Source organism: Pelodiscus sinensis, chromosome 2 (assembly GCF_049634645.1).
Source record: "Pelodiscus sinensis isolate JC-2024 chromosome 2, ASM4963464v1, whole genome shotgun sequence".
NCBI classification, from domain to species: Eukaryota; Metazoa; Chordata; order Testudines; family Trionychidae; genus Pelodiscus; species Pelodiscus sinensis.
The window spans coordinates 236,900,002-237,021,897 of NC_134712.1; the positions used below are offsets into that span (position 1 = coordinate 236,900,002).

Sequence of the window (121,896 nt, forward strand, 5' to 3'; positions counted from 1 at the left end):
TTTGTCTAAGCCCCAGGAAAAAAAATTTTTTTTGCTGAAGACTTTGTGCAATGGGCTGCCATGAGGGCTTGCAATTCCCCTGCCCTTTGGGTTAAGGTGATTGGCACAAAAAAGGACATTTTCACTGAAAGATAGTGTAGAGATCATGATGCCCAGGGCTCAAAAGGGAGATACAGGAACCGGGGGCTCCCAGAAAAAAAAGAAAGAAATATCTGAACGAGGCCTTTGAGAAAATAAGAGACCATCATTTAACCCTGAATCAAAGGATGATGGACTGATATTCCTGCCAGGTGCATTCTAATAGAACTAATAAATATTCCGCGGTTAATCAGAGATAACAAACAGTCCAAAATAAAGGGAATTAATATCTCCAAGGAAGAAAGAGAATGCTCTTCTGTACAAATTGTGAATCTTTTATATTAAATGCATAGATCAGTTGTGCAGAATCTTTTGAGTTCCAAGTTAGAATGTGGAGAACATTAGAGGAATAGTCTCTCTCTATCTCAGTTAGCCAGCCTGAATCTATTCTGTGAGATGGAGTCCAGAAGAAGAATCTGTCTATTGTTTTGGGAAAATATATCTAGAATCTGAGGCAGTGCTACTTGTGGATGAATTGTCTCTTTAGATTTGAATAGCAAAACTATCAAGACCAGGTGGGTGTTATCAGGATAAGTATCTCCATGTCCTGCTCTGAGTATTCTCAAGACCCCTGGAATCCAGATATAAGAAAAGTATCTGAATGGGAGGCTCCTGAAGTCAAACTTCTGACACTTGGTGTTAATTTGAGTGGCAAACTTGTCCTTGACTGGTTGACCCAATTTTTGAATATTTTGACAAATATTTTTGAATACAGAATCTTGGATGGACTATTTATGATTGCAAAGAAACTGCCTGTTCAATTGACAGATTCTATATCAAGATGCTTTTTTCAGGCACACTTCCAGCTAGCTACTCTAATGGCCTCCTTTAACAAATATACCTGTCTTATCACTAAGACAATGCAGACCTTTTAATAAACCTTTACAATGTAAAACTCTCTGCAGTCATTGCTTTGTGGGATACATTTAGCTGTCAATTGTGTGTGGGAACACCTTAATGAAGCTGTGAAAACTCGCAAGACCAGGTGTTAACCTGGGAGATTCATATGAAGGACAAGGCACTGTATGCAATTCTAATGTTTTGAAAACAGATATACAGCCAGATCCCAATCTGAAAAGTGTTTGGTGAAACTGGAGAAGGTATACTAGGGTTGGTTTGGACCAACTTTGGGATCTTCCTATCCTGGGGCCTGTTCGTGCCAGTCTGGTCCCACTTCCACAGACTGCATATAGCAGCAAGGGGCTACTACAGCAGTTGAGCTCACCAGTACCACAGAGCCATACCACTTTTTCCCCCATATCATATCACTTGCAGTGGCCACAGGGAGGATGGTGTGTAGAAACCACTACCGTGACTTTAAGTCACCTGAGGGGTGCTGGCATCAGTGCATCTTTGAGCTTACAGAACTCATAGTATTTCAAGGCATTTTATTTGAATTCTCACTAATGAATGCCCAATGTGTTATGGCAGTTAGAGAACTAAATTCACAGGAGGTTCATGCATGTATTTTATAATATGTATGAACATAAAAACTGTTGCCACCCAAATACATTGTGATCTTCTTTGTGGACCAGAACCACAGAGGTGCTGGAACAATTTGTACAGTGGGAATGCTGAGGGCACTTGAATTACTGTAAACCCTGTATATGATAGAAATCACTTACAGCACCTATGCAGAGCCTTGTTAAAAACAGTTGTTAAGTTGCTAGCAGAGTTATAATACTCTCCTGAGCAGCCTTAGGGAACATCTATGCAGCTGCATTTTCCTAGACAGATTACTGTGTATTGAAATGATATTAATCCAGCCATGTTACAACATGGTTAGGCTTTGTCTACACTTAAAAGTTTAAATCTCTAATTAAAATTTCATTTAATTTCCAGAGCCTAATTCAGTGATTTAAGATACAAATGATTATTCCGTGGGGAATTTGGATGCATTACAATAGACATACATAAGACATAAGTAAGACATGGATGCTAGTTGGTTCTGATGAGTTGCCAGGATGATTTTTCAGACCTGTGTTTATGTGTGATATAGTTAAAGTTTAAACCCTAATTACAAACTGACATGAGGTGGTTTAATATTAATACCAAACTGCTCCCAGCAGTGATTTTGGCTTTACCAACTGGACTGCTAAAACTAGGAAAGCCACACTTAAGCAGAGATGAAAATGGCCAACATACACCATGTAGCTTTAAAACCCAGCTTTACTCTTGTATTAAAGAAAAGTGACTGAACCACAGTGGGATAATGTAAGAGGGTTAGGATCTGTTGAAAATAGTTTTGTTTAATTTAGTTCAGTTGTAATACAAAGAGCTTCTGGCCTGTGTCCCGAGTCTACAGAAGACTAACCGCACACCCCATCTTTTTCAAGCCTTTCTTACAATATGGTTTATTCATTCAAACAATGAATACATGTACATGGAGGCTGTGTCTAGACTGGCCAGTTTTTCCGGAAAATCAGCCGCTTTTCTGGAAAAACTTGCCAGCTGCCTACACTGGCCGCTTGAATTTCCGGAAAAGCACTGACGATCTCATGTAAGATCGTCAGTGCTTTTCCGGAAATACTATGCTGCTCCCGTTTGGGCAAAAGTCTTTTTCCAAAAGACTTTTGCGCAAAAGGGCCAGTGTAGACAGCACAGTACTGTTTTCCGCAAAAAAGCCCCGATCGCAAAAATGGCGATCGGGGCTTTTTTGCAGAAAACCGTGTCTAGATTGGCCATGGATGCTTTTCCGCAAAAAGTGCTTTTGCCGGAAAGCATCCTGCCAATCTAGACGTGCTTTTCCGAAAATGCTTTTAATGGAAAAGTTTTCCGTTAAAAGCATTTTCGGAAAATCATGCCAGTGTAGACGTAGCCAGTACGTCTACACTGCAACACTATTTCAGGATACCGAAATATCAGTATCCCGAAATATCTATCCTGCATCTTCCAGCAAGCCCATTATTTCGGGATCACTGTTCTGACATCCCTGTAAATCTTATTCTACGAGGAGTAAGGGATGTTTCAGAATAGCACTTTATTTCGAAATTTGGCGCGGTATAAACAGTGCCAAATGACAAAATAAGCTATTTCAAAATAGCATCAAAATAAGATACACATTTTGCGTAGCTCAAATTGCATATCTTATTTTGAGTTACAGGGCTATGAAGCCGCACTCCAAGTGAGTTTAGGTACTGACAGGTTTAGGAGGCAGCTGACTGGGAGTTTTGTGGATCACAGCAGTGCCTAAGATCAAGATTTACACACCTAAATACCTTTGTGGATTACACCCTCTATGCCTCAATTCCCCCTCTATAAAATGGGGATAATGGTAATTGTCCTTGTCTGTGCAGACTGTAGATTCTTTGGTTCTGTCTTATTCTGCTTTTGGACAGCATCTAGCACAATGGGACCCATATCAGCTGTGGCCTCTGAGTGTTACTGTACTATAAATAATAATAAATTTGGAATATAACAGATTTAAATCAGTACACTTATTAATACAGGAATGATTATGCAGTCTTTTCAAATGACCACAGATACCTTTATTTGGCAAGTCACACAATGAAACATATGCAGCACTAGCATTGGGCATTTATACTGTGTGTGTGCACTGAAAGGTAGATCCTAGCTATATTTGGTTGCATAAATATATACAACTACACTGGAACCAAGGAGCTGCACCTGGTTGAATATGACCCATTATGTGTAATCCTTGATATTTTTTTTAAAAAAAATTTCCACAATAAAAGTACAGGCAGTCCCTGACTTACGTGGATCCGACTTATGTCGGATCCGCAGTTACGAACGGGGCTCGCCCCGGAAGACACGGACTGCGGGACCTCGCGGTCCTGCCGCCCGTTTACTCCGGGGCTTTCTCCGCGTCTCCCTGGTCTGCAGACCAGGAAGACGCGGAGCAAAGCCGTGGAGGGGCTCGGGCAGCGGGGCAGCCCAGGCGCGCCTGGGCTACCCCACTGCCCGAGCCCCCCCCCCGCGGCTTTGCAAAGCCTCGGGGGAAGCCGGCAGCGGGACAGCCTAGACGCCCCGTGGCTGTCCCGCTGCTGGCGTCCTCAGAGGCTTTGCTCCCCGTCTCCCTGGTCTGCTGGTCTCCAGCAGACCAGGGAGACGGGGAGCAAAGCCGCGGAGGACCCAGGCGGCGGGACCGCGGTGCGTCTCGGTCCGCCGCCTGCGTCTTCCTGGTCTGCTGTGGTGGGGGGGGCACAGCTAGTACGCCCGCCCCCCCCCCCCCCAGCAGACTAGGCTTTTCTCCGGACGCCTGTGGCAGAGCAGCTGGGGCGCTGCCGGTTAGTCCCGCAGCGCCGCTCGGGCGCTACTGGACCAACCCGGCAGCACCTCAGCTGCTCTGCCCCAGGCGTCCTGATTCAGCCGCTGCTGGTCAGTTTCAGCAGCGGCTGAATCAGGACGCCTGGGGCAGAGCAGATGGGGTGCTGCTGGGTTGGTCCAGTAGCTCCGAGGAGCGGCGCTACTGGAGCAACCCAGCAGCACCCCAGCTGCTCTGCCCCAGGCGTCCCCAAGTCAGCTGCTGCTGAAACTGACCAGCGCTGACTACAGGAAGCCCCAGGCAGAGTTGCTCTGCCCCAGGCTTCCTGGAATCAGCTGCTGATCAGTTTCAGCAGCAGCTGACTTGGGGACGGTTGGGGTTCTTAAGTTGATTCTGTATGTAAGTCGGAACTGGCGGTCAGTTTCAGCAGCGGCTGAATCTGGACGCCAGTTCTGACTTACATACAGATTCAACTTAAGAACAAACCTACAGTCCCTATCTTGTATGTAACCCGGGGACTGCCTGTAGATAAATAGTGTCATGAATCCTGGAACACTACTTTGCTGAGTCACAACTTTCCACAAACTACAAAATACGAAGTGGATCTGAGGATTGATGTTGATGCCTCAACACACTGCTTCTTCAGTTGTGGTGGTCCAAGAAGCCCTGTCTTAATGACCTGTAGAGTGAAATATTTTGAGAACCCAGCAAAAAGAAACCGGCACGGTGAGGCTATGTCTACACTTGCGGCTTCTTGCATGAGAAATATGCAAATGAGGCTAAGCATGGAATATCCCCGAACCTCATTTGCATACCTAATGAGCCGCCATTTGTGCAGAAGAGGCTCTTGTGCCAGAAGGAGATGTCTACACTGCCCCTTCTTGCGCAACAAAAATCCTCTTGCGCAATGCCGTTATTCCTGAAAATAATCGGTGTAGTGGCATTGCGCAAGAGGGGTTTTGTTGCCAAGAAGGGGCAGTATAGACAGCTCCTTCTGGCGCAAGAGCCTCTTCTGCAAAAATGGTGGCTCATTAGGTATGCTAATGAGGCTTGGCGATATTCCACGCTTAGCCTCATTTGCATATTTCTTGCTCAAGAAGCCATGAGTGTAGACATAGCCTAAGAGAGAATGAGTCTCTCTTGTGAAGTTGGTAGCAAAATGAAAATGCTGGAAAATCTTTGCATCTAACGTGATTAGATTTCATTTATGTTAATTTATCGGCATTCCTATGGAGCTCATTACTACTAGGCTAAGAGCCTCAGACTGCTGAAGTAAGCCTCCCATCACCTGTGTGAGGTAGGGAATTATTATTGTCTGCATTATATAGAAAAGAAAACAGAATCATACAATGGTTAAGACACAAGTTTTCAAAAACAGTCATTGATGTTAAGCCCCTCAGTTTTTGGGTGCTCAACTTGAGATACTCTTGGCCTGAATTTCAGGAGTATTGTGCTATCATTAAAAAATCGTGTGTATCTTTTCTTCTCAAGGAGCTATGATCTACACATGTAATGTCTCATTTTTTCCTTGTTAAACAAGAATATTTACATTAAAAAGTTCTTAGGAAAAGTCGTTATAACATCCCATTAATAATGGGATGTAATATACTAGTGGTAACTCTGGATAATTTATATATTGTATTCCAGATCTGTCTAGTTGCTGGTAAATAAAGAATTGGTAGTAAATCTAATCTTGCTTAATTTTAATGGCCTGATTATTACATCAGTTACACACCCACACTGTTCCCTTTGGCATGCAGCCTTTTCCTAGTCCTAAATTCAGTACTTGATATGTGTGGAAGATATTAGTTTGCAGTAATTCACAGCACCCATTGCTAATTTAGGATATTAGTGGGTGTTCAACATCCATAAGCTATAGCTATTTGGCTGCACTACTGCTCCGCTAATGAGGGGTGCGGCCAAACAACTATTTGGTGACTATTCAATGAGGGTGGTGACCAGGGACCTTAAAAAGAGGTCTGAGTGGGGGAAGGAAGAGGTAGAGTGAGAATAAGGGGCAAAGCAAGAGTGGGGCCTGGAAGAGAGAGCAGAATAGGAGTTGGGGCTCCCCTGGGAAAAAGTGAAAGATAACACGTATGATGGAAAGAAAAAGAAATAGTCATGCAGGTAACAAGCTCCAGTTGCTTATTACTATTATCTCATCATCCTTTCCACACATTCTATCCATCTGCTACACTCAGCAACAGGGAATATCTTTTTGTTACATATTTGGGCTATGTCTACACTGGCATGTTCTTGCGCAAGAACAGCCATTCTTCCGCAGAGTGTCCACACTGCCCATCCGCTCTTGCGGAAGAAGATTTACAGTACAACGTCGGAAGACAGGGCTTCTTGTGCAAGAGCTATGCTCTTTTCTAGCAAGTGTAAACCTTCTTGCGCAAGAGGGTAGTGTGGACGCGCGGCAGGGGTTTCTTGCACAAGAAAGCCCTATGGTTAAAATGGCCACCAGAGCTTTCTTGCGCAACAGAGAGTCCACAGTGCCATGGATGCTCTTGTGCAAAAGCACATGGCAGTGTGGATGTGTTCTTGTGCAAGAGTTCTTGCGGAAGAACCCCTGCGCAAGAGGTTCTTGAGCAAGAACTTCCCAGTGTAGACATAGCCTTGGTTATTAGTGGGGCTTCCGGACACTATCAAAATAATAATGAGGAAATGAAAAAAAACTCAGAGGAAGAGAATAGTGTAAGTACTTTGTTTTTATTACATTGATCTTTGAGAGAAACTTTTTTTTTGATGGCTAACATGGTCAGCTATTGAAAAAGAGAAGGAAGAAAAAAAAATCAAACAAGGCTCCATTTATCAGATTTGCTTCCATATGCCAGTCTTTTATAGGAGTTGACCACTTCCTTTTGCTCCCATCAACCATTGTTTCAATTACAGATAAGAAAAAGAGCATACATACACTCAGTACATTCATTAAAACGGACACAGTAAAGGTGATAGTTTTGCAGAGCTCTTGTTATAAATCCAGTAGCTTGTCTTTTTTTTTTTTTTTTTTTTTTTTAAAAGCCTTTCATTATAGTAGCGTGTGGGACAGAAATGAAGTCCTTATAGCTGAGCCAGAAAGTATCTAGGTTTTTTTTTTTAATAGTATATAAGATTTTTGTCTTATGGTGTCTCCATGCTCAAACTTAAATGCTTAAAGACTTAACCTACTATTCTTGAGAACTAAAGTTTCTTTGAGAGAAACAATCTGGTAATAAATATAAAAGAGAAACAGGTACAAGTAGATTTAGAGAGAGAGCAGGAAAGCTAGGTGTTCCTAATTCCTGTATGATCTAAATTAGATGTCTCTTGCCTTGGGTCTTATTGAAGCCACACCCTTAACCACTATCACACTACATGTACTTTTGAGGAAGATTTCCTTTCTTCTTCTCTTATCTCTACTATCAAAACCAAGTAGGAACTGTTACTGGTTCCACGCGTATTTCCTTATTCTTTAAAAATAAAAGGTGAATCACTAATGAAGCTTGTCCCTGACAAGGATGTAAAGGGTTAACCCAGTAAGCATCACCCTTACGGGTTAATCAGTGGGCCCAGCCAGGCTGGAGAGGAGCTCCCAACCCGCCGCCTGCCTGTAGTCTTCAGTTAAGTGTGCATACCTCTGTCCGCTACTGGCTGGAATCACAACTATTAAGCTGTGTTCAGTAGATCCTATAACAGGGGTGGGCAATTATTTTTAAAGGGGGACCATTCCCAGAATTTGCTAAGTGGTCAAGGGCTTCATTCTTCCATGATATTAATGGAGGAAGAATGGGGTCTTGGATGGCGGTTGAGTGTAGAAGGGAGCTTAGAGTAAGGGATTGCGGTGGAGGAGGGGGTGTGGGATCTGAGAGGGAATTTGGGTGAAGGAGGGAATTGTGACCTGGGGCAGGAATGCAAAAGGGGTGCAGGGATTTGGGTTGTGATTGGGGCTAGGGAATTAGAGTACAAGGTCTGAGAAGAGGTATGGGTGAGGAGCAAGGGTGAAAAGGATTTGGGTTACATGGGGTAGGGGGTGCAGGAGGGGGACATGTTTGGGGGAAGGTGGGACTGGGGTGCCAAAGATAGACTCTGGCTGCGAGTATCTTACCTGGGCAATTCCCAGCTAGCAGCCCAACTGGATCCTCAGCCCCTGTGAGCCTGGAGTGGGGAAGGGTCCTGCAAACAGGCAGCTCCAAGCTGCAAAATTTTGCTGGGGGGCAAGGGCAGTGTGCAAAACCTTTCCCCTCTTCCACCTTCTCCCCCACCCCCATCCCGGGCTTGCAGCATTCAGAGAGCTGCTCTGAAGACAGAATGGGAGTGAGGCAGGCAGGGAGCATGACAGAGGCTCCTGTGGGCCAGATCCAGTGGCTTGGTGGGCTGGATTCAGCCCATGAGCCATATTTTACCTGCCTTTGCCCTATGATGTTAAGAGCTAGCCAATATGTTCCCTTAAATTAGGTGGCAATGGTCTATAGTTTTAGATAAGTATCTGGATGGTCCTTGCTGCCACCATAAAGTGTTAAATGGCTGTGATGGGGTTGTACAGTAAAACCAGTACCCTAGCAGACAACAAACTTGTTACTAAGTTGAGGTCAAATGACCAACCTTTGGCCTCTTTTGCTAAGTATTATGTCAGTGCAAGAGAAGAAGGAGCATCCTATGGAGGACAGGCATCCCATGTTTCCTCTCAGTCTGAATTAAATGGAAGAGGAGGAGCACCATTTTGGAAATGATGGCTGTTTTAGAGGAGGAGAACCTGTTTTCTCTTTTTGGTGTCCATGAAAGGCTACCTTAGTAAAGGCTTTTGTTGTAGCATTGCAAGGCTCTGGAGAAAAGAAGAGGCTGAGAAAACTCTTCTGCTATGAGAATGTGTGTATTCTGTTCGAGTGTGTCTACACAGCACCCTAAACTCCAAATAAGATATACAATTTGCATAGCATAAATTGCATATCTTATTTCTAATCTATTTTGAAGTAGCTTGTTTTGAAATTTGGCACATCTACACAGCTCCACATTTCGAAATAACACACTGTTTTGAGTAGTGATAGAAATGTAGCCATGTTAGTCTGGTGTAGCTGAAACAAAAAAACAGGACTATGTAGCACTTTAAAGACTAACAAGATGGTTTAATAGGTGATGAGCTTTTGTGGGCCAGACCCACTTCCTCAGATCAAAAACTGTTTTGAGACATCCCTTAACCCTCATGGAACGAGGGTTACTGGGATGCCAAAATAGCGCACGGTTGAACCCATTATTTTGAAAAATATTTTGAAATAATAGGCAGCTTGTGTAGATACGGGGTAACTATTTTGGTAAATAGCCGTGCAGTGCAGACAACGTACCCTTCATGACCTTCTTTTTAGATTACTGCACTTTATTAAAGCTATTGATGAAACTTCACATCCTGAAAATTTTCCAGCTGGCTAACAATAGAGCACCCTCCCCACTTAATCAAAGTTATTGGGATTTCCTCACCCCAGTATTCTCCATAGGCTCCCCACCAAATACAGAGTCTCACTCATGGTCTCCATCATGATATGGAAAGCCCTCAATGGCCTAAGTTACCCTAGGAATCGTCTCTACTTTTCTGATAATGCTCTCTCATGAAAGTTGAGTTCCACTGGGGCAGGCAACTGTTCACAAGTAGTGGGAGGCTCATCCAGAGGAACTTCCACAGCAGTGGAACCAGCTGGCTCTGGCAAGAGCAAAGAGCATCCTGCTCCTTTCAGTGCTACCAGCAAAACTCCTGTCTTCCACCCAGCTGTGTCTTCCCGCCCATGGAGGCTTCCTATAAGCGATCAGCAATGACTCCTTTGCACGGCAATGGGCAAGGCCAGGAAGGTGATGGGCCAGCGCTATTGTCTGGGACTAAACACTCACTGTTGGTCCCTATTGAAGGGGAGGTGTTGGGGGGGGGGGGCTGTGGTGTGTGCCCCCCCATTAAAGGGGAGGTGGCAGGCGCAGTAGGGGGTGGGGAAGTGGCCCCCTTTAGCGGCGGAGGCGGGGTTTACAGCTCTCCTTTCCCACGCGTGGCCATGTGGGTGAAGGCGAGGGAGGCGGGGCTGCCGTGGACGGTCTCCCCAATTAAAGGGAGGCAGCGCGCCCCATGCGGGGGACACCCTGACTAGCTCGCGCTCCTTAGCGGCCCCTTTAAATCCTCGGGCCACACCGGCAGCGAAAGAAAGGCGACGCCGTTCCTCTCGGGCGTGCTCGGCCGGAGGGGGAGGGGGAAGAAAAGGGAGCTGCCCTCCCTTTTACGCGCGCTCATTCACGGGCCGGTGACGGCACCTGGGTCACGTGCCGAAACACGTCATGCCGCGCGCGGTGGCCCGCTTCGCCAATCATCGGTGGCTGCCGCGGCCTTGGGAACCTTTAGCGACGGCCAATATCTTCCGCTGGCGAAGGCGGGACTTCCGCCGGGAGCCGGAAGCGGGGCTGCGGGTCTCTCATGCGAGCGGGGTGTTGCTGCTGCTGGGATCCGAGACGTTGTGGGCCCCAGGTCCCCCCGCCGCCGCCTCCTTCTTCTCCTCGCCTCCCCTCCCCCGCCGCTGCTGCCGCCGCCTCCTCCTCCCCCCCGGGCCCCGCTCTCCATCCACCTCCTCCTGGGATCCGGCAGTAGCGAGGCCCTGGTGGCGGCGGCGGCGGCGAGAGGCCCCGACCCCCGCGGAGACCCCGGCAGGAGTGAGAGGCCCCAGCCCTCGCGGAGACCCCGGCAGCGGCCCCGGCCTCAGCGGAGACGCGAGCGGCGGGTGGCCCGGGCGGCAGTGGCTGTTGGTGACAGGTGAGTTCAAGGGCCTCCCCGGCCTCTCGCCCTCCCTTTGGCCGGCCGCGCTCCGGCTCCTCCCCAGGCTGCGACCCGCCACCTCCTTTCACCGGGGAGGCGGCCGGAGCCGCCATCTTCCTACCCGAGGCGGCTGCTCCTGGGGTAGTTGGGTCCCGGCGCCAGCCGCTGTTGGTCGCGGCGAGTGCGAGTCCCTCGGTGTGGGGTCGGGCCGGGGCCCTGAGCTGTGTCGGCTGCCCAGAGCCCCGCACTGCAGCGGCCGGGCCTTGCTGGGGCGCCTCCTGCGCACTCTCTCGTTCGGGGACCGGATCCCCCCGGAGCGGAGCAGCCGCCGGTCACGGTCTAAAGCGGCTCTGCTTCACCGCCCTGCTTTAGCCTTCTTGGTCGGGAGCCTCAGCGGAGATCCGGCCCTGCGGCAGGGTCTCTCCCTGCGAGGCCGGGATGGAGGAGGGGGTGTTCCATAAAACTCTGCGAAGCGTCGTAGCTAGGTCCTGCCGTTTGCGGGCGGGGAGGTGGGGTCCTTACCTCGTTTATCTGCAGCCTGAATGAAACCAGGTACTGCCCCACTCAGAGAAGCGCTGCTGCTGCTTGGTTTTTTGTAGACAAATCTTTCCCTGGACACAAGTGAATTAATCGGTCTGAGAGCTTTCAAGGCACATGTATGTAATAGCTTAAAAAAAAAGCACCTGCAAAAAGTGTTTGGACCTTAAATTACTGTTTTTAATCAAATATGGTGGTTCTTGGTCGAAGCAGCAAATGGAGGGACCAACTTTTCCCCTCTTCACGTTGTGCAAATACTCAAAATTATTATTCAGTTTTACAATGCAATTTATATTCAGTGCTTTCAGTCATTGTATTATACAAAAGTCGTGTGAGGCAGAAGAGTCACTATTTCCACGTTGCTGGTGAGGAAATTGTGGCAAAGTTAAGATCTGTCTGTGACCACGTGAAGACATGGCTTCACAGCCAGTTAGGAATTCTGACTACTAGTCCTTTGCTTGCTCCCCTAGATCATGTCTGTGACCTCATTTTCTTGGCCTTCATCTGAAAGCTCAACAACATTTATGTTAATCTTAAGTGAAGTAAGATATAGGGGTTGCACATTGGAGCTCTTCATGTAATTTCCCCAGAGTTAACTTTGTGATGGGACTCTGATGGGGCTTCTTATTTGCTAAATGAAGTTTTTTCCTAAATTCAGAGCCCTGGAGGTAGAACTTCTCAGGTAATTCAGACGTGTCAGCCACTGTGCACTTGCACTAAATCAACTTTCTAAGAAAATCACATTCTCAAATGGAAAATTAAAAGATTGATTTGTTGCCTGTCTTTGATGTTGGAATAAAATGTTAGCTTTTAAAGTGCTGGAAAAACTGAGATGATGCATAATGAGGCATACAGTGTAAATGATGGATTTTTTTCCTTATATAATGTCTAGAGGTGAATTTCCCCCTCCCTCCCGCCCCCCAAATGATGCAACTTGTATTGTGGTTTTGTTTTAAATAGTCCATTTTAAAATATTTAAGTTGGTTTAATATGTATGGAATAAATGATCTATATGAAAACTAAAGTGGAAAAAGCTAGGTTAGTGCCTTTTAAAATCCATACTTCGACACACACATTTTTGTGTGATCGCTTATGCAAAAGCATAAATTGTTTTACTAAGTAATGATGGTATATCATTAGTATTTCAAGGTATATTAAATGCATCATCACTTAAAGTTTCTAGTACCTTTCCCCTTGTAATCCTTGTTTAAAAATTCCCACACTTATATACTGAAAAAGGTGTCCTGCATATAGAATATTCCCAACTCTTATCCTAACTCATATCACTTGCTTTTAACTTCATACTTTGTATACTCCTTTATGAAAGCATGCAATATCGGGTTCATGTATCTGTTTACTAGTTTGGTTTGACAGTTGAGAACTTACTTTAATTGTTCTACAGGACATCATGATGGGTTTAGACAAGCAAGACCCTTTCTTCCTTTGGGGGACTAGGATAATTATTTGACATTCCTAGTAGTTGTTTATAAACAGGTGACAATCATGTTAAATATTAACTACTTGCCTTATTTTATAGAAAGGGAAAATATATATTTTGTCTAATGTACATGTTTTGTGAAACTAATTTTTTTTAGTCATTTTAAATTGCATAAGTGGAAGTAGTGTTTTGCTTTAAATTAGTTATAAGCTTACTGGGCATTAATTTAGCTATTTATATTAAATTGAATATTTAGTTAGCTGTGAAAATGCAATAGATGTATTGAAAACATTCAGTGAAGACATATTCTGCTAGAGATGTGAAGGTTTAACAGGTTAACCCATGGAGCTAGCGCAGCTTCCCACTGGAAGGGTGCTGCTCCAGTACAGCCCCACGGCCTGTGGCAAGGGGGGGATCACAGGCAGGGGTGCTCTGACCAGGCTGACTCAGCCCATGCCTGCAGCAGGTGGGCAGGAAGGTCTTTCCAGCTAAGCTAGAGTGGCCCCTTCCACTTGCCTCTTTCAGTGGATTAACCAGTTAAACAGATGTTTTATATCCTAATAGTCTCACAAGCCATATAAAATGTTTACAGACCAAGCCAATGACAATGAAAGCTGGTAAGGAAATGAGTATAAAGTGTGAGCAAGTTGATCAGGTCTTGATGATACGGGTCTTACTGGTTAAAAATAAGAAATGGACCTTTAAACTTAAACTTATTCTGTTGCCTCTCCAACATTATCTTCCCAATTTTGATTCCAATATTCTTATACCCCGTTCTCCACATTAGACCCTTTTACACTTGATAAATTAGCAGACAGTTTACAAGAAAGCAGTCGATTATATGGCCAACTTGTTTCTTGAATTGAGGAAGGGTTTAAACATACAGGGTAGTGGCCTGTTGACCAGCTCAGGAAAGATTTTATGCCTGGGACAAGACTCTACAAACCAAAACTGAAAGACTGCTGTAAGAAGCAAGCAAATGCAGCCTCAGTGTTTGGCATCATTGGCAGAAAGAAGATTGAATAGTAGACAATGTAGGATGAGCCAAGGAAATGTTATATATGGGATATATAAAGCCATAATTGTTAGGCATCAAATGAAGTATCATTATTTCTAGGGTGACCAGAGAGCAAGTGTGAAAAATTGGGACAAGGTGTGGGAGGTAATAGGTACCTCTATAAGACAAAGGCTGACTATTGGGACTCTACCTATACGACTGGGACACATGGTTACCCTATTTATATTGGGATTGATGTGCTGCCAAAATTATAGGCTCCAAATGGGAAGTTACAGCATATCGTTGTTTAAAATATGTAAGTAGGTGTTCGCTGGTAGTAAAATAGCTGGTACTAGTCAAATGAACAGATACAAACTGTCCTTGTTGGTTTTTTGTTCCTGTATATTCAGGCTGTCGTGTTAAACAAGTCCTGCAGCTGTCTTGCTGTGTATACAGAGTCGGAACACAGGCACAGATCAGAAACTAAGGTTATTACAAAATACAGAGAATTATAACAAGGAGAATTTCCTTTTATCCCTTTGAGTTTTATAAGTGGTTTATAAAATGGGTTGGCTAGGAGAATTGTGTGGGACAGAAATAAATGAAACTCTTGAAGTCAAAGCCTAAGAACATTTGAGCAGGCAGGTTATGCTCACGCTAATGTCACTGCTTGTTTTGTGGAATGTGATGCCTTGTTTAGTTCCTGTTAACTAAAAAACAAAGTCAACAAAGGTAGTAGGTGAAATGGAGGAAACTGACTTACTCATTTTGTATTACTTGGAAGCAAAAGATTAAGTGATTGAAAAATAGATTAGCTGGAGTACTACTAATTTCACTTTTTTGACAGCTAAACTTGACAAAGTTTGTGAAGAGAAACCAGTGTCTTCAGCTGAAATGCTGGAGTCCTGCTGGAAATGTTCCTTTATCCTCTCTCACTTCATAGCGCACTGAAAGATAGCTTTATGCCAGAATACTCTCAGCTAAATTGCAGGCAGGAAGTCCCATAACCTTCAAGCAACAAGAAAAATTGAAAAATGTTAACCTACTTACTATTCAAGAAGTAATTGCCCCAAATATAAAACTAGACGGTATTTCAACTAGCTGTATGATAAATTAGCTGTTGGATGGTTAATGGAGACCCAAATAATTGGGTACTTGGCAAGTCTTGCAATAAAACCCAGAATTTTTATGATTCATAATAAAAGATTTTATCTGAGCCTCGACAGTTCAAGGGAATTGCTGGGAGGGGCTTATTTCTCTTCTTCACTCGAAGTTTAAGTGAGAGAGGCTGTACTAGTACAATGGTAATTTACCTTAAACTGACTTGCATAGATCTTAGTAGAAAACTATGGAACACTTTAGGGCAGTGCTGTTGTTTTCACTTCGTGTTCCTACTTCCCTTTCACCATCTTCTCATCCCTTCTACATTTGTCAGTGTTAATGTTGTCATCTTTCCCGAGTTCTCCTTTTTTTTTTTTTTTTTAATGGGTTCTCCCACTTGGTATAGACAAAACTTTAACTAAACTAAGTGTGCTCCTAAAACAGTTGAATTCTGAAATTGAAGTACTCATGACTGTACTTTGTGATGATACAGCAGCACACTTCCATGTTGACCTGTGTATGTTGAGGATGGCAATTACCTACTAATTTGGAAGCTGTGCAGAGATCAGTCTTATGTGATAGACATTTTGGCCGTACACTATTCAAATGTACTTGCAGGACATTGAGGAGGCAGTGTTTTGGCACTCTGATGAATCATCAGTTTCTCCCTTACTTTTGAGCCTTACTCTTTTTCACTATACATCTAATTATGGAGGGCTGAATGGTTCATACTCTGGAGCTTGTCAATACAAATCCTTAACAAATAGTTGAATGATTTAATGGATAAGGAATCATTCATCCATAAGATGAATGGATTACCATCTCAGCACTTCAAGACCCTGTTGTTGCTCACATACCACTGATGTTGTGCAAGGAACTGCAGTCTGTGCAAAGAAAATTTAGAATAAGAATTTAATCTGGATTGCTCTCATGGCAATACATGGTCCTGAAGAACTGAAAGCCAGTAGCCATAATTGTAAATATTACTCTTGTAAATGTCATTTCTGGGGTCTAGCCTCCAACAGATGACTTTTATGCTTAGAGTTCCTTATCTTTTTTGACCTGTGTTAAGGATTGCTTCTTCTGTGGGCTTTTCTCAGTAGAAAATAGTATATATAAATATGGTGGTAAAACTAGGGTAGACCTGAGCAAAACACCCTCCTGCCCGCAGACGCGGCAGGGAGCCTCAGGCAGAATCCCCTGCTTGCCCCACCCCTGCCCGCCACTCAGAAAAGCTGTGTCTAGCCCGATTGTTTTTTCACAAACTGTAAACGGGGGGGAGAGCAGTGGTGCTTCACAAGCAGCTTCTGCCCCAGCAAAATCTCATTGGCTGGTTTCTGGCCAATGGGAGCTGCCTGTTTCAAGAACAGTCAGCATGCAAAGGACCAATCCTTCTGCCCCTCAGGCTGTTACTCACAGAGCACATGGCCCTGCAGCCTCTATGGGGATGGGGCAAGCTCCTGCCGCAGAAACACACTGGGCTGCTGGTAGGGAGTTGAACTGGTAATTCTTCTGGCCCGAGTGTTCCTCTGGCACCTAAGCCCTCTGCCCCTACTCCACATAACCCAAATCCTCTCCCCCCCCCCCCCCCGAGCCCATGCCCCCTCCCAGATCCTGCACTCCAATCCCTTGCCCCAGATCACGGTCCTCTCCTGCCCTATGTCACAACCCCAACTACTGCACCTCAATCCTCTATCCAGGTCACAACCCAAACCCCTGTACTCCAGGTCACAACTTCCTCCTTCATGCAAACTCTCTCTCCCAAACTTCACAGGCCCTCCTGCACCTGAATCCCTTACCCCAAGCTCCATCCCAGACACTGCAACTCTTCCTTTAGTGTCATGGAAGAGGGCAGCCCTCGACCATTTTCCAAAATCTTGGATTTCCCCTTTTCCCCCATCAAAAATTATTGCCCACCCCTGGTCTAGAGGGAACGAGTTAATAGAAGATTTTAAGTGACAGGTGCTTAAGCTTTTTGATATATTGCTTGTTTTGGAACTGACTGACTCTTGATAGTAGTTGTAGATGTCATAACCAAATTGTGTTAAGAGCATGTATGAATTGGGTGGGTGGGTCAGGGGGAGTTGTTCCCCCTTGGAAATGCTCAGGAGGTGCTAAGCTTCTCAGGATTTTGTCAGGTATATTTTGTTTTTGACTGTGTTGCATTTTGTTCAGAGGATGATGCTATAATCAGATATTGCTTTTAACAGTTTTTGAACATCTTCTTTGACCTTAGCTCCTATGAGAGTATAGTAGGCAATCAACAATTTCTTTCCAAGCTTCTCTGTCTTGTGCCATCTTTTCTAATTCTCTCCAGCTTTTGCCAGTTTTCCTCACATTCACATCTAGGTCTCTTCTCTGACTATTCTTTGGCCTTCCTCTTCCCCTTTTTCCTTGTGGGTTCCAGGATCGGGATTGTCTAGTAATGCTAGTTGGTGGCTTTCTCAGTGTATGGCCAATCCATCGCCATCATCTTCTCAAAATCTCTTGCTCTACAGGGCATTGCCCTGCTCTTTCCCATAAGCTAATGCTTGTAACCTTGTCAGACCACTTCAGGCCAATGATCTTACGCAAACATTTATTAATAAAAGTTTGCAATCGTTTGCTGTTTGTCCTTATTCGCCATGATTGAGCTATATAAAGTACTGATTTTACATTTGAGCTGAAAATCCTTATTTTGGTCTGTAGCTTGATCTCTTGAATTCCATATGTTCCTTAAAATAATAAAAGAACCTCTTGCCTTCTGTATTCTGGTCTTAATATCTTCATCCATACTTCCCCCTTTATTTACAATACAACCTAAATAAGTGAAGATATCCACTTCCTCTAGTGTCGTTCCTCTCAGGATAAATTGGGCTGCAGTTATTTGCTGCATTCACTTTCATGATCATGGTCTTTAGTCCCATCTGCTGTGAAATCTTGTCCAGCTTCACTGTTTTATTTTGCATTTGAAGTTGATTGTGACAGAAGAGCTAGGTCATCTGCAAAATCACGGTCTTCTAGCTGTTTAAACAGGGTCCACTGGATTCTATGCCTCTCATTAGCTGTTGTTTCTCTCATGATCCAATCAACAGCCAAAAGAAAGAGGAAGCAGGAGAGCAGACAACCTTGCCGAACTCCAGCCTTTATTCTGAAGGGTTCTGGAAGGTGACCCTCATGCAAGACCCTACAGCTCATATCTTCATAGGTCTTTTTTATGAGATTCACGAGCTTCTGAGGGATCCCATAGTGCTGTAATAATTTCTACAACATTTCCCTATCCAAGCTGTCGAATGTTTTTTCATAGTCCACAAAGTTGATATACAGGCAGTCCCCGGGTTACATGGATCCGACTTACATCGGATCCCTACTTACAAACGGGGTGAGGAAACCCCGCACTAGCTGCTTCCCACCAGGAGACCAGGGAGCCGCGAAGCTAGCGCGCCCCCCCCCCCCCCCCCGGCGGCCCAGGGAGACATGGAGCGGCTTTTCTCAGCAGACACCTCAGCTTGAGAATAAAGGACTGAGGGAAGTGAAGTGTGGGAGAATAAAACTGAGCTCTGGAGAAATGTTTGGCTAGAGTTTCCCCTACAATATGTACCAGTTCTGACTTGCATACAAATTCAACTTAAGAACAAACCTACAGTCCCTATCTTGTACGTAACCCGGGGACTGCCTGTATTAAGAAACATTCCATTCTAAACATTCTTCATTCTAAACATTCTTCAATAATTATGTGCAGTGTGTCTGGCTATCTGATCAATGCAAGATCTATTTTGACGAAAGCCTGCTTGTTGATCTTTTAGCTTGGAATCTATAGTTTTCTTGAGGCTTTCTAGAATTACCCTGTTTAATACTTTGCCTGGCACTGACAAAAACATGATTCCTCTATAATTCATGCATTCTTGTAGGTCACCTTTCTTTGGCGATTTTACTAAATATCCTTCCCTCCAGTGTCTCGGTAATTCTTCCTTTTCCCAAATGTTATCAATAAAGCTGTGGAGTATTTCTGTTGATTTATCTATGTCTACCGTTATAGCTTCTGCTGGTATTCTATCAGGACCTGCAGCTTTCCCACTTCTTAGAAGTCAAATTGCTTCCTTTATCTCTTCTTTACCTGGCTTGCTACAATCGACCAAGAGATGGTCTTCAGCTGACTGGATTTCCGGGGGATCTTCTGGAAGTGGTCTGTTTAGAAATTCGCTAAAATGTTCTACCCATCTTTCCCTGTTCTGAACATACCTTAACGCTACTAGAGGTTGTCAATAAAGGATAATGGAACAAATGGGTTGAAACTGCATCCGTGACCAAATGGGGCAATATTACTAATTTTCAAGTAGAATTTAAAATGTAATTACGAATAATTAAGTTTCATGATAGCATTACATTCGTTAGAAGCAATTTGTTTTCTCTCTCCTTACCTAATCCATAACACACATTTTAAACTTATTGTTCCCTTTTCTCTCAAATCAAAATCTTCCCTCTGACACTCTCAACTTTCATGGTAATGGAAGATCTGCATGGGTGTCACAGGGTGGGGTTTGTTCTTATTGCTTCTATTTGAGCCTCAATAATTCATCTTGGTGTTCGCTATAGCTACTACTACTAATACATCTCTTTTTAGCTAGAGAAGGGCATAGAAAATAGATTGAAGTGCTGCCATAAAACAGTGATGTGAAGTAAATACTTTACCCAGTCAGCACATAATTGTATCTGTCCAGCTGTGCTCAGTATGAACTCTGCTTTTGAAAATTATTTGTGGATTTTATTGTTGGAGGAAAGTGTAGTACTTTTACAGAGCAATGGTGTTTCCCTGGTAATTTTTCTAATGTAAGGTATTTCCTAGTGTTCAGAAAGCTTAGGATATTTGCTATTCTGGTAATAAGTCTTGTTTCTCAAGATATTAACTAAATAATTACTTGTGGTGAGTGCTTTTTTTAACTAATTACCTCATCAGACACTTCTGTTACAAAGCTTAATCTAAAAATAGTCTGCAAACCTCATACTGAAATCACATAAGACTAAAATCTTTAATCTTTTTGTTTAGAGTTGGCACTCATGATACTCTTACAGGTTATGGATCTGTCTGGGGTTGCCCCACAACAGAGCTTTGCTAGTGCTGACCACTGTTCAAACAAGGAAAGGATGAATCAACAGGCCAATGTCCAAAAGCAGTTTGCTTACTCATACACAGTGGCTGGAGAGGTTTTTATGCTTAAATGAGTCAGTAACACCTTATTTCAAAATATCTCCTTCTTAGCAATCAAAACAAGAATGGAGCAAAATTAAATGAATACATAAAATAAATGTCTTGAACTTCCTGAAACCAATTTAATTATGGGCGTCAAACAGAACTCTGATATTGTTTTGCCATCCTCCAGTGCTCTCGAGAAATAAAAGCACCATATCTACATGGTGGCAATCGTTGCTCCTTTATCACCAACAAAACTCAGCCATGAACTGATAGTTCTATAAAGCCATTCAGGGGCAGGTAGTGAACAGTAAGTTTTCCAGTTAACATGGCAATTATGTTCTGTCCACCTTTGTTGCTCACAAAGGAATTTGGCCATGACACTGGTATTGATCTCCATAATCCTGCTTACCTTGCCATCCGGTCTTAGATCAGTCACGTTGTTCCTGAATGATAGCCCTGTGAATTGCACTGTTCTTCCAACTCTTACACTAGGAAGATGAGAAGAACAGGTGTTACAAAAAGTGTTATTTTTCTCTTGTCTGTTAGTGGCTTTCAAACTTTTTTTTTCGTAATCCAGTTCAAGAAAATGGATGTCAGTGACCCAACATAATTTGAGGAGTGTGGGCTCTAGGTCGGGGCTGAGGATGATAGCTTCAGATTTGGGGGTTGGTCAGGGCTGGGTTAGGAGGGACTTCACCTCATGTGCCTCCTGGTCAGTGGTGCAACAAGGGGTGCTAAGGCAGGTTTCCTGCCTGTCATGACACTGCAGACCATGCTGTGCCGCAGCCAGCAGCAGGTTCCCAGCCAATGGGAGTGTGGAGCTAGTGTTCAGGGCAGGGGCATACACGGAGCCCTGTGTGCAATTCTGCCCCCTTCCCCGCCTAGGAGTCAGGCCTAATGCTGGCTGCTTCTGGGGCACATTAGTCTTCAGTGCCAGGAGAAGCAGGAAGCGTGCCTTAGCGTCCTCACTGGTCATCTTGCAGCAACGAGACCTGTGCCTGACTCAACACAGTACTGGGTCATGACCCATAGTTTAAAAACCACTGGTCTAAGTAGTCATCTGTTGCAATTTGGCTAGGGATATTGAACAAGATTATTCAAAGTATTATGGTTTAGAGCAGGGCTACTCAACTTTGAGTAGCCCTGCTCTAAACCATAATACTTTGAATAATCTTGTTCAATATCCCTAGCCAAATTGCAACAGATGACTACTTAGACCAGTGGTTACCCGCCGCACATGCTGAGGGTTACAAGGATACCCACCGCACATGCTGAGGGCCACAACTTAAGTGTGGTTGCATGTACATACAAATAGTTTCTTTCACACTGACGGGCATGAATACAAGGATTAAGGCAAGACTACACAACACATGGGTGCCATTTAAGTCAGTTCTGCTGATTTTAATAAAATGCAATATTTACCCCATTTCCACACGACAGCACTTTTTATGAGCAATGACAGTCCAGGAATTTAACTACTAAAACACACATCAACCCAAACTTCACTGTGGGCCGCAAACAAATGGGCTGCATGTGGCCCATGGGCCACGTGTTGAGTAGCCCTGGCTTAGAGCATGGTGGGTAATTTTTATTTATTTTATTTATTTTATATATATATAAAATAAATAAAAGCTTCACAGCCAAATTTAAAATCCCTGTAAAGGAAAACACAAATGTTGGTGGTGTGGTTTTTTTTTGTTTTCTCAATGGTTTCAAAATGCATCATACTTCCATCATTTTGAAACAAATGTTTAATTTAAAAATACTGAAATTTAAAGCTTTTTAATTGGGTTGAAAGTATTTCATTTGGCCAAATTTAAGAACAAAGGAAGAGATTTGGAAGTGGGGATGTAAGAAGAAATTGAAAAAACTAATGCTCACTTCAGTTGCCCAAGGACCACATTTATGGGTATTAACTATTTCACCAAAGAATTCTGATTTATGATGGAGCTTGACAATTTTATCTTACCACGTGATGTAAAGATATTGACAGGGTTTCCGAGCAGGATGTAGTGTTATGCCATATGTTCTAACTTGTGGGGAATGTTAAGGAGGACACTGAGTCCAGGCTGAAATTCTGGAAGAAATCCATCCTTGAAAAATGAGCTAAAATCCCTGAATTGCTAATAGCTATGATTACAGTATTCATCCTAAATGTGGTGGTTAGACTAACTATAAATACAAGCATTTTACAGTAGGTGTTGGTGTCCCAATTTGCTTATTTTTAAAAAATTGTGCATTGTTACAACTTCTGAGCTAGCATGTAGATTACTTGCAGAAAGATGTGCAAAGAGGCTGACCACACTGAGCATTTTGATTTTTATATTTGACAAAAGTTATTCATGGTAACTAATTCAAGATTGCATGTCCTAAAAATGAGGAAAAAATATCAGGTTAAATGAACGTACATTTGTGACCACTCTAAATCATTTTACAAAGGCCTTGAAAATATTCACAATTGTAAGCGAAAAGATTGTTATATGGGAGAAATTTTTAAAGCGATCTCAAGGGAAACTCAGAAGGAAACTGACTAGAATTTCCTGCAAAAGAAATGTAAGTGTTTTTGATTAGAAGAATCATGTATTTAGCTAACATTTTAATTGAAAGAAAACTGCTTAAGAGGTTGTTTTTATTACCTTTACTGTCAGTTATATTTGATCTTGCCCCACTTGGGCTTTGAATGTGTCAGCACTTTGGTTTTGCTGTCATGCTCCAAAGATCTGCTGTGGTTGGGGAAAACATGTTGTGCCAGTACTGCCTTAGCTGCCCTACTATATGTTCGTCAGTCCAAGCTGTAGGAAATATCCCAGTGACTTGATTTTTTTTTTAAATTTGCCCTTAATTAGCTTAAAACTGAGTTTTATATTTAACTGCCATGCAAATTTGGTAGCTAGCATCGTTTTCTTAGAAAACATGATGAATCGTGTAAATTCCATGTGAAGGTTAGAGACTATTTCACAAAGCACTAAAAATTTAAAACTCTCCCCTAATATAGCAAAGTGAAATAGAGTGAAATATTAGTTAATTCAGTATGCTTGTTGTGGACTCACAACATGCAGCTGAAAATACGTTTCTGTTTAAAAGATCAGCTCATTAAGATCTGTTGAATTAGACAAGAATTTTAACCCCTGGTAGTCAAGATGTTAAATTTAATTGAATCAAATAATCGACTAGCCGATGGATTTTTCCATCGACTAATTGATAAGTGGGGAGGCACAGCAAAGTTAGCTCCAGGCCTGGGAGCTAACCCCTATGGTACTTCCTTTAAAAAATCTTAAGAGCCTGTTGACTCTTAATGCATTTAAAAGGCTAGTGCACATCAGCAGGGAATCTGCGTGAGCTGGGAAATCAGCTGTCCTGGCTAGCGTTGGGTCCCTCCTGCTTCATTTTTGCCTTTTAAATGTACTAAGAACCAACAGGCTTTTACTACAGTACTACATTTTAAAAAGCAGAGGTGTGTTTTGGAGTAGGCGTGAGCCAGGAATCTCATGATTCCCCTCAGCACCATCTCTGAGAAGCAGGGGAGGCAGGAGGGGACTGGGTGTGAGCCAGGAATTCCTGGCTCACACCCAGTCCACTCCTGCTTCCCCTGCTTCTCACAGAGATGGTGCTGAGGGGAATCAGCTTTTCAGACAGCTGCCCCCCGCACCAGCTACTGTTTCTCTCCTCCTCCCCCATCCCCCCCTTGTTGCCTCTGATAGAAGCAGCAAGGGGTGAGGGAAGTGACTAGTTGCTTACATCCCCATTTGGCAGTGCTCATGAACTTAATCTTACAGGTTCGAGATGACACTCTCAGTCTTATGTTTGGTTACTAGAATAAGAGGCAATATTACAATAGCTTTATAGTATCTAGCTCACCAAGGGAGAGCACTATCACTAAAATGTTGGCCCAGAATTAGATTTCTCTTGGTGGATTAAGTCAGACCTTAATTTTAATGGTGGAGTATTTATATCACAATGTGATTTTACTCTGTTACAGACGAGAGGTTTTCAGGTGGGGAGACCCCTTTGGCAGGTGGAATATATTTTGTGAGGAGAGGTATGACAAGCTTGGGGGGAGAGAGGGAGCCTTACCATGGGCACACATAATTAGCAAAGTTCTTCCAGAGCTGTCATGTCTTCAGATGTTGCTGTGCATTTGACTCTAGATGGCACTGTGCATTTTTATAGATTTTTTTTTTTTTTTTTTTTTTTTTTTATTATGCTTGCATTGCCCTCTGCAGTTGAACTGTTTGCTAGGATGCGGTATGCCCATTCAGTTGTAAACATGGATCACAATTGTGATTTTTGCTTTTGCTCTTATTACAATAGATCAGATCATTTCTGCAGCAGTTAAGAGGGGGAAAAAAAACAAAGGAACAGAAACTGATTCAAAGGAAGCGTTGCCATGTCATATATTGGTATATGTAGTTGCGTGGAGTAATGGTGCCATAAACGACTATACACATTGAAGGGGGACTGCGATCAAAGAAGAGAGAAAACCACTAATGTGATTTAAATACAAGTACAAATAAGATTGAGATCCAGCTAGAAGGCTTGCATTCTGGGCAACTAAAAAAGTACATCTTTCAGTATACTTAGATTTCCATTTTCAAGTAAAGTAGGGGTTTTGTGCTAATAACTGTGTGGTAAAATTGAACTCCAGTGGCTTTACAATCGACTAAACAAAACTTCAATTCCTGTGTGTCAACTTCATAGTATTTCTAAGCTCTAGAGCTTTAGAATATTAATGGCATGCTCTGGTTGAATTGGATCTTTTAGGTTCTTGCTGATGAGTTATGATTCTGCTGCAGTCTCGGACGTCCTCTTCAGGCTCTGGGGTCCTCCTCAATGAGTGCTGGGATTCTTGTCATTGGGGCCCTTGTTCTGTGGAGCATAATAGCATCAATGTCTGAGTGGAGAGAGAGCCAGATGATTTTACAGTAGTTGGATGCAATTGCCAACTCTAAGGGGCAATGTGGACCTTGTACTTGGAGTTAAACTTTTTCCTAGAGTTTCTAGCAGTGTTTGCAGTTTTGCAGTGAGTACAATAAAAGTTTTCTTGGTTAGAGAGGGAAATGGCATTTAAGTTTCCCCTCGCTATGTTTGTAAAGAGGAAAGGGAAGGGAAGTAAGGTGTATTGGTTAAAGAACAAGGAATTAATGAATTTACTGTTGTAATCCCAGCTCTAAATTGGCTCTGACTCTGAAAAAGACTCTCCATTATAATAAAACTGATAAGCCTTTTTGCTTCTTTCAAGGGTGGTGGTGTGAATCATGCATCTGTTAAGACTTTGAGTCCCTTTCAAGGATCTCCAGAAGTACAAGTTAAATACTCGGTGATATATCTTGGCACTGACCTTGATTGAATGAAGGAGTTTTTAAAACACTGCAGATCTACCATTTATTTTGAACACTGAAATGTAATTTCAAAAGTGATCCAGTGACAACAAACTAAAGATATTGATAAATTAAGATAAGCTGTGTTCCTTAGCCCACAAAACATTGTAGTTTCATTATGTTTTTTCAGTTTCAGAAAACATTGCTGCTCAGATGGGAGTAAAGCCTTGCATTACAAATCAGCTAAAGTTTCAGCATTAAGACTGTCTACACTGGAAAAGTTTTGTGACTAAAGTGTAGTCAACGTGCAAAAGTTGCCGAAACGGAAAACTTGTCAGCCTAGTTTTTCTGCTACCCGCTGTTGATGTTTCATAGACACATTGTTAGCTCCCTTGTCAACAGAATGAGCAAAGCAATGTAGGTAAGTATCCCATAGTGCCTGACATTGCCATCAGTCACTAAGCACTATAGCAGTAGTCACCAACCTGTACATCGGGATCTACTGGTACATCTTGGAGCCTTGACGGATAGTCCTGACAGGTTTGGCTGGGAGGCTATCATGTGCCAGCATTTTATCTGCCCCTCTCAGCACTGCTGTGCTGCTCCTGCCCTCTGCCTTGGAGCTGCCCCCCATCCTGGGAATCTCTTGCTTGCTGTGCAGTGCACAGAAAGAAGAGGGGATTCTGATGTCAGGGTGTCCCTCCCCTGACTATGTACCCCATCTCCAAAGGGCAGGGGCAGGGATGGAGAGAGTTTGGTGGCTGCTTTTGGGAATGGTGCAAGATCAGAGAAGGGATGAGCCTGCGTTAGCCCCTGTACCACCACTCAGTAGCCACCTGTGGTAAGCGATGCCCAGCTGGAGCCCGCATTCCAAACGCCAGCCCAAGTTCTGAACCCTGCATTCACTCTAAACTCCTGCTCTAGGCAAGTACCCCTGCACCCAAACTCCTTCCCAGAGCCTGCACTCCTCCTACACCTTAACTCCCTGCCCTGGGCTCAGCTCAGAGTTCCCCTCTCTCTCCAAATCCTGCTAAAAACGAGTGAGGATGGGGAAGAGAGGGAGGATGGAGTGAGCAGAGGAGGGCCTCGTAGAAGGGGCAGGAAGGAGATAGGACAAGGGGTTTGGGTTTGATGAAGACCCTGGATTGCACTTACATTCAAAAAGTGATCTCATGCTTAAAAAGGTTTGAGACCACTGTACTATAGGAATGTACAACATGTCACATTCCCAAAATGCCTAATGCGAAGAGGTGGCTCATGGCACATTCTACTTCCCAGCTCTCCCTGGGCTTCCGGATTACTTTTGAACCACTTGAATGGCCATCCTTGCTGCCAACTTCAGCATTTGCTGTGAGAACTGTGGGATCTACAATTTTGCACCACTTGAATGGCCATCCTTGCTGCCAACTTCAGCATTTGCTGTGAGAACTGTGGGATCTACAATTTATCTCCCATATTGTATTCCATGTGCTTAGGATATCATGCATTGCAGCAGTGTTAATTGAATTTGGTAGCAGAGGACAGAGATGCAAATGTGGATGACAATGAGTGACAGGGGGCAGCCACGAATTAGCATTGCATTGGGGTGTTAGAGTAGCATAGTAGAGCATCCTTTTTGGGATAGAGAAACCAGTACCGAGTGGTGGATTACTTTGTCATGCAGAGGTGGGATGAAGATCAGTGCTTGTGGAAATTTCAGAGGTGTAAAGCAACCTTCCTGGAACTGTGCGTGCTGAGTTGGTACAAGGACACCCAAAAGAGAGCTGCTTTCTCGGTACAGAAGGGTGTTGAAATTGCTTTGTGGAAGCTAGCAATGCTTGATGGCTGCTGTTCAATTGCAGATCAGTTTGCAAGTGTGCAGGTGTGACGTAGTGGGTGGTACCTTGCTGGTTGCTATGCTGGGCAGTGGGTTTTGAGTGACCTCCACTGGCTGCTGGCTGCAGCACAGCCCAGCAGGGCAGGGGATGAGTCATTATGCAAGGGGGCTTCGAACCAGTCTGATGACTAATCTCCCAGGGAGTGGAGCCCTGGCAGGGGGCAGGGCTGAAAGTGAGTTAGGTTTCTGGCTGGTATCATGGAGGAAGCAGCCTAGGCAATGGGCTGGGATTTAGGGGCCCAGGCTCCCCCATCTCAAGGGGGGCTGAGGCATCCTAGGCCTGCCCTGTAACCAGATTACATCTGTGCTGTGCTGTATCTTGGAGAAGCAATAAACTCCCTCTATTCTACTGGCTGGTGGAGTCTGTCCATGCCATTACGGGGGTGCAGGAGACAGGAAAACCCCAACACGCCATTACAGCAGGGAAATCATACTTTGATTAATAGGACTGTGACTCTGGGAAATGTGGATGACATAGTGGCTGGCTTTGCTGAAATGGGCTTTCCAAACTGCTGGGGCAAACAGTGGCACACAGGCCCATTATAGGGCCACTTCACGTTTCCTCAGAGTACATTAATCAGAAGGCACTTTTGAGTCACCATAAGCGTTGCACAGACATAAATGAAGTGTGGTCAGAAAGGTGCATGATGCATGCATCTTCAGGAATAGAGGCCTGCACAGAAAGCTTCAGGCTGAGCCTTTCTTTTCAGACCAGAAAATTACAATGGGAGATGTGGAAATGCACCTGGTGATCCTAAGAGACCCAGCTTACCCCTTACAGCTCTTATACAGGGCACCTAGACACCAGTAAAGAGCGGTTCAACAACAGGCTAAGCTTATGCCACGTGGTTGTTGAATGTGCCTTTGGAAGATGGAAAGGGGGATGGAGATGTCGCTATGGCAGGGTAGACGTTTTTGAGGATCACGTCCCCAAAGTGGTGGCTGCATGCTGTTGCTTACATGATGTGTGAGTAAGGATGAAGTGTTTGCTCATTGGAGGAGCACTGAAGCACAGTTTGAAGGGCCAGATAGTTGTGTGCTGTCAGGAGGAGCTTGTAGGGAGGCCATCAATATGAGGGAGGCTCTGAGGAATCACTTAGAAATGTCAGTGCCCCTCATTGTCAATATGTTGGGTTGTAAGACAGGTTGGGCATGCAAGAAAGTAAGTCTGCACTTGTACAGCAGGTGTACACAGAAACAATTAGTAATAATCCGACCCTTGTCCTCGGGTTGAGAGTAATCTAGCTGAAATAACCCTGCTGAAGGTTGTCTTGCCCATACACTTTCTCACACAGGGCTCAAGGAATGTGACTCTAATGTCCCAGTTACTACAAGGCACTTGCAGCTGCAATTGTACCAATGATTTATCTGCCACACAGAGAAGATCCAAAAGCTCTGCAGTGCTCCAAGTAGGAGAGCATTTTGAGTGATAACCATCCTTGTTTCCCTGAGAAGGTGCCAAGAGGGCCGCTATCTAATGAGCCAGACACAAGGAAATGGATGTTAAGGTTCCTAGGGTTTGCAAGTGGGAGATGTCCATCTGTTTATATAGCTGCGCAGTAGATCTTTCAAAGCGCTAACCAGAGTGGCTATAAGGCACTACACAAAACATGCTAAAGGTCAAACTCAAAAAAAACCCTGTTATAGTACACACTACATAACTGTTGACAGTAAAAGGAGGGGGAGAGACACAAGAGTCTTGCGGAGGTAAAAGTTTTTTGTTGCCAAAATGGGATGTTTTTCACAGCTGAAATCACATTGCAATGTAAAAGCTCTCCAGGTTTTGTTACCAAAAAGGGATTTTTGGTGACACAACTTGCCACTGTAGACGAGCTGACTCGTGACTAAGGTGGCAAGAGATCCAATGTGAACAGCTTCTGTGTCCTCCCTATTGTGAAGTGTGGGAGGTTTTCCTGTTGTCTTGTTAAGGCTGCAGCAGCAGTATACAGGCAGTCCCCGACTTACGTGGATCCGACTTACGTCGGATCCCTAGATACGAACGGGGTGAGGCAACTCCCGCACATGCGCAGCAGCATTCCCGGGGCTCGCTCACCTGGGTCCTAGGATCCTCCTCTTCCTCGGGCCGGCTCCGACTGGGGTCCCGCAGAGCTGCCGGGCAGAGGAAAAGTGCCTCCCCACGCCCGCTGCCCCCCCACCCCCCTGCCAGCAACAGGCTGCCCCCTTCCCTGAGCAACAGGCTGCCGAACAGACAAAAGCAGCCTCTCTGCCCCTCCTCCCCTCTATACATGCCGGGCTCCCGGAGCGCAGCAGCGTCCCCGGGGCTCGCTCACCTGGGTCCTAGAATCCACCTTCTCCTCCTCTTCGGCCGGCTCCAACTGGCCTCTGCCTGCAGCAGCTGGCCGCAGGGACAGGGATCCCGCAGAGCTGCCGGGCAGAGGAAAAGTGCCTCCCCACGCCCGCTCCCCCCCCCCCCCCGCCTCGCATCCTGCATGCCTCCCCCCTTCCCCCCTGCCAGCAACAGGCTGCCCCCTCCCCTGAGCAACAGGCTGCCGAACAGCAGACAAAAGCAGCCTCTCCGCCCCTCCTCCCCCTATACATGCTGGGCTCCCTGGGCAAACAAAGACTCCACCAAAACAAACAAAGTGCTGGCCTCATTGTGTTAGCAAAAAAAGGACCCTCCTCCTAGAACCCTGGGTGGTGTGTGGAAATAAAGCTATTAGCTCAAAGCATGGTGCAGAGCTGTTTGGTATTTGATGAGTTACTCCTTTAGTCCTGAGTTTGTCACAGGGACAGAAATAGATGTGAAATCTTCTGAACAGGGGAACAGACAGCAAAACAAACATTAGAGGGGAGTTAACCTTTCCCTATGCTATCCAAAACTAAAAAAAAAATGTTTGGCTATAGTTTCCCCTACAATATGTACCAGTTCCGACTTACATACAAATTCAACTTAAGAACAAACCTACAGTCCATATCTTGTATGTAACCCGGGGACTGCCTGTACAGTGAAACCTGTGTTCTGTGGCATGCCTGGGGATTAGGTTGTGCTGCTTTCCTGAAAATTCTGGGTATCTGGGGCCTAAGGGAGATCGGGGGAGCTGTGCAGAGGCTGGGATGTGACCTGCTGTGGGGGGACCATGAGCCACAGGCTGGGGGGGGCAGGATGTGGCCTGGTGAAGGGGGCAGAGATGACGGGGCTGGCCTGCTGGGGAGAGGGTGGCGTGAGGGGGCTGACGTGCAGGGGACAGCTGCTGCGGCACAGGAGCCAGCAAACAGAGTTGTAAACAGGGGAGTTTGGATTGTGGGACTCATTTGGGGTTTGTTTTTGCTGTGTGTGTGGGGGAGGGGGCTGGTTTGTTTTGTTTTTGTGTTGGCCGGACTAACAGGATTTAGGTGGGAAGGCTGATAAACACAGAGGCAGCAGTGGCCATGGCCCAAGTAGTAGAGGACACAAGGAGATGATTGGATGTGGTAGCTGCGGTATGTACATGATTCTGGAGGGGGTACCTAAAAGGAGTTCTGTTTGCATTAAGTGCTGCCTTATAAAGCTGATGGAAGAAAAGATCCTGGGATTGAAGATGCCGGTGGAAACTTCGGTCGAGTTTAGAAGGGGGTTCGAGCAGATGATGGAGAAAAGGCATGAGGTGGCTGAAGGGGAAAGGTTAGACATGCAGATGGAAGCAGGATCAAAGGCCTCTGAGGGGGGACTGCTGGGTGAAGAAAATGGACAGTGGAAGCATGTGACTAAGAGAACCAGGCAGAGGAAAAGATGGGCCAGTGAAGAAGAAATAGAGCTCAAGAACAGGTATGCAGAGTTGGAGAATGAAGAAGGGGTACAGCAAGTGGCCACTGAAGATGGAAGGGCAAGGAAGAAGAGAAGAGAGGTTAGTCCCATAGATAAAGGGGAAAAGTCGATGGAGACAACACCAAAAATGAGCACCAGGAGGATACAGGATGAGTTGAAGAGGATTACAAGGAAAAATAGAAATGGAAAGGATTTGCAGCTAGAAGAAACAAGAGAGAGACCAGAGAATCGGACTGTGACCAGGAAAAGGCAGGTCTTCGTGATTGGGGACTCCTTATTGAGAAGAATAGATAGGCCTGTAACTAGAGCTGATCCAGAGAATAGAAGGGTGTGCTGTCTGTCTGCCAGGTGCTAAGATAAGGGATGTGAAAGTGAGGTTGAAGAGGATCTTAAAGGGAGTGAGCTAATTCAGTTCAAACTAAATGAAAAGATAAAAATAAATCTGAGACTAGGGTTTTTGATTTCAAAAGGGCTAACTTTAATAAATTAAGGAAATTAGTTAGGGAAGTGGATTGGACTAAAGAATTTATGTATCTAAAGGTGGAGGAGGCCTGGGGTTATTTTAAGTTACAATTGTAGAAGCTATCAGATGCCTGTATCCCAAGAAAAGGGAACAAATTTATAGGCAGGTGTTTTAGACCAAGCTGAATGAGCAAGCATCTCAGAGAGGTGATTAAGAAAAAGAAGAAAGCATATAAGGAGTGGAAGATGGGAAGGACCAGCAAAGAAAGCTACCTTACAGCATGTAGGGACAAAGTGAGAGGCTAAAAGTCATGTAGAGTGGACCTTGCAAAGGGAATTAAAATGAATAGTAAAAGGTTTATAGCCATATAAATAGGAAAAAAACAAAGTAGTGGGACCGCTAATCGCTGAGGATGGAGTGGAGGTTAAGGATAATCTAGGCATGGCCCAATATCTAAACAAATACTTTGCTTCAGTCTTTAATGAGGCTAATAAAGAGCTTAGGGATAATGGCAACAGAACAAAGGGGAATAAGGGTATGGAGGTAGATATTACCATATCAGAGGTAAAAGCCAAACTTGAACAGCTTAATGGGAGTAAATCAGGGGGCCCAGATAATCTTCATCCAAGAATGTTAAAGGAACTGGCACGTGAAGTTGCAAGTCCATTAGCAAATTTTTTTTAATAAATCTCTTAAACTCACGGGTTGTGCCGTTTGACTGGAGAATTGCTAATATAGTTCCTATTTTTAAGGAAGGGTGGGGGGAGAAAGTGACTTGGGTAACTACAGGCCTGTTAGTTTGACATCTGTAGTATGCAAGGTCGTGGAAAAAATTTGAAGGAGAAAGTAGTTAGGGACATTGAGGTTAATGGCAATTGGGACAAATTACAACATGGTTTTACAAAAGGTAGATTGTGCTGTGCCAAACCAACCTGACCACCTTCTTTGAGAAAGTAACAGATTTGTTAGATAAAGGAAATGCAGTGTCTCTAATCATCCTCGATTTCAGTAAGGCATTTGATACAGTACCACATGGGGAATTATTGGTTAAATTGGAAAAGATGGGGATCAATATGAAAACTGAGAGGTGGATAAGCAACTGGTTAAAGGGGAGACTACAACGGGTCGTACTAAAAGGTGAGTTGTCTGGTTGGAGGGAGGTTACTAGCGGAGTTATAAACTGGGGGCAAATCAGTTGGAAGTAACTGAAGAAGAGAAGGACCTCGGAGTCCTGGTTGATCACAGGATGACTGAGTGGCCTTTGTGACATGGCTGTGAAAAAGGCTAATATGGTCTTGAGGTGCATTAGGCAAGGTATTTCCAGTAGAAATAAGGAGGCGTTAGTGCTGTTATACAAGGCAGTGGTGAGACCTCATTTGGAATGTGCAGTTCTGGTCTCCCATGTTTAAGAAGGATGAATTCAAACTGGAACAGGTACAAAGAAGGGCCACGAGGATGATCCGAGGAATGGAAAACCTGTCTTATGAAAGGAGACTCAAGGAGCTTGGCTTGTTTACATTTCTCAAAAGAAGGCTGAGGGGAGACGTGACTGCTCTCTCTTTAAATATATTAGAGGGATAAATACCAGGGAGGGAGAGGAATTATTTAAGCTTAATACCAATGTGGACACAAGAACAAACTGATATAAACTGGCTATTAGGAAGTTTAGACTCGAAATTAGACGAAGGTTTCTAACCATCAGAGGAGTGAAGTTCTGGAACAGCCTTCCAAGGGAAGTAGTGGGGGCAAAAGACCTATCTGGATTCAAGATTAAGCTAGATGGGTTTATGAAGGGGATGGTTTGATGGGATAACATGATTTGGGCAACTAATTGACCTTTCACTATCAGTGGTAAATAAGCCAATGGTTGGATGATAGGAGTTACTATAGAGAACTTTTTCCTGGGTGTCTGGCTGGTGAGTCTTGCTCACATGTTCAGGCTTCAGGTGATCGCCATATTTGGGGTCGGGAAGGAATTTTCCTCCAGGGTAGATTGGCAGAGGCCCTGGAGGTTTTTCGCCTTCCTCTGTAGCATGGGGCACGGATCACTTGCGGGAGGATTCTCTGCATCTTGGGGTCCTTTGAACAATTTGAGAATTCAATATCTGAGATATAGGTGAGAGCATTATTCTAGGAGAGGGTGGGTGAGATTCTGTGGCCTGCATTGTGCGGGGGGTCAGAGTAGATGATGATAGTGGTCCCTTCTGACTTGAAGTCTGAGATGCGGTGGGGGAGTGCGGGTGAGTGGCCGTGGGGAGGGCCAGGATGTGGCCTGGCATCAGGTGGCTGTAGCAGCCGTTTGCTTCTCCCCCAGGTATGTGCTGCATGCCCGGCTTAAAGCACCAGTTTCCTTTTCCCCCTCACCCTGGAAATTTGCCGGTTTCTAAAGTTTTCCGGCTAGTTAAGTGCCAGATAGCACAGGTTTTACTGAAGATAACTACTTTATGAAATAGTTGGGTTCTGGATAGGGATGTTAAATTGTGGATAGTTAGCTAAACGAGTAGTAAATGGAATTTCCATTGAATACTTGATTAGTTAAGGGGGAAGGGCGCTCACTGCCCCTGCTCCGACTCCTATTCTATTTAAATAGCAGAGATGCAGCAGGGTTTGCTCCTGGGGGCAGCCTGAGTATGGACTAAGCAGTCCTGGCTTGTGCCGCCCCTGAGAGCTAACCCTGCTGCAACTATGCCTTTTAAATGTAGTACAAGCCTCCTGGCTCTTTTTACATTTAAAAGGCAGAGACGCACTGCTTCTGCGCCTCTATATCCCCTGCCCCCTCCCAACTGCGGAGACAGTGCTGGGGGGGGGAACCGGCTTTTTAGCCAGCTCCCCCTGCACCAGCTCCTGCTCCCCTTCCTTGCTGCCTCTGATAGAGGCAGTGGGTGGTGTAAATACTATTCAACTACTCTTTCACATCCCTGGATGTGGTCATAGATAGTTGCTTCTTGCAACTGTAGAAATATAGAGTAGCATTAATTTTTGGGCTCCTGAGAGAATATTCAGTGTTTCAGAATTGAGGTGGAAAACAAACTCTGAAATAAGTCTAATTAAAAAAAAGCAACCCTCGCCCTCACCCCTTTAAATCTGGGTCCTCAGTAAATACCTTTAAATGTGATTGAGAGTTAAGTGTTCCACCATAAGTGGAGAAAAAGTGACTCTCTGTGCCCCAATTTGCAGACTATGGACACTTACTGCTGTAGGTAAATATAAATCTATGGGTCAGTAGCTTTCTAGATGCTTTTTTCAGATCCTATACAAATCATTGTCCTACATGCACTTAAATAAATTTCCCTTTCATGAGATTCTCGTTAATCTTGTGAAACTTCCATCACCACTTGATCACTAAGAGTAGTATTCACTACAAAGCATTTAGTTTATCCCTTCTATCCAATTGCTCTTAAATTTAGAATGCATTGTTGGTTTGCTGTCAGGCACTTGGAGTTGTTTAAAAATTCCCTTTTATATTCATGCTATCAAGTACCATTTTGGCATATGCAGTGACTGAGAAACAGATGGGCAAAACTACCAAGTGTAGAGTCTTTGAAATGGTCAAGTGCTCAAAGGTCCCTCCCCACAAAGTGGTTCAGCTGGCTAAACCTCTTACTGAACTTCTAGTCACAGGTTCATGTGTGACTCTATCAACTGCTAACTAGCTTGGAGGACAGTACTGCAAAGCTGTGAGAACTCAAGCTTGTTTCCTTACACATAGTGCTCCAGCAATAGTTAGTTAGTGTGTGTGTGTGTGTGTGTGTGTGTGTGTGTGTGTGTGTGTGTGTGTGTGTGTGTGTGTGTGTGTGTGTGTGTGTGTAAACAAAAAAATAAACAACTCGTTCTTGGACTTAAATCATTTGTAAACCTGTAACATCTTTTGATGTTACTAGGAGTTCCCTGTTAGCTGCCTTATGATCCATTTCTGCCTAGGAGTTTAAAACTTATGATTTGGCCAGCTGAGGAGTCAGATATATCTAAAGATTGTTGAGGAGCTTTGCTTTGGATTTTGAAACTTACAGAATTGCATTTTGTTGGAGGTATTCACTTACAGGTGCTACAGTGAAACTAGATGGCCTTTCAAGGTTCTCATCAAAGTTTTCAGTTTCCTTCAGAGTAGGTGAAATGATAAAACTGAGCAAAAAGTTAATACTTACCCAGAGAATTTTAAGTACACAAAAATCAGTTGCTTCTTCTCAGCTGATGGTGCGTTTCTAGTCCCTGATAACTGACTCTGTAGGCATGAAACTATAGTTTCATGTCCAGCAAGATGACTTTCTGCCAGTCTCCAAGCTTGAAACTAATAGGTGCTGAAGCATGATACAAACACAGGGATTTTTTCCCCATCTCTTTCCTCTTCTCCCTCCTCCCCTCACAAGATGTTAATTTCTTTTGGTTACTTAATTGTGCGCCCCCATAACAGAAGATGTTTGTGTTGGGAATTCTTCCTGCACAGTTGCCCAGCTGACAGATATTGGCTCAGTTAATTCTATTATTGTTCTCCTTGGTGAAATATGGGGAGGCACGGCAGTACAATTAGGAAAAAAGACGTTATAGGAGGCTATAGTAGCAAACTTTGTTAAGAGGAAAATGACAGAGCTGTGTTGTAGCATATTTGGGATGCTCTCTCCTTTTACCTGAGGTAGTACAAGTTATGAAATGTTGAGGCTGAGGGAGTTCCTGGCCTATCTTTAGCTAGCTGTTGACATAAAATGAAAATACTTGCCTGGAATGTGAGAAGTCTATATATGAAATTTTAGCAATTAAAAAACAAGTCAGCCCTCGTATTCTATGTTATGGAGAGACTCTGAGTGTGAGGAGTTTATAAGGGCACTGACAGACACTCCTTCAATGTAAAAAGGCAGGAAGGAGAATGGCTCATTCAAACCTCAGACCACAATTAACCCTGTTGCCTTCTGGTTTGCCAGAATGATGTGCAGAAGGGAAGGTTAAGGGTTTGTTTAAATACAGTTGCATACATTTGGAATGGGTCAGATCATGATCTCTGGGTGTGACTTTGGGTAGAAGTAAGGTGTGTACCTGTGGTTAGAGTTAGAAGGCATGTGCTGCTAGCCAGTTACTAATTGACTGAATTTCCAGATTGTTGCTCAGGCAGCAGGATCCTATTTAAATAGCTCACAGCAGCCTGTTGTAGTAGTACCTTTGCAGGGTCTGGAATCATGAGCCCTTTAAATAGCCACAGTAATCCCGGGTAGGTGCCAGGCAATGCAGTAGTGGCAGGGCTGGGAGCCATGAGCCTTTTGTTGTGTTTTTTAATTCAAAGCCTCCAACCTCAGACAACTTATATTATAGATCTGGCCAATTACTTGCTAGGTGTAACTACTATGCAGGCATTGGACTGCTGTATTTCCATTTGTGATACTGTTTCAGCAGTAACAGAACTGGGAAGGTATATCCTAGAACAGTGTTTCTCTACCTTTTTTAAAAAAAGTACTCTGTTTTCAACCAAAAAAAAGTACCCCCAATACCTACAGTTTTCTCACACACACTTTTTTCCCCTACTATTGCAACGCATTTGTTTAAACAACTTAATCATAACTGGGCGGGCGATTAAATTTTTGGGTGTAAAATGTACAAAAATAATAAAGTTCTGTGAGACTTAAAACAAATATTCAGTTTTCTCCAAATTTCAGTTGTGTTGACGTACCCAGCAGGCTTCTCTAGAATACCCATACAGGTACTCATACCACTGGTTGAGAAACACTGCCCTAAAGAATACTGCAGGGAAAAAAAGCTCATGTGGAGGCATTAATAATCAAACATGCTGATGCTTTCGCTAAATACAAGTCTCAATTCAGAAAGGAATTCTGCCGTAAGTCTGAGAGGTAGCTACATTAGTCTGCATCTTTAAAAACAATAAGTCCAGTGGCACCTAAATTTAACAGATTTATTGGGCCCGAAGCCTTTGTGGGTAAAACTCACTTGATCAGATGAATTGGAGTGGAGAACTCACGTACGCACACACCCTCTATAACTTCCACTCCAATTCATCTGAAGTGAGTTTTATACACATGAATTTATGCCCTAATAAATCTGTTAGTCTCTAAAGTGCCACAGGACTCCTTGTTATCTGCCATAGTATCCTTACTATGTACACCATTGTTGCTTTATGTAGTTTAGGAGGAAAGCTTGAAGCAGTACATGCATGAAGGCTAATACCTAATTGCATGTGCTTCTTACTCATGTAGTCAATTGTCACATCCTCAGCAACAACCAGAAATAATGCAAGAAAAGGATATGAAGAAATAGATACTTAGGCTCTGAATTTCCTTGTAAGTCCACGCTAAGTTTCAGAAGCACGCACTAGTTATAATCGTGTACCGGTATTCAGAGAAGTGATTACTTGCAACAGTTGAGAGAGTCCTAACAAAGGGCATCAATCCCTGATAACCTAGATTAATGCTGTACAGGTAGAGCGTAGTCCCGCTATCTTTAGGAGTAGATTAAGTTATATATAAGGTTGGATTATTGTTGATTTTTGCAATAACCATTGTTATATGCCATCGTATGCATGCGATGAGATGACAGGGTGAGAGTTGTTATCAAGTTAAGGGGGGAAATGTAGCCCATGGTTATTTTTTGTGTTCATTTATTGTGTAGTATTTTTAATCCATACTCACTATTAGGGATGCTAGATAGCAGGTAATAGAATAGTCAAGTAACCATATGAATTATTGTCTGTTACTCCAATATTGTATAGTCTCTGGGGGTGGGCTGTCAGTCAGCCAGCCAGTGTGCTGGATCCCCCTGCTACTTCACGCTGCTGTGTCTGTATCGGAGACAGCAGCATAGGGTGCCAGGTTGGAGCTGGTTCACGTGGGGTGGTGTAGCTGAAAAACCAGCTTACCTCGCAGACTGACCGCCTGCCACCCCAGTGCTGCTGCTTCTGATACAGAGGCAACAGTGTCGGGTGGCATCTGCCCCTATCCACAGAGAGTCTGAGCTCCCCACAGACAGAGGCTGCAGGGGTGGCAAGGCTGCCACTAAGATGGGGAGGGAGGTGGCACTGTGAAGCCGGGGCTGGGGGAACCAGATTTTAAGCAGGCTCCTGCTCCCCACTCCTTGCTGCTGCTGATCCAGCAAAGGGGAGGAGGCAATGTGAGCAGTGGAGAAAATTAACTGAGCGCCTTCGCCAGGCACTCAGCATTCAGAGATGCCCATGGCCCTGCATCTGCTTCATTGAGTGTTGAGCTGGGGAGGGGCAAGCAGAGAGAAGACTGAAGCTCCCGTGGGCCTGATCCGGTGGCTTGGTGAGCCAGCCAGATCCAGCCTGCAGACTGTATTTTACTCAGCCCTGATCTAGTGTGACCTACAAAACACAGGCCATAGAATAATTCCTCAAAATGATTACTAGAGAATATCTTTAGAAAAAAGTCCAATCTTGATTTAAAGATTGCTGATGGTGAATCCCCCATGACCCATGGTAACTTGTTCCAATGGTTGGTTAGCCTCACTGTTGGTTTGTTTGGTTTTTTACACCTTGAAGGCTGAATTTGTCTGTCTTCAACTTCGATATTGGCTCATGTTACACATTTCTCTGCTAGATTGAAGAATCCTTTTATTAAATGCTTGTTCCCCCTGTAAGTGCTTACAGATCTGTTCCTTTGGTTCAGCTAAATACTCAAGCTGCTCAGTAACAATAAGACATGTTTCTTAATCACTTAATTGTTCTCTTGGCCCTTCTTTGACTTTATCAACATCTTTCTTGAGTTGTACACACCAGAACTAGACACAGTATTCCAGCAGTGGTCACATGAGTGTCAAAATGTCCTCAAGATTACCCTGTAGAAGCACCCAAGGATTGCATTTGCATAGTGTTGCTTTGGGAGTGTATTTTCAGTTGCTTATCCACCAGAACCAACGAATCTTTCTGAATCCTGGTTCCTAGGATAGAGTCCCCAATCTTGTGTATATATAGTCTACATCTGCGGTGTCAAACCAGTTCTGAGGCAGTTGCCACTGTAGTTGCTACTGTTGTAGCGAACTAGCCACACTCAACCATCCAAATAACCACATTGGTCAAGCCAAATAGTCACGTGTTGGACACTACTAGCTAGTGTGTTGGACATCACAGATCTCCATTCTTCATCCTTAGATATGCGCATTTACTTTAAAATGATCTTGTTTGTTGGCCCTCAGCCTTACCAAGTAAATAAGTTTGCCCCATATCTGTGACCTGTTCTCATTAATGACCACTCCCTCAGTTTGTCATCTGTAAAAGTGAACTTATGTTTTCTTCTAGGTCACAGATAAAAAAACTTAAATAGTAAACATACCATGAAGACTTGCCTCTGAGACCTCCAGTAAACTCTCCAGCCATTTCTTGAACGCACATTATTTGGACCTGCTGATTTTGAATTGTCTAACCATAGTAGGATTTAAACAGCTACTCAGCTTAGTTGCTGTTCTAACAAGTAGTATGCAAAGACTTACGGATGAAAAAAGCAACACTCTATCTTCCTTTTTTTGTGCATTTCAGTTTTAAACATTAGGTCCTTGCCTTTCCCTATGTAGTTGGCTTTACTTTTTGTGTGGCTTTTCTATGACCGTATAGAAAAGAAACCCTTGAATCAAATAGGTAAAAAACCTCAATATCAGGGATTCAGGAGGAGGTATATAGTACCTGAGCCTTAAAAATAACTGAATAAGCTTCAAACGACATTTAAATTAATCTCTGGCTAATATGGTAAATGCACAAGTCATTACTGTTGATCTCCTTAGTAATTAAGCTTTCATATATTAGGCAAAGTGGGCAAGCAAGTTTAACCAGAAACTTCAAGTTGAATTCATTCACTACTAAAATAACACCATACTGTATTATAACTTTAGAGTACGTGTGTGTGTGTGTGTGTGTGTGTGTGTGTGTCTGTGTGTATGTATGTGTATATTAAAAATACTATGCTAAAATAACATTGAGGTAGCTCCAAAATTAGAATTGAGCTATCTTTATAACCTTAATTTGTTCCTTTCAAGTATGTGTATTGACATATTCTTGAATTGGTGATCAGATTATTTTGTCCATGAGCCTTATCTTCCTCAAGGTAACAGGACAGCTGGTGTTTACTTAAGTAGCTCTTAAGTATTTTTTGTTTTGCCTTATTCAGGTTGTAGGCCCGTTTACTGCATGGTCTTCAAACTAAGGCTGTTGAAAGGTGGGTATTTCATTGTGTAGTCAATAAGAATTTTTATCGACTACACAATTAGTCAGGAAAGAAGCGCTTAGTCATGGCTTGTCCTGGGTCCAGGAGCTACCCCTGCTGCAATTCTATGGTTAAATGTAGGAGGAACCGGGCAGGCAGGCAGGAAGCCTGGCTTCTACTACGTTTAAACTGCAGAGCTGCATTGGGGGTAGGTCCTGGACCTGACTGGAGCCAGGACTGAGCTGGGCTGCCTGTCTGACCAGAACAGCTCCTGTCCATGGTTGACCAGGTTGGCTTCAGGGAGAGGCTGTTCCTGTGCAACAAGGGCTGCTGCGGGGTTCCAGCTCCCTGCCAGGATCCTATGAGGAAAGGGGCTGCTGCTGGAGCAGCCTCTGGCGGTTGCCAGCCTGGGCCTGCTTTGCAGCAACCTTCCCTCATCCTCTGCCTTCCCCCTCCCCCCCCCCCCCCACTGCTACCTCTAATAGTAATAGTAGCAGCGGGGGTGGGGGGTAGGTGGCATTGTTATTCCTCCAGCAGTGGCTGCTTGCCCCCCCCCCCCCCCCCCACACACACACCCCGCCTCTGATTCAAGTAGTATAGACCCAACATCAAATTAAGTGCTAGGTCTCTCGTGGAGGTGGAGTGACTGAAGCTGTATCTATATTAGTATTTGCATTAGTCGGGTGTGTGGGTGTGTGTGGGTGTGGGTGTGTGTGTGTGTGTAGAGACGGGGAGAAATCCCTGTAACACAAATACCAGTGTGGACAGTGCTATGTCCTGCCAACATAGTTACCACTGGCCATTAGAGTTGATCTAATTATGCTGTCGAAGTGGTCTGCTGCTAGCCTAGAGTGACTACATAGGAGACTTTTTAACAGCTGCAGTGAACCTGGTAGCACTAGTACATTTATTATTGCTGGCCAGTGCCTGCACTGGCCCACTTTCATCGCTGATCATAATTAACATTTTCAACAGTGGAAACTAAGATTAAAGCTAAATATAAGAACTCTAGACAAATGTATGCTGAGTGGAGAAAGTGACATGTGCTTGAAAATTGAGATTACCAGCAATTAATCATTTCTTCTTATTACCAAAGTAGTCTTTCCAAGGGTGTGTACTCTTCTGATTTTTTTTAAATGCAATGTAATAGTCCCACTCAGAATATTGCCAATCTCGAGGTTCTTATCGGACTCCAAGTCAGGAGATCAGTCCTTTAAACATAGTTGATCAATCATTAGATTGTAGAAAAGAATTATAAACTGCTGCTATTTGTCCTCAGTGTATTTAGTGATGTCCGTGGTTTCAGATGTATTAGGTATGATAATTTTGGCCTCTGCTGCAGTAGTTCTCATCGCCACATCTGCCCACCCCCTGCCTAGCAATGAATTTTGCTCCCCAATCTTCAAAACTAGTTCTGCCTGCCCCAGACCTCACCCCCCCCCCCCCCGTTTCCCTTTCCTCTGGCTTCTTCCCCCGTGACCCTGGAGTGTGATCCACACTCTCCTTCCAATTATAGGAAGATGTCTCCAGGGACTCTCCCTTCTCCACTCCTAGCTGGAGTACTTAAGGCAGTGGTCCCCAACGTTTTGGGGCTGCTGGGTGCCTGGGGGCGGGGCCGCGCACAGGCCACGTGACTAGGGGTGGGGCCAAGCATGCGCTGCATGCCCAAGGTCAGCACCGGCATGTGCTGCGATCCCGGGCAGGGGCTGCCCAGGTTCCGCGCGGCGGGCCAGGGCCAGGGCTGGCGCGGTGCCCCCGGGGGCGGGGCCGGGGCTAAGGCCGGCAAGGGCATGCATGGCACCCCCGGGGGCGGGTCCAAGGCTGGTGCCAGGGCCAGCAAGGGCATGCGTGGTGCCCCCGAGGGCAGGGCCAGGGCCGGCAAGGGCATGTGCGGGGGCCAGGGCCAGGGCACGCGCTGCGCACCTGGGGGCGGGGGTCAGCCATGCGCCTGGGGCTGGGACCTGCTGCACTCCCGGGGTTGGGGCCAGCCCAGATTGCTCTGCGGGCGCATGTAAAGGGCCCGGTGGGTTGGGGACCATGGACTTAAGGAACTGGCTGAGATGACCTGAGCCATTTGAGGAGAATGGGGGAGATTGCAGAGGACTGGCCAAGGGCAAATTATAGTAGCTATCTAGGGAAAGTAAGTTCAAGCCAGAGACCAGTCAACTTGAGTACCCAAAAATATAACAGCAAAACACTTATTCCATCATGAACTAGGTGGTTACTAAGTTACAATTGGCATGGATTTGTTAAGAACAAATCATGTCAAACCTAGTATGCTTATTTGACAGGGCAACAAACTTTGTGGAAGGGAAGAAGCAGTAGATGTGATATATCTTTACTTCAATAAGGCTTTTAATACTGTCTCTAATGAAGTTTGCAAATAAATAGGGAAATATAGCATATATCAGTGATATTCAAATCTCAGTGGTTCAGGAGACAAATGAGCGATCAGCACTACCCAGAAGAGCGGTAGTAGTGTGAATTCAGTTTCATTTACTGTACTCCCAGGTATTTATATTTTAACAGTATGATGGGGAAATAGTGTGTGTGTGTGTGTGTGTGTGTGTGTGTGTGTGTGTGTGTGTGTGTGTAAACTCACAGCAGAAAGACCCAGGTGTTAGTTTTATCAGCTACAGCTAGTTAATAACTTAGACTTGTGTGAATTCCACAGCATTTTACTATCACAAGGCACATTAAAGAGCCACTTAGAGCGCACAAGCCAGTCTATCACTGGCTTAAATTAACCTGCTTTAAGGCTTAGATGAATCTTCTGTAAGGTGGGTGCACATTTTATAGGTTCATAATCAGGGTGGAAAGACATATTGGGAAGGGTCCACAGGCATTAATACTGCATCCATTTCTGTTCAATATCTTCATAAGTTATTTGGATAATACCGTAGTATACAATTCAAGTTTGTGAATGTCATCAAGCTGGGAGGTGTTACTCCAAAGCGCTTACAACATAAGAATGGCCATAGTGGGTCAGACCAACAGTCCATCCAGTCCAGTATCCTGTCTGTTGACAGTGATCAATACCAGATAACCAAGAGGGAGGGAAACCCAAAAGGTAATCCTCACGTGATCTCTCCCCTGTCACCCACCTCCAGAGAAATTGAATAAAATTATTGCCTTCGATTCTTACGATCCAGAGTTCCAATTTGTCAAGAAAAGCCTTGATGATGCTTTGAGAGAACAGATTTGCACCTTTCCCTTGCTGCTAAAGATTCAGTTTGTTCAAGATTTCAAAAATATCGACAAGATATGCAAGTTCTAAATTTGACTGCTTCAGCACATTTCGGAATTCCTCTTTCCCTTGAACCTGGAGAAATAAATCCAACTCCTCTCTCAGCTGAAAAACTGAGTACGTTCCCTGCTGACAGCCACCGTACAGAAGGGTAGAACAGCAACACATCAAAATTGGAACCCATATTCCAGGCAAAAGCTTTTGATGTGATTCACCACTTTCACCAATCATTTGAAAATGGTGTTGAGTTGATCAGGCAACGTTTTTTACGCCAGAGCTTGCCTCTGAATGAAGCCGTGAACTCCAGTTACCATTGGAGTGCACTGTTTCACCAGCGTTTGGAAGCCCGATCTTGAGCCCAGCATGGCAAGTGCACCATCAGTTGTGATACCCACAAGATTTACTCAATCCAGACCATGTACTTCAAAGAAATTGTTAACTATTTCCATCACATCCTGAGCCTTTGTGGTGATATCAAGTGTCTTACAAAGAAGAAACTCGTCTTTGAAGTCTCCCTCAACCATGGATTGTGCGAACACCAATAGTTGAGAGTACAGTGCGATATCGGTCGATTCATCCAATTGTATGGCAAACAATGGAGACTCCTTTATTTCATCCACAACTTGTTCACTGATGTTCCGTGATACCTCATGTATCAGTCTCGATACTGTGTCGTTAGAGACAGATATATCATTCCTTGCTGCTTCCTCGCCAAGAACAAGCCGCGCCATCTCTTTTGCACAGGGGAGAGCAAGTTGCTCTACAATGATATGAGGCTTCTTGGCCTGTGAAATTTTGTATGCAACAATGTAAGAAGCGTGCACTGCATTGCTTGTCTTATTGTAGAATGCACTTGTTGAGTTGAGGTGCTGCCGTTTCAGACCTGATAACTGCTGCTCGAAATAATCTTCATCCTTTTGCAACAAATTGGGGTGGCACTTTTCAAGATGGCGTTTCAGCTTAGCTGGCTTTGAGTCTTTCCCTAAAACTTGGAGACAAATAACACATTGTGGCAAATCCACGCCGTCTTTTTCGGGACAGGTGAAGTTGAATTTGATGTAGTCCTCTGAATACTTGCACTTGACATTTCTTCCTGTCATTGCCATTATAAACAAACTACACCACACCTGTAAAACAGCACATGTAGCACAGGACGAATGACACAGCAACTGCTCAGCATGACGGCCTCAGATGGAAGTTACTGGCAACACAACGCGGTTGCGTCCTAGGTGACGCTATGGATGATGCACCATGTGCTTGTGAACACGGCTTAAAACACCCTAATGGCAGCATTTGCTCACACTGTGTGACTTTGGACAATTTTCCTGTGGACCACTGAAAGTCACGATGGACTACCAGTTAAGAACCACAGCTTTAAAGAAATACAGGCAGTCCCCGGGTTACGTACAAAATAGGGACTGTAGGTTTGTTCTTAAGTTGAATCTGTATGTAAGTCGGAACTGGCGTCCAGATTCAGCCGCTGCTGAAACTGACCAGCGGCTGACTACAGGAAGCCCGAGGCAGAGTTGCTCTGCCCTGGGCTTCCTGGAATCAGCCGCTGATCAGTTTCAACAGCGGCTGACTTGGGGACGCCTGGGGCAGAGCAGCGCCCCAGTTGCTCTACCACAGGCGTCCCGAGAAAAGCCTGGTCTGCTGGGGGGAGGGGGGGCGAGCGCACTAGCTGCCCCTCCCCCCAGCAGACCAGGGAGACGCGGAGGACCCGGGCGGGGGGACCGCCCAGATGCGCCACGGTCTCCCCCCTGCCCGGGTCCTCCGTGGCTTTGCTCCGCGTCTCCCTGGTCTACTGGGGGGGGGGGGGGGGGGTGTCCCAGCAGACCAGGGAGACGCGGAGCAGCTTTTCTCGCCCCGGAGGACGCAGGCGGTGGGACCGCGGCGCCTCTGGGCGGTCCTGCTGCCCGCGTCCTCCGGGGCGAGAAAAGCCCCGTTCGTAAGTGCGGATCCAACATAAGTCGGATCCGCATAACCCGGGGACTGCCTGTATGTCAAAAGTCACATTTGCAGCAGCAGTAGTCGTCACATTAAATAAAGTCTGAGTACATTTCATTTATGCTATTAATCATTGTCAGTTATCAATATTAAGTTGTAAATTTTCAGTCATGCAAATGGGCATTCTTATGATTCTTTGACCACTTATTGTGAATTTTGATGTAGTTTGGCTGTTGGGTTTGAAAAGGTTGCCAACCCCTGATTAAGAGCATGTCTACAGTATGGAGTGGTTTGATACTGTGGAGATTACTCCGCCAGGGGGTTGATTTTTAGCCGGTCTAATGACCCACTAAATTGACTGCCGATGACTCTCCTGTTGACACCCCTTGCTCATCTCATTCTGGTGGAGTACCAGAGTCAACAGGACAGTTTTCCTCTTTTGACCCAGCATGGTGAGGATTCTGTGGTGAGTAGATCTTATCTGCAGAGGTTCAAACTTTGCTAGTAACTGAAATTGTGTAGCTTATATCAACTTGTCCTGGTAGTGTCCTTAGGGTTGGTCTGCAATAGGAACTTAGTCATAACTAAATCGTCACTCCACAGTGTGGAAAATCCACGCCTCTGTTGACTTTAGTGCGACCGATAGGGATGCTTGTATGTAGCAGTAACTTGGCCGCTCTATATATGCTGCTGTTACGGGTAGTCAGTTCTTTAAGATACACATTTAACAGTGGATATGCCAACATTGCTGTGAGACTCTTCAGTATTTTAATTTAAATATGTTAACACTGCATGAACATAGAAATGTACATTTAATACCTTAAGCTTTAATGTTTAACTGTTAAATTGGTATCACAAGATAATGAGCTTGGTTCCAATAGATCCTGCTGAGTGGTCATATTCTCATCTACAACATTGTATGCTGTAGCTGTGGTCGCTCCCGGTTTATCAGACAGGCAGGGCGAGGTGATATCTTTTATTGAGCCACCTTGTGTTGGTGCCAGATGACCTTTCAGACTTACACAAACCTGAAGAAGAGCTATATATAACCTCGAAACTTGTCAAGAGAGGTTCTTACAGTAAAAGATATTGCCTCATCCACCTTGTTTACCTACTGCATTATCATTCTTAGCAATGTTGTTGGGTCCCAACACAAAACATAATAAGAAAGAAATCTTTCAGTCTAAAAGTATAGCAAATTTCACTTCATAGTCTTCCACGAAACTCTGAAGGGGGCATTGGACACTTACTCACTTAGAATTGTTATTTAGCTCTTCCTGATAGCTGTGTTCCACTAGGTTTTCTCCAAATACATTGTTCTGTGACATGGCTACTATGGAACCCTACCGGAATATGGAGTTGGACTACAAGGTACTGATAAGTGGCGACTTTATTATAATGGTGTGGTTTTGAAAAGTTCATTATATGGAAATTAACTTTCCAAAACAGTGCTTTATAATAATGCCACTTGACCATTTAGGTCAGCTCTGTAGTCTAGTTCACTGGTATTCATGATGTCATAACACAATCTGGGATGTTGCACCAGGGCTCTCAGGTCACTGGGAAACATGAAATGACCTTCTAATTTTAAATCTTGGCAAATGGCAGTGGCATTCAGCATATGTGAATGTTTTACTTCATTGTAAAGCAGTATTTCCCTATTAACTTTCTTTTAAAAACCTAACTGGTAACTTAGAAGGCTTGCAGAACAGATCCTCCATAAAGACATGTATAATGTTGTTACTGTAACTTAATAGAACTGCACATTGTGTCAAGCCCAGGAATCTAGAATAAAAACATTCTTACCTGGTTGGATGGGCCGTGCAGTTAGCTATGTATTAATGTAATACATTTATGTAAATGGTAAGAAGAATATATAGCTCTTGACAGAGACTTTACATGAGATGAAATGAGACACATCAACAAAGGGTATATTTAAACTACAGCCACTAAGAGGCACAGTTGTGGTGCTGCTCTAGCGTTTATTGTATACTGTTGACGCTTCCTGTGTTGATGAAAAAGGGTTTGTTTTTTCCATTTGTGTAGTTAATGCATCTTTCTGCGAGGCAGTAGCTAGATCAGTGGAAGAATTTTTCTGGCAGCCTACCTGCATTTGCCCTAACTATGGCATCTAGCACGCAAAATATTTCACTGCCCTGAGCAACATATAACCAGGTCAGCCTAATATCTACATGTAGACCAGGCCTTAGAGTTAGAGGCTGAATGCTGATGATTTTATTTTTAGTTGTAATTATTAAATGCTCATATGGCTATTGCATTTCATTATGTTCATGACATTCTAAGCCATCTAAGAAGCTTACTACAAACTTGTGTAAATGTGGACATAGAATAATAATTTAGCAGACTGTGTGGCTGATGGGCATTTCAGTGAAATGGAGCTTTACTTATAATTGTTAAAATGTCATTCTACTTGGTTTGTCCTCTATAGGCTTTACATATATGAAATTCTGGTGCTAATCTTAAGTTTTCTAGAAAGAACAAGGTTGGAGGGAGGGTAATGGAGGTTGAAGGGAAGGGAATGTTCCAGAGTAGAAAGAAAAATGTGAGAAAATGTGTAGCTAGAGCAGGAGGGTAAGAAGGAAAACAGGTTCTAAAATGTGTCAGAGTAGATCCTGTGTGCATGTACCTTATGTGCAATATTTTACCTCTTAACTATGGGTGTTGGGGGCTCAAATTGTTTGTGGGTCTCAACTTGGATGGTGGTTACTTCCATGTTGTCATTCTCCTGGTCCACAAGAAGTACTTCAGGTTCACAGTAGGATCCAACAATTGTCAGTGCTGAGTTCTGCCTGTCTGGTCTTGGAATTTATGGGGGATGTGCCTGACTATAGCTGGGGCACATCTAAGAGGGAATCCACTTATGCTTATATCTAGATGACTGGCAAATGAGAAGCAGGTGCCAAGAGGAGACATATTGCCTTAGGTTACAGCCCTCCTTTTTTTTTCCCTGCTGAAGATGCTTGGTGAGCTACTGGTACTTTTTCTTTTGCACCATCGCAGATGTTAATGTTCACAGGCGCTCTAACTGAGCAAAAGATTTCTTGCCAGAGGAGAGGTTCCAGTCCCTTCAGCCTGTAATGCACCAACTATGGACAAGACAGGCAACGGTGTGAACCCTTCTTGGGCTCTTTAGCCATATATCTACATGAATCTACTTAAAAGGGATGTAAGCATGAATCTGCTCTTAATGATTAATTGATGAGCCCGGACTCATTGGTTAATCCGAATGGTTACATGCAGCTTTTTCCTTCCCCCCCCCGCCCAGCTATTTCTGTATCAGAGGCATGGAAGAGGCAGGAGCTGGGCCCCCTGCATGTAAATGTATAACTGCTGTAAATTCAGAAGTTACATGTGGACAAAATTACATGCATTTAAACATCCCTACCTTTCGATGTTGCTTGCCAAATATTACCTGTGGCATCTGCAGTGACCTCTAGTCCCCTTCGAAACATCATGTAAACAAACAAGCCATGGTCCTGGCCTGAATCCTGCAGGAACCTGACTGGTGAATGTGAGAAAAGAGTTTTTAGTCTCATTTGAGACCTGGACAGTCTTGGTCACTCATTTAAATCACCACTAAGTCAGCCTGCAAGACTTTCCTTCCTGTACCCTGAACCCCTGTATTGCAGATTATGATAATGCATTTCCAGTGTTCAATTAAGAGGTGCTTGATTATCTTTTCCTTTGTCTAGAAGCAGTTGAGTTTTGGGAATGATGCTATCAGCATGGAGTTATCCTCTGCTAGCTCTATACCTTTCAGGTATCAGATTTCTGCAGTGAACACTCATAGCTGTTAATCCATCAAGCCATTGCTATCCTGCAGCTGATACTCCACCAGTGACAGACTCTCATCATAGGTCTGTTTGCCATGGCAAACAATTTTTATCCAGATGCCTTCTTGTTGATTGGTCTCAAGGACTACTACATGCCAAAGTAGGTCTGCCCCACGAAAGCTCGTCACCTAATAAACCATCTTGTTGGTCTTTTAAAGTGCTACACAACTGCTTTTTTTTTTGTTTTGTTTTTGTTTTTTGTTGTTGTTGTTGTTTCAGCTAGTAGAGTGCTTTTGGATCTATGCAGATCTCTAGCTAGCTTTTCTGTACACCTTTTCATCTGTCTGAAAATGCCGTTGCAAAGCAAATATTCTATTGGCCAATAAACACTCAGTGACTGCACCTGATTGGAGGGCTTGTCAGCTAGATGTGTGGGACTGACGGACTGCACCTTAGCAGTCTAGGAGATATTGTTTTCAAGTTGGACAATGTAGGGAATAATTCTGGACACCTTGGATGCAGGTGAAAACCAACAGAGGATTTATTGCACACAGCTGGTGGAGTGTCCCTCCGGTTAACCTGGTGAACACTAGTTAATCAAAACATTACAGTAGATTATATAGGCAGCAGATGGGCGGAGTGGAAGCAATTTGATAGGGTCTGGTGGCAAGACGTAATGAGCACGAGCCAATAAACTACGGAGATTACACAGCATTTCCGCCCATTGCCAATTAAACATCTTATCAATAATATAGGTAGTTATTCCTAATAAGCCACCATAAACAAGACAAGCATTTTTATGGCAACTTTGTCTGTTGAAATGATGTGTCTACTGCGGGGTGATAATGCCTTGCATTGTTGCAGTCTTTGGTATCCAGGTTTATTATCTAGAATTAAAGGAGACAGTGAGAACGACTTCCATGAAGCTTGTTTTGGTACCAGCCAGTGTCTTATCGGAGTGAGGCTCTCTTGGAATTTGGCTGCCAGGGCAACCAGTCATGTTAGCTGCTTGTTCTACGTGTTCCCAGGCCTTGCCTCAAATTTTAGGATTTGTTTAGGAGAGTTGTTAGCAGAATACCATGGACTGCCTCAATTTACCCCTACAGACAGAAGGATCCTCAAAGTAGGAAGGACTTTTTCATAGGGCATCCCAAAACAATGTGGATGTGGTAGAGACCCTAATACCAAAGATTGTGGGATACGTATGTCTGCTGAAGCAAGCATGATTTAGCTTGTAGCTCTTAAATCCACCTGCCAGTAATATCAGCATGCTGTTAAGTTGTATTAAGTTTTTTCCATAACCTTCAGTATGTGAAATTCCTCTCAACTATTTCATGTGTCTCTTCTGGTTAGACATCAGGCTTCTGTGAGACTTGATACTTTGATAATTCATCAAGATTTCATCAAATGATCAGAAGATTGCCTATTATACCATCTCACATCAAGGAGGTTGTCTTTGAACATAACATAAGAACGGCCGTACTGGGTCAGACCAAAGGTCCTTCTAGCCCAGTATCCTGTCTACCGACAGTGGCCAGCACCAGGTGCCCCAGAGAGGGTGGACCGAAGACAATGATCAAGCGATTTGTCTCCTGCCATCTCTCTCCAGCCTCTGACAAACAGAGGCCAAGGACACCATTTTATCCCCTGGCTAATAGCCTTTTATGGACCTAACCTCCATGAAATTATCTAGCTTCTCTTTAAACTCTATTATAGTCCTAGCCTTCCCAGCCTCCTCTGGCAAGGAGTTCCACAGGTTGACTACACGCTGTGTGAAGAAGTACTTTCTTTTATTCGTTTTAAACCTGCTACCCATTAATTTCATTTGGTGTCCTCTAGTTCTTCTATTTAGGGAACTAATAAATAACTTTTCTTTATCGGCCCTCTCCACACCACTCATGATTTTATAGACCTCTATCATATCTCTCCTCAGTCTCCTCTTTTCTAAACTGAAAAGTCCCAGTCGCATTAACCTCTCCTCATATGGGACCCATTCCAAACCCCTAATCATTTTAGTTGCCCTTTTCTGAACCCTTTCCAAAGCCAAAATATCTTTTTTGAGGTGAGGAGACCACATCTGTACACAGTATTCCAGATGTATAAAACTATGGTACGCCCACAGGGGCAATAAGATATTCTGTGTCTTATTTTCTATCCCTTTCCTAATAATTCCTAGCATCCTATTTGCCTTTTTGACCGCCGCTGCACACTGCGTGGAAGTTTTCAGAGAACTGTCCACGATAACTCCAAGATCTTTCCTGATTTGTCGTAGCCAAATTAGCCCCATCATACTGTACGTGTAGTTGGGGTTATTTTTCCCAATGTGCATTACTTTACACTTATCCACATTACATTTCATTTGCCATTTTGCTGCCCAATCACTGAGTTTGGTGAGATCGTCTTGGAGTCCCTCACAGTCTGCTTCTGTCTTGACTATCCTAAACAGTTTTGTATCATCTGCAAACTTTACTACCTCACTGCTTACCCCTTTCTCCAGATCATTTATGAATAAGTTGAAAAGGATTGGTCCCAGGACTGACCCTTAGGGGACACCACTAGTTACCCCTCTCCAATCTGAAAATTTACCATTTATTCCTACCCTTTGTTTCCTGTCTTTTAACCAGTTCTCAATCCAAGAAAGGACCTTTCCTCTTATCCCCTGGCCATGTAATTTACACAAGAGCCTTTGGTGAGGGACCTTGTCAAAGGCTTTCTGAAAATCCAAGTATACTATATCTACTGGATCCCCCTTATCCGTATGCTTGTTAACCCCTTCAAAGAACTCTAATAGATTAGTAAGACAGGATTTCCCTTTACAGAAACCATGTTGACTTTTGTCCAACAAATTATGTTCTTCTGCATGCTTCACAATTTTATTCTTTACTATTGTTTTGTCTAATTTGCCCAGTACTGAAGTTAGACTTACCGGTCTGTAATTGCCAGGATCGTCTCTAGAGCCCTTTTTAAATATTGGTGTCACGTTGGCTGCCTTCCAGTCATTAGGTACTGAAGCTGATTTAAAGGATAGGTTACAAACTACAGATAATAGCTCAGCCACATCAGTAAGATTCTTAGGGTATGTCTTCACTAGCTCCCTAATTCGAACTAGGGAGGCTAATGTAGGCATTCGAAGTTGCAAATGAAGCCCGGGATTTAAATATCCTGGGCTTTATTTGCACCTTTCCATCCGGTCGCCATTTTTAAATGCCACTAGTCCAGACTAACTGCCCACAGCTACACGCGACAGGGACCCGGTAGTTCGAATTAAAGCTCCTAATTCGAAGTACTTGTTAAAGGTCCTTGCAGATATAAAGATTGAATAGTTAGAAATAATTCATGTTCTTAAACATGGCTTCATCTTGAAGTAATAAGTGGTGAAACCATTTTAATATATATAAAGTCTAATTAAATATTCCAGTAGCAGCATTTTGATGTCACGTATGCCAACACTTCATTTGGCTTTTAAGATCTTGAAGTCCTTGACCACCCATCAAGAACCAGTTGAGTATAAGCACTGTGGTGTTTCTATAAAAATGTGCTCAAAATATTTTTCATGCTGTCTAGTCAAACCACCACTTCTGCACACGCTTGCTTTTAGTATGATATAAGCAAGGGTTCATTTAAACTAGATATTTAGTCTTAATATTAATATTTAATATTTACTTAAATTACTTAATATTTATATTTTGGTTCCTTGAACAACACAAATAAAATGATACACCTTTGAATTAAGCTACATCTTGTTGTTTTGAGTCCTTTGATTACTTGTAGATTTGAAAGGATAAGCCTTCTATTGGTAAACATGAATTTAAAGATGCACAAACGGATGAAAAATATTTCTGTCTGCTAGACGTTTACATGTGGGGAAAAGTAAAAATGCTTGGTAGTGTAAGGATGTTTTACTTTGCATCCTATTTTGATGTGGTGTTGATAACTGAGATTATGTTGAGATTCATAAAATTAAAGGTTTATGAAACATTACAATTTCATTGTCAGAGCCCCATGATTTTGTGAACATAAATGTGAATAACTTATTATTGATACACTTTTTAAACATTGAAATGTATTACCTAGCTTATTTACTTGGATCTGTAGCTATATATTAGGGATGTTAAACTACTTTTTATTAAGGTAAACAGGTAACCGCTCCTATCTCCCTTGCCCTTTCCTGCGCTGCTGTCTCTGATACAGAAGGGGGGGGCTGCGTGTAACCACAATGGTTAACTGATGAGCCCAGGCTCATTTGTTAACTGTTCACAAGTATACACTTATACATTCCTTATATATATAGAAAGAATCATAGGACTGGAAGGGACCTCGAGAGGTCATCGAGTCCAGCCCGCCGCCCTCAAGGGAGGACCAAGCTCCGTCTACACCATCCCTGACAGATGTCTATCTAACCTGTCCTTAAATATCTCCAGAGAGGGAGATTCCACCACCTCCCTTGGCAATTTATTCCAATATTTGACCACCCTGACAGTTAGGAATTTTTTCCTACTGACCAATCTAAACCCCCCTTGCTGCACTTTAAGCCCATTACTCCTTGTCCTGTCCTCAGAAACCAAGAGAAACAAAGTTTCTTCTTCCTCTTTGTGACACCCTTTTAGATATTTGAAAACCGCTATCATGTCCCCCCTTAATCTTCTTTTTTCCAAACTAAACAAGCCCAGTTCATGAAGCCTGGCTTCATAGGTCATATTCTCTAGACCTTTAATCATTCTCGTCGCTCTTCTCTGTACCCTTTCCAATTTCTCCACATCTTCCTTGAAATGTGGCGCCCAGAACTGGACACAGTACTCCAGCTGAGGCCTAACTAGTGCAGAGTTGAGCGTCAGAATGACTTCACGAGTTTTGCTTACAACACACCTGTTGATACAACCTAGAATCATATTTGCTTTTTTTGCAATAGCATCACACTGTTGACTCATATTCAACTTGTGGTCCACTATGACCCCTAGATCCCTTTCCGCCATGCTCCTTCCTAGACAGTCGCTTCCCATCTTGTATGTATGGAACTGATTGTTCCTTCCTAAGTGGAGCACTTTGCATTTCTCTTTATTAAACTTCATCCTGTTTACCTCTGACCATTTCTCTAACTTGCTAAGGTCATTTTGAATTATGTCCCTATCCTCCAAAGAAGTTGCAACCCCACCCAGTTTGGTATCATCTGCAAACTTAATAAGCGTACTCTCTATCCCAATATCTACATCATTGATGAAGATATTGAATAGTACGGGTCCCAAAACAGACCCTTGCAGAACTCCACTTGTTATCCCTTTCCAGCAGGATTTAGAACCGTTAACAACAACTCTCTGACTACGGTTATCCGGCCAATTATGCACCCACCTTATCGTGGCCTTATCTAAGTTATATTTGCCTAGTTTATCAATAAGAATATCATGCGAGACCGTATCAAATGCCTTACTAAAGACTAGGTATATGACATCCACCGCTTCTCCCTTATCCACAAGGCTCGTTATCCTATCAAAGAAAGCTATCAGATTAGTTTGGCATGACTTGTTCTTCACAAACCCATGCTGGCTATTCCCTATCACTTTATTACCTTCCAAGTGTTTGCATATGATTTCCTTAATTACCTGCTCCATTATCTTCCCTGGGACAGACGTTAAACTGACCGGTCTGTAGTTTCCTGGGTTGTTCTTATTCCCCTTTTTATAGATGGGCACAATATTTGCCCTTTTCCAGTCTTCTGGAATCTCCCCTGTCTGCCATTATTTTTCAAAAATCATAGCTAAAGGCTCAGATACCTCCTCTATCAGCTCCTTGAGTATCCTGGGATGCATTTCATCAGGACCTGGTGACTTGCTGACATCTTACTTTCCTAAGTGATTTTTAACTTGTTCTTTGTGTATCCTATCTTCTAAACTTACCCTCTCTCTGCTTGTATTCACTACGTTAGGCACACCTCCAGACTTCTCGGTGAAGACCGAAACAAAGAAGTCATTGAGCATCTCCGCCATTTCCAAGTTTCCTGTTACTGCTTCTCCCTCCTCACTGAGCAGTGGGCCTACCCTGTCCTTGGTCTTCCTCTTGCTTTTAATGTATTTATAAAAGGTCTTCTTGTTTTCCTTTATGCCTGTAGCTAGTTGGATCTCATTTTGTGCTTTTGCCTTTCTAATCTTGCCCCTGCATTCCCGCGTTGCTTGCCTATATTCATCCTTTGTTATTTGTCCTAGTTTCCATTTTTTATAGGACTCCTTTTTTCTTTTGAGATCATGCAAAATCTCCTTGTTAAGCCAAGCTGGTCTTTTGCCATATTTTCTGTCTTTCCTACACAGCGGAATTGTTTGCTTTTGGGCCCTTAACAACGCCCCTTTGAAATACTTCCAACTCTCCTCAGTTGTTTTTCCCTTCAGTCTTGCTTCCCATGGCACCTTACCTACAAGTTCTCTGAGCTTATCAAAATCTGCCTTCCTGAAATCCATTACCTCAATTGTGCTGGTCTCCCTTCTACCTTTCCTTAAGATCATGAACTCTATTATTTCATGATCACTGTCCCCTATACTGTCTTCCACTTTCAAGTTCTCAACTAGTTCCTCCCTATTTGTTAAAACCAAATCCAGAACAGCTTCTCCTCTGGTAGCTTTTTCAACCTTCTGAAACAAAGTTGTCTCCAATGCAGTCCAGAAACTTATTGGGTAGCCTGTGCCCCGCTGTGTTAGTTTCCCAACATCTGTCTGGATAGTTGAAGTCCCCCATCACCACCAAATCTTGGGCTTTGGATAGTTTTGTTAATGGTTTAAAAAAGGCCTCATCCACCTCTTCCACCTGGCTAGGTGGCCTGTAGTAGACTCCTAGCATGACATCACCCTTATTTTTTACCCCTTTTAGCTTAACGCAGAGACTCTCTACACAGCTATCTCCTACGTTCATCTCCACTTCAGTCCAAGTGTGTACATTTTTAATATACAAGGCAACCCCTCCTCCCTTTTTTCCCTGACTGGCCTTCCTGAGCAAGCCGTACCCTTCCATACCAACATTCCAATCATGCGTCCCATCCCACCAGGTTTCTGTAATACCAATGATATCATAGTTGTATTTATTGGTTAGCAATTCCAGTTCTTCCTGCTTATTACCCATACTTCTCACATTTGTATATAGGCATCTAAGATACTGATTTGATCTTGCCTCCCTGTTGTGCCCTGACCCTCCTTTCTCCTTGCCATTATAGGCCGTAGTCCTCCCCATTTCCAACCCATCTCCCAGTCCCGCACATTCAGCACTTACCTGTGGGCTTTGCTCACCTGTCCCCGTTGAACCTAGTTTAAAGCCCTCCTCACAAGGTTAGCCAGTCTGTGTCCAAACAAGGCCTTCCCGCTCCTGGAAAGGTGAACTCCATCTCCGCCAAGCAGTCCTTCCTGGAAGAGCACCCCGTGATCAAGGAAGCCGAATCCCTCCTGGCGACACCATCTTCGCAGCCAGGCATTCACCTCCAGGATGCACCTCTCTCTGCCCGGACCCCTACCTTTGACAGGAAGGATCCAAGAGAATACCACCTGTGCTCCAAACTCCTTCACCCATACTCCCAAAGCCCTGTAGTCACACTTGATCCACTCAGTGTCACACCTGGCAGTATCATTTGTGCCCACGTGGATGAGTAGCATGGGGTAGTAGTCAGAGGGCCAGATAATCCTCGACAATGCCTCCGTAACATCTCGGATACGGGCCCCTGGCAGACAGCATACCTCTCGAGATGAACTGTCAGGGCGACAGATAAGACATGAGACTCTTTTACCAACAGTCCAAGATAAACTACATCCCATTGTGGGCAATTATTTCATCCTCTTGATAAACTTATCAAGCTCTGTCATGAATTGTTAGATTTTTTTTTTTATCCTACCTGTTCCCCCTTGCAAGGCTGGTCCAGAACTTGACTCCGCTGATGGTTAGAAACCTTAGTATAATTTCTAGCCTTGTTTGATGACCAGTTTCATTTATTTCCTTAAAACAAAGATTGTGATTGAGAATTTTGTACTTCTTGATGAAGCACCAACTGATTACTAAGGGAGATTTAATATTAGCTGAAAAATTTGAAGCTATCAGTCCTGCTGATATTCAACCGTCATCAGCTTTCTGTTTCTTATCCTGTTGGATCAAGCAACTTTTTGAAGCCTGATGGAAAAGAATGACTTATTAAGCCTTCCTAACATGGAAACAGTTGCTAAGATGAAATTTGGGGAATCTGAACATTGGGAATCTGGAACAGTTGGGAATCTGAAAATTGATTTGTACCAAAAATTGGAGTTTTTGTAATCAAAGAAGAAAATTAGCTGCAGGGATGGTAAAAAGAGGTCGTGAATTGAAAATCAACCAGAATATTTCTCAAGATAGATCAAGGTACATTTTTGTATGTAACTGGTTTCCACTGTAAATTTTTCTACTGGAAAAAATTGTAGCTGTTCCTTGTGCAGTTGTTCTATGTAAAGGGTCCAGGTCAGTGGGAAGCCATGCTGACTCTCTTACCTGCCCAGGTAAAGGGCAATAGTAGTGCCACAGTTGGCTTGACACATCTCAGCCCAACTGCAGGCCAAGCAGCAGTTTATAAAGGCCCGGCCCTTGGTTGGGGCAGTCACCAAATAAGCAGCTTATATAGTCAGGGACTCAAGCCGCTCAGTAGGCTGAGGGGTAGTTTATAAGGCCCGGCCTTTAGTTCAGGCAGAGCCGCAGATCAACTGTTAAGGGCCCAGCATGGGCAAGAAGTTTATACGGCCAAGTCCTGGGTCAGGGCGGGGCGGATAGACAGAAGTTTACCACAAGCGGTTCAATAAAGCTACGTCTGCATTGCCCAGTCTTGCGCAAGAACATATGCAAATGTGGCACGGCAATATTCATTTCTGTGCCTCATTCGCATATGTTCTTGCGCAAGGCAGGCTACGTCTACATTGCCCAAACAGTTTAAAGTTTCGGCTGAGTCCCACCTGGGTGGGGATCGTGTTTCCTCACTGGCAAGAGCCAACAAGTGCAGGGGTTTAGCCCCCACAAGGGGAAGCCTGCCACCCAATGAGAGAAGTGGTAGGGGGGACGCAGACCCACCCTCTCCACTGCACCCCAGCCCAGGGCTCTGACAGTGGTAGCTTGGTGGCCACTGGGTCAACAGGGATCCGGACTGCAGCCTGCTGACCAGATCTGTGGGTCAGTGGGGATCCAAGTCTGGCTGACATCCATCTCCTCAGCTGCCCCAGGGTTGGCTGTCCCATGGCCGCTTCCCAGTTCCCCCGGGGGCCTATTTGGCTCGGTCACTGCTCCTTGGGGTCATCTGGGGACAGAGGTGCTGGCAGCATGTCCATGGGTTCTGCCAGTCCAGTGGTTGGGACCTGGTGAGGGTCCCGACAAACCTTCAGGTCATGGCAGCAGGCTCAGTGACCTGGGCCAGAAGGGGTCCTGGTGGCCCAACCTAGTCCTCACATTGGGAGCAGCACAGCTGGGTCCTTTGCTGCAGGAGCTGGGGCTGGGCATCTGGCCTGTTTGGCTAGCCAGCTCCAACTGAGAACTGAGCTCTGAGCTCTTATACTCGTGGACCCACCTTCCTGCTTCCTGTGATGGGGCTGGGTGAACCTGTACCTGCCCACCATGGGAGTCTTAGAGGGCCCTTCCTCTTCCAGGCTTTCCTTGATTCATTACCATCTACAAAAAAAAGTTGCTTTATGAATTCCTGAGCTGTTTAAACAGTCACTTATTTACAATATCTGTATCTTCTGTTTTCTTTGCAGCTTACCAAGGTGACCAGTAAAGTTCTCTCTGAGGAGCCAAAAAGCAGACAGCTCATGACTTCTGATCAGGACACTAAAGTTGTGGCTGAACCGCAGGTGCAGCAAGTACAAGAAGTTAAGGACAGTTCTCATCTAGTAAGTATTACAGAAAATAAAACATGTTTGTTTAGTTACCTGAAACTATCTAGTATAATCTTTTTGTATATTAAACAAATATGCCCTTGGTTTGGTATTCTTTAATACAAATTGTATGGCAACTATTTTAATACAAGAGATGGGCAGTACATGGCACTGCCACTACAGATATTGAGAGCGCCATCTAGGTGACATGTGCACAAGAAAAGAAAACTCCCCTTGATGGTACAAAATTGTTTCTCAGTCCTGAAGTAGTATTCACCTTTAGTTAACATATTGTGCAATTATTAATGTGCTGATGCCAGATGGAGAATGGTGGGGCTTCTTTTTTTAAGAAAAAACAACTAACCATAAAGTCAGTCAGAGGAGAGTGCTGGAACCTACACATGAGAAATTTTACAGAAATAATCTTGGCATGGATATCTTTAGCTGATTATTGTAAATTTGTAAAATGGGAATTTGCATTCCATGTAATGAGTTTGCATAGTTAAAGCACTCTGGCTGATGGCATAAAATACATGCTGCTGTGCAGTATCCAATAAATTGAATCATCAAGTTCTTGTGGCTTTTGGCAAAACATAAATTGTGTACAGATTAGGGATGTTGGTGTTTAATCAGCTAATCGATGGAATTTCCATTGACTAGTTGATAAGGGGCGGAAACTGCAGAACTGCAGTGGAGTTAGCTTCCAGCCCCAGGAGCTTACCCAACTGTGGATCTGCCTTTTAAATGTATTAAGACCTGTCAGGCTCTTAACACATTTTAAAAGGCTAAAGCTCAGCAGGAGGTGAGCCAGGCACGAATTGGGGGTGAGCCAGGCATGGCTTGATTTCTGGTTTGGGCCTGCTCCTCTGCCTCATGAGTTAACTGGCTTTTAAGCAGGCTCCCCCCAGCACCAGCACCAGCCCCCGCCTCCCTTTGCTGCCTCTGATAGAGGCAGCAAAGACAGGGGAAGTGACTACCAGTCAACTATCAGATAAGTGTATGTTGATCGGATAGTTGATTAGTCGCTTACATCCATAGTACAGATTTATAGCAATAGTCGCAAATATTCCAAAGAGATATTTGGGTTTGGGTTTTTTTATTAGCCAAATGAAAAATTTGATTTTCTGCATGAAGAGTACTTGCATAAGAACAGCCATACTGGGTCAAACCAAAGGTCCATCTACCCCAGTCTTCTGTCTGCTGGCAGTAGCCAATGCCAGATGCCCCAGAGGGAGTGAACACAACAGGGAATCATCAAGAAATCCCTCTCCCATCACCTGTTCCCAGGCTCTGACAGGCTAGGGACACATTTTCTATCCAGCTTGGCTAACAGCCTTGATGGACCTAACCTCCATGAATGTATCTAGTTTCTTATTTGTTAAAATCCTGGTGTTCACAACGTTCTGTGAGAAGGAGTTCCATAGGATGATCGTGTGCTGTGTGAAGAAAAACTTCCTTTTGTTTTAAACCTACTATCTATTAATTTCATTTGGTGACCCCTCGTTCTTACATTATGGGAACAAGAAAATAACTTTTCTTTATTCACTTTTTCCACACGAATCATGATTTTATAGACCTCTGTCATATTCTCCCTCACCCCCCCCCCTTAGCCTCCTCTTTTCTAAGATGAGAAGTCCCAGTCTTTTTAACCTCCCTTCATATGGCACCTGTTCCAAAGCCCTAATCACTCTTGTTGCCCTCTTCTGAACCTTTTCCAATGCCAATATATCTTTTTTGAGATGAGGTGACCACATCTGTATGCAGTATTCAAGATGTGGCTGTACCATGGTTTTATATAGAGCCAGTAAGATATTCTCTGTCTGTCTTCTCTATCCATTTTTTAACGATTCCTAACATTGTTTGCTTTTTTGACTGCTGTTGAACACCAAGTGGATCTTCTCAGACTATCCGCAATGACTCCAAGATTTCTTTTGAGTAGTTGTAGCCAAATTAGTCCTCGTCATATTGTATGTATAGTTGAGTTTATTTTTTCCAGTATTTATTACTTTACATTTATGAACATTAAATTTCGTTTGTCATTTTGTTGCCCAATCACTTAGTTTAGTGAGATCTTTTTGAAGTTATTCCATCTGCTTTGGTCTTAACTATCTTGAGCAGTTTAAAAGCTTCAGAAGGTAGCTGAGTTAGTCCGTACAGGATAAACTTAAAAAAAACCAAAGTCTGGTAGTACTTTAAAGACTAACAAAACATGAAGATGCTATCATGAGCTTTCGTGGGCATAGCCCACTTCTTCAGATGAACAGTTTAGTATTACCTGCACATTTTGCCACCTCACTGTTTATGCCTTTCTCTACATCATTTATAAATAAGTTGAATAGGATTGGTCCCAGGGCAGACGCTTGGGGGCACCACTAGTAACCTCTCTCCATTCTGAAAACTTACCATTTATTCCTACCCTTTGTTTCCTGTCTTTTAACCAGTTATCAATCCATGAAAGGACCTTCCTTCATCTCATGACAACTTACTTGACTTAAGAGCCTTTGCTGAGGGACCAAGTCAAAAGCTTTCTGGAAATCTACGTACATTATATCCACTGGATCCTTCTTGTCCATGTGCTTGTTGACCCCCTCAAAGGACACTAGTAGATTAATACGGCATGCCTTCCCTTTATAGAAACCACGTTGACTTCCCCAACATATTGTGTTCATCCATGTGTTTGACAATTTTATTATTTACTGTAGTTTCAACAAATATAGCCAATACTGACTTTAGACTTATCGGTCTGTAATTGCCAGGGTCACCTCCAGATCCCTTTTTAAATATTGGTGTCATGTTAGATAACTTCCAGTCATCAGGTACTGGAAGCTGATTTAAAGGATAGGTTTCAAACCACAGTTAATTCTGCCATTTTACATTTGAGTTCTTTTAGAACTCTTGGGTGAACGCCATCTGGTCCTGATGACTTGTTACTGTTTATCATTTTACTCCAAAACCACCTCTGACACCTCAATTTGGGACAATTCCTCAGATTTGTATATTGGAAAAAAGGCTCAGGTTTGGGAATATCCCTAATAGCTGTGGTAAAAGAAAAGGAAAAACTAACAAGATGATTTAATAGGTGATGAGCTTTCATGGGCCAGACCCACTTCCTCAAATCATCATGTGAGGAAGTGGGTCTGGCCCACAAAATCTCATCACCTATTAAACCATCTTGTTAGTCTTTAAAGTGCTACATAGTCTGATCTTGCTAAAACAAAAGGAAAACTAACACGGCTACCTCTCTACTACTACCTAACATCCTTAGCGGTGAAGACTGAAGCAAAGTGTTCATTTAGTTTCTCGGCAATGACTTTATTGTCTTTGAGTGCTCCTTTAGCATCTTGATTGTGCTAGGGCCCCACTGGTTGTTTAGCAGGATTCCTGCTTCTGATGTTTTGAGAAAATATTTTGCTATTACTTTTTGAGTTTTTGGCTAGCTTAATTTGACAGTTTATGCTCCTTTCTATTTCCCTTGCTAGGATTTGACTTCCACTTTTAAAAACTTGTCTTTTTATTTCTTACTGCTTCTTTTACTTCATCATTAAGCCATGGTGGCGCTTACTTTCGGTTTTCTTACTGTGTTTAATTTGGGGTATACATTTAATTTAGGTCTCAATTATGGTGTCTTTGGAAAGTTTCCATGGAGCTTGCCGACATTTTACTTTTTGTCATTGTGCCTCTTAATTTGGTTTAACTAACTACCTCATTTTTGTGTAGTTGCCCTTTCTGAAATGAAATGCCATAGTGTTGTGCTGCTGAGGTGTTTTTTCTACCATAGGGATGTTAAATTTTAATACACTATGGACAGTATTTCCAAGTGATCCAGTTATGTTTACCTCTTGGACCAGATCCCATGTTTCACTTAAGACTAAATCAAGAAATGACTCCCCTTGTGGGTTCTAGAACCAGCTCTCCAAGAAGCAGTCTTTTAAGGTATCAAGAAATTTTATCTCCATCTCATTCATGATTCAAGAGATTTTCTTTAAAGCAGTTACATTTTAATATTGCTTTTAGGACTTCTGAAGTAATTTTCACATCTTCTCATAGGCTGTGTCTAGACTGGCAAGTTTTTCTGCAAAATCATCTGCTTTTGTGGAAAAACTTGCCAGCTGTCTACACTGGCCGCCTGAATTTCTGCAAGAACACTGACTTCCTACTGTCTGAAATCAGTGCTTCTTGCAGAAATGCTATGTTGCTCCCGTTCGGGCAAAAGCCCTCTTGCGCAAATGCTTTTGTGCAAGAGGGCCAGTGTAGACAATGCGGTATTGTTTTGCGCAAAAAAAGCCCCGATCGCGAAAATGGCCATCGGGGCTTTCTTGCACAAAACTGCTTCTAGATTGGCACGGACACTTTTCCACAAAAAGTGCTTTTCCGTTAAAAGCAGTTGCGGAAAATCATGCCAGTCTAGATGTAGCCATAGGGTTTTTCAGTTGCCCCACCACCAGTTTTACCCAGTCATACTAAGTAGAAGCTAGGGCTGGGGACAGTGGGGCAGGAAGGGAGAGCAGGGATTTACTAGCACCTCTCTCACCTGAACCACCCCCAAATGCTCCTACAGGCTCCAGTTGCTCTTCCCAACCCCTGCACACTGGCAGAGGCCTGTTTGAACCATGCAGTCACTGGGGGCACTTACCCCAGTTTCCCTTTGGATCCTGCAATTGGTATTGCTAAAACTGCTCCTGTATGCACGCAGCAGCCCCTCCATGTCTGCCTGGCTCTGTGGAACAACTGCCACGGAGCCAGGGCCTGAACTGCTTCTGCTCTCACCCCCTGAACTGCTTCTGCTCTCACCCCCCTTCCACTCCACACATCACATGGGAACAATAGTTGCCTGCCGGTTCCATCCCGTGAACCAACTGCGCTGGAGCTGGGACTTGGGTAGGCCAAGCCGGCTGTTCATCTGGCTGCTGCACACATGTCTCCTCTGGTCCAGAGTGTGAGCCAAGTTCCCAAGCACCTGCGCATACCCCAGGGCACCAGGCAAAGGAAACCCAGGCCACTCAGGTCCTTTCTACTGAGCGGCTCCTCACCCGCCTTGTAGAAGCACTGCTTGCTGCTGCAGCCTCGCATGTGTCTGGGTGTGAGAGCTTGGGACACGGGCTGGGCTTGGGTTACCTTGTTTGCTGTGCCTCAGCTTTGGGCAGCTGTGCTGTGACAAAACTGTGGGGCAACTGGGAGCCTGCCTCTGTTCCTGGCACAAGTGGGCTGCACACTCAGGCCTCGCACCTGCTGAAGCAGCACGCTGGGACAGGCCACAAGAAAGGCTGCAGCCAGAGCTTAGAGGCAGGACCCTTGGGAGGTGGAATCTGCCCAGGCACGGCTGTCAGGTGTCTCTACCAGTCCCTGAACAGTGTCCAGGTAGGGAGCCTGTGTGAGGGTGGACCCTGTGGACGCTGATGATATCGCTCTGTTGTCCCGCAGGACAAAACTTCTTTATATAGAGGGAGATGTTCTTTTTTATACAAAATTAGTTGGTGTTCCATGTTCCAAAATCTGGAAGGTGACAGTAAATTCATGATTAAAACCTGTTACTTCAGTAGAGTGCTGAGAACATACCAAGGCTTATATGAAATAAACTTTTTTTTTAATCTTCAAAGAATAATTCCAGCAGAGATTTTTGCTAAGACATGATTGACAAGACAATACCCTGGATTTTTATAAAAAAGTGGCTTTTCATTTTATTGTATTGTTTAAAGCAGCATTTCCCAATCTTTTCCAGTTGGGGACCCATTTTGACAATTCAGGAAGACTTGGTGACCCAAGAGTAATAGAGAAGTAGCCATGTAAGTCTAGTCTAGCTGAAACAAAAAACAGGACTATGTAGCACTTTAAAGACTAACAAGATGGTTTATTAGGTGATGAGCTTTCGTGGGCCAGACCCACTTCCTCAGATCAAAGGAAGTGGGTCTGGCCCACGAAAGCTCATCACCTAATAAACCATCTTGTTAGTCTTTAAAGTGCTACATAGTCCTGTTTCTTGGTGACCCAAGGCAATTCAAAAAAAGTATGACTGGCTCCTTAAGAGTCACCTGGGGACTCTTTTGAAATGTAATGGCGATCCATATGAGTCCTGACCCATAGGTTTGGGAAACCCTGGTTTAAAGATAAGGTTTTATTTCCATAACGTTCAGAGACATGTAGGTAACTTCTCTGAATCTGTGTGCAATGGGGATTATTTAGCAGTATTTGTTGCTGTTTGTGCTGGTCCTACCAGAAACCCTGAGCACAAGAGCCCAGCTGCCCAAAGCTTACTGGGGATGTGCTGAATCATATCCCTAGTCATCAAAGCTGTGCCTGTGGAATGACTCTTTGCTTTCTGCCAGTTCAGCCTCCCCTTCACAAAGTCTGTTGAGAAGCTTCTGGGGTAGATGCAGTCCTTGACAAACGTAGCTTTTAGGGTACCTATCTGGAGCACTGAATGAGCCAATGAACCCAATGAGCCAACGAACCCAGTGAACCCTCTGAATGAGCCAATGAGCACTGAATGAGCCAATGAGCCATTTTTTAAAAATTTCTGTAAAGAATTAATCTTCTCATTGTGTTGAAGACTAACATTAAAATCAAAACTTAAAACAGATTTAACTGCTCTGTAGTCTGAGCACCTAGTGGTACACCTAGTAATAGTGTTTATGAAGATGAATTGCACTTGAACATCTATACTCCAGTGTCCCTAGTCCAGGAACACCAGTAATGCAGAGGAAGCAGCATTTGGACACTGCTCCCCATCTCCTGAGCTGAGAATAGCAGTGCAGTGACACACTTCCCCTTCAGTTTTTCCCTGCGACTCCCATAGTGGTGTGGGGTGGTTCCTAGGAGCTGCAGGAGGTGCGGAACCACGTGTTCCATTGAGAGGAATGTCAGATAAGCCCCCATCTCCCTCATGCCCAGACCCTGCAGCATCTTCCCTGGCCTTGCAAAATCTTTAATCTGGCATATTCTGTTTCCCAGAGTTGCCAGATTAGAGGTTCAAGTGTACTGTAATTAAGACTAAATTTTGGATGATAGGACTCCTTTACTGTTACCCCAAAATCACTCCGTAGAGATGTGCTATGAGGCAAGATAGCTAGCGAGCCTGTTCATTGGGAATTTCCAAAATGTACTTATATTTAGTCATCACAGACTAGTCTACATGTGGGGTTTAATGCCGTTTTTAAGATGCAAATTTGGTAACTTGCTGTATGCAAGTGCCACTAATAAATAGTGTGCACACTAGCAATGTTGCCTCTAATTTGTTGCCATCGGTATGCTGAATAAATGTTTGTGCGCCAAGTCATGTGTGAAGGTGCACCACCAGTAAAACAAACCTGCATGCACTATAAACATGTGTGACCAATTTCTCCAACAGGACAAGGTTGGTATTTTAGAACTCATCACTCAAACAATTAAGTTTAAGAGAAATAAAAATTGAATATGTCTACCATTCAAAGCCCTAATATAACACTGTTTGAAACAATAAAATTAGAGACTGTATGAGCTATTGCTGGAAGTATCAAATAGTAGTAATAATAATGTGCATGTTTTGGAGGTGTGAGAGAGCTTTAAATCTGCTGCTGGTTATGTTAAGCTCTCCTGCTTTATTCCTCTCTTCTGCTGTGCAGAGATGGGGTATATTGGCACTGGGCGGGGGGGAGACAAAGGGAGGAGGAGGAGATGGGGAGACAGTGGGAGCCTGTGAGCTGGCTGCTGGGGACATCTTAGACAAATGTCATGGCCTCTGTCAAAGGCACTCACTGCACAGTAGACCTCAGACCACAGCAGCTCTACATCCTCCTGAGCCAGGTTTTATCCCCTCTTCCTTTCTTTGCAGACATGGAGTACAAGGGGCAGAGGCTTCCCTAACATCAGCCGTCCTCTACACCCCATTCTGCACAGCTCACAGGAGGGTTCAGGGAGTAACTACAGGATGGAGCAGTGTGGGGGGAGGGACATCATAGCACATGCTGCTGGATGTGCCTGCTCTGCTAATCATCTGGGGGACATTTGAATCTTTATTGCGTGGCCACACACGTTCATAGTTTGCAGGGGACACAGCACACAAGATGGCTTTCTCTGTTCTCAGTTCACATGGTGTGAATACATAATGGTAGTTGGCTGCAAACTGAGGGAGTAGCATTCTCGGGACAGCGGAGTTATTCCACAGTTCTTTATTTGCAGCTGATCCATGGGCATTATGCTGCTGCTCTCACTGTGCCTTGTGGGACAAAGTTGAGATCAGCTTTTAAAAACCCATGTTCATGTTTTGCCTCATCTGTTTTGGGCTGGTTAGCAGGTGATGTGTTCTAGGAAGGACAGACAATGGAAGGTGAAATGAAGACACATGTGGCCTCTGTGCTAAGGTCTTGAAGACTGATGTTGTGGCTTGCATTAGATAGAGGCCAGTCACTGGATGGAGTTGCTGCCATTTTGGAAACCAGCATGGAGAGTCTCCGGGCCTGTATGGGCTGGTGAATGGAGGGGAGATGGGACTAGTTTCTAGATGACATGTGTCTAAAATGGCTGTGGCTGTCAGGCACCCAGGATACAAGGCAGAAGGCATTTTATAGGACAAAATTAATAGTGTAAAGATAGGTACTTTGCTTCCAAGGGATGGGACACTTTGGTTTTGGCCTGACTTCCTGGCTGGCATTGAGCCTTTGCTGATGTAGGGCTGGAATCAGTGTGTTACTTCAGGGCATGACTGCAGTTAGCTTTCCATCTGGCTAATGTTAAGGTTCTGGGTCCCAAATTGAACCTGACTCTTTCGAGAATCAGCTGTTCTCCAGCATCTTCCCATCTGTGGTGGTAGAGTGAGCTGGCTTCTTACAAGGCCTTAGATGAGTTGTGCTATAATTCCTGTAGGCTTCTGTACAGTTCATTATAGAATGGGTAGGTCACATGTCCTTAAGGATGTTAAAATGCAGGTTGTTGCACAGTCAGTTTTCGGGGTTCGTCCCAATGTGTTCCTGACAGGTCCTCGAATACGTCAATGATACGTCATATGGAGCTACATGTGTTGGCTCCTGTTTAAGTGCGTGAAACATGCACAATTAGTTAACACGACAGACTCCCAGAGATCACACATCAGATACAGCTCAAAATCACCTGAGCAGGTTTATTGCCAAATGACATACACTAATAGTTGTCAGCAAACACTCACTGCTGTACCACTACACATTATGTAAGCCATGGCAACGGAGTAACGCCCATTAAGCACCGTAGTGCCCCCCAGTCCTACGGTCAGCTAGTGATCACTCTTTGCAATGCCCCTTTATAAACACCTACAAACAAATTTTACATCACTTGTGATGTACCAGGTTGCCATTCTCTTACCTAGTTCCTACCCCTCACCTTGCAGAAGGGCGGGGGGGGGGGGGGTCTAATTATTGTTATTCATGCTGTCAACCAGGTCCTGAACATAGGTCGGTATGTACATCAGTTTTTGAGGAGTTGGTTAGTACCAAGATGTTCCTTATTGAGACTTTCTGCTACTCCCCTTTGGCTCACAACCTGATCTTGATCTTTGTACCTGGTGCCTCCTTATGTTCTTCCATGCTCAAGCTATTAAGTGATGATAGTTATAAATAGGGTCCCTTTCCTGGTTGATGTGTTACTGAACCAAAGTCTTGCTCGCTAAATTCCAGGCCTATTGCTGTTCCAGGCCTTTATTCAGGCCTGCTGACTCCATGTTACCAAACGTCAACTTACTACACCGGTAATTGTGTTAACGTGAAAAACTCAGTTACATGCACCCGCAGCTGGCTCCCTGGGAGCCAGTGCATATCGCTCCCAGAGAGCCAGCTGCAGCCCTGCAGGACAATCCCAATACAGTACTCTTGGGCACTGTTTTAACATAAGAAGGGCCATACTGGGTCAGACTAAAGGTCCATCTAGCCCAGTATCCTGTCTGCCAACAGTGGCCAATACCAGGTGCCCTGAGGGAGTAAACCAAACAGGTAATGATCAAACAATCTCTCTTCTGCCATCTATCTCCACCCTCTGACAAACAGAGGCTAGGAACACCATCTCTTACCCATCCTGACTGATAGCCATTAATGGGCTTAACCTCCATGAATTTATCTAGTTCTCTTTTAAACCATGTTATCTGTTGACTTATCGGATAGCAACTAGTCCTTAACATCCCTAGAGTAAACAAAGCGAGTAATCATCATGTGATCCCTCTGTCATTCATTTCCAGTCTCTGATGAACTGAGGCTAGGGATACGGTTCCTATCCATCCTGGTTAATAGCCATTGATGGACCTAACCACCATGAATTTTTTTAGGGAGTATTATTATTTTTAAACGCTGTTCAAGTCTTGGTCTTCAACTCATCTGGCAAGAAGTTCCACGGGCCAACTGTGCGCTAGTTGAAGGAAAAACTTTCTCTTTATTTTAAACCTGCCACCTATCAATTTCATTTGATGATGCCTAGTTCTTATGTTATGGGGTTTACGTGTAACAGGGCTTCATACAGATTTACCTAGATATCAAGGAGTTTTTAATCATGTTAACTTGAGCTAGCATGATTTAAAGATGCATACTTTTTGCCCGTAAAGAAATAACTTTGAGGACTTTTTAAAAGGAGTTGGAAGAAGTCTAAACTAAAGTGGCAGTGGCAGATTTTCAGAATATAGGCTGTTTAGACTAAAAGCTTCTTGCGCAAGAAGCCTGCATCGGAAGAGATCTTCCACAAAAACTTCTTGAGCAAGTGCGCTTTTGCAGTGTGGATGCGCTTTGAAAAAGCAATGCGTTTTTGCAAAAGCGTCCTGACTGCATGGACACTCTCGAAAGTAAACTCGGATTGATATGCACAGAATGGCCACAAGGGCTTTCCTCTTTCCTCATATTGCGCAAAAAACCTTCTTCCCAGTCAACACACCACACCTTTTTGCAAAAGAGCTCTTTCACAAGGCATTCTTCGTCGTAGAATGAAGAATACCTACTCCGGGGGAAAACCCGCTGTTTCTTTTTGTGCCAAAAAAGTAGTGCTTGAGGTGTGGAAGCTCTGAGATTTTTTGGGGGGAAAAAAACCGCTGTTTTCCCGCAAAAACACTGTAGTGTAGACATAGCCATAGTGTAGCTGACCTGAGTGGGGAAAAAATTCACTGTTTCTTTATAGGATAATTCTACTTTTAAACTTGCATTTAAGTTTTCATCTGAAGATTCGACCGTTTGAAAAGGCAGTCAGGAGCATGCATGTGACTTACAGAGCATTTGCAGAGGGAACTTGAAAAGTTTTTTTCCCTCTAATCTTTCATGGTTTGTTTGGGTTTTTTTGCCAGTAAGTCTAGCAAAGAGCTTGACCCAAGAATCCTCTTGCATGAGAATTGTTTATATTAAATAAAAATCTAAAGAACACTAGAAAAGCTGTGTCTATTGTATGTTTACCTACTGGAGCTCCAGTCATACATACTTGTACCATGGTACAAGAGTAATTCCGCATTTACCAATTAAAATTTCAAAGTTGGCCATGGTGAGATAAAGGTTGGGTTTTTTCCAGTGACCAGCAGAAACTGCGTAATTTGTAAACACTAGTTGATAACTCTCTCTCTCCTCCCCCTTCCCCCCCGCCCCAGAAACCAGGAGTGAGTGATAGCTTTGTATGAGAGAAATGCCTATTTGGCTTAGACTGGGAAATCAAGCAACTCTGGCACCAGTGAACATTTCTCTAACAACTTTGCATATGTAGAAACAATGTTGATGAATTTGGTAGCGCCTGACGGTTAATGCAGTTTTTTCATTCCGTTTTTAATATTTAAGTATTTTACACATTAAACCAGGCCTGGGGAAAATACGGCCTGTAGGCTGGATCTGGTCTTCCAAGCCACTGGATGGAGTCATATCCCCTCCCAGATCAGACATCCCAATTCCCTGCCCCAGATCATAGTCCCCTCATGCCCTAGCTCACAACCCAAATCCTTGCACCCCCTCCTATACCTCAATTCCCTGCCCCAGGGCACAACTGCCTCCTTCATCCAACTCCCTCCCTTACCACAGGCTCCCTTCTGCACCAGAACTCCATCCCAAACCTTGTACCTCCTCCATTAATATCATGGAAGAGTGTGGCCCCTGATCACTTGGCAGTTTCTTGGAGTGGGCCCCCCCCATATAAAAAATTATTGCCCACCCCTGATTTAAACAGCCCACTTAACCCCCGTACGCTGGGCCTGAGGAAGAATGTAAACCTCATTGTCTGTATTCACTTCTTTAGAACTTCTGGTAGGGGCTGAGGCATAATCTTTCCCTTCCTCCACACATGCTTTACATTTTATAATCAATTAAATTTAAAAACTTTTTTTATTTTTGTTTTCAGGTACCATTTTAGTAGTAGTTTCTTTATTTGTGCATTTTAGGCAGGAAATAGACTGTTTCTCTGCAAACATTAAGTAGATGCATGATTCTTGTCATGTTAATCCTGTTCAGGTATGTGGGAATTCCCATGCTTAAGTATTTGCAGGATCAGAGACCTAAAACAGCATTAATCAATTTTTTCGTAATGGTATTATAAGCTTTGTCACTGTTGAACAAAATTGCTTCACTGACGATGCACATTGTGAATTTTTTTCAGTACTGTAATATGGTTATTGTGAACTCATCTAGATACACAGGCCAAAACTTCAAAAATGAGAGGCTAAATTTTGGCTTTGTAAGGCTTTATAAAAGCACATCGGTGAATTAGGAGCATAAATCCTATTAGCTTGAAAGTACAAACTATATGGAAGAGGTACAACCTGGTCCAGCACAAACTTACTTGATATGTATCAGAAGGCGGTGTTGGAAGTGTAGCATGAGTTATTTTGCTTATTAGTTCCATTTTGTGGTGTTCTCCTAATAAGTATTACAATGAGGCCTGGGATCTTTTCTTTTTCTTGTTATAGTGTAATTGAGTGAATCCTTGTAAGTAGGAAATTGAAGAAACCAAGTTCTAAATAGACTAAATGGGAAGGAATTATACTAGCAAATGTGGTGTTACCAATATTTTTCATAATTTCTATCCCTCCTGCCTTAGAATCACAGATTAAAAAATGGTATGGTAAAGCCAGTCAGCTGCTTCTTGACCATTTTGTTTCCCTTTTAATAGTAGCAAGTTTTCCCTTCACATTTAGTTAACATGTGTCTTTAGTAAAGGACTTAAACTATGTGGCTACGTCTACACTGGCCACAATTTCCGGAAAAGCCATGCAAATCAGGTAAGTCAGGATAGGGAAATCCGCGGGGGATTTAAATATCCCCCACGGATTTAAATAAACAAGTCTGCCGCTTTTTTTCTGCCTTGGGGAAAAGCCGGAAAAAAAAGCGTCTAGACTGGCGCGATCCTCCAGAATAAAGCCCTTTTCCGGAGGATCTCTTATTCCTACTTCGAAGTAGGAATAAGAGATCCTCAGGAAAAGGGCTTTATTCAGGAGGATCGTGCCAGTCTAGATGCTTTTTTCCCGGCTTTTCCCCAAGCTGGGAAAAAAGCGGCGGCCATGTTTATTTAAATCTGCGGGGGATATTTAAATCCCCCGCGGATTCCCTATCCTGACTTACCTGATTTGCATGGCTTTTCCGGAAATTGTGGCCAGTGTAGACGTAGCCTTTGTGTGTGTCTTAGGTATACCTGATAACCATCTTTGTGAACAGTTTCAGAACAAAACAGTGGTTGGCTTTAGTATGCAGGTGATGTTAGCCTGTGATATACAGGCTGTCAAATAATCTGGTGGTCTCTTCTGGCCTTAAACATTGACTCTAGTATTGCTCTTACATTCTGACCTTTAAACATTTTTGGATTATTCACTCATGTAATATATTCAACAAAATGCATTGTCAATGGGGAGGAGAGACCACTAGTAGTTGTGGGGTTTTTTTAGGCAATGTAGCGGGAAAATGAGTCGTCATATCTGAGTCAAGTTGGACACAAGCTTATTGAGGAACCTATCCCAGGAGAGAATTTAAAAAATAAAAGGCAGCAGATGGCAGCAATGATGCATCATACTTCCTATTGTTAAAAACAGTTATTCTATAGTGGTTTGTGACATGGTTCAGATTTGGTAATTTGGGCCAAGTTACTCTGTCTTGCTACGGGGTCTCAAGGGAAACTTGCAGGAGATTATTCACTGTTCTGCCAATTAAGCAGTAGTGAGAATAGTGAGACGCTTTGAGTTAAATAGTTTCTTCTGGACATTGGCCAACTTAACTATTTAACATGAGCATATCTGAGGTTGGAGAGTTCGGCTATCTGTGGGACTTAATGTATTTTAGCCTTTAAGAATTGAGGCAACAAGTAGTAGCACTTCCTAAATTCAGTTTGTGTTTTGTGGACAGAACCATTTGTCTGCAACAGACTTAATACACTGGGCCATAAAAAAATCAGCTGAAAAAGTTGCTCAGAGTACAACAAATATACCCTGCATAAAAGAGGGGTGTAGAGACCTCTGAAATGACATCACTTGAAACAAAACTCTACACACCTTGCAGACAGTACATGGAAATTGGGGACTTCGACAGCTGATGATGATTCATTTTGGCCTGTAAATTCTTGCTGAAGCCACCTTGCAGTGTTGCTCCCCAAAGTAAAAAAAAAAAAGAAATCAAGCTCGACCAATATGTGATGATTCTCAGTCCAGACTGGCATTGTCACAGTTTTTTCCTATTGTACTTTTAGTACAGAAACCCTTCCCCAAGGATTACTAATTATGCATGTCCAACTTCTGTCCATATGTACTAATTAATGCAAGGACTGGCTCACTTGATGCACTTACTCAACTAGGAATATTTTCTTCAAACTCCTGAAACATGTTTTAAAATCATCTACATGCTCAGTTTCTATAGTATGACTTTCCCATTCTCACAAATACTAATACAAGCTCCTGATCAACCTGGGGATAATTGACTTGTTCCAATATCCTTCTGTTACCTCTACCATCTTGTCTCTTCTATAGGATGTCTCCAGATAGTGTGGTTAAATCCAACCCCTCTCAATTAACTGTTTTCACTGTTGTTACTGTTCCAAATGCTATGAATGACCCATTTCTATCCTGACTTGATTAGCTTCATTAACACAAGCAACTTCTTCCTTGCATATACTCCTGCTTCTATAACTTCCACTCCAGTTCATCTGATGAAGTGGTTTTTACCCATGAAAGTTTACGTCCAACAGATGTTAGTCCTGTGGCACCTTGGAGACTCCTAGTAGTTTTTGCAGATACAGACTAACATGTCTGTCCCTCGGAGACTGATAAATCACTTGTAAGTTGTCATGTTTCTTACATTTGAAACCTGCATGTGGTTGCAGTTTTTCTTTGTAAACGTGTTACTGATAAATAGGGTATTACAAAGGACTTGAAATATTTAGTTTTTGAAGATGGGACTTGTATTTGCTTTTTCAAAATATATCTTTCTTGAAAGCAATCCATGTCTCCAGGGGTAGTTAGGTTTTATATACTTTACAGCCATGGCTAACACCTTACTGATGAGCCATCTTCTCTTCACAGTTGTGAATATTAAAACTTGTGGGTTACTAGTATGGGAATGCAGGCTCAGTAGTGGCCATTTGGTAGAAAACACTTTACCACTGTGAAAAGATTATAGGTAATTCTCCTTATTTGAAAGCCTTTCCAAAGGTTTATTCTCTGGCAAGCATTAAAGTCAGTGGAAAACAAAATAGAAATTAATAGCAAGGTATTTACATAAAGGTATAATGCAGCACCTAGAAGATTCCTGCATAACTTTGTACACCCAAGCATATGAGGTAGACTGGACAAAAGTCTTCTCTACTTTTGTCACACTAGTGAAATAACTCTGGCAATAGTAAGCTGGAAGTTGTAAAGAACTTCAAAAAGGAGTCTAAGCTCTGTAAAATAGGGAATAGACAAGGTAAAGATAGCTGAGTAATCTGAGAAGAATATGATTGTAAACTTGCTTAAACAGAAGATGAAGGATTGTGTTCAATAGTAGTTTAGGAACTTTCAGAATCTGAAAACTGCTGAAGCGAGAACCTTTCCTAGACAAGTGGTGTCAACTTTAGCAGTATGTATTCTTAGCTTTTTAAAAAAACTTCTAGGGTTCCAGTCTCTGTAGTTGCACAGAGAATCTTCTGAACCTGAATTAAGCATGCAATAAGTCATCTTTCTGAGTCTGCAGGCATGGGTTAATCACTTGTGCTGCTGTTCAGAGCTTGTTAGGTAGCAGCAGAATAAATGTTAATTTCATCACTTCAGTTGGCAAGACTTGACTTAGAATCTGCAAAGTATCAATGAAACTTTTGAATAGGTCAGTTTCATGCTGGTGCTTTTTAGGAAAGCTCTGAGCAACAGCAGAGTAAGACTATCTATTGGCAAAGTAAAACTGAAAAGATGTTGGGCGAGAATTTGGGAGAATTTTGGAATTTGAATGGATGGGAGGAGTAACAATCTCTTAGGTACTTGAAGACCACTATCATGTCCCCTCTCAGTCTTCTCTTTTCTAAACTAAAAAAGCCCAATTCTTTCAGTCTTCTCTCATAGTTCATGTTTTCTGGACCTTTAATAATATTTGTTGCTCTTCTCTGGACCGTCTCCAATTTTTCCACATCTTGAAATGTGGGCCCCAGAACTGGACACAATACTCCAACTGAGGCCTAATCAGTGCAGAGTAGAGTGGAAGAATAACTTCTTGTGTCTTGCTCACAACACTCCTGCTAAGGCATCCCAAAATCATGTTTGTGCTTTTTTTTCCAAGTGTCATGCTGTTGTCTCATATTTAGCTTGCTGTCCACTATGACCCCTAGATCTCTTTCTGCAGTACTCCTTCCTAGACAGTCGCTTCCCATTCTGTATGTATGAACTGATTGTTCATTCCTAAGTGGAGCGCTTTGCGTTTGACCTTATCCAACTTCATTCTATTTACTTCAGACCATTTCTCTAGTTTGTCGATCATTTTGAATTATGACCCTACAATTATGATAGCCAAACCCTTCTTTCTGTGCTTAACTCCTTGCACCTTATAGCTGCTGTATGGCAGCATAAAGAGTAAGAGTTTGGCAGCTGTGCAACAAGCCCTGTTCAACAGTAGAAGGTCATCCTCTAGGCCAGCCTATTTACCAGAGTAAAAGAGAACCCAAGTGACCTGAACTTCCATCCAGGCTTCTTGGAGTACCTGTTACATCTTCAGACATCTAGCAACAATATTAGCGTTCCATATCCCCATTCAGAGGAAGCTTTTTTTTCTCAATGCCATGGTGGCAAGATTTCTGAAAGGAGTCGTCCTCTGATATTCTCAGGTTCAACCCAGTCCCCTTATGGCAACTAAAAATAGTTTTGGCAGCTCTTAAGGAGCTTCCGTTCAAGCCCCTTGCATTCTGTCCACTGCCTCATCCGTCTCAGAGAAACATGCTCCTGATAGCCATTACCTCTGCAAAGAGGGTCTCTGAGTTGTGGGGTCGGATGGCAAGTGTGTCCTACCCACAGTCCTCCGAGGATAAGGTAACTCTGTGGACTTCATGGAGACAAGCAGTTTCTACTCAGACTATCCCTAGATCTCATCTTAAAACTGCATATGAAATGACTTGGGCTATGACTTCTCAGTGTATACGAGCTCATTCAGTGATAGCACAAGCGTCAGCAATAGTGTTATCAGTGACCTATACACTTTATACATTTGCAGGGAGGCCACATAGTCAGTCATACAAATATGGACCCTTCTACTATTACCACATCTTCTAGAGAGAATGCAGGCCTCATAGGGCAGTCCAGCAATCTGTTTTTCAGTAGTCTCCAGGCCTCTCCAGGTGGGGTACCTCTTGTGAATCACCCAATTAGAATACACATCTGCATTTATTCAGAGAAGACAAAATGGTTACTCACTGTAGCTATGGTTCTTCGAGATGTGATAGATCCATGGGATGGCAACCTTTCAGAAGTGGCGCATGGGCTGGCAACCTTTCAGAAGTGGCGTACCGAGATTTAACTCTTTCGTGGATCTGTGTGCTGGGGAAAGGAGGGTATAGGGGAGGCTGGGTACAGTGACCTTACTTTCGGAACCAGGTGCAGCTAGGGAGAACAGTTTAGTTTAAATTATTAATCAGATTAATAAGCATGAGAAAGTTAAACTTCATTTTAATAAAGGAAAATATGTCCAGCACTAAATGTTTCAATGTTTTCTTTATGGCAGGGGTGGGGAACCTTTTTTGGCTTGAGTCACCAACCAATAGAAAAATGTTGGGGACGGCACAAGTGAGAAGCAAAAACACTCCTTCAAAAAACCTCAGTGCTCACTGATGTGGCCCAATTGAGACACCTCACTCCTCTGACACGACACGAAAGCTTATGCTCCTACACTTCAGTTAGTCTATAAGGTGCCACAGGACTCCTCGTCGCTCTCACTCCTCTGGTGCCCCAGCCCCATGGGGTGAGTGGAAGAGAAGGGACACTGAGGTTCAGGGCTTTCCATCATAGACCAGATTTACTTTTCTGGGATTCTGGAGTTAGTAGATTTTTATGGACCTCTTTAGGCTCTGGAGTAGGGACAAAAATGATGGGTACAGTGTGCAAGAAAGGGCTGTCAGCAAATAGGATAGGAATGGGCTGCAGGATCTGGGAGGGAGGTGGGGTGCAGAAGGTCACAGGGGAGAAGTTTCAAGGTGTCCTCCTGGGGATGAGGTAGGTGCAGAAGCAGGCTGGGAGTAGGGTGAAGGGAGCAGGACCAAGGGAGGGTGCAGTGTGACCAGGAGAGAGGGTGCAGTAGCAAGTGGATGAAGGAGCATGGTGGGTTGTCAGAGCAAGCTGGGAGTGCCAGGTCTTGAGGAGGGAGAGTAAGGAGTTCGGGTGGGGGGTGAACTGGGCATGAGGGGACATCTTACCTAGCCACACTGTCCCAGACATCTTGAAGGGAGGCCCTGCTGCTGGGGCCCATGTGGTCCAAGCCCAGCCCTGGAAGACCCCTTACCACTGTGGTCTGGGGCCAGCCCTGGAGTCCCCGCTGTTGTGGCCTACGTGGTCTGAGGCTAGAGGCGTCGCTGCCATGCAGTCCTGGGCCGGCTCTGTACTGCGTGGCTGCAGCAGTGGTGCCTCTGGTCCCAGCCAAGGCACTGCTGAGGAGCCTCTATTCCCAGTGCTGCCTCCTCCCACCTCAGCCTAACTTGCTGCAGACAGGAGGGAGCGCTCTCCAGGAGGGAGATAGGGGTAAGGCTGAGTTCCCACCCGCTTGCCACTGAAAATTAGCTTGCGTGCCCTAAGTTGCCAACCCCTGCACTAGGAGGTGGGGCCTGGACCTGCCTCACGGGTTGGGTCAAAGCTCTAGGCGGGCCAGATTCAGCTAGCTGATGGGGTTTTGCCCACTCCTGAACTAAACTTGCATGCAGCTCGGACTTAGCTACTCTTGCACAAACATTGGTGTTTCAGGTATGATTAAGAAAATAGGGTTAGGGCATGCCGACAGTACAGTGAAGCAGTAAATATTTTTATAGGTTGGTTTAAGGAAACTTGTCAGAAAATGGAACAATTAAAGGCCTGAAAGTATTAGAAAGTCTGCAATGTTTTGTTTAGGAAAACTATTTGACTTAGTTGTTACAGTTCATAAAATGAAACATTAAAGCATTGCTCTGTAACTGGGGTTTGGACTTTGAGTGGCAATGGCATATGAGCTCCCTCACTGTGTAATAATGTACTATTTTTGGCGTCTGGGTGTTGGCTTGTCTCTTCAGAAGCAATAGAAAGTTAGTTACATGTGCAAGAAGGAGATTTGTAATGTGAGCTCTCCTGTAGTACAACTTGTTAAACATGGGCTGCTGCTTCAGTAAAGAAGTAACTACCGGCAAAAACAATGAAAAAACTGGCCTGTTACAAAAATCTGTGGAAGAGGAGGCATCAGAAACCAGGATAAGTAAAACTTTACCTTCAATTTTAGAAACTGTGGAAAGTAAGAAGCTGAACGCAATAGAAAAGACAGCTAATGGGAGAGGTGCTCTAGTCAGCATTGAGTGCATTCATTCTGATAAATGCGTTGAGTCAAATCCTAAACGTGGGTTCTGGGGCAGAAAAACAAAGTATCCTTCATATGAAAGTTTAGAGAACACTCATCGTGGACAAGTCACTAAGACACAGCATAACGGACCTTTTAACTTTTTTCTTTCATTTAATCGTATCTTCAAGGTCTTTAATAGTTATAAAAATGTGGAAAAGAGTAAAGAAACGGAAGACTGGGATATCGGTGAAAGAGTAATTGAAAATACCAATAGGAATGTTAAGTGTGTGAATAATACAGAAATCTCTCAGTGTAATAGTCACAACGGAAACAAATCCATTGTAGTCGGAAAGCCATGTTGCTCATTGGACTGTGTTTCTCCTTCGTGGGGACCAGTAGCTCTAGACCAAGACTCACAAGAAGAATCTTTGTTAAATGTGAGTTATCTGGAATATTACCCAGTTAAATGTGAGTGTTCACAAACACAAAATGAAACAGAGAATGTTCAAGATAACAATCGTGACAGCCATAGAGAGATTTCAGATATATTGCACAGACAAATAGTAGTTCCAGCCTTGACTTATATTGATATAGACCATGGAAAATACAGACGAGATAAGGAGTTTTATAGCATTTGTATTGTAGATGCTGAAGATCTGAAAATGGATGAAGAGATGCCATCTACAAAGCATGGATTGATAGCAGCAGACGTAGATCATTCAGCTGTTACAGTTGAAGGAATGTGCAATGTGGTATGCTCTCCAGACACTGAGAGAGAATTTTCAATCTTGCAGTCAGTACCAGTGCAAGCAGAGTTTAATATACAGAAAGAACTCTTTATAGATGAAAGAGAGCACAAGTCAAACCCGCAAAAAAATGAAATAAAGGAGTATTGTTGTATGGACTTCCAGTCATCTTATAATGGCTTACTGGATCGCAGCTGTCAGGCACATAGGCTAAATGTGGATACTATAGCAACAGATGGTTTAAGAGCACTAATATATGATGAAGAGTTTCCTGATAAAAGAATGCAAAGAATGGGTACGCTAGATAGTGTTGGTTTGAATGAATCAGTTCATAAAAACACTGAGTCGGTACAATTTGTGAATGCTCTCCAAGAACGTTACTGTCCATATTCAGTAAGTGTGAAACATGTTGACAGCTCCACTTCTGACATGTTGGCTTTCAGTGCTAAAGAATATAATTCAAAAAAGACTGAGAGAAATGATAACTCTGACACCACCTCAGTAAATGTTCTCTTAAATAAAATGAACCCTGAAAAGGAAGCAAATATTAAACAAAAGTTAGATGATACTACAGGTAACTTACGTTTTCAGTTAGAATTTCACAAAGTATATGATGATTCCTTTCCAATGAGTCAAGATCTGGAATACCTTAGCCAAGAGGATTCCCTACTAAATCTAAAAAGGAAACTAAATTCTAATGAGAAAAAAAATAAATTTCACACAGCATACTATGAATTTAAAAGAGAGATCCCTTTTACCACTTGTGAACAAGACAATAAAATGGAACTACTTCTGGAAGATAAAGAGAGATACACAGGTGAAACTTCATGCAGCCTGGAAAATGCTGTGGTTGTAAACATGACTGAAGGGCCCTCAAAATTGGAGTGTGTTTTGGATTGTCAAATGGCTATGAAAGGCAGTGCTGAAACAAAGATAATGTCAAATGTTTCAAGTCCTGATACCATGCAAGATGACAATCATGTGAGCATTGTTGGGCAAACGCCCTCATTTCAAGCAAATAACTTTTCTGTGGAAAGTCTGAAGACTTCAGTAAGGGTAAGAAATCATACACTAGCATCTTGCAAATCATATAACATAAGTACACATGAGATAATTCAAAAGGAAAATTGTCTAGAATGTCAGTTTTCACCACAACTGCCAGAAAATAAAGGTAAAATATGTGACTATTCCAGTTCATTGAACAAAAACAGTACTTCCTCTGTATCTTTGCAGGCATATTCAAATGTGAATAAAATGGACTTGAATTATAAACAAGATGAACTATGGGATAAATGTTCATTTCATGCAATGGAAAGTCAATTAAGTATGGGGACTAATCCTGCCAGATTAACAGGTGGTGGTGTAGAAATGATAAAACAGCTAAAACAAGAAATGTGCCAATGGGGGACTGTTAATAATGAAACAGAAAATAGTGAGCCAAATTCTGAAGTTATCATTTTTGATCATGACAGTAGTATTCTAAGTCATAGAGACTTAATACACAATCAGAATGTTTTCTCTGTTATGCATGATAAACCTGTGACTTTGGAAGGTGATCCATCTGATACATTAAAAATGGGAAACAGTTTCAGAAATCATAGAAGTGCTAGTAATGATATATTTGGATCTCCTAGCTGTCGGTCTGCATCAAGCCAAAGATCATATTCAGATGGTTTTCAAAAAGACGTGCGAGAGTGTGATGAGAGAGAACCAATTAATGTTAAAAGGTCTACTGAAGAACTTTTGGAAACTTACAAAGAATGTGCTACAGGTGTAAAGGAACCAGAATTTCAAAGGGGTGAAAAAAACCTGTGTCATAATCTGTTAAAGGAAGAAAGCAATCTTTTTAATACATCAACTGAAAATGCAGAAGCACGAATAAGTGAGAATAAAAAGAAGTTGGAAACAAACACCGAATCCGAAAACAGCCGTTACATTCTAGATGCTGAGGTGAAAAGTTTGAATACTCTTTCCACCACAAATCATGAACAGACTGACATTTGTGATATGAGTGCATCTGATCAAGATTTTTTGGGGGGTTGTATAGATCCAGGGCAGGTAGATAGATACGCTGCTACACCTTCCTATCAATTACCTAATATCTCAGTTGTTGCCAGAGAGCATCAGCAAAGCAATGAGAGATGTGTTCTAGATCTGATGGAAGATATTTTGAATGAATCAGAAAATGCATGTAAACTGGATATACAAAATTCCCAAAGAAAAATGGATTCACAGTTCATAACTCTGCAGACTACTAATGTTGATTTAAGTCAGATATTTTCTGACACCATTTTTAATGATAATAGTGAATATCCGATGGGCTATTTATGGAATACCACTACTTCTAACACAGTTATGGAGAATGACAGACAACATACCATGAATGAGACTCTCAAGAACCAATCTCATGATGTGGTAGATGCTTCATTTGCTAAAGAAAGAGATCCTTATCCGTTCCTAGTAACAAAAAATGAAGGTATCTGGGGATGGCAAGAAGATGAAGAATTTGTAAGTATTTTTAAAAGTATGGTTTGATCATTTACACTATATTACATTTCAAAATATGGCTTTCGAAATTGTGAGCAGGAGTAAATCAAACTGTAGTTTGACTAAATAGCACGTTTCATTTGTACTCTTTTAAAAAGCATATTGATCAGTTTTGGCTCAAAGTGAAGTTACATCATGCTGATACAGTCCAAAAATGTTACTGACCATTGTCAGATGTAAACAGTGCTGTATTTTTGCTGTTCAGAAGTTTAATCCTTGGCAAAGCACTCCATTTCGAGAATTGTGGAATAAATGACATCTTGCAATATCTGTTCATCACAAGTAAGGAAAGGTATCTGGAGATTGTCAGCAGTCTCCTTCACAGTGGTATCTCAGGGCTATATTTATAACCACAATAAATGTTTTTTAGAGGTTTTTCAAATCCATTTTGCAGGGTGTTGATTTATTTGTGGCAATTCCGTGTCATATCAGATTAGATTTTTGGGCCCAATTAAACCTTGTGCCTACACACTTGACATCAAGTACTCATGCAGAAGGATACTAAGAAGGTTAGGACATTAGGTAAGGACTTAGAGTTCAGTTTTCTTCTCTGCCACAGACTTCCTCTATTAATGTAGGGAAATTGTTTAGACCGATACTTGAAAAGGTAGTTAGACATTGGAGCGCTGCAAGGAGCAACACCTCAGTACATTAAAATAAACAAAGATGCATATTTTACATTTCCATCTACAAATTGCGGTAATAGTGCTTCCCTTGCCAGAGCTGTTGAAGATAAATACAAGCGGAAAATGGATACTCAAGTACAATAGTGATGGGGCCACAAATTTACCTTAAATGTATGTTATACATAAACCTTGCTAATTTACCCCACTCTTTTTCCAGTTTAGTCTCTTGAAACAGAAATCATTTTCACCATGCCATCATTTATTTTAGCTCATCTGTTCTTCTCACCCTTCACTTCATCACTTTTTTTCCTTCTCCCAAAAAGCAAACCCAACCCTAAAATTCAGCACTTCTCTCCTGTGAAATCTGTTACATAGTAATAATGAGTTCCTGGTGACAATGGCAGCAGCATCACCTCCAACCTGGGTAGGTCTCAAATTCTCCCTTGTCAGAAGCCTCTCCTTTCCTTGCTGCTCTACTTAGTCCTGCGGGTTTTGCTTTATCCCTTCCTTCATTTAGGGAGGAGGCATGTATGGTGCTCCTGAAATTTTCAGCTCCTTGCTGGAATGGGATTAGGAATTTGGATATCTTCTGCTCACTTTTGAGACACACCAGGAAGTTGGGGGAGATGAAGAGGCCACAGTAGAGTTTAAGAGCAATGTCCTGGGTTTGTGGAAAAGTGACTTAATTTCTTCACATCTGTTTACCTGGTGGGGCTGGGTTGGAGTTGGTGTACTAGCACAATACAGCAATGTTTGGGTTGCAAACAGCTCAGAAATATAAAGGGTTCACTGAGTATCATTTGTATTACTTTTAATATTCAACAATTAGAAACTGTTACATTCACAAAATTAAGTTTAGTAGTTGGTGTCAAATAGCAGTAAATCTGTAATTGCCTGTAATATTGGGAAAATGTGGGGAGTCTTCAGAATATTTAAATGTGTAACTTCTTAATGCTTGAAAGATGCTAAAATAAGATGCTCCATAACGTGTATGCTGGAAGATGGTTTAAGTGTACAGTCTACAGTGTGATACTAGCTAGCTCTGTGATCATTTATCAGTGTAATGCCATAATATTTCTTGCGGGGGGGGGGGGGGGGGAGAAACCATGCCTGAATTCTACAAAAAGTGTACCACCTGCAACATACTAGTTGACAGGGTTGCAGACTATTGACCCTGCTTGTTCTAAAATAGATTGCCATTTTAGTCCTTGGTGCTGGAAACAGTGTTATCTTATGTTTTATAGTCTGAATTGTTTCCAGTGCTAGTTAAGAGGAGACAGTGGCAATAGCAACAGTTAAGTTTACTCGTGATGGTGATTCTAGAGGAATATACGCAGTCCGTCATGATTTACCACTAACTTATTTGCCGCCTTGGCAAATGGTATAACCCAAGTTTTGTCATACACACTTCATATGAAAAAAAAAACAGTCTCGGGGTAGCTGTGTTAGTCTGTTTCTTGAGAAATGAGTAGTCTTGTGGTACCTTACACACGAACAAATATATTAGGTCATGAACTTTTGTGGGTAAAGTCCACTTCATCAGATGAATTAGAATGGAAAATACAGAATTCAAGGCATATACAACAGCTAAAGCAGTTACCTATCAATTGTAGGGCCCCTGTTAATTAAGCTAATTAAGTAGGCTGGATGTGTCTGATTTATAGCTATTGATGTGAAAATGTAGATCAAAAGTTGGGGAAATTGGCTTTATAGTGTATTAACTGGAGTTATTTTTCTCTTTTCTTCCACAAGAACAGGCAGAGAACACATCTTTTGTTGAAGTAGAGAGCTAATGTGAACATTTTGTTAATACATCTTTTATATTGCTTATTAACAAACATGTAAGTGTCAGATCCATGAAAGCCACAAATATTGGCCTTTGTGGCCTGCAATATTGTTAAATTCTACACAACAGTATCATTCCTAAACCAGTAGTTCTGTTACTGTTCCTTTTTTTTCCCCTCTGTGCTGTTGTATGGTTAAGAAACTTAGGATGCCCTCAGGCATGATATGACAGGGTTTTTTATGACACATGCTTAAATGTGACGCATTTACAAAGTGCATAATCCAAAATTTCTTTTGTAGGAATCAACCAAGGTTTCTGAGTTAAATCCTAATGCAAAGGTATGGGGGAATCATATGTTACATTTGGAAGCCAGTGGTGCCACTGATGATAGCGTGAACAAAACGTGGGAAGAAATACCTGACCATCCTCCAGATCCCTGCAAAGAAGGTATGAATAATAGTTTAAAAAATTGCCATTACAGCAGCAGTAAACCTAGTCCAGGCTTCCTAGTAATCTCACAAATGGTTTAATAGAAGACACACACATGAAAATACAGTAATGAAAAACAAGAGGGCTCTCAGAAGTAGTCGATGATTTTGGGGAGGGGGGGCCACTGAGGTTTATTTATACAAATGAAAATTTAGACCTTTTGAAGGAGAAATTCACTTTATATTCTTGTATTCCTTGCTGTAGGATTGGATGCCAATGGTGATGGTGACAAAAAGCAGCAAAATGCAGTGTTAACAGAACTGCAAGAGCCGTCGCTAACCGTTCCAGTGTCGGACCAAAGAGAGATGAACACTTTGGCTCTAGATAATTCAGAGTATGAATCGATGCATGAAACCACCCAAACAGGTTAAGAAAAGAAGCTTTCTTTATGCTTTGATAGAAATTAATTGTAAATTATTTGCCTAGTAACTGAACAATGAGTATTTATATGATAAAGCTCTAAGTTACAAAATTCTCGGAATGGAGGTTGTTCATAACTCTGAGCAAAACATTTTTTCCAGAAATTTACATCTGAACATTAACATAATACAGCTTTGAATGTTTACTATGTAGAAGAATAATACTGCTTTTAACCATCTTAATTTAAATGAAACAAAGACCAAAATAGTTGCCTTATTTTTTTAAGCGTTGCTTTGAGTTATTCAGTAGTTGACGTTTAACACAGGACTGTACTGTATTTGCTCTTTTTGTCTGCTGCTGCCTGATTGCATACTTCCCGTTTGAAATGATGTGTGTGTGGTTGACCAGACAGTTCATAACTCTGGTATTAATGAATCTGAGTTTCCTACTGTACTATATACAGACATCTCAGAAAATAATTATTTTTGCCTTAATTTATTGCTATACATTCTAATGTAAACAGTCAGAACAAGACTGTTTTAAATATCTACAGTAAATGTAGTAAGCTAATAAGTGTCTAATACTTCTATGAAGCAAGAGGTAATATTGGTATAAAGACTTTCTTAAAATATTAACCATTTCTTTTAATATGAATTTCACTTACCCTAATATGTTTTTCTTGTAAAACTGTTTCACATTTTTCTACCTCCCCCTTGTTACAATTTTCTTATTGAAGTTATAAATGGCCAAAGTTTGTAGTGGTGTATTTTAGCCAAGTTTTCAGGCTAAAACAGCAGGGTCTTGAAATGCTTTCTGTTAATTGGGGGGTGGGGGTGGGTGGGTGTGTGTGTGTGTGTGTGTGTGTGTGTGTGTACACACGTACAGTGGCATAATAGCGAACAGCTTCCTTTTGGAAGGAATAAACATAAGGAAGGAAGTGGATGAAGGTCAATGAAAAAGACAGTAATAGTGGTGATTGATTTTAGAGATGAGCATGGTTTTTTACTGAATGTTGCTGAATGGAAGAGACCACTAAATAAGCAGATCAAACTAAATGTTCACTTACTCTGTTTGGTCCTTGTAGAGACCTCCCATTGATCTCAGCAGGACAATTTTTACAGTAGGGATGCTTAAAGCCACTGAACTAAACTGTAAATCCTGTATATAATGAAAACCGCTTCAGGTGAGAGGGTGCTGTTGCACCCCTAGTTCCAGCACCTATGTTTGGGCTCCTTGGGAGTCTTCACTCTAGAATGATTATCGTATGTAGTCCTAAACTTGTATACTAGCCCAAGGACAATAGAAATGGAGATTGATCTTCTCCACACACTGAAAGATCCCTGGTCTAGGAATCATTTTACAACGTGAGGGAAAATATATTGGTTGATCTGATGTGGTTGTAACCACTTGTAATTTACGAAAATGGTTGTGTAAAATTGGCTTTAGAAGAACTACATCTTTCCTTCAGAGTTGCAGTGTTTGAATTGAAGACAAACAGCTGAGAGCAATGGTGAAAATAGATTAGTTCTCAAACTTCATGGAACTCTAGCCCACCTCGGACAAAAATGATTAGACCTAAGGAGTGGGCACAGAAGACGGATCTCACCCACCACCTGGGGAAGAAGCCAAAAGCCTAAAAACTTTGCCTTTGGGCAGGGGCCTGTAATCTGAGCTCTACCACAGACTGCTGAAGCCCTCAGGTTTTGGCTGTGGTCCTGGGTGGTGGGGTTTGGGCTAGTGATATTAAAAAGGGTTTATTCACGTAAGAGTGTAACTGCTGAAATCATCAGTTACATGTTGACATGTAGGGGAAGGCAGCTCCCTGCAAAGTGTTGGTTCCCACTCCCCACAAGCACTGGCTCCCACTCCTCCCACCCCCCATGCTGCTTCCGCTGTATCAGGCAGTGGCACGAGGGGGGTGCATGTAATCGTGAGGATAATCAACGAGTCCAGGCTTATCTGTTAACCATTCACACAAATACACTGACACATGCGTAGTTTGGGCTTGGGCTTCAGCCCTGGGTTGCTGGCGTCAGGCTACCTATCCCCTGCCCAGAGCTGAATCCTTAGGTCTTCTTTGACTGTGGTCCTGGGCCCCAGGAAATCTAATGCTAACCTTGGCAATGTTGTTAAAATGGGGTTGTGAAATGTACATACCTTGCCTACTTCCAGCTCTTTTCTAAAGCATTTCCAACTGCCTATGGGCACAAGGAGAGAATTTTAGAGATGACATCCAGATGTGTTACTTTGTGGTGTTCCTTGTTTAGGGATTATTGATTCCTTACTACTGTGATTAATAGTCATTTTTTAAAATGTCTAGCATTAAAGTATTAATGTTTAAAGTCTAGGCTACAACTCTTTGTGTATGACACTTCAAAGTTACTGTAAGTACTTTCTGGCAGAATTAACTTTCAGTGGTGTGTTAGTCAAGTTTTCAGGCTCCAGCTGGAGAGTTTGCAATATGGTTAATTACGATTCTTTTTTAAAGTTTTATGTACTAGGGGGCTGCACTTGCCAGCCCCCCTATCAGCTGGGGAAGGCCCAAGGCCACAAGCAACCCAGCTCTGGCCCTTTCTCACTCCCCCGCCCTCAGCCCATCTTGGTTCTTTCTTCCCTTCTCCTCCCCCGAGCACCAAGGAGGTGGGTGGAGGAGAGGCTGCGTGGCTCACTGCTTCCACCCCCCCACCCACCGAGCACCAGGGAGGGGCCTCATGGCTTCTGTTTCCTCCCTCCCGCCCCCCAAACATGTTCCCCAGCCTCAAGCTCACTTGAGGGCTATGTGGGGGTGGAATATTCTCACTCCCTTTCCCACCATGGGCAGTGTAGGGCTGTAGTTGAAAAAGCCAGTCAGCAGCTGGCAGTGTGTTGGGAGGCCCTCTATGGGTTGGGAAAGGATGTGTTCTGGCTGGGAGCGTGGCGACAGAGTGGTGTATAATGTCACTCTGTCGTCTCTTGGGAACGAAATACATATATTTCTGTATATATAGAGAGATTATACTGTGTTTGATATAATCATACAACTGCACTTCTTCCATACTTAGGAGGAAATGATCAGTTGCAGCCAGAAGCTCAGGAAGACCTCCGAGAAGTGCTTAAAAAAACACTGGAGTTCTGCTTATCTAGGTAAGTGTAATATGTAAATGTGGAAGTTCATAGAATTGTTAGGATCTTGTTATATATTACCATCTATCCCCGGGATATAATGGGATTTCTCTTCCAAAAGTAGAAACTTAGTGGCAAGGAACAGCAATATTAAAGGAAATGATCCTTGGGAAAATTCCAGCATGTAATGCTACTGATAAATTCTGTAGCTCGAAGAGAGATAGCAGTGTCTATGCAGAAATTACTGGATCAGATGCTCTTGGCTGTGTTAGGCAGGTCAGCAGTGGATTTGTGTACTAGTGCCCTGTCATCTTGTGTATTTGGATTAAGGAGATAATGAAACTAATAAGAAATACATGAAATACCTTTCATGAAGTTGTTTCTGGTCTGGACAACTTTGATAGGTTTGTGCATTCTGCCTACGTGTCTGTATTTGAGGTGAAATAAATAATTCTCTTCATTATAAGTTGTTGTAAAACTAAGACAATGTGTTAATCTTTGAAATCCTGTTTTACTACATTTGAATCTCTTGAATCCAGCAGCCCTGGGAAACGGGGTATACCAGATTAAAGATTTGGCCAGGCCAGGGAGGGTGCTGCAGCATCTGGGCTTTAAGGCACTTGCCTACTGCCCTGCTCCTGGGGGCACACATGCCTTCTTGCTCCCTGCTGCTCCTGGGCACCGCCCCTGCACTACCCAAATGGCAGGGAAAAGCTAGAAGGGGAATCAGCTCTGCACGCTACCATTTGCCCTAGCTGACAGTGGGAGGGGGAGTGGAAGCATGTAGAGCTGCTTCCTTCTCTCTCACAGCTGTTCTCAAACTAGGGCCACCCAGAGTATGGCAGTTCAAGTGTACATCAAATTAACATCCACATAATTGACAGTCAGTTGGAATAGTGAAATTTCTGGGTCCCAGCATGATCAGGAAGATGGGTCACATGCCTGTTCCAAGCGTGCCAGCACAATTTGTGGTAATGAACTGATTAATGGTAAAACAGAAGACAGGACTATGTCTTAATGGTAAGTGTTCATTCTAACAGCTTGTTTAAAGTGGAACAGCAAAATAATGGTGCTGAGTAGTTTGATGGAAAATGAGGAAGAACATAGTCTCTAGGTAAAGGATGCTGTAGGAATCGGGTACTTCCTCCTTTATGAAGATGGATATAACATTTGATGTGGGAATTTTTGTCTTCACAAATCCTGTTTTTGCACATAATGAATGTTACTGGGGAAACCCAGGATTAATAACTTGGATCTCTTCCAACAGGGAGAATCTTGCCAGTGACATGTACCTTATATCACAAATGGACAGTGATCAGTATGTGCCAATAATGACAGTAGCAAATCTTGATCATGTCAAGAAACTCAGTACAGATATGGATTTGATTGTGGAAGTGCTGAGATGTAAGTAAATACTGCATTTTCACAGCATTTTTGTTGTACATGCTAAATAGTTTAGAACATACTAAAGACTTGCAACTTAAATAAAACCACTTAGAACTATTGCAGTGATTTCCAACCTTAAGCATGAAATCACCTTATTGAATTTAAGTGTAATCCAGGATCTACTTCAAACCCAAACACAGTTGCCCCTTCTCTGAGGCCTCGCCCCTGCTCACTCCATCCTCCCCCATCCTCACTTTTATAGGCTGGGGGCAAAGTGCTGGGGTACAGGAGAAGGGGATGTAGGCTCTGGTCTTGGGCTAAAGGATTTGGAGTGTGGAGGGGCTCTGAGCTGAGCCTGGTGCAGGAAGTTGAGGTGCAAGAGGGGGTTTGGGTGCAGGCTGTGGGGAGGGAGTTTGGGTGCAGGAGGACCTCAGGGCTAGGGCAGCAGTTTGGGGGGGCAAGAGGGGTTCAGAATGCAGGCTCTAGCTGAGCACAGCTTACCACAGGTGGCTACTGGGTGGTGGTGCAGTGGGGCTAAGACAGGCTCATTCCTACCTTGGCCCTGCACCACTCCCAGAAGCAGCCAGCAAACTTTCTTCATCCCTGCCACTCTGTGTAGGTGGGGTAAAGGGTAGAAGGAGGGGCACCCTGACATCAGCACCCCCTTCTCTTTTCATGTGCTGCACAGCAAGCAGGAAACTCCTGGTGGTACAGGGGAGGGCAGCTCCAAGGCAGAGGGCAGGAGCAGCATAGCAGTGCTGAGAGGAGCAGATGAAGTGCTGGGCAAATCTATCAGGATCACCTGTCAAAGTTTCCAAAAACTACCAGTAGATCCTGATCTACTGGTTGGTGACCACTGAGCTATTGAATGTTAGTGAATGTTCAGCCTTTCGTCTAATACTAGCATATTCATATATCAGTGCTGTAGAACTTAATCATTAATAGCGTAGTTTTAATTAGTTTAAGGGTCAGTCTGTCTATTCTGAAAAAGATCATGTTTAAGATGGTTGGAAGCTATCTACTATGACCCTTTACCCAAGCTGGATCAAATTATGTTTAACAGGCCTACGTAAAAAATACAGACAGACTTTAAGTGACTCTGTAGTTTTCAGGGTGTAAAACTGCTTTACTGGCTGTTTTCTAAAATCAGATTTTTTCCCCTTTCCTCTTAGCATTGCCTTTAGTCCAAGTGGATGAGAAGGGAGAGAAGGTCAGGCCAAATCAGAATCGTTGCATTGTGATTTTACGGGAAGTACCTGAATCTACACCCATTGAAGTAAGGATTTTGTAATTCCATAAAAAAAATGCTTCATTCTCCAGTTGACAACCAAAATATACAACGGGAATTTAATCTACTTTTGAACATTTTTAATGAGATTGCTAGCCTTTAGTTTATGAAGTCCATTTGAATGATCTGTGATGGTTCTCTTTGGAACAAAAGACAGGACTATGCTGCACTTTAAAGACTAACAAGATGGTTTATTAGGTGATGAGCTTTTGTGGGCCAGTCCCACTTTCTCAGATCAAATTGTGGAAGAAAACTGGCATGATTATATATACCAAAGGGATACAATAAAAAAAAGTGAACACGTATAAAATTGACAAATAAGATTTTAGAACAGAGGGGGCATTAGGAGAGCAGGTTAGTGTCTGAGATAATGATATTGGGGTGATAATTGGGGAAGATATCTTAGTAATGAGTAAGGTAGTTAGCATCTTTAAGGCCCATTCGTAAAATGTCAAATTTAAGCGTGAATAACAGTTCTGAAGCTTCCCTTTGTAGTCTGGTGTTAGTCTCTTTGAGGTAAGATGCATGTAGTTAGGTCCTTGAGACAATGCCCGGTCTGATAGAAATGACAAGAAACTGTTTTTTCTGCATAGTTTCGAGACTTGTTACAGTGAGGCATATGCGTTTGGCATGAAATTCTGCAAAGAGCTTTAGCTGCATCTGAGACCATGTGGGAACTTTTGTAAATAGGTAGAGATATAGAACTATATGGTTGTAGGTACCTTACATTGGGGCGGGTGGGGGGGGGGGTCTGTCCTAGGATTTAGCATGTGACTGTGCCCCCACAATAGATCAGCAGAGTACTTATCTGTGACATACAGAGTTGCCTTCCTCTGTTCAGAATCTCCCTCCCTTAATCTACTCTTCTCTGGCATTCTTCACTGTATGTTTGAGCCTGTTTGCTTTGGGGCATACCTAGCAAATGGATGAAATTGTGAAAAGGAGACACTTCTATTGAAACTAGAAGCCTGTCCCTGTGAGTGACTTTAAGCTTCAGAAGCTTTCTTGAAGCACTGAGGCAATGAGCTTAATATATATTAATTTGTTTGAAGGAATGTTAGTGATTCTGTGGACCAGTAATTGAAGCTGATTAGACCTAAGATAGTAGGGGGAAAAAATGGAGTAGCAGAGGAATCCATAACTACTTTGTTAGGGAGCAAGAAGGTGGCAGAAGGATTTACCATAAGGAAAGCATATGAATGAAAATGTAAAAAACATCATGTTGAAAGGAATGCAATGGATTATATTGCTGAAGGAAAAAAGTAATAGGAAATAACAATGACTTGAAAATAAATAGGAGCATAAAAGTCTTAAAGAACAAGAAAAACATTGATTTTGGGAAGACTTCCTTTCTATAATCTAGCTATTTTAACTTCGAAGGTGTCTGAAGTGAGGCATTCCACATGTATAAAGTAGTTCCCTAGATGTTTTCCCTCTGTCACCTATTTGTTGATTATGACAAGATGTATTGATACTGGATCTGTGTAGCTGATTTACCTTGAACACTTGTAAAATAGTTGTGAATTACTGACTTAAAAAATGCTCAAGACCGGTCAGAAGCCAAGTACATAGAGTAAGTAAAAACTGTAGAAACTACAGAAGATGTAGCTACATTCATTTTCTAATATAATGGAAAATTATTGAAAGTCTGACCAGAATGTGCAAAGCCACTGTCAGGTCTTCGTAGTCACATCATGGTTTTGATTAGTTGTTTGGCTTTTGGTTTTCAGAATAAAACAGGGTAGCATAGTCTGTACTTTAGGCAATACAATTCACACACATATATTTTCAAACGAAAACCCTCTGAACTCCTGTTTTGTACTGAGGAAAAACAATCTCTATGGCCTTCGTAGTGCAGGGCTTCATGTCCTTTTATGTTAAAACTAAACTTTAAGCATAACTGCAGGTATTTTAATCTCTATTCTTAGTCTAGCATGTTTGTCTCTTAACACTAGTTCACATTCATAATTCTGCACTTCACAATGACCTTTCTTCTCTCTTTCTCCCCCCCCTTCCCCAAAATTTTCTTAGGAGGTTGAAGCACTCTTCAGGGGAGATAATTTGCCTAAATTTATCAACTGTGAGTTTGCCTATAATGACAATTGGTTCATTACATTTGAGTCAGAAGCTGATGCACAGCAGGTAACAACTTTTTTTCCCCTCACATGTAAAATATTGTATATAATTATTCAATCTTTAGAATGCTTCAGGGCAGCAGCTCATGATGGGCATGAGCAAAAATCTACATGGTATATAAATGTTTTTTGACTATTTCAAGTGAAAGAAATACTGTTAAATATCCAGTTAGTAATATCGGAAGTCACGTGCTATTTAAACATAACCAGTAAGAACTTTATCCTGTGGCATATTCTGTTTTATAAATATAAATAGCTATATCACCATATATGTATTATCTCATAGAACTGGAAGGGACCTTGAGAGGTCATAGAGTCCAGTCCTGTGCTCTCACGGCAGGATCAAATACTGTCCCTGACAAGTATTCCTGTGAAATACTTTATTTACTAAGAATGGTGGTATGCAGTTAAATATTTTGAATTATCAAGCATTAAAAAACAACTGATTGAGACTTTTCAGTGGCTTTTAAAAAGCTGCGTAATTCTATATCAAATTTAATTTCAGTTGCTGAAGAAGTGTTTATTCAGTTGCTTCTCTTTTAGTACTGCTGATACTTCAAATACAGTACTAGTTCTTCTCTAACAAAACTCACCTAATAGTAGTTGTTTAATATTAATGATGGCTATTTGACAACTTTTTTTTTTTCCATGTCAATTTTAAAAGGCTTACAGATACCTTAGAGAAGAGGTGAAAACTTTCCAAGGAAAACCCATCAAGGTAAATGAATGAGTTTGTACTACTTTATTTGCTACCAACATAATAGTTGACATGCTTAAATAATCTAAATCTATCTTGCAGGCAAGGATAAAAGCAAAGGCAATAGCTATAAACACATTTTTGCCAAAGAATGGATATAGACCTCTGGACATGAATCTCTACACACAACAGCGTTACACAGCGTCCTTTTATTTACCTCCAGTATATAGTCCCCAACAGCAGTTCCCTCTGTACAGCTTAATTGCCCCGCAGACATGGTCCACTACACACAGCTATCTTGATCCAACATTGGTAAGTGTTTAGGAGCATAAACAGTGTTTGTTTATAGCTGCTGCATGTTTAACTGTTAATTTAACCACTTTGAAGGACTGCTGGTGGGAGGTCACAATCTGAATTCTACTCTGCTGATATGTGATTTTTTTTGTCTTTTATTGAAAGTGGACATTGGCAATCTATATTTGGGGTATGAGGGCCTCTCTTTGAAAGAGACATCTGATTTCTTTTAATCAAAAAGAGAGGTTTAAGAAGTTACTTTCCTCACATTTTTAAATTCACATCATAGGTTTTTGTTCTTAAAGGTTAGACACTTAAGATTTCTGCTCTGAATGAGAAATACTTTTTTTTTTTTTTTAAGGTAACCTTCAAAGCATGAGTGTATTTAAAATCCACTTCAATATTATGTGCAGAATGCACCTAACAGGACTAGCTGAGGGGATATTCTAGCACATTAACCTTTGCAAGATAAAATCTTACGTGTTAAATTAATGTGCAGGATTGCCCTATCCCACGTACCCTGACAGTGGCAAAACTAATATTTTATTATGAGATATAAGAATTGTTCATAATCTTTAAAGTAGTATCGATGATAAAAAATCTTAGCTACATTTTCTGTATTCAAAACTGTGTGACTTAGTGACATACTAGAGTTAATTTGGGCGGCCGGCTCTGCTCTCCACTTGTGCTTGTTTATATGGCCAGTGGTATACATGCTTGCAGTTTTTTGTGCACTTAGTGCAGGGGTGGGCAATAATGTTTGATGGGGGCCACTCCAAGAATTTGGAAAGAGGTTGAGGGCCACACTCTTCCATGATATTAGTGGAGGAGGTGCGGGGGTCTGGGATGGAGCTTGAGTGAAGGAGGCAGTTGTGACCTGGGGCGCTGGCCTGGGGTGTAGGGGGTTGGACTGTTACCTAGGGCAAGGAATTGGGGTACAGGAAGGGGTGAATGGATTGCGGTGCCAGATCTGGGAGGGGATGTAGGTGCAGGAGTGAGGGGCAGTGTTCTCACTAAGCTGCGAGACAGCACAGCTTAGACTGAAGGAACATTGCTGCCTGCTCTGCCCCTCCACAGGCTGCAGCGTTGTGCTCTTCAGCACCTTGTATTTCATGGCTGGCTGTTGTTGAAATGGGCAGCTCCCATTGGCTGGTTTTTGGCCAGAAACTGGCCAGTGGGATTGTACTGGGGCAAGAGCAGGGCCTAAAGATTCCCCCCTCCCCTCCGGAGTAAAAGTTGTTAAAGAAAAAGGGCCCTGCAGCCATGCTTCTGAGCCTCATGCAGGTGGGGCGAGAAAAGCAGGGAGCTTTTCTAGAGTTCCCCCGTGTGTCCGCAGGCCACATCCAGCTTGCCCTCCAGCTTGCCACGGTTATCATAGGTGGAACCAGCCTCCAACCCCCACATCTGTCTTCAGTTGAGGTTATAAGAAACTAGGGTATTAGTGCTCAATTAGGAAGACTATACAGAAATCTTGGCAAAGGATTAAAGTCTCCTTGAATGAACTCCCTGTGTATCGAAAGACAAGACAATTAGAAAGTTGTGGTGAACGTGTTTGACACACAGGGAAGTCAGCCAGGATCCTTTGCTGTTAGTGTTAAAATGGAGCTAGAGAATGAGGAAGAGAGTTGGTGGAATCCACATTTATCTCCGGAGACTCATGTCCTGATTAAATAACACCAAAAAAGCTAGGTTAATTTTGAGATGTGAGCAAATGACAGCTGTAATTGCACCACTTTCAAAAGCAGTCACATTATTGGTGTCCAATAGGATGTCTGGTTACGTCAAAGTAAATAAAAGCTTTACTTGGTTCTGGGTTCCACTGCAGTTGGAGGGGGGGGAAACGATAATCCTAAGAATATTGTCAAATTTAGGGCTTTTCTGGGGATAAGGGTGTTGATCATTTAAAGAATTGCTCTGAAAGAATGATTTGAATAACCTTAAATTTATTTACCTCACACATTTTACTTAGCTTGGACAATTAAACAGTTGGACTTTCTGGTGGGTCTTCAGTTTGCAGCATTTGCATTACAAACGCTGTGCAGCAAACATTTCAAAACCAGCCTTTTTGACTGACTCTAGGATATTAGTGCTCAGTTAGTATGCCTATTAGTATTAATACGCTATATAAAATCTTTAATTACCTATATTTAAAACCTAAGACATTGAGCAGTGTCTCTCTTAACCCCTTGATTATGTCAGCATATTTACTGCACTGTTTTATTTTGATCATCAGTGATTTGTGATGCTCTTTGTATTTCCAGACAGTGCTTTTTCTGAAGGTATAGCTACTAGTTCACATGTAACTTCCATTCTTGGAAAAAGACTTTGTACAGATTGCTGGACCAGGGAGATCCATACTCGGGACCTGTCTGGTCCTGGATGAGGGATTTTGCTGGACCAGGGAAGGTCATTTTTGGACCCATGCCACCAGCACCACTGGCATCCTTCTGCCCTGCCAACCCTGCCAGGCAGCCATGGCTGCCAGGATTGCTTACCACTGGTTTTGCAACATCCGTGCCGAACCATGGGTGTTGCCAGGCCAGATCCCAGTTAAGAGGGTTTTAACTAGGGATGTTAAATTGTGGTTATCTGACTAATCCTATGGTCAATGCAAATTATATCAACTTACATGATTATATCAACTTGAGCTGAGTCCAGCAGCCCCTGTTCATGGCAGCCAGCCTGGACCACTGCAAACAGGAGCTGCTTGGCAGTGGCAGCCCCAGTCTACGGGGCAACCCATCTCCCCACTGTGACCTCCACAGATGGGCTGCTACCAGAGCAGCCTCTGCCCACGGCAAGCCTCAGCCCACTGCCAGCAGAGGCTGCTTCACAGCAGCACCCTCTATTCCCCCCTGCTGTCTCTGATAGAGGTGGGGGTAGGTGGCATAACAGAGACAGTGCTGGGGGAAATGAGCTTCTGTTCTCCACCTCCTCCCCCCCCCCGCCCCCCCGTTCTTTGCTGCCCCTGAGGCAGTGAGGGGGAGGGGCGAGAGTAGTTGATACTCTGGTCAATTACCCTCTTAAAGTCTCTAGCTTCAACCTGTACTTGTAAGCATTTATGTCAGTGTTTCTTAAACTTTTTAAGACCAAGGAACACCAAACAATTTTTTTTAATGAGGAACACCAAGGATTTTTTTTATTGGGCAAAAAAAAAGGGGGGGACGGGGGGTAATGGGGGTGGGGAGGAGAGAATAGGTGACCATTTTGAACCCTGTTGTTCTCCACAGCGCACAATTTAAGAAACACTGATTTATGTAGTTTTCTTTTTTTCATAGCTTTTTAGAAGTTAAATCTCAGCTCATCTTACTGATGCAAGTATTAATTCAGACTCTGGTTTTACTGTTACTGCATTCAATTGTGGGTTGTGTTGTAGCATGCTAAAGCAGTCGTGCACACAGGAATTTCTCTGGGCGTGCTTTTTTGTAAATTATGACCAAAAGGGTGCAAACGCACCTGCTATGGTCCCCCAAGTAAGCATGCCCAAGTCAGGTCAGCAGGGATATATATGACGCCACAAGTTATTGCCACAGATAGTTAGATGAGTACTGCTAGGGAAAAGTTTTCCCATAAACATGCATGTTACGCACACATGTATTGGAATGGACATGAGCAAAATATCTCAAAGAACAGTTTTTACCTTGAAATATCAAAAGTATGACACATGAGTATTCTCCTTTTTGACACTTCAAGATGAGTATTGGAAAGTGTGGTTAATTTTTTTGGTGATAATATAAGGTAATGCAGGGGTGGGCAAAATAAGTCCACAGGCCACATCCAGCCCACCCAGCTGATTAGCAGAGCATACATATTTCACAGCTGGCAGCTTGGGTTCTGCTGTACCTCCCCCATATTGTCCATCCTATAGCTGAGCTGCTCCCAGTACCCTCCTGCTAGCTGTGAAGGAGGGGAGTGCTAAAGTCAGGGTGTCTCCTGCCCTGTATCCCATCTGTGCAGTGTTCCTGTCTGAAGTATGGAGCTGAGTGACTGGGTGCCTGTCTTAAAATGCAGTCCACTATTTCTAAGGCTTCTCCAGCAGCCAGCTTGTGCATACTTCCTCTCACATACCATGTCTGCAGAACAGGGCAGGGGAAAGACAACTGAGCTGGAGAGCTTTTCCTGTCCCAGAGGCAGTACAGGGTATGTGTGTCAAACTTATCCAGTCACACATCCTGCCTCTCTTTAGCTCAACCTAGCCTGAGGTACTGCCCCGTCTGGGAGCCCAGAGCTAGCCCATAACAATTTAGCAAATGTGTGGCATGGCACACTAGTGAAAACTATTGCCCACCATGGCATAGTGAGCATCTATTGTGTATTATGTAATGGAGGTACAAGATACTAGAAATGCAAAATGGGAATATTGTTTGGGGCATAATATCCATGTTGCTTTCTGCTGCCTTTCTATACTCTGCTACCTGTCTTCCCAAGCTGAATGACTTCATATTGTCCTTTAGCGCCTCATACTTCTGTGTGGTTCTTCATTCCTGGAACCCTCTTCCTGCCCTGTCCACTATGCATCTAGCCTTGCCTAAAATGTACTATTCCCATGAGGCTAACACCTTAATCTTGCTTGAATTATCTTTGAATCCAAACCAGTAAGAGTGAAATACCTAATCCTCTGAAAGCATGAATTAGTAACCTAAGCCTGTTGCTGTAGGTTTTCTTCCATCTCAGCTCAGTGTTGTCGCCATCTTGTGCACTCTTGACATTGTAAATGCTTTGGGACAGGGGCACTGTTTTACTAGACGGTAAAGCTCTCTTCTTGATGCTGTGAAATACAAAACATATCTTATGCTACGTAAGAAAATTTGATCAGAATTACAAATAATTTTTTACTGCTGAGTTTAGTTGTCATCTTTTAAGTATGTGTAATGGCTGTTTATAAAATTCCTCTTAAGTGAGTTTTGTCATGCACTGGCCAAAAGAGTTGTCAACCTTAAAACTAAATGAAAAATGAAGATTCTTTTTGGAATTTCATCTTGTATAAAATGACATGAGATATAGTTTCAAAAATAACTATATCGACATTCAGAGCAAGCGAAGAGGACTAGATCTCTAAACAAGTTGGTGATAGACTTAATTGGGCCCAGGGCATTATGGGGTGAGGGCTGGCTCGCCTCTTGGCTCCTTGGAAGGGGTAGGACTAGGGCAGCCATCCCTCACTGCTGCTAGGACAGTGCTGCACAGGGCTACAGTGTCAATTTAAAGTACCTGGAGCCCTGGGCTCTTTTAAATCTCTGGGAAGCTGCACCTTATTCCTCTTTGCTCCATATCTTCCTTCCCCCATTGGAGGCCCTGCTCTAAAATAAAGCAAAATAACCTCCAAACTTAACTTGCTATAAATAATACCATAGTCACTATTCGATAAACGTATGGAGAATCAAGATCTTTCGTATAAACAAGTATTTAATTTCCCACTCTTATGATAAACATTCAGTTTGGTCATATAGTATGTAATCTGCAAGTGTATGTCCACCCAATGTTGTTGTTATTTAGGTAACGCCATTTCACAATACTGGATTTATCAATGGGTTTACATCGCCAACCTTCAAGCCTGCTGCTTCTCCATTGGCTTCACTCAGACAGTATCCTCCCCGAAGCAGGCAAGTTTGATCAAATAAAAATGTATTTAATTTTTTTAAATATTCCAGGAGTTGCGCAAGTTATTCTATTCTTAATAGCAAAGACCGCTTTAACTTTCAAAGTGCACGCTGTTTTAAACTGGTGTAAGATAAATTATGGCCAGACTACACTTAGATATATCAATCTAGAGACACAACAATATTAAAAGTAATTGACTGCACTGCTTCATTATAGCTCTGAACTGTCAAGTTTCCACTAAAAATGTATCTTTCTGTAATGCAGATGACTAAAATTGTTTTTCTGGATGGGTGGTCACTTCAAGAAAGGCATTCTAAATACAGTGTTCCCTAAGCTGAAGTCTTGGGCTGCAATTGCACTGTTTGAAATATGTTACATATTTAAAGTTTAGAATAGTTTGTCAAGCACTACATTAAAATAGAAGTTCCAAGGTTTAATTGTGCTAAAAGTACTTTACATGTAATCTACAAATACATGTCTAAGGATTATATAAGTATACAACAAAGTTCAAAGTAATTCACAGAATGATTTTTAAATGCAATGTATTTCTGATTTATAGGAATCCTACCAAATCACACCTACGGCACACCATACCCAATGCAGAAAGGGGACCTGGGCTTCTAGACAGTCCTACAATATTTAACTTTTCTGCTGATCGTTTAATTAATGGTGTCCGGAGTCCACAGACGAGGCAGCCGGGACAAAACAGGACACGAATGCAAAATACAACTACAAGTTATACCAAGAGAGAGATAGGAACTGGGCGAATGGAACAGACAAATATTGACTCTTCCCCTGGCTTAGGAAGAGGCAGGTGAGTGTTTAACAGCTGTCCATACAAATACCCTAAGCTGTGGTCTGCTTCTGAGTATTTGTGTACATAGGAGTAAAGATGTTCAGAAACAGGAGTGATTTTTAAAAAACAAGTACAGCAAAATTTAATTGTAGTTCTCTTTTCAATATAACTAAGACACTGAGGCATTTACTCTAAATATTTTCAGTTAATTAAACAAGACTTTGTTAAATAGAGAGAACCTCTTGTTACTGTAAAAGGTTGAAGTACTAACCTCTTCGTCTTTTTACAGAGCTTTCGTGTTCACTTTTTACTTGTACTAAACTCATCTGTTTTCTAAAACTGTAGAGTTGTACGGTTTATAGAATTGTCTCCTGGAAATATTTAATGGAGGCCCAGTTCATTGGTTTTCATGACTATTTGAAAATAGCAATATCAACTAATCTTGCTTGTTGTGTTCAAATTTAGCACTCAGCTTGGTTAGAATCCCACTCACAGGTGAATTACCTACACTTTTAGACTAACCCCTAATACAATTAACGAGCTTTCAGTGGCTGGGCTAAATCATGATTTCATTTGTACTTATGTAACGTAAAGAAAAATGTAATTGCATAAGAATAACCAAGGACACATTCTAGACAGTGGGATCTATTGTGTTGTAAAGAAAATGCCAAGATTACACTAGGGGCGTAAGTGATTGGTTGAATAGTCCCTCCACTAGTCCTTGTTCTTCTCCTCCCCTCCCCATTGCTAGTTGCCTCTACCTTAAAAGGTGGTTGCCCTAAGCACAATCTCTACAGGAGCCGGGGGGAGAGGGTAGTGAAGACAGGGCGCAAGCCAGAAATCAGCTGATTTCTGGCTCCCACCCAGTTCCAAAACTCTGTGCTTCTTTTTAAATGTATGAAGAGCTGTCTGTCAGGCTCTTAATATATTTTAAAAGGCTGGTACACAGCAGGAGGGACCCAGCAAGAGTGGGGAATCAGCTGTCCCAGCTTGCACCGGGTTCCCTCTGCTGCGCTTCAGCTTTTAAAATGTATTAAGAGCCTACTGGTTCTTAATATATTTAAAAGGCAGATCCACAGCGGAGTTACCTTCCCCGTATAACAACTAGTTGATAGAAATTCCAGTGACTAGTCGATTAGTTGATTAAATGTAACATTCCTAGCTTACACTTCAGTTCACAGGTGATGTTTACAGTGTTGGGTATTAGTGAAGCAATTTTTAATTTACAAATTAAGCACAATTGATATGGAAGATATTGAGATTAGGAATGTAAACTGGTAACCGTGGTTAACTGTGTAATCAATAGAATTTTTATCAGTTATACAATTATTTTCATACTTTCTACATCCCTAATTGAGATACAAGCATAACACCTGGCTGCCATTTTATAATCACACTTTCAGGATTGTGTCTTAACTTCCTTCTGCCTCAATATTACCTTATCACTCTTATCAATAAATAGTTGAATTATAACATGGGTTTTTTTTCCAGAAAGTTGAAGTCAAGTCAAATTTACCTTGCCTTTTCAGTAAATAAAAATGGGAACTTAAACTCCTATATTGAATGACTTGATATTGTCCAGATATAGTTCTTCTGTCTACATATTGCTTTTGGTTTAAAAAAAAAAAAGCTTAAGTTGTGAATAAGTACATATATTATCATGTAGAGTTGTAAGTGAAAGAATTAACTAGTGTTTTATGTCAAGGATGAGGAACCTTTTTTGGGCTGGGAGCTACTGACCCACAGAAAAATCAGTTGAGGGCTGGATTAACTCTTCTGGGGCCCTGGAGTTGTTAGATTTTGTGGGGCTCCCCTAGGTTTTGGGATGGGGCCAAAAATGAGGGATATTCATTGTGGGGGATGGGGGGGTTGTTTGGGTTGGAGTTCAGGTTCTGAGAGGTGAGCTGTAGGAGTGGGCTGAGGGTGTGGGTTGGGCATCTGGGCAGGAGGGTATAGGAGCAGGCAGAAGTGGGGGGCTTGGGCAAGAGGGGGTCAGAGGATGAGAGTGCTTACCTGCCACAGCTCAAAAGGGAGGGGCCACAGGTAGCTCTGCTCAGCCCTGAGCTGCTGTTCCTCCCATCAGGCAGAATCTATGGGCCTAATACTTCTGCAGATAAACTATGTTTTTAAGTTTCAGCCAGTGCTAACTCACTTCCTAAATATGAAGTCAAAATTATTTGGCCCATGTTTATTGAATGGTTTTGGGTGTCTGAGATTTCCTGATAATTTTAGATAGCTGTACTTTGCACAGGGGAAGTTTTTTAAAGTGAACATTTGTTTTGTGTAAACTTTGTGCCTTTGTTGTAGTATAATCCTTATTAGTTGCTGTCTCTAAAATACATGCATCTGACGAAGTGGGTCTTTGTTAGTCTATAAGGTGCCACAGGACTCCTTGTCACTTTTGTCTCTAAAATAATGACTTCTATAATAAGCGTATAGGATGAGGATGGCAGTAATAACTCAGAAATAGATTATTTCTGTATCCCATCTATGCAAAGTTCTGATGTTAATTGTATGTTCTTTCTTCTAGGAAAAATTCATATGGGTATCGAAAGAAAAGGGAGGACAAGTTTACAGTGAGTATTTGATCATAATTAAGTGAAATATGGGCAACAGGACTTGAATATCTAGCATGCCATGAAGAATAGGCTTAAATATGGTTACACAAGAAAACATGCATACTGAAGAGAGCAATGCCCTGAGGGCAGTTATCCTATAGTGCAGCTTTCATGGGAAGGAGTAGATGATGGGAGAGCTTCCTGTGTTCCTTCTCCCTAAACACTGGCCAGTTCCAATAGTTGAGCATTGCTGCAAGCAGGGGATTATTTGGAACATGCATTGTCACCTGGCCACATAAGTGAGCACTTGCTAAGATGACAAATGGAAGTTTCAGAATTCCCTGGGGCTATGCAGGGTGAAGATATGGACATCTGTGTTATGTCCTGTGGCGCCTTAAAGCTCTGTATACAATAAGAATGTGTCTTCACTTGTACATCACTGGGAAGAGCTATATGCCTCTCATGCAGGTGGTGGTCTTTTTATGGTGAAACGTTAGTTTCATTGCAAAAAGTCATGGGCAAAGTGTACATGTTCCCACATTTTTATTTTTTTTGGCAAGTGTAGAAATGTCCTAAAGGTGCTCTGTATTGAGACTGCTTATTGTCCTTTCTGTACCCGCATGATTGCTGGAATAATTACACCTACACTTCTAATTCATAAATTATTCAAGGATCGTTAAAGCAGCAGTGTGTGTGTGTGTGTGTGTGTAAATAAGGGTATGTTTCTCACTTAGTCAGCAGAATTAAGTCTTGGGGATCTGATGGTAAATAACATTTTGAGGCCCTGATCTTTCTTATTTATTGGTCTGATACGAAACTACTAAGCATCATAGTTTCCCTTTAACTATAGTTTGATCTAACTTGATAACGTGTTTCACTTCTCTTGTTGCAGAGAGGACAAACACAGTCTCCGCCACCTCCAAAGCCTCCATCCCCTAGCTTTGAATTGGGATTGTCCAGCTTTCCTCCTTTACCTGGGGCTGCAGGCAATTTGAAGACTGAAGATTTCTTTGAAAACAGATTGTCCAGTGTCATAATAGGAACGTCAAAGGAAAGAGTGAGTGGTTTGAGCTTACTGCTTCACATACCTCCTTGTTTCAAATCCAGTGGTGTGTGCAGTGAAAACGTAATTCAAGTAATTAACCATGCTTTTATGTTGGTCATGGAAAACTGTGTAACTCCTTTGCTATCATCTCCACACTCATCCTAGCAGTTGGTTGGCAAGAGTGCACCCACCTTTTAGGGTAACTGAGTTGGTATGGAGTATTGGTGCATCAGAGTAACCATTTCTAATTAGTTGCTAGTGATGAAAACAGATCACTTTTTTAGCATTCCCACTTGTTGATTTGATAACATTAAGTGACAAATATTCTTACACTGCAATTTGCTCATAGTTGGATTTGTTGTTTGTTGTTGTTTTCTCCCCATGACACCTAGGAAACAGTTGTACATTGGGAAAACAAAATGTTCCCTGAAATATAAGAAAGAGCTCGGAAACTCTCTAAACACAGGGTTTGTTAGTTGGAATAAGAAGTGTTGCTAAACTAATTAAATGCAAGAGCTAATGTGTGATCTCAGTTGGAAAATGTAAAAATACACCAAAATAACATGGTTGATTTTGTACTTTTAGGATGCAGCGAGAGATGTAATTCAGAGTTAATGCTCATAGATTGCATTTTCTGCGAACTCTGTCTTTTGCACCATCTGTGGGCCAGGGTGCTCTCCAGGACAGATTTAACCCCATAGTTATGATCAGAGTCTGGGTCTTGGAAGTCTGTTGGAGCAACCCATCAGTTTTAATTTGGTTTCTTTAGAGGCAACTTTGTCGGTACAATGTATGTTGATTCCCGTAACCAGCATAACAAGATCCTCCCATGCTGTAGGGTTGATGTAGACTACTTACAGAATTGGTTTAACTGGTTCTCCCAACTACAACCCTTTTGATGCTAACCCTGATCCACTATATCCTCATCGCAATTGGTGTAAGTGCCCTGTGTCATGGTAGCCCCTAGTTACACTGTGTCCATTGATCTCACTAACAGTGTCAGTTAAAGAAACCCTAAGGTTTTTCTAATGAGGGGCATTGCCCCTTGTAGAACAGTGCCAGGCCGTCGCACAGCTTTTCCACCAATTTGTGGTGTCTGCGTTTTCGCCCTCAGTCTTTGAAAAATTTACCTGTTCTAATTAAAGATTTGTATCTTCTTTACTCACATATAACAAGTCTCTAATCTTCTATTGACTTGATTAGTCCAGAGTGTTTGTAGCATGTGATCTAGAGCCATGTTGGGTGAGGAGTTTGCCTTGGGCACTGAACTTCTGTTTCTGCTTTCTACATTGTGCAAGTGCTCATATTTGGAAGAGGGCTTGACTCTGAGAATTGGCACTTGAGAATAAATGGGGCCGCATTGATTTGGCTCACCAAGTAGCTTGATTCCACCCTGTAGAGTGTTTTGGGTGTGATCAACAGAGTTTAAAGAGGGGATTCCTGCTCTTCATCTCAGGTTCTCCTAGCATTTTTTCCAAGCATCACTATTGTTCTCTGAAGTAGGCAATTATTACTATTCTTGTTTTACAGATGAGACCCCAAATGTATAGGTTTATTCAAACCAGTTTACACAAATGAGCTGAAAAAACCCCCCCAGAAACAGAGCCTAGAAATTAGTCCTCTGCTCATCATGCACTATCCTCTATTAATTAAGGATGTTAAGTGGTCGACTAGACGATTAACTGATAAACCTAGGCTAATTGTTTAATGTGGTCGTCTACTCTCATTTCCTCCCCCCTCCTTGCTGCCTCTATATGAGATGCAGCAAGGGGATGGGGAAGCAGGAGTTGGTGCTGGTGCCAGACAGAGGCAACTCTATCTAACGTCAGTACTATGAATAGCTTGGGAAACCTGTTTCCAAAAAGCTATGTATAATCTTCTCTCTCTCCACCAGAAATTGATCCAATAAAAGATATTACCTCACCCACGTTGTGTGTCTGATCTTTAACCACGACATTTTAGGGCTTATTCATGTTAAGTGATGCTCTGGGCTTGGGCCAGAATATTCAGTATTTTGCACAATGAAGCCTTTACCCATGTAATTTTGGGTGCAGTATGGCACTCTTCTATAACTAATGTCTAAATATCAAGTATATATGTGCTATATGCAACTACTCATGATTTAGTTTACACCCAAATTTAAAACTCTGATTTCATTCAGGGAGCTATGTACTTATGTGGTCTGAATCATAGCTGTCTCATGCAGAAAACCTCCCTGTCATTGCCTGTCCACAGACCCCACTAGAATATCATTCTAGACACATGAACATGGAACCAGTTTTGTTTGGTAGATGGAGACAAAAAAGAATCCCCTGTACAATCTCTGCTCCTCTTACGATTCGCCAAAATGGTCACAGAACCAATGTCTCCGTTATATCTTGCTTGATAGACAAAGCTAATATTTTTAATTGATTGTGTTAGGAGAGCTGGTTTGTGGTGAGTAAAGTTTCTATTTTAATTTTGTAGCTGTTGGATTTTAGTATGACTAGATCCTTTACATCTTGTTCAGGAGGAAGGATCAGTCTTGTGCAGTGCACATTTTTATTGTGTACTTCCTATTCAGTGCTCAATCTCATTTCATGTGGGTATGAAAAAACATTATTTTTGATCTTGGAGAAGAACTTTCCTCTAATTGCCATGATACCTACAAGTTTTTCTTTAAAAGGTGCAAAAACCCAATAGACACTGAAGCCAGGTCTACACTGGTGGAGAAAATCTATGTAAGATGAGCAATTCCAGCTGTGACAACTATGTAGCTCAAGTTGATGTACCTTATATCACTTTTTCTGGGGCAGCCCCATAGTGAGAAGTCAACAAGAGAAATGTTCCCATCAACTTCTTTTCACCCTTGTGTTCACCGAGGACACCGTTGGCGTTCAATTTTAGCGGGTCTTTACTAGACCTGCTATTTGAATGCCAGATCAACTGCCACAGCATTGATCTTCCTGTAAGTGGAGACATGGCCTTAGCTAGAACTTGCCTCTGCAAAAGATTCTGGTAGTGCCTAAGTGTAGGAGACTTTCCAAGAAAAAGCTCTCAAAAGGCATGAGTAAATGGCTACAAAGCCTCCCTTGGTTCTACAGCCTTATATGAAATACCAAGTTGAAAGAAGTGACCCTGTTGTCATGGTGCCATGGTAAGAAACATTGAAGCAAGCTTTGCTAGCTAAAAATCAGGCTTTTGGGAGGCAGAGCTCAAGAATAGCATGCATTCCAAATAGCAGTGCAAGAAGATACTTCAGTAAAGATCCTGTGTTGGATCCCAGGTATTAATATGTACATTGGCTCTATCTGACCAGGAGTAAACACTTTTTTTTAAAAGGATGTTGGGGAAATGCTACACCATCTTGTGTGTCAAACTGCAGCAGTTCTCTCTCCTCTCTTCCCGCCACCCCCACCCGCCCCATAGATAGTATAGATCCCAGTGAGTACAACTTCAATTTTTAGCATTAGCCTGGTGATCTGTGACTGTTTGGTATAAATTAACGTGCAAGTAATGTAGTGTTCTTGTTCGCTTCCAAATGACTTATGAGAACATGGGCTGTCATTACACCTCTGCTTTAAATATACTGTTTAATTTTTTTAGAACATAAATGTGGATGCAAGTACAAACACTATTCCATCAGGAATTCCTCGAGAGCCATTGTTGCCAGCATCTCCTGTTCTGTCTGGGACATTTGAACGGTCTCCTTCCCCATCCCAATCTTCTGAGTAAGGATTTAGTTACCTGCCTATAATTATTCTTTTCTACATCAAAAGTTTTCATTTTCAGAAGGTTAGGTGGGACATTATGCGTAAATAGCTATTGAATCCTTAATTAAGGAATGGAGTAACAATTTCTCATGTTAAAGTCTATGGGGAAGTCATGTTAGTCTGTAACTTTAAAAATTAGTAATCCTGTGGCACCTTAGAGCAACAAATCACAAGCTTTTATGGGTAAAACCCACTTCAGATGAGTTGGAGTGGAAATAACAGAATCCAAAGTGTATACAACAGCAAAAGCAGTTACCTGTCAGTTGTAGAAACCATGTTAATGAAGCTAATTTAGTCTGGATCTGTTCCATTCATAGTTTATGTGAAATTGCTAATGTCAAAGGCAGGGGAAATTGACTTTCTAGAGTGTTAACTAGTTAATGTCTTTATTCAAGTCTAGGTTGACAGTGTCAACAGTGTAAATAAATTCAAGGTCCGCAATGTCTCTAATTGGGTGGTAAATTTCCTCTGTAGAAGAAATGCTATTTTTAAATCCATTATTTAGTGTCCAGGTAAGCTAAAATATTCCCTTAGAGGTTTGTGTTACCATTCCTGATGACTGATTTGTGTCCATTTAGCCTTTGTCACAGAGACTTTCCAGTTTGACTAAGGGGTTTAAGCTTGGGGCTGTAGGTGATGACCAGTGGTCTGTGTTCCTTGTTGGACCTGTGTTGCAGTAGATGACTTCTGGATATTTGTCTGGCTCTGTCATTCTGTTTCATAATACACATCTGTAGGGGAACATTTTAACCTACCTGGACATGCTATAATGGAATTAAAAATAGCCATTCTTCTACAAAGGAATTTTACCACCCAATTACAGAGAGACTGCTGAACTCTCATGTGAGCTATACATAAAGCAGAAGGCATTAGCTTGTTTATCAAATGGCTTTGTCTTGATTATTAATAGCTGTAAATGTTTTGAATAAAAGCTTTCAGTATTCTTAATGCTATACCTTACAGTGTATGTCTGCAATGTATCCCCCACATTAGGAGAAACTGAGTTGGCACATTGGCTTTAACTTAGGGCTTCAGCACCCATTGCATTTGCAGCTTCAGGTTAGGAATTATTGAACCTTGGCTGCCAACCTGGGGCCTAGGTTCATAGTGCAGTGTGGGAAAACTTGACTGTTCATAAAGTTTCTCTGTCTAGAGAACCAAGAAAGTTGGCCCATTGGATTGTGGGTTGCTTTTGACAGATTCCCAGACTGTGAGTCCGATAGTGCTGTCTACATTTGCAGAGCAATAAGTTTTGAACGGTGATTGCTGGTTTGACAGTGGCTTGATCCTTCTACTTCAGTGGGGTCCTTGGATGCTAGATCTGGGACTTGGGTTAACCCAATCTTGAGTCTGTTTGAACATTGGGTTCACATTACCCACACATACAGAACCAAAGCGACTTTAGTAAGGCATTTGATACGGTCTCGCATGATATTCTTATTGATAAACTAGGCAAATATAACTTAGATAGGGCCACGATAAGGTGGGTGCATAATTGGCTGGATAACCGTAGTCAGAGAGTGGTTGTTAACGGTTCTAAATCCTGCTGGAAAGGGATAACAAGTGGAGTTCCTCAAGGGTCTGTTTTGGGACCCATACTGTTCAATATCTTCATCAATGATGTAGATATTGGGATAGAGAGTACGCTTATTAAGTTTGCAGATGATACCAAACTGGGTGGGGTTGCGACTTCTTTGGAGGATAGGGACATAATTCAGAATGACCTTAGCAAGTTAGAGAAATGGTCGGAGGTAAACAGGATGAGGTTTAATAGAGAGAAATGCAAAGTGCTCCACTTAGGAAGGAACAATCAGTTCCATACATACAAGATGGGAAGCGACTGTCTAGGAAGGAGCATGGCAGAAAGGGATCTAGGGGTCATAGTGGACCACAAGTTGAATATGAGTCAACAGTGTGATGCTGTTGCAAAAAAAGCAAATATGATTCTAGGTTGTATTAACAGGTGTGTTGTAAGCAAAACTCGTGAAGTCATTCTGCCGCTCTACTCTGCACTAGTTAGGCCTCAGCTGGAGTACTGTGTCCAGTTCTGGGCGCCACATTTCAAGAAAGATGTGGAGAAATTGGAAAGGGTACAGAGAAGAGCGACAAGAATGATTAAAGGTTTAGAGAACATGACCTATGAAGCCAGGCTTCATGAACTGGGCTTGTTTAGTTTGGAAAAAAGAAGATTAAGGGGGGACATGATAGCGGCTTTCAAATATCTAAAAGGGTGTCACAAGGAGGAAGGAGAAAATTTATTCCTCTTGGTTTCTGAGGACAGGACAAGGAGTAATGGGCTTAAAGTGCAGCAGGGGAGGTTTAGATTGGACATTAGGAAAAAATTCCTAACTGTCAGGGTGGTCAAATATTGGAATAAATTGCCAAGGGAGGTGGTGGAATCTCCCTCTCTGGAGATATTTAAGAACAGGTTAGATAGACATCTGTCAGGGATGGTGTAGACGGAGCTTGATCCTGCCTTGAGGGCAGGGGGCTGGACTCGATGACCTCTCGAGGTCCCTTCCAGTCCTATGATTCTATGATTCTATGAAAGCGTGCATAGGCTACCTCCCAAAGAAATATTAAATTGTACTTTGTGCATACAATAAAAGAATAACCTGTTTTGAGAATTGAGCATCAAAAATTAGGATTATGTCAAGAGAAAATCTGAGCTCTAGTCTGGCACTTACATTTGTGAGCCCAGCATCCTTATACTTGCCTCTGTCTTTTCAAACAACTGCAAACTTAACTTACGGAACACATTTCTCTTAATACTTAAGAATTTGTAATATACTTTTTAAAAGATAGGGTTTAAAATAATAACTTTTAAAAGGCTGCTAGTTATGTAGTTTAGAGTGATCAGTTCACATGTAGCTGTAATCTCCTTGCAATATAAAACTAAGTTTTATAAGTACTCTTAGATTCATAATCTGGTCACTTGTTGACTTCTCAGGTTTCAAATACGAAGATAGCTTTTCATGAGACTGACTTTCTGATATGTTCTTGCAGTGACTCCAAGGTTGTCGATAAGCAGCAGAGAGAGACACACAGTATGGAAAGACTTTCTTCCACGCTCACTACTGCATGTAAATCGGTGCAAGTCAATGGCGCTGCCATAGTAAGTGATCTTAATACTGCCTTTTTTATAAATATATCACTGGATGTATTTTATTATCAATATAGAGTTTTTGTCCATTGGCACTTACGTTTGTGAGCCCAACATCCTTCTACTTGCCTCCAATTGTCTTCTGATAATTTGCAATGATATGGCTGTATAATATCTTACAGAAAAATGGCAACTGTAAGCTGCATTTCAATTATTAAAATTCAGCTCGCTGAAGAATTAGAAGTTTGCTCTGCTTTGCGCACACACACACACACACCCCCCCCCCCCCCCCCCCCCGGTCTGCAGAGCCAAGCTGCGGAGCGCGTGGGCAGCGGACAGCCCTGTCCGCTGCCCGTGTGTTCCGCCGCTTTGCTTCCTCTCCCTGGTCTGCTGGAGACCAGGGAGATGAAGGGCCCTGTTCGTAACATAAGTCGGATCCACGTAACTCGGGGACTGCCTGCATATGGAAGTGGTGGTTAGGTTTGAGCCAGAGTTTGAACCTTGAACTTGTTGCAGTGTAGACATACCCGTAGAGGCAGTATTGCTTGAGATAGTGTTCCAGTCCCAAGCTTATTTTGTCTTGAACTTCAAATATCAGTTCATGGCTTTTGAGCCTTGTCAACAGTTGAATAGTATATCGATAATTCAGATGCTATGGTTAGCTTCAAATGTTAAATTGCTCTTTGGCTTGTCGGTGGTGCTGTATTGAAATATCCACATTTCCTTTTTTATTTGATTATCCTTTCGTCTTTGGGCAGTGTGCTAATATGATCTCACCATTGTGACCTCCTACATATTTAGTTACCTGATTTGGCAGGTGGTTGTTGTTGTTGTTGTTTTTTTTAATCGATAACATTTTCCCCAAACTCTTTTTTTTCATACTATTGTCCTTGATAATCCAAGAAGGGAGAGAAGTGGTTAAATGAAAAGTTCCTAGAGCACGTGATTCCATGTTGCGTATATGCGTGTTCACATTTATGATGATTGGAAACGTTTCTCGTGGAGGTATCTATCGGACTGCTGGCACCATCTGGAGCCTTGCACTCATCTGCCAATTTATTGGGCATCACTAGCCCCTAGCTTTCTCAGTTTCTCCATACTGTCAGTGACAGTTGTTGGAATGCTCCTTGCTCCTACAAGTTCCCCAGTTACCTTTGTTCTTGATACTTTGAGGTTGTTTCCTTGTATATAGTTTAAAACTTGTCAAAGCACTATAACAAATGCCATCCTCTTTCCCACCAAGATCTAAAAGGGCAGAGGGAAAAATAACTGGGACCCTGCCCAAGGTTCCGAGTACATGTATTCCCACCCCACTCCAGGGTCATTGGTGGTCTTATTTGCCAACAGATGAGCAATCTAGTGCAACACCTAAAAACTCAACCTTTTTGATAGAAAGGTGCATTCTAGTGCCATTCTGCAATTACATATGGCCAGTCAGAAAGCATTTGTGGAGCAATACAATGATGATACTTGGGACTCAATGGCCAAATTCAAGGACTCTGCTCAGGAATCAAGGCAAGAGTTTTTAGCCATTTTTGCAAGAGGGCAAGGTGTAAAGGCTGAAGACTCACTTTTAGCAGTGTTAGATGTGCCTGATTCAGCAATGCAGTTGATGGTATTGGCCATCTCCATGTGGTTCAGTTCGTGGCTGCAGTCCTCAGGGCTCTTGAAGGAGGTCCAGATGTCCATTCAGGCGCTCCCCTTCGAGGGAAGTGCCTCTTATTTTGCAGCAGACATAGGACTGTTCAGGCTGAAGGATTTAAGGGCCACCTTGTGTCTCAGTGCATAGAGCTCAAAGGAGACCTCAAGGAGACACCATCACCACCCAGATACTCGTGTCTGCCTCAACAAAGCTCCCAAAAGAGGAAAGACAGACTTATTCAGCCAGTCTGCCCCATTTTCTGTGGCCCTGCTCACTACTCAGGTGGCTCATAACAAATATTTCACAGTTGCTCCCAAGGGCAACAAACCAGGCTGACAGGATCCAATCCCCCTTTTATTTTTAGATTGGTTTTCCCCATTCCTTTCTGCATGGGCCCAAATTACCTCAGAATATTGAGTGCTTAACACCATAAATAACATCTGGTTACACACCCTGCAGTTCTCCATGCCTTTCTCGTTAACCTCATCCCCAGGGCTCAACAAACTACCCAATCTACTCACCCATGGTGAGTAGATTTCAGTCGTGCACCCCGTTCACCAGCAGCGAGCACATGCGCAATGCAGGTGTTGTGCTTGCACAGTACGGGGCTGGCGAGCGGTTTTCGCTGCCGATTGTCAAGCCCTGTTCATCCCACTTCAGGGACCCTTCTCACAAGAGAGTCCTTTTTCAGGAGGTAGAAACTCTCCTACAGATAGGGGCAGTAGAGGAAATTATGCAAAAAATGAAGGGATAGTGGATTAATTCCTGTCACTTCCTGATCCCAAATGCCATGGGTGGCATTAGAGCCATCCTAGACCTGAGTCAGCCAATACCTGAAGAAGTTCAAGTTCCATATGGTCTCCCTGGCCTTCATCCAATCTCACATATCCCTTGACTGAAAGGTACCTATTTCCGTGATTTTAGCTTCCGTGGTCACATGAGGTTCCTTCAGTTCTTAATGGGCCAACATCACAGCATTGCCTTTCAGATTCTCATCTGCTCCAAGAGTCTTCACAAAGTATATGGAGGCACTGGCTGCTTACCTGAGGCAGCAAGGGGTGCAGATCTACCTATACCTCGACAACTGACTTCTTGGAGGCAGGTTATAAGCCCAGGTTCAGCACAACTTTTAAGTGGTGTGGGCCACCTGACAGGCGCTAGGTTTGCTAATAAATGAGAAGAAATCGGCTCTGGCCCTGGTTCACCAAATAGTTTAAAGGAGTAGTGCTCACTTCGTCCCAGGCCATCGAAGTCCCAGTTCCAAGCCATGTCTGATCTCCATATTCTTTTTAAGAGCCCACCTACTCTCACAGCCTGGGTATTTCTCACGCTGCTGGGCAACATGGCAGCATATACTTGTGTAGTCTGACGTGCATGTCTACATCACAGGCCCCTGCAAATGTGCATGGCATGTACATCCTCTCAACCCTGGCTTGGTGGACAGACACTTGATGGATGTTGGAACGGACTCCCAATATCCATCACTGATATTCACTGCATCAGATTTGAGTTGCGAGCCTACATTGATAACTTCAGCACACAGGATCTGCAGTCACCAGGATTGTTCCCTCTGTATAAATATCAGTGCTCTACCTGGCCAAGTGGCCTTAGCTCTTTGGCCTTCCCCCTTCCAAGTTCTTGCTTCACCTTGAACTCTAAAGCCAGGCCCTTTCATCTGAGTACTTTAAGCAGCTTTTTCAGCTTTTCATTCTTCAGGCCAATGTAGATGGATCTTCTCACAAAATCATGCTCAGGTTCTTGAAAGGCTTGGAGGAGCTCTTCCCTCAAATCTACAATCCAGTTCCTTTATGGGACTTGAATCTGGCTTGCTTTCAGCTCTCAGGTTTCCCTCCTCCCCACACACACACATGCGCACACCTTCCTTGAGCTATTGGCATTCTGCTCTCTGCTGTTTTTCCTCGTGAAAGGTTGCCTGGCAACTATCACTTTGGACCAATGGGTCTCCAAGAACAGAGTTTTGATGTCAGAACACCCCTTCATCGGTTTTCTAGAAGGAGAAAGTCCAGCTACACCCCCATCCAGCAACCAGAGTTGGTGGCACAGTACCACTGTATGCAGGACATTTTCCTATTGGTCATCTTCCTAAAGCCTCACAAACTAACAAGGAGCATCAGTTATGTTCTTTGAATTTTAGACAGGCCTTAGACTTCTACACTCAGAGTTAAACCCTTCTGTAAGTTGACACAGCTCGTCATCACAGTGGTAGAGCGTGTAAAGGGCCTGCTGGTTTCTTCTTAGTGGATCTCCTAGTGAACAAGCAGTGGTGTCACCACCAACTGTCATGACTGCCCATTCCACTAGAGTTCAAGCTTCATCAACTTTTTTTGAACCAGTACCAATTCATATTATCTTTTAGAGTCACTACTTGCTCTCTGGCCCATACCTTGATGTTCCCCTACAGTCACCCAGCAGGCCTGGGATGATTCCAGCTTTGCAAGTAGCACAATGATAAACTCCAGGCCCGCCTCCATGGATACTGCTTGTGAGGCACTTAACATGGAATTAACATGAACAGGCACTTAATGAAGAAAAAGTGGTTGCTTACCTTTTGTAACAGATCTTAGATGTGTTCTTGTCAATTACACAACCTGCCCTCTTCCCCATTGTCCAAGTTGACGGTAAGAAGGAATTAAGGTGGTGCAAGAGCTGGTCCTGTTTGTACTGCTAAGGGAAAATGTCCTAGAGTCATGCACATGGGCATGCACACTCCTCGCATAGAATAGACATGTGCAATGCATCTTGAACAGTTATGAGAAGTAGGTAATCATTTTTTCCGAAGGCAGGTGGTATTACTATTTGCAAATGTATCTTTTGAACTTTAAAAACTTACTATTCTTTAACGCTGTTCTTACCACTTTGTTCAAGTTCAGATGCGAGGTCATACTTCGCTATTCAGAGACAAGCCTATTACTCCAAGATTTGTCTTTTGGTTGCAGCCAGTCTTGGCTATAAAGCTACTTACACGAACTTCACATGCAAGACTGTGCTAAGAGTACATGCAACTGCAGGGAACAATCACACATAGTTTCTGTGCTACATAGTCAAAATGAAGATTGATACTGTTTTAACTTTGGTGTTTTGTGTTTCCCTTTAATTTCACAGGAACTACGAAAACCTAGTTATGCAGAGATTTGTCAGAGAACAACTAAAGATCCTCCTACATCACAGCCCCAGAAAGAACAGAAGCCAAACACTGTAGTTTGTGGGAAAGATGAAAGAAAGCCTACAGAAACAATAGAGAAAAACAGAGAACCCCCTCCCACAAAGTCAAATCCAGGACAGCCCAAAGACCAGCGGAGACAGTCAGGGCGCAGATCGCCCCCTCCAGCCATCGGGAAACGTTTAAATAAAGAACAGAACACCCCCCCAAAATCTCCTCAGTGAAACTAATGCTTGGGAGGGGGTTGAAGAGAGTTCTACTTCCCACTAATTAAAACCCATGTTCCCACTCAAGTACAGAGAATGAGTTGCTGGTTAGGGAGCTTGCAGTGCTAGTAGGCATATAAGATGCCTGCAAGTGTTTTCTTTTATGAAATATTTTTCCCCTCTTGAGCAAGCAGTCTATTTTTCCAGGATTTAATTGATCAAACCTTATATTCAGGTTGGTGCTTAACTGGAGGTGATGCTGAGTCTGATTATTTTCAAGTTGGAAAATGTTATCTTAAAATCAATTTTTTTATCAAGCCTCACGTGGCTCTGTGAATACAAGCTCAATAGTGAGTGTTCCTGAACTATTAAGCAGAACTGTGCTGCTGCAATTTTTAATAAACTGGTCTGCAAGTAACTATATCTCTAAACCTTGAGAGTGGCAGTTAGTATAGAGCATGAAGAAAGTATAGTGTACAAAATTGTATGAATATGACCTTGAGGATTTTTTTTATTGGGCTGCTGTTCTGAGTATCAGCTAACAAACTTGCACTTTTAGGTTAAACTAATACAGTTGATAATAACATTTTTTAAAACTAATCTTTTTTGATGTCTTGTGCAAAAAAGTCCTCCAGAGAGCACCATAGAGGTTTTCAAAAATATTTGTGTTCTGATGTACTGCAAGCAAGTAATCAGCTTCTCAGTCCAGAATAAAATGAATACTATGATTTCCAAATACAAAGCACATTGTGAATAAGAAAAAAATTGAGGTCTGTGAGCTTATATGGAGGTGAAGCCTGCTAATGGATGTTATCACAAGAAAGCACAATAGTGTTCTTGTGATGTTCCCCCTCACAGGATGGAGTTAACTAGGGTCATCACTGTACTTTTTAGTTATCCCTGTGCTCAGTGTAGACTTTTTTAACTTATCCCCAAGTGCTCTTTGAAAGAGTTCATATCTTAGTCAGCCTAGTGTTGACGTCTTCCTGTAACCGCAAGCATTGGCATGTGGATTTAAATTTTCCAGTTCTTGAAAGAATGGCATTTGTGTTTTGTGGTGGAGGAAGAGATCCCTGCTATTTACCTCTGGGATGAGGTTTCTCACACTTATATTTACTTTAGAAGTGATGCGCTTTCTGAAGGACAAAGATGCACTAAATTAGCAAGCTTCTAATAAAGTTGAATATAAACTATTTTTGTTTTAAAATGCCTAAAGTTTTTCTTTACGTGTTTAAATAGCAGGCAGTTCAGATAATCCTCTTTCCTGATGAACATAACAGTACAGTTTATTCCACAAAAATGTTTGTTTAAACAACTGATTTTTTTAAAGAATTATTTCCATCCGATATTTAAAGACTTGAATTTTATTTAAACTTGAAAATGACTTTGCCTTAACTTTTGTATAAGACAGCTTACAGTTAATGAAGTCTGACCCCCTTAAGGGTTAGCATGAGTTAATTACAGAATTACTCAGTTACAGTATGTATCTATTGTCACTGGTCTTACTGGGTAAACATACTGTAGTACAGGAACTAGCAGCAGTTTTTGTAATATACCTTAAAGATCTTAAACAGTTGATCTTTTTCAGATTGTTGAAAAATCTGTAAATGCAAATAGTCAATACTGTATTAAATATGTGCACTTGGAAGTGTGTGCTTTGCTTGTACAGTTGTAAATAATCAGAACATATAAAAAGGTACCCTAAAGAAAAAAATCTGATAAAAATTATTGATATATTATAAATGTTGCTGTTGAGCTGGATGTAGATAAACTAAATGTTGTGGTTTGAATATTACTTTAATTTGTTGTTTTTTTGTTTCTTTTATTTTATTCTGGTGTGCTGAACTGACTCTGCCTCTTCACTGCAAAAGGGAAATGGAAAGAAAGTTTTATTTCAAAGCCCTCAAATGTTTTCATAAGTCTCTCCTGAAAGTGTGCTTTTTAATCAATACCTGTTCCATAACAGCACGTAAAGAGTAAACTCAAAAAGTCGAGCAGTTCAACTGAAATTTTAAAAACACCAGTAACAATTTAATGCATTGGGATCCTGGATCAGATTGCCAAGAAAAATACCCTGAAGCTTATCTGGCCACCTCTTCCAAGGAGAGTATTGATGCTTCTGTAGATGGATAATGAACTTGAATATGGCTGTAAAAAAAGCCATTAATTTGCTAGCAATTTTCATACTGCAGATATCTGATAGTAATGAAGTGACCTTTTAAATTTACTGCAGAATTGGTTAAAATGGACAAGATAAGATTTGTTTGTTCTTTGGCTAAAAAGCACACTTTGGATTTTGTTGGAGGAGATAGGACTCTGACAGCAGTGAACACCAAAATTTAGAAACCTGTTGTGTCATTGGATTTTAATATCCTTTTCCCAGTGGGCAGTGAAAATGGCAGCTAGACTTGTATATGGTTTAGGCCAGCTGTGTGATTTGTTGTTTGCCTGCTGAAAGAGTAAACGTGGACAGCTGCAAACAATAAAAAAATGGTCACTTACAGCAACAGTGTACAGCTGATCATAATAGCCAACTGGGACATACGGTAATATATTGAGACCAGCGGATTGTGTTGTGCTGTTCTAATGTATTCTGCTGCCATTTGTACTAGGTCAATACACTGTAATTACTGCTTACCCAGCAACAGTCTGTTGCAACAAGAGTTTAAACCTTGCTCTGATGTGGTTTTATAGCTTTTTTTAAAAAATGCAAGTGATCTGCCAAGTAGCTGTATATAGTATTAAAAAAACCTTTACCTTTGCTGCATTTACTTTGAGATTTTTCCACGCAGTGACAAAATGGATTTTCAGAGTAGACAGTTGGGATGTTGCATGCAGACTGTTGCTAAGGTTCATATAGCTATTAATATGTGGCTTCTAAAAAGTTAAAAGGAAAAAAAATCCTTCCAGAAGCAGGTTCAGAGATACAGTAACTAAAATTGACATTTTAACTTGTAAGATTGTGTGCATTTCATTTGAAAAATATAAAACAAGTTAATACAGAATCTGAGACTCTTGGTCCAGGAATGCATTTGAAACAAAAATTGCTTTTGAGACTTAATGTGAATTTCATTGCAGATCAATCCCCACCGTGACATCATAATTTGCCACTTAGAAATCAGTGGGAAGTGGCGAACTTTTTTGTTGCTGCATTGTTGTCTGAAGATTGAGCAGTTAGTATGGGAAAAACCCTTGTTTGTGGGTGTGATGCAGTGTATCACAAACAGTTGACTGTAATGGTGCATACTGATCTCTATCTCCTTCAGCTAGTGACAGGGATTTTTATGTGCTTTGTAACCTATTACACTAATAGCAGCAGACAATCGAAGACTTTCAAGGAGCGCTAACAGCTGCCAATTCATGACATAGAAGTGTAATATGGAAGCTTTTTTGAGGGTTTTTGTTTTTGTTCTACTTCTTCCATTAAGACTGGAATCAAGCTTACATGTAAACTATTGGTAATTTAAGTTTCCTTTTGTGTCATAAAATGTAAAACTTGTCTAATTTGAAAAATATGTAGGTTATGAAAAAATAAAGATTTAGGCACTGTTGAATTCTTGATTTTTTTTTTTAATTAAACTGTTCAATGGTATCTGTCACTACCTTCTGATTTTTTGTTCACATTTGTGGAGAGTGTATTGCTTTTACATTGCTTTCTATTGTGATGTTTCTCTGATGTGAAAAGATTTGAAATAAGTTTCTGAACTTTGACGTAAAAATTCTAAGTTAAAGATGAGCAAATGATAGCACGCATTCAATAAGGAACAATTAACGTAGGAGCGGTGCTGGTCCCAGCGAACATCTTTTTCATGAATGCTTCCATTGAAAGCTCTTCGGGGGCTTTGAGTGCCTCAGTATTCTTGGCTTCAATTTTGGGCTGAAATTTGGTGTCCTGGTGCATGACTTGCAGTCTACAACACTGTAAGGCACTACCTCAGTTAGCTTGTTTGGTTCTTTTTATTAGATGGGGGGGGGGAGCATGTTGAATACTCTGTTGTCCAGGTTTTAAAAAAAAGACTTTAAGAGTACCAGTGTACATTTTTAACCTTACTACCTGTAGTGCAGTCTGGTATCTCTAGTACCCTGTTCTAGTGTTCACATAGGCTGTTATTGCACAGCAAGCTAGGCTGTTGTAAGGATGTTAAAATGCGGTTTTCAGAGTAATGATATAGTCGATATAACTACCAGCTCCTGTTTCCCCCTCCTTGCTCCTCAGAGGCAGTGGAGGGAGCAGGGGAGCATGGGGCCAGCGGTACTCCAGCAATCCCTGCTGGCCTGTTGTTCTCACTATGGCATTTCAGATTTTGAAATGTACAAGAGCCCCGTGGGGCTAAAGCAGCTGCAGTGGGAACATGGGGAAACAGGACTGCTTGAGTCCCCTGCTCGCCCCATGCTCCCTGTGGTGCTTATGCTTTTGAAATGTACACAAGCCCCACAGGACTAAAAACTTGATAACGAGGCTCAATAGATGTATGTAGTTATCAAAATGATGCAATTATAGGTGCCTAATAAAAATGCTTCTTAAATTGTGTGTCATTATGGTTCCAGTTCTGGACACGAAGCATGCACAAAGTTATCCTTTAATGACCCGCTCTTCAGATCCCAAAAGAATTTCTGCCCTCTGAGCACCCATGTCTGCCTCTCCAGTCTCACAGGATTAATCTCTATTTCTAGAAGTCTCTGCCTTTTCCCCCTAGTATTAATAGCCTTCCCTCAAGTTCCAACACTTTTCCCCACTCTCTCTAGCAGATGAATCTTGTAATTTGGAGCCATAAAGTCACCCATGGTGAAATATGAATTTGTTTGCTGCTCCTCCCATCTGAATTGCAAGGGGTTTTCATAGATCAATGCATTCTGTGTCTTGTAACACTT

General features: G+C 42.6%; 1 protein-coding gene and 1 long non-coding RNA gene across 3 annotated transcripts; one reads left to right on the forward strand and one right to left on the reverse strand.

Moving 5' to 3' along the window:
* Positions 1–10,627: 10,627 nt before the first annotated feature.
* Positions 10,628–120,578, forward strand: LARP4B (La ribonucleoprotein 4B). 2 transcript variants are annotated; one of them, XM_075922717.1, is made up of 17 exons: positions 10,628–11,126; positions 59,667–59,801; positions 85,689–85,836; positions 86,083–86,244; positions 89,280–89,361; positions 90,608–90,744; positions 91,899–92,002; positions 94,046–94,156; positions 94,814–94,867; positions 94,949–95,158; positions 100,637–100,743; positions 101,301–101,555; positions 104,068–104,113; positions 104,988–105,152; positions 108,726–108,850; positions 111,899–112,007; positions 116,761–120,578. In XM_075922717.1, exons 2-17 carry the CDS (start codon positions 59,721–59,723, stop codon positions 117,040–117,042), a joined length of 2,178 nt encoding a protein of 725 aa, XP_075778832.1. In that variant the 5' UTR covers positions 10,628–11,126; positions 59,667–59,720; the 3' UTR covers positions 117,043–120,578. The 2 variants fall into 2 exon arrangements, with proteins under 2 accessions (XP_075778832.1, XP_075778831.1); XM_075922716.1 differs by lacking the exons at positions 10,628–11,126; positions 59,667–59,801 and adding an exon at positions 78,364–82,938.
* Positions 14,999–29,985, reverse strand: LOC142827384 (uncharacterized). Its single transcript, XR_012902110.1, has 3 exons — positions 29,861–29,985; positions 20,785–20,863; positions 14,999–15,109 (listed from the first exon to the last, which is right to left on the reverse strand). It is a non-coding gene; the product is annotated as an uncharacterized LOC142827384 (long non-coding RNA).
* Positions 120,579–121,896: the final 1,318 nt, after the last annotated feature.

Coding starts and splice junctions, on each gene's coding strand:
- LARP4B (XM_075922716.1), top strand. CDS start 79,501: ATGGGCTGCTGCTTCAGTAAAGAAGTAACTACCGGCAAAAACAATGAA. Junction 101,556..104,067: donor CCTGGCTTAGGAAGAGGCAG/GTGAGTGTTTAA, acceptor TCTTTCTTCTAG/GAAAAATTCATATGGGTATC. Junction 112,008..116,760: donor AAGTCAATGGCGCTGCCATA/GTAAGTGATCTT, acceptor TTAATTTCACAG/GAACTACGAAAACCTAGTTA.